We start from the raw sequence: 144,179 nt of genomic DNA, 5'->3' as shown, positions 1-144,179 counted from the left end.
ATCTTCCATCATCTCTGCAACAAGAAGGACTATGCAGAAGTAGAAATGGAGTAGGAAGGGAAGCCCACCTGCGCAAACTTGGAGGGGACATATATTCTGGGTGATTCTTGTCCCTGCCTTTTTTATTGAGGGGGAAACCTTTTTAGTCTGTATTGTGGTTGGTAGTGACTAACTAGTCAGTTTTAAATGGCTTGATTTTGTTTGCTACTGTAGATGTTTTCTTTAGAAACAATGAAAGCGATCCAGTTCAGCGTTTTGTTACTGGATGGGGAGCCTGCTTAGGGAGAAGGCCACTGTTCAGTACCAGTGGACCCCACCGATCAGCAAGTTCTTCCTTAAGAGCAAAGCAGAGCTGGCCAGGCCTGCCCCCTGAGGAGAGGACGCTGAAGATGAGGCCTCTTGGAAGGCAAAAGGCCTCTTTGGCAGTGTTCTGGGCAAGATCCTTTCTGCAAAGTGAGGAGGTTTGGAGCGACCTTATCTCAAGGTGGAGCCCAAGGAGGCCAAGGGGACTCATTTCCAATTTAATATATGCCTACGCAGGCCTCAGATGTGTTGTCTGCTTGTCTGGTGTTAATACCTGCTTCACTGAGCCCACAGTATAGGTGCTGGTAATTAGTAATAGACTGATCCCTTAATCTTCCTTTATCCGCAGGAATGGTCCTTTGACAAAATAAGAGATTACAGATGTGTGGGAAAGAAATTAGCCCAACTATATACCATCTTCCAACATTTATTTATTCTTTTCAACTCTGCTAAAAATTCTGAAATAAAAGAAAGACAAAAGTAGATTTTTTAAAAATATTTACTTATTGGTACTAAGGATTGAACCTAGAGGCATTCTATCTCTGAACTACACCTCCAGCCCTTTTTAATATTTGTTTTGGAAACAGCTTCTTACTAGGTTGCTAAGACTCTCACTACATTGCTGAGGCTGTTCTTGAACGTGTGATCTGCCTGTCTCAGCCTCCTAAAGTACTGGGATTTCAGGACTGCGCCACTACACCTGACCCGGCTCTTTTAAAAAAAATTTAATTTTGATGCAGGGTCTTGCTAAATTACTGAGGGACTAAGTTGCTGCAGCTGGCTTTGAACCTGCCATCCTGTTGTCTTAGCCTCTCAAATACTGGGGCTTAAACCTAGAGCCTTAAGCTTGCTAGGCAAGCACTCTACCACTGAACTATGTTCCCAGCCTTAAAAAATGGATTTTATCCCCTGAAGCTGGGCAGCCTGTTTAAGGGGAAGTAGTAGAATCTGTTTGAAAGATTCTCTCCAGATAGGCACATGGCTTTATGTTGCATACTGCAGAGAGGCAGACAACCAGAAATCTGTGAACACGAGTGTTGAGAAGGCTCAGCATGGCTCCAGAAAATGCACCCTTGGTGGGGTTTTCCTGCCATTTCCAGGGCAGACATTTGGGGAAAGAACAAGGTCATGAGAAACAGCAAGGAAATTGGATCTAGACCGTTTGTGGGTTGTAGGTTGGTCTAGCTATAGTGTGACGGTGCACTCCAGGGTGCTTGCCTGTAAAGTGAGTTGCTGTGAGTTGTTTAGAAGACCCAATGAATGAACAATGATCTGTTGCTGCACAGTGAATCACCCCCAAATGTAGTCACCTACAAACAGCAGTGTGGACTGTCTCTTTCTGTGGCTCAGGAATCCTGGTACAGTGCAGCTGGGTCCTCTAGCTTAGAGTCTTCTAAGATGGTCATCACAGTGCCACTGGGGTCTCGGTCATCTCAGGCTCAATGGGAAGGATCTGTTTCCACATTTACTCCTGTGGTTGCTGGCTGGCCTCAGTTTCTCCAGGGCTGTTAGACTAAAGCCAGGTTCTTGTGACTGGCTGCTGGACGGTCTCTCTCAGTTCTTTGCCAGAGAGCATCCCACAGCATGGAAACCTGTTTCATCAGAGCCAGCCCAGAGGTGTGTGTGTGTGTGTGTGTGTGTGTGTGTGTGTGTGTGAGAGAGAGAGAGAGAGAGAGAGAGAGAGAGAGAGAGAGACAGAGAGAGAGACAGAGAGAGACAGAGAGGAAGTCAGTGTTTTTTAAACCTTAATCTCAGAAGTGACCTTTCATTCCTTCTGCTTTATTGTACTTGTGAAGCCACACCCAGACCAGCCACAAACGGAATTATACAAGGCTGTGAATGCAGGAGGGAGCGATCCCTGGCAGCTATTTTACCAGAAGCCTACCACAGGGCACATCCATAAACTCCTCCCATTGGTTCACATAGTTAGCACTAGTCTTAGTCCATTCGGTGCTGCTATAACAGAATCCTTAAGATTAAGTAATATATAAAGAACAGAGATTTGTTTCTTAGAGTTCTTGCAACATAATTTCCTGGAAGAGAGAGGCAAGAGAACATATGTGGGAGGGGACTGAACTCAGCCTTTTGTCAGGAACCCACTTTCTCTACCACTAGCCCATGGTGATGATGACCTCATCACCCGTGAGTGTCCGCCTCTCGGCATTGTTGCTTTGGGGGTGAAGTTTCTCACACGTCAACCTCGGGGGACACACTCAAGCCACAGCAACGCTCCAACAGCACCAGCAGCTTCCCTTCCCGCTCGCATGGACTTCTAGAGTTCTCGTGCTGTGACAATTCTGCTTGGGTTAGGTGTAATCTGTGATCCTTGGGAATCTTCTCCAAGTTGCTCAAAGTTGCAGAGATGTTTCAGTCTCCCCCCCTGGAGGTGGGGACCTCCATCTGAGCTGTGAGCCAATGTCGTGCCCAGGGGCAGTGAGCTTTTCTTAGCCAGCTCCCGCTGGAGCCCAAGGAAGCTGGAGATAGTTTTTCTCCTTCAGTACCTATCTACCAGCTTCTACCATGTCCCGTGAGCACCAGCCAGCACATGGAGCTCATATTTTAAGGAGGGCAGATTAAATATGTATAATGAAAATGAATAGGGACAATGTAACAGGCAATTTCCCTCCCCTCTTACTCTCTGCTGGAGATTGAACTCAGGGATACTCTACCACTGAGCTACACCCCCAATCCTGTTTTAAAAATTTCCTTTTGAACTAGGCTTTTGCTAAGTTCCTCAGGGTAGCCTTTAACTTGTGGTCTGCTTGCCTCAGCCTCCCGAGTAGCTGGGATTACAGTCCTTCTTTAAGTCAGGAATCTGCTCCTGAAAACCAGACATTCTGTTATAAAAAAATAACAAACCAACATGAAAGTTAATCTCTCATTGTATTAGGAGGGGAAAATGGTAATATGTTACAAGTCCCCCGAACCTGTCAGTTTCCTAACACATAATTTGACCTGGAGAATACCTGTGGAAAAGTGACAAGAAAGCTTCTCCCATCACTTGCCCTGATCTCTAATCAACGAAACAATAAAGTCTACTTGCAGGCACACTCCCAGTTTGCATTCCATGTCCTTTAAGGAGAGTCCTGGCAAATGCATAAATAAATGGCAAACAGTTACAAAATTTTAGGTAAAAAACTGCAGGTGGGATTTACAGTAGAGAACATAGAGCAGGTTCCTGGAAGGGACTCTTACTCACTAAGCAAAGAATGTTGAGAAGTGGAGGGGTGGAGACCTGGAGATGCCAGCCCCTCCCTGATGCTGGGCACACTTCAAAACTGGTGCCAGTTGCTTCTGACATCCTACCAGTTGTATTTGGAGAATCACTTCAGATTCTTCTGTACATCATTTTTGTTAAAAAAAAAATCACATGAAGTTCAAGGAACATAAGTATACATCTTTTCCTATATTAATGTGAACCGAAGAAAATGTAGCTTTGAGAGATGCATGTATTTCTTGAAACCTGGGTCCTTAAAACTGAGGGATCCTACTCGTAGAATATTAATTCAGACTATGTCTTTAGGCGATGAGATATGGTAAAAAAGAAAAATAAGGAAAAAAAAGGTATCCAGTTGTAATTTGGAATAATATGGTCAGCAAGAAGGTGGCATTTGCAGTCTTAAAAGAGAAGAAGCAAGCTATGTGGACTTTGGGGAGTTGGGGGTAGGGAAATGCCCTAGTCAGAGGGAAGAACAAGTGTGAAGCCCCTGAAGTGGGAGTGTTCTAGAATGTTCTAGAGAAACTGAGGAGGGGGAATGGGGGATAATGGTAGGGGTTGAAATGCAGGTAGAGATATAAAGATCAGAAGTTCTGCAGGGTTATCGATCTAAGGGTAATGGGGAGAACCTCAAGGGGAGGGGTGTCCTATCTCCATATCTCCAGCCAATTAAGTTTTGGCTGCCGTGTCTTCCCCGCTGAGCCCTTGCCTGCAGCAGGAAGGAGCAGCCAGGAGAACAGGAGCAGAGGACTGAAGATGTCAGAGTCCGAGCAGCCTCGGCCTGCCTCTGAGCGTCCTCTGAATGCTGTGGGAGGCATGCCTTGAGGAAGATGGGCCATCATTTGCCCTCTGAAGCCTTCTTGTAGAGCAGGTCAGGGTCTGTTGACTATTCAGGAGCAGACAGAGGCTGTGGTGCTTACAAGGCCACTTCCTTCTTTATTTCCCCAAATCTCTCCCATTCAGACCATCCCAAATCTGCAACCAATACCCTCCCCCGGTCCCTCCTCAGCCAGCACCAACCAGAATGCATCTGTGGGGTAGGCGAGGTGTATGCTGCCTCTCAGGCCTTACTCCCCTGCCCTAAGCGTTCATTCAGACAGGTCTAGCTCTGTAAGCTGCCAAGGTCATTGTTTCTAATCTTTATTTTGTAGGTGGGGGACTGATGCTTGAGTAATGCCCGGGGCCAGGCACAGAGCCAGTAAGCTTCCTGGGATGGGGGGATTCTATCCTTAGGGCCTCTGAAGCCAAAGGGCCAGCATGTACCTTGGACGTCATGCTATTGCCTGGGTCAGGCAAGGCCATGATCAGGGTTCCAGGTGGTCAGGTGTTTTCTCTGGACCACAGGTCTGTGTAGAATGCCCCAGGCCAGGGGATGAGCTTGCCAGGCAGGAAAGGGCTTGGGGCATGTGGTGGGTGGGTTCTGGGAATAGGGTAGGAATGGAATATTCCCTGCCTTCTCAGGAGGGCGGGGCCAGGCCCCCCTCTGCCTCCTATTGGGTGGTCCACCAGCCCCGCCTGCATTGTGTGTTCATCATACTGAGCTTGGAAATCATTTAAATTAATGATGTAGAGATTCTCTAAATGAATCCTGCCAGCAACACTCAGACATTTCAGTGCAAAGACCCACTGCCTAGGAGTTAGTGCTGAAGAAAAGCCATTTTATAAGAAATTTTGGTTACAGTAGCCATGTAAAAGACAGTGGGGAAGAAAGGAGTTAGACATTCGCCCTATGCCTGTTCACCATGTCAGGGTGATTCCAAATAAACACACACAGAGATAGATAAAGTATAAAATCACAGCTGGGCTTTCCTTTACTGCTGAAGTATGGGGAAATCTTTAATTTTTACCAGTCCTGGGGGCTGAAGGTATGAAACTTTACTAAATAGGATGCACCCACCAAACACATTTTATTAGCTCTACTCTCCAACAGTGCTTTCAATTTTTAAAACAGTCGCTTTGAAAAGCCTCTGGGAGTATGCACAGCAATCTCAGTTAATCCTATAATAATAAAAACCAGACGCTAAAGTGCTGCTGTAACAATAATGACCAGCACACAGGCTTGAGACGGATCAGAAGGAGGATTTCCTGCCGAGGAGCATTAGGGATTCGCTGGGGCTCCCTCTCCTTCCTTAGCAAGCAGAACTGGACTCATCTTTCTTGTCAGGCTTTGCTGAGCTTGCCTGGAGCAGAGAGAGATGAAGTAGCCTCTCAACATCCTTTCCTATCCTAGGGGTCTAAAAATATCCCTGGTGACCTATCCCAATGGGATTGGCCTTTTCCACTCCCGGCTGACTGAGTGCAAATTCAACTCATCCAACAAACATTCATTGCAGAGCCAGAGGAAATGTCGAGGAGGGAAAGAACGGGATGCCAACCTCACACCCAAAGGGAAGTGAAGAGAGGTTTATTACTATTAGCAAGGAGAGTCCTGAAGAAAAATCCCAAAGCAACATGCCTCTCCATCTTTTCCAAGAGGGATGGGTTTGTCTCATTGATTTTCATACAGGTCCAGTCCTATCTGGAAGGCATTGGCATCCACTGCATTTCTTTTGACATTTTTGGTATTAGTTTCTGCCCTGCCCTGTGCTCGGCTTCCTTGGTCAACATGCACGAAGGGCATTCTGTAATCATCAGTGGACACGTGGCACCTGCACTCACTGTGGGCACTAGTATCGGGACGGTTGGCATTGAAGAGAGAAAATCTTTTTGCCTCATCTGAAGAGACTGTATTGGTACAGGAGTGGGTGTGTGAAGGTTTGGGCAGGTGGGGAAACAAAGTCAAAGTTACCATTGTAATGTTGAAACTGAGTTGGTTCCCAAAGGAGGTAAAATTCCGCAAAGGAGTGTGATATCAGCCCCCCTTTTTTTAGTGGTACTGGGGTTCCTGGAAACCCTTTTACCTCCAGGCTACACTCCCAGACCTATTTTTATGTTTTTATTTGGAAACAGGGTTTCTTACGCCAGCGCGGCTGGCTTCGAACCTGCGCGATCCTCCTGTCTCCGCCTCCCAAGCGCGGGGATAACAAGCGTGCGCCACCGCCCGGCTCAGGCCCCTTTTTATGAAAGGTTTGTCGCTCTTGGTGGAGGGCTGCAGGCCGATGTTGGGGGAAAGCTATCAGTCTACAGCGTCGCGCTGCAGAGAGGAAGTGAGGATATTTATGTAGCCGGGGTCTTGGGGTGGGGCTAGCAACACGGGAGAATGCCTGTCTTCTCGCAAGATTTGGAGTCTGCCCTGAGATATCTGGTCCTCTCAGGACATCTGGATTCTGCCCCATCTCCACTTCCGGCTTCCGGGGTCCCGCCTCCTGTCCCAGCTCCTGTCCTGACCTATCAATCATGATCCTCTCAACCCCCTCCCACTGATTCACCTCCTCATTAACTCATTCAACAAATACTTATCAAGTCTCTGTGAGTCACTATATCAGGTCCTCAGATGAGAAGTAGGTGTGCTCCTTGCCCTCAAATATCCCCCTCCCTGTCCCCACCCTCCTCCTCCTCCTCCTCCTCCTCCTCCTCCTTCCCTTTTAAGGTACTAGGGATTGAATACAGGGGTCTTCTACCTCTGAGCTATGCCCCCTGGTCTTTTAAATTTTATTTTAGAATCTTGAAACAGAGTCTTGCTAAGTTGCTGAGGATAGCCTTGAACCTGCGGCCCTCCAATCTCAGCCTCCAAAGTATTGGGATTACAGGCATGCACCTGCATGCCTAGCTTCTTTTTCAGCGAGTCATTGGATGGAAGGCAGAAGCTGTGATGGGGCCGTCACAGCCATCTGGCCTGAGGCTTGGAGGAGAGCAGCTCTGGAAAGACAGAACAGCAGAAGTCCAAGTCTGCAGGTGAGAGAGAGAGCTGGTGGAGTTTGTCTGAGGGCCCCCAAAAAATTCAAGTTGGCCAGAACAAGGGGGCTGCCCTTGAGTAAGGAGGAGGGGGACCTAGGGAGGAGGGTGAGTTGCCTTTCCCCAGACTTTGTTGTAGAAATGAGTGATCTACAACTCAACTCAGGGCATGTTCCTTTTCTTGGGTTCTTGGGGAGGAGTACTGGGGATTGAACCCAGGGGCACTTTACCTCTGAGCTTTATTTATTTATTTATTTATTTATTTATTTATTTATTTATTTATTTATTTGAGCAGGATCTTCCTAAGTTGCAGAGGGCCTCGATAAATTGCTGAGGCTGGTTTTGAATCTACAGTTAGCATCTCAACCTCCCAGGTACTGGAATTACATGCATGTGCCACCATGCTGTGCCAGGGCATGTTCCTTAAACTTTCAGCTTCTCCTCCCTTCCTATAGAATGAGGCCAGGACAATAGACCTGTCCTTGATAGGACAAGGACATTCCAGGAGAATGCCCTGTAAACAACACATTCTTAATAATACTGGACAGCATTATTTCTTTGTATGACACATCTTTCACTGTATGGCATGAAAGACACCCAACACATGTTCCACAACCACCAAGTATGGAGCCTGACTAGTAATGTGGGTTGAACTGAGACGAAGGCGCATCGTGAGGGGGAGGGTCCCAAAGGAACTGGGGCTCAGTGTGCCTGGAACCACAAGGCAGCCTGGTTGTAGAGGTAGTGATGGATCAAACCAACCATGTTTTGACTTCATAATGAGTCTGTAATTCAAACGAAATAAGGTTCCTAAATGGATTCATTCTAACCCAATTTATTTCACTTCGGTACATTTTAAATTCAATTTGATAAATACAACTCACTACGAGGCAAGAAAATTGTTTACAAATCATATTGCCTATGGAAGATTTCCATCCCCGTAGATACTACAAGGGGAAAAAAGCCTGGAGCACAGGATACTCATAAATATCGGAGACAGTTTATTATTTGATCGACCAAAAGAGAGGCCCGGTGAGCTTTATCTAAGTAAACTCATTAACAACTTGTTCGTATTTTTCTTCATTTGTTTAAACTGCATGGAACTTATATAAGCCCTAAAGAAAAGTATTGAAAAGTGGTTGACAGCTATTTAAAAATATTTAAAACGAAGTGTAATTTAAATGCTCAGGAGGTATAAACTTCATTTGGAGGAAAATCAAGCATTAAAGAGCAACACCTTTCTATTTCAACCCTTGTTGAAAATCCCTCTAAATTGCATATTTATTCCATGCTGTTGCCTCTGTGAATAAAGAACTTAGAATCTATTTTAATCTTTCTTTGATACCAAGGATTTTGTTCTCTCCTGGGTAACAAGGACACAATGAATGTGATCACGTGTCCACAGAATCACGGGAGGTTGAGAAGCAGCCAGAGCGATCTTCCCATAATCCCTCTTTGTCAGGGAGAAAACAGTTCTAGACCTAGGGACTTGTGTCTCTGGGGCCAGAACCCAGTTTTCTTGTTCCCACACCAGCTCCTCCCGTCTTTCCTTTTCAACATCTGTGTATCACATACAATGTTGCTGGATATACCTAACCCCAGAGTAACTTTAGAAGAAAATTTTTGCATAAACACCGGGTGTGTGTGTGTGTGTGTGTGTGTGTGAGAGAGAGAGAGAGAGAGAGACAGACAGACAGACAGACAGACAGGAGAGAGAGACACACAGAGACAGAGAGAGACACAGAGAGAGTGTTTTGTCCTGAGTCCTAGAATGTAGCTTTTTAAAATAAAGTATTTTAAGCCAGGTGTGGCGGTGTATATCTATAATCTCAGTAATTAGGAGGCTGGGACAGGAGGATCACAGATTCATGACCAGTGCATGATAACTTAATGAGACCCTGTTTCAATATAAAAAGTAAAATAAGGCTGGGGGTGTAGCTTAGAGGCAGAACACCCCTGGATTGAATCCCTAGTCACACACATACACACAATGATATTTAAAGATTCTGCTTAGTTATGGTCATGCCATTTGTAGTTTCACAATAAATACATTTTACTGTATATTCATAATGTGAAATATAGATAATACTGGTTCTCATATTCATGAGGCTGAGCTGAGCTAAGGGATGATAGCACATGCCTGTAATCAGTACTTAAGGGGCCGAGACAGGAGCATTACAGGTTCGGCAACTTAATGAGACCCTGTTTCAAAATAAAAAAATAAACCAGCCATGGTGGTGCACGCTTGCAATCCCAGTACGCGGAAGGCTGAGACAGGAGGATCACAGGTTCACGACCAACCTCAGCAACTTAGCAAAGCCCTTGAAACCTTAGTGAGATCCTGTTTCAAAATAAAAAAAATAAAACAGGGCTGGGGGTGTATCCAGAGGTAGAATGTCTCTGAGTTCAATCCCTAGTAACCCCTTGACTAACAATAATAAAAAAAATTAATAAAATCAACAAAATAGGGTGGGGATGTATCTTAGAATAGCCCCAACACCAAAAATAAAAAATAAAAAGTTGAGATGATGGAAGCTAAACAGCATCCAAATTCCATAGTCAGCCGTGTGTTTATACGACAGGGATGTACAGGGCCCATGTGTGGATTTTTAAATAAAGATGACTAAGGCAGGGAGCATTTAGAACAGTGCAGGGCAAATCGATCCATTCACTGATAAATAGGTTTAAGAGCTACCTAGATACTGCAACAAAGAAAGATCTTTAATATGATGTGCGTTATTTAGAGAGATAATGAAATCATTTCTCTTGAATATATCTAAAACAGGATTGGTTCCCAGCACTGTTCAATATAGATGAGATTCTTCTTGAGGAGATAATAACCTGAGACCCGCAGAGGCCGCAAAAAGAGTGTCCCTGAAGGGCGAGTGAGAAGGTAATAAAGATGGTCACGTGGTACTGGGATGATGAACTTCAGTGCCCTGAGACCCAGGGAAAGTCTGTGACCAGGAAAGAGATTTTAAAGCATCAGGACAAAAGAGAACATTTGACAGAATCTGGTCATCTGTGATCAGCATTGACTTTTATTATGGGGTGTCATAACTGGTAACATTCCACCCTCCAGGAACACTAATGCAGGGATCTGGTGGCGTGGGCAGAGGGGCGCACTGTCAGGGCAGAGGCGGCAGGTGCCCGTCAGGGCTGAGCGTGAGTGCTAGAGGAATTAATGGCCACACAGAACCAATTTATCCTGAAGCCCATCTCCCTGGGTACAGAGAACACTCTTGAACCCTCTTCCTGGCCTGGTTGCAAAGCTGTGGCCCTTGCTTCTACCCGCCCCGGCACACTCTAATAACAGCCCATTTCTAGGCACACGTGCAAATAACAGGAGCTTATCTGGCATGGAGGTCTCTTCTCCAAGGAAAGAGGCAGGGAGGGCACGCGTGGGAAGTGTCCTGGATATTATCCCAGCCCTTTTTTGAATTTTGAAACAGGGCCTTGCTGGTGAGTTCGATCACACCTGTGATTCTCCTGTCTCAGCCTCCTAAGTAATCCCAGTGACTACAATTGTTGGTGACACCACACCCGGCTCCTGTGCCCGCTCATCCTTGAAGTCAGCCCTTTCCTTCCTCGACCCCAGAGTGAAGGGACTGTTGGTCCTCTTCTTTCTCCTTCCAGCTATGAGAGGGGAGGGCAGAAGCCACACCCTCCCCAGTTGCTCTTCATCTCATGTCTGAGTCCAGGGCAGACCTAGCTTGGCTTCTCTACAGAGAGGAATTTTCCAGGAAGCTTGAGGATGCTTCTGTAATGGGGACTTAGAGAGGCTGCCCTTGCCAAAGGCTGTGTGACTCTAACCTAGGCCTGCAGAAGCCCAGTGGGTAACTACAAGCAGGATAAAGCTCAGCATCCCTGCCCTCAGTAACTTTATCTGTCTCCTATTTACCTTATACCTTGGGTCAGGTCCCTGCTCAGCTCTGCACAGAGGCATGTTTATCACCCAAGGAGTGTTCAACAGAAAACTAGTAATATAAGGTTTATTAGTCTTAAACTTACCTAGGTTATGTAGTCTCTTGTGACAACTAAAGTGAGATTACAGCCACATCTGACTGTCAGACTTTGCAGCTTCCTGCTTCAGACCCTGGAGTGGCTCCTGGAAGTCTTCAGAAATTGTTTTATACCTTCCAGGAAATCGCCTCATGATGCCCCCACACCAAGCAGAAGCCATCATCCCATGGAAACCAAATTTCTCCCTCCCAGGACCACAGGTCTGATGATGAAGGCCCTGAGCAGCTAGTGGAGATGGCCCTCCCAAGTGACAAGGACTTCTTCGGAGCCACCAAGACTGCTTAATTAGTACACCTCTCACTCCTGCCCCAATGTCCCTGTCAGCACCCGGAAGACAGGGCTGAGATGCTGGATCTCAAGTGGCCTTCCCAACTGGCCGTGCTGAAGAGAGTCCTTTCCTGATTTTCACCTTGACCTTTTCTGTTTGGATTTTGGGGTGAGTAGCCAGACCTGGTTAGTTGGGGCCCAGGGAGTCAGACTCTGGTAACATTTCTAACAGCTCTGCTGCTCCCTGAGGTGTGGTAAGGAGCTTCCTGTGGAAGACCCTTCTCAACACTTCTGGAAATGGAGCGAAGGAAAAGGAGGCTGGGATTCTGTTTATTGGGGTATAAGAGATCACAAAAGCAGGGAGTGGTGGTGTGCCCTTATAATCCCATTACTTGGGAGGCTGAGACAGGAAGATGACAGGTTCAAGACTTACCTCAGTAATTTGGTGACACCCTGTTTTGCAATTAAAAAAATACACAAAAAGGCTGGAGGTGTAGCTCAGAGACAGAATGCCCCTGAGTTCAATCCTCAATCAAAAAAAAAAAAAAAGATATTGCAGACTTACTGCTAAAGTTAGCAAATTGTTCATTCAATCCATTCATTCACCCAAAGTTTTTATTCTTCATTAAATTCTTTTAATAGATGCCTCCTGACTACCTACTTGGACTGAGCGCTGGGGTCACACAGAGTCCTGCCCCAAGGTATCACACAGAGTCCTGCCCCAAGGAGCTCACATCCTCTGTCTTAGAGGAGATGGTACACACACTCAAAGCATTCATCCAAGGAATGTTGAAGGAGTGGGCTTACTGAGAGGTAAGCAGGGATAAGGGAACCTGTGAGGGACATAGGTATCTGGCTCAACCCTAGTACAAAAAAAAAAAAAAAAGAAAAAGAAAAGAAAAAAACCAGGAAGGAAGGAAGGAAAATAAGGAAGGAAGGAAGGAAGGAAAGGGAATGAAGGAAGGGAGGGAAGGAAGGGAAGGAAGGGAGGAAGGAAAAAAAGAAAGGAAGGAAGGAAAGGAAGGAAGGGAGGAAGGAAAAAAGAAAGGAAGGAGTCAAGCAGATTTGCCTGACAGCACTGTAGCCAGATAGGAAATCACCGCTGCCAGCCTCTCACCTGGCATGTCCTGTGATCTCTCTCCTTTCGCCTTCAATGCCTATTGCCCAACCCAGATGGAGGGCAGGAGAGAATGCTCAATGCAGACCTTAGAGTTGGCTTCTGGGGCACAAGCCGGCAGTGACAGGTGGAGGGTAGGTCTGGGAGCCAGGAGAGTCAGCAGGAGAGTGGTCCCTGTGTCCGTGGTTCTGGGTGGGTGAGAATTTAATGCATCACCCGTATCCCAGCCCCGGCCAATGATCTCTCAAGTGTGCCGCAGAGCATAGGAGGAGGCGCCCTCCCCAGGCGGCGCTGATGCTGCTCTCATCCTGATGGCTGGCCAGCCTTCCTGACAGCCTGCAGATAAGAAAAGACTTGCTCCAGGAGCTGGAGTGGAGCTGAGGCGCGTTCACCCAGGGGTCAGGGAGATGGACTGGAGGAGCTGCCCTGGAGGGGTCTCATAATCACACAAAACAGGACTCAGTCTTTGTCCTTGAGCAATTTCTAATCTCACTCGGGAGAGCAAACCTACACACAAATGAGAAACAATAACATCGAAGACAACAGAAATAAAAAGCAGTGCGACGGGAGGCCCCGCAGCAAGTGAGTTTTCAGAGGTAAATGCCCCTCTTTCAGAGTGGCAGGCTGGGGAGCCACCAGCAGTCAGTGACATCACAGATAGATTCTAGGCTACATGCACATAGACACACGCACATGTGCCCATGGAGAGCACATATGTATATGCAAGACACACACATGTGCATATGGAGAACACATATGCATCACAAGACACAGACACATGTTCCTGTGCACACATGCACCTGTGCATATGCATGACATGTACACATGCACAGAGATGCACACATGAAATGAATGCACACATGCTCAACACTAGCTGTATTTCCATTGCTTTACACCACAGAGGCAGCTTTCTTTATCAGTCTCTGCTGAAATGAACACATGAAAATATGAGGGAGAGAGGATAGAAGATTGATAGACAGATTGGCATTGCTACTGGTGCTTTTTCCAGCAACCTTCAAAGGTTTGGGTTATCCTAAAAAACCCCAAAAAACCAAAACCAAAAACAAAAAACAAAGAAAAACGACCCATCTGCCTATGCTAGGCCCTTTGTGATTTTCAGCTGAATGTCATGGGAATTAGGGAGTCAGGGGTCTTTACCTGTTTAGTGCTGCTATAACAACTCATGAGATTGAGATTGTAATTTATAAAGAACAGACATTTTATTCTTACTGGGAGGCTGGAAAGTCCAAGGTCAAGGAGCTGTCAGGTTTGGTATTGGTGAGGCTCTGCTCTCTGCCTCCAAGAGGGCGTCATGAAGGCTGCATCCTCCAGAGGAGAGGAGCGCTGCGTCCTCCAGGCTGAAGAGAGGCAGAGTGTGAGCGCACTCCCAGAAGCCCTTCTGATAGCAACATTAGCCCATTCGTGAAGGGGAAGCCCTCCCACCTCCCAGCACTGTGGCATTAGGGGTTCCGTTTCGACGTGAACTCTGAGGAGCAACTCATAGCACAGGACATGGAAGATTCCATTCTAGCTCCAAGGCGGGCATTCATCAAACACAAGGCAGACGCCAGAGGAAAACACATGAGCCCAACGATTTTCTCTCACTTCTACCTCCCCGCTTCCCTGGAGCCCATCTTCCTGTGATGGAGGGCGCTGAAGACCCGTTCACAGGGAGGAGGGGAGACTGACTGGCTGGCTGCCACTGTCACCTTTACCTCCTCTGGGCCATCTTTGCCTCTGGATGTCCCTTCCATCTCCTCAACCTGACACCCAGTTTGGCCCCTCAGTACCCGGGCCCCTCACTGTCCCAAAGCCAGTGGATCAGACAGGGGGTACGACGACACAGTTACTGCATGTCTGGTGGCAGTGATGGCTTGATGTCCTAAGATAAAAGGGGATTGCAGGTTATCACTGTGGGGTCTTCCTGGCTGTTAGAGGAACACGGGAGCCTTGGACAGTAATGGGGAAGAAACATTGCCTAGAGCTACTGCAGTCCAACCCCGAGCACACCTCCACTTCTCACTGTAACCATCTTCCAAAGGCAGCTGGCAAGTTCTACCATCTGCAGAAAGTCATCGGTAATGTGACTGCTTTGCAGAGGTCAGGCCGTTGGCACATATTTTTAAAAACAGTTTTATTTTTGTGAACATGCCTGAGGCCTACCGCATTCTCCAAACTAGCACAGTTCATTGAGCCTGTGTAAAGCGTGGAAGTTCAGGCTTCATGAGAAATGTAGGAGAATTCCCCAAGCACCAGAAAAGGACTGCTGACTCTTGGTCGTAGGCCTCCTTCAACTGCTCCATAAAAGAAAATTGATTCCATCTGAAAAATTGATTCTTGATACCGGTGAATTTTATGCTCGGGTCTGTTATTAGCTGACATCGCATTTGGAAACTTGAAAGAAGCTGGTTTCATCCTAGACACAAGCCCATTTTCTGTAATGTCTCTGCTTCCAACACCCTGTTCCCTGGGCTCACTTCCTAATCTCATTTAGAAACAAATTGCTATCCCCACTCCCTGGTCAGCCTCACAAAGGATACATACTGGAGGTTAAAACCCAGCTCAGCACATAACACACACACAGTTGACTGAGGTGTCACCAATGGCAACAGCCACCAGGGAACTGGCTGATCTGCCACCTCCCCATGAGTGCCACCTTAGGTCCCGTCCTGAGGGCCATCAAGTCCCTGGAGTTGATGCTTTCGCATTTACACTGACACTGGATGTCACTGGAGGCTTCCCGTGCAGGCTGCTCCCTCTAGGTGACCTGCTGTAGGTACTATGTTGATAATAAATGGCTCCTATTCCACGCGTATGGGATGAGCCAGGTCCCACCTGGCTACGCTGGCACCAAACCCTGCAATCATTATGTGTGACCGTAAGAGAGGCCGGCCCCCTGAGCCACCCTCAACACCTCACAGGCTCTTGTCCTCTTGGGGCTCTATGGACAGTCTGGCCATCAGTAGGAGACCATGGCCATCTCCCCTGCAAGGCTCAACTTTTTTTTTTTTTTTTTTTAAGAAAATCCTCTCTCCTCCTGCTGGTCCAGAGAAAGTAACACTGACAGGGAAGCAGAGGGACGTGATGCCAGCATATACAATCAAAAGAATTCTAAGCCATGTATTCTTTTTTTTGGACAAGATGTCAAGAAAGCCTTCTTCGGTTATAGAAATTCCTTTAAAATAAACAAAACCCAGTGGGTTGCATTCTTTTGTGGATTCTTGCTGCTCATTCTTTCCTTTCCCCCGTTCACTGTCAGAATCCACAACCAGGCTACAGAACAAGTCTTCCTACATAATGCAAAAGCAATAGAACTACCGGTGATAATAATAATACTGTACACTTATAGAGTATTTTTCATCTTTAGAGTCCTTTATAAATATTAACTAATTAATCCCCTTAGCAACAAAGTACTTGCTTTGTTTGCTTCTAGGCATAAAGTCAGTAGTGGACTGAATGACAAGTCTCCCTGTGGAGTGATTGGGCATATTTTTCAAATAGACAACTGCAGATGAAATGCTTTTTTTCACAGTTCGGAAGTCAAATTTTAAAAATCACTATTCAAGAATAGGAAGAAAAAGAAAAAGAATTCCACAGCCAGTCTATCCTTGTTGTCGGCCTTCCTATGCTAAAGGCAGAAAATGTCCTCAGCACCGAATCTCAACCACAGCCTTCTGGGTATCAACCCTGTCCTAGATGCAATCACCTCGGATGGCTCAAATAGGAATTTCTAGATACAAAAAAATTTGATTTTATTTTATAATCAAACTGGCATCAATACTAATATTGTGACAGGCTATCACTGTCTCAGGTGTATTCTCTTCCCTTTTTGAAGCTTGGACCAATGGACCGGAGAAGACACTGAGTAAAATATTAGTTCCCTCCTTTTGCCCATCCTCCCTCTCCCACCTCTTCTCTCACCCCCAAAAAGGAGCGACCTGAGGGCTCAGCACATCCTCTGGCACACAGTAATGCTCAATAGATACAAATGCTCAGTGAACGAGTAAACCACGGCGTGGCATTCAGCATCGCAGAAAACACTGGTGTGCCAGCTAAAGTGACTTGGTTCCGGAGCTTCTCCCCACGGTCTTAATGATGTGATTAACCAGGATTTACCCGTTCTAGGGGCCAGTCCTACTTTAACCAACTGCTTGGATTGGCAGCCTGTGGACAGGAAGTAGCTCTATAAATGGTACAAATTAAAAAAAAAAAGCCAGTCCTGGTAACACATACATGTAATTACAGTACTTGGAAGATGGAGACAGTAGGATTGAAAGCTCAAGGCCAGCTTCAGCTACTTAGTAAGATTCTCAGCAACTTACAAAGACTCTGTTTTAAAATTAAAAAAAAAATAGGGCTGGGGGTATAGAAGTAGAATGCTGCTAGGTTCAATCTCCAGTACCACACAGAAAAGAAAGAAAAAGAACAGAAGGGGAGAAGAGAGGAGGGGAGAGGAGAGGAGAAGTCATAAATACCTCTATCCGACACGAGCCACGGCCCACCCTTTCTGCCTCCAGAACATCCTTCACGGCGGGTGTCTCCTTCTCCGAGGACCCTCCCTCTCTCCAGCTGAATGCTTGGATTGTTTTAATCAAACTTTCTTTTAGAGCAGTGGCAACACCCTGTGTTCCTGCTTACATTGCATCTTCAACAGCAACAGTGACTTTTGGGAGAAGTAACAAGACAAAGTAAAAGACTTTGAGTCTCTCGGGAAGACAAATCACTGTCAGGGGAAGGCTATCTAGTAGAGCTCACTGACATAGATTGTTCTGGAATCATCTATGAGCCAATACGGGTCCAAAAGGGCTTTCAGTGGTTCACCTGATCCTAATGAACTGCTTCACTCTGGCTGCTGCCTGGGTCAGGACTGGGGAACCCCCCCCCCCCAGGAAGAAGGGAAGGTGGGAGAGGGAACCTCTAGGCATTCCTTCCTGCTTTACCTTGCGGTCTGCCATGGGCAGTGGATGTGCCTTTTGACCTCCAGCCAGCTCCTGGGGCAGCTCTGCTTTTCTCTCCACATTTCTCATAGGTTCCAACAAAACATTCTTCTCAATAGAAATGCCCCACCTGCCGGGCATGGTGACACAGGTTTATAATCCCAGTACTTGGGAGGCTGAGGCAGGACGATCTCAGGTTTATAGTCAGCCTCAGCTACTTAGTGAGGCCCTCTGCAACTTAGTGAGACCCTGTTTCAAAATAAAGAATTTTTTTTTAAAAAAAGTAGGGCTGGAGGTGTATCTCAGAGATAGAATGCCCCTGGGTTCAATCCCTAGTACTATCAAAAAAAAAAAAATCACCTCTACTCACACTTGGTAAAGAGACTTATTAAACCTTCACTTCCACTCTGGGATTGTGCCATGATTTTCTTGCTAACACCCTAATATGATCATTGCTACCTTTTTTTTTTACAGTTGGAGAAACTCAAGTCTCTTGACTATTTTTCTTTTTCTTTTTTTTTTTTTTTTGAGATGGGAATCTCACTATGTCACCCAGGCTGGCCTTGAACTCCTGGGCTCACAAGGCGCTCCTGCCTCAGCCTTTCACACAGAGCTGGGACATACAGGCATGCACTCTATGCCCAGCTCAAATCGGTTGGCTTTTAAAATTTATGCACACTTTACTAGTTTATGCTGCCCTGAAATTCCAACCCCCTAGGACTAGCTCACAACCAAAACTATAGTATGGAGTGAACTGTATGTAAGAAAATGTAATGCAGACTCCTCTCCCACCCTCTCATGCTTGACTCATCCCAGCACCATCACACCCTTGTCAAGGACATTCTGCCCACAGACTGTCAAGGCCTTGATGACCACCCGTCTACAAACTGTAGAATGTCTCTTGTTCCCTGACCTCCAATAGTAACAATATCTGCTTCCCTTCCTAATTGCTAGTGGACCTTGTCCTGGTATTTTTCTATAAAGCCTATACTCACAAAACAGTGGGTAGGCTGAAGTTTTCTTCAAACACCATCCCTGTGAAACTTACCCCATACTTAGCTCCCTCCCTAAATCCCTTAGTAAAAACTCTCCCTAGGTCTGTCTCTGTGCCAAAACCTCCCCCAAATCTGACACCACAGATGTTCCCAAGCAGGCAATGGAGCACTTTAATGGGTAATGGGTCCCTCCTGACAGCAGCCCCTGCGAGTCTGCAGTGAGCTCCGTCTCTCGCTGGTCCTGGAGTGGTCTGGGAAACTTGAATGCTGGTTCTGTGTTTCCTCCTTGCGGCAGTCTTCTGGGTTAGCTAGCTGTCCTGGCTCTGCGGCTGCTTGTGCCCTCAACTTCTCTGTTCATCTGGACTCACCTGCTCAGGCCCTACCTGGGGTAGACGGCAAATCATCATGGCTGTGCCTGAATATGGGCAACGTTAAATCTTTAACATAGCACATATTTCCACCGTTCTTGCCACTTCTAACTGCTTTTGTATAGAACCAAGATGCCCAGGCACTGCTGGGGAACATTCTCCTCTGGACTCCTGTAATTGTCCACACTTTCTGCAGGCACCCTCAGGAAAGCCGGCTGCTGCTTGCTGGGGGTGGAGACCTGAATCAGCACTTCAGCTCTGCCCCTGCAACACTCCTGGGTTCTCACACCCTCTCTGCCTGTGTGCACTTCTTATCTTTAAATCTCCCTGAGCCACACCCAGGGTTAGAAGTTTCTGTTTATAATAAAATTCTATTTTTACCAAGGCTTTGCTTTAGACAATTTTCCTCCTCAAACCCCACTACATGGAGGTTATAGAGTCTGCAAGCCCAACCATCTTCCCATTATGAGAAGAAACTGGGCCCGAAGTCAGGTTTCTTCAGAGACCCTGATATTGCTTAGAACTTTGGGAGAGGTAAGGGGGAAAAAAATCATGCGTCCCAAAATATCCTGACTCACTATATTGTAGGATGTCCGGCCATCGTAGCTGTGTGGATGTGGTCCCAATCTTAGCTGTACTACCTACTGGGGTGGGGGGTCATGCAGTTGGAAATGCAGGGTCAGGACTCCAACCTTTGGACCAGTTGCTTGACTTCTCCTTGAGCCTAGATTTTCTCATCTGAAAAATGGGAACCTCAGCCAAGCCCACAGTGTATGTGGCTGTGGTAGGTGTCAAATGATTTCTGCAGAAGCACACAGGTGTGAAACTTATCTTGATTCTTAATAAATACAGATGTTCCTCTGCTTAACAGTGGAGTCATGTGTTGATATGCCCATTGCAAGTTGAAAATGCCATAAATCAAACATGCATGAAACCCACCTAACCTACCAAACGCCCCAGCTCCGTATGTAGCAAAGCACACTATGGAGTCTCAGTTGTTCCCTTCATGTACAGGCTGAGAGCTGCAGTCGCTGCTACAGCCCAGCATCACAAGTGGTCTGCATCACACTTCGCTAGCCCAGGAGAAGGTACAAATTCAGAATCTGAGGTACAGTTCGTATTGAATACAATTCACTTTCACACCATTGTAAAGTCTGTCTGCACTGAATAGCTACTAGTTCTCCTCTTTCTCCTCATCAGGACTGTAAATGTGCCTGGCGCGCCTGCTCCAGGCTCTTTCTTCAGGAATGCAGGCCACGCTCTCATCCAGACACCAGAACAGAGGGAGAGGGAACCTGCTGAAGGCGGCGCCGCCCCCAGGCCCAGGTGCAGGGAGCTCTCAACCCACACCACGGGGTTCAGACTCACTGTTTACCCAAGACGCATTCCTGCGCAGCTTCGTTGCCATGGACAACGGTGTCTGCCTGTTATTATTAAGAACACTGCTGTCTTACCTCTCTCCTAATAAAGAGAAAGGAGACCTGTTCCACTGAAGAGAGGATATGAAAGGGCTCAGTGCATCGAGACATCCCGAACAGCAGATCTGAATGCCAGTCCCACAAGAAGGAAGCACATTTGGACCAGTGTGGCAAATGGCCTATGCTAGACAGTTGGCTACGTCTTCAGTACCCTGCTTCCTGGTCCAGAAACATCCCAGTATATTGCTACTGCAGAAATTTGGAAAGAGTTTCAGTGCCAGGAGCCAACCTTTCAAACTGCCAGATGTTTGGGCCCTTACCACTGGGTCTTACACCACTATGATGTATTCTTAGTGCAATTTCTATACCGAAGGTTAGGCATTGCCTTTGCTCCAGCTGAACAATTCAAGACATCCTCAGGGAGCTCTGATGAATAGAATTCCAAGATGAAGAAAAAGAGCCCCTCAAAGGGCCCTAAGAGCAACAGGGTCCTAAACTGAGATCAATGCCTGGCTACCAGGCACAGGAGCCATCCTGGTGTCATGGGAGAAGGGTCAATTCTGTGACATGCCCCTAAAGGGGAAGAGAAGCGAGTACAACTCAGAACCAGTAGGGTCCTTGGTTTATGTTGATGGGAAAGGATTTTAGCTTAAGACAGTCAGAGGCATAGAGATTTATTTAGAAAGAGATATACATTCAAGTGAGTATGTGGGCTTTTTCCGGAGTGGGAGATGTGTTTGGGGTGGGGCGTTCAGGGCTCTTCTTTTGAAGGGAACTTGGTAAAGGGTGGGTTTAGGAAGATATGTGAGGGTGTCACGTGTCTGGTGACCACAAGTCAGTTTATAGTGGCCTGGCCATCTTCCAGACCCTTCAGCTGATGGTGGTCTCCACCATCAATGGATAAGTTGAAAGGTTCTTTAAATAATAATTTCTCAGGATACTATATCTGTTTTGTTAATGGAGCACAGGGAACTTATAGTTGTTTTTTATTTTGTTGTTGTTGTTAACTAAGATTTATAGATTTCCTTGAGAATTGAAGAGAAAGAGACCTGGGAGAGAGAACAGGTTTAGGGAGTAAGGTATGAGGAACTTTGGCACCAGGCTTATATATCGAAGTTAGATTTTACTTCTTCCTTTCTGTCTCCTTTCTTCTTATTTCTTTTATTTTTTCCATCCCGCTTCCCTGGGATGGTGTACCAAGGAGCTCATAGCAGACTGCACTTAAAATCAGGAGGGCTGGAGCCCAGAGCAGTGTGTTGTGGCTGCAGAGGCTCTAGGTACCAGCCAAGGCAAAGGAGCCAAGCTTAGCAGGGAGCAAGAGGCCAAGATAAGAAGCAGGAAAGGACAGCCACGCTTCTGATGCCCCCGGCTGTCTTTCACTCTGAATTGTTCAGAAGCAGGAGAAAAGGGAACTCTTTCCCCTGGCCTGGCTCAGACAGACCTAACACGTGCCCCCTGGAGAAGAAAGAAAGCAGGAACCAGAGATGCAGGATAGATGGAACCTATTTGCACTCACGCCTGCTGCCGGCTGTAAAGAAGGATGCTGGAGGGCAAAGGGGCCCAGCGGGAGGCTGGCTGCTTGGGCGCAGGGCTGGGGAAAGCTGAGGTGAGTGAAGACTGGGCCTGTGCCCTCCCAGAGATGCGCAGAGCCTGCAGAGTTGGCATGGAGACCGCTGTAGCTGCGCACTGTGACAAGCAGTAAGGAGCATCCCAGGAATGGCAAAGCAGGATGTGAGAGGAGGAGGATGGGGCTTCCAGCCGAGGGGTGCACCACCTGCTCTGGGGAGGCCCACTGCGCAGCTTCTCAGGCCTGAGAAAGGAAACCTGGGTGGAAATCAGAAGTTGAGGTCGTAAGTTAAAAACAAAACAAAGCAAAAACCCTCCCCTTTTAACAACATCAGGAACTGATTTCTAAACCTAAACCACAGTTAATGAACGTGCCAATGAACTTGAGGTCGAACTCAGGCTAAATATTTTGTCTTTGGCTATGAACAAATATTAAATAAGAAAGTGTTTCAGGCTAAGACAGGAGAATTGAAACAGAGTGGTGGAACTCTGTCTCTAAATAAAAGTTAAAAAGGGCTGGGGCATGGCTCAGAGGTAGAATGGGTTTAATCCCTAGTATCATGTATGCTTGTGTGCATGCACACACACGGGACAGGAGATTGCTTTAAGTCACATTACCTAATAGTTCTACGCAATCTTCTGGATATCTATTGTTTAGAATGCTATCCTGAAGCCAGGTGTGGTGGCTCACACTTACAGTACCAGTAATTGGGAGGCTGAGACAGAAGGATCGCAGGTTCATGGCCAGCCTCAGCTACTTAGTGAGACCCTGTTTCAAAATAAAGAATAAAAAGTAGGTCTAGGACAGCCTGAGCCACTTAGTGAGGCCCTCTGCAACTCAGTGAGACCTTATTTCAAAATAAAAAAATAGGCCGGGCGTGGTGGCGCATGCTTGTAATCCCCACGCTTGGGAGGAGGAGACAGGAGGATTGCGCAGGTTCGAAGCCAGCCGCGCTGGCTTAAGAGATCCTGTTTCCAAATAAAAATATAAAAATAGGTCTGGGAGTGTAGCCCGGAGGTAGAAGGGCTTCCCGGAACTCCAGTACCACCAAATAAATAAATAAATAAATAAATAAATAAATAAATATAAAAAATAGGGCTGGGAGTGTAGCTCGGAGGTAGAATGCCTCTGGGTTCCATCCCTAGTACCACACACACACGCACACACACAAACATAGGTCTATAGGAGTAACTCAGGTAGTCTGCCCTAGGTTCCATTCCCAGTATTGAAAAAAAAAATTAAATTAAATGAAGAGCAAATGAGCAGAGTGTGGTGGCGCATGCTTATAATCCCAGAGCTTGGGAGTCTGGGACAGGAAGATTGCGCAAGTTTGAAGCCAGCCTCAGCTACTTAGTGAGGCTCTCAGCAACTTAGTGAGGCTCTCAGCAACTTAGGGAGGCTCTCAGCAACTTAGTGAGACCCTGTTTCCAAATAAAATATAAGATAGGTCTGAGAGTGTAGCCCAGAGGAAGAAAAGCCCCTGGATTCCACCCCCAGTACCACCAAAAATAAATAAATAAATAAATAAATAAATAAATAAATGAAAAGCACATTAACCCTTAAAAAACTAGACATGTGGCTGGGTGTGGTGGCACACACTTGTAATCCTAGCATTTGGGAGTCTGAGACAAGAGGATCATGGTTCGAGGACAGCCTCAGCAACTTATTGAGGCCCTTTGCAACTCAGTGATACCCTATTTCAAAATTAAAGAATAGCCGGGTGTGGTGGCGCACGCTTGTAATTCCCGCGCTTGGGAGACGGAGACAGGAAGATTGTGCAGGTTCAAAGCCAGCCGCATGCGCTGGCTTAAGAGACCCTGTTTTTAAATAAAAAATAAAAAAATAGGTCTGGGAGTGCAGCCCGGAAGTAGAAGGGTTTCTAGGAACCCAAGTACCACCAAATAAATAAATAAATAAATAAATAAAATAAAAAACAAAAACAAAATTAAAAAATTAAAAAAATAGATCTGGGGGTATAGCTCAGAGGTAGTTCCATCCCCAGTACCACAAAAGACAAACAAGCAAAAAAAAAAAAAAACAAAAAACAAAAAACAAAAACAACAACAAAGAGAAGTTGTAATTTTCTGTAAAGGAATTCATCAACTTTGAGCTCAGGACTAGAGGCAGGGAGGAGGCCTATTTCTTACCTGGCACTTGGTCCTTTAACTTCATTGTCTCTTCTTTAAACACTCCCCTCTAATACCTCCCCGCACCCCCACATAAGCCTTGCTGACGCTTCTCAGAATGGTATTTACCTTCAAGGCTATCTATTAATTGTCAGTTTATTTAGCCAGCCTACTCTGCTTGGGGTTGATAGGTCTGTTTAATATCCTTCTAGAAGGTAAGGCTGGCTTATCTTTACAGAAAATGTTATCAGGTGCCTGCTCAAAGGATCATTACTTTGATTTATTATTTCCTCTATGGCAAATATCTAATAATGGGTTTTCTTTAAGCCATACTTGGCCTTGCCTGCCCCCAAGTATTTTCCGTGCTTTTCTTGTTTTGAGCTAGGAATCCTCAGGAGCTCAGCTAGGCCCGTCCACATCTGCAAATGCCCTTGATGGGCAAAATCATGCTCTAACCATTGGGGCTGGCATCAGGAGGAGACCAGAATTCTGCAACAGTGACTAGAACCTTCAGAGGGAGTAGGGACAATGAGGTTTCATTATGGCTCCAGGGTTCCTGTCGCCTTTGGGAGAAGCTCCCAGTGCGGCCTGTGGCAGGTACCAGGGAGCACATATATGTAAGGTCCCAGCTGGGCCCCATTGAAGATCCCAGGTGGACAGAGGCTGGTGTGTGTAGTAGAATAGGTCCTGGGATTCAGAGAAAGTGGGAAGGTCAGAGTGGGCTTGGGTGACACATCATATGCAGACCAAGATTCTCTCCCAGGAGACACCAGCCCCATATACCTCACCCCAAATTCAAAGGCCTGATTTAAGAAGTCACTCTAGCCCTGCTTTGCTCTTTGTCCCTGGAGTTGGGAATGAATCATCTCTCTCCCATTGGCTTCCATTTTAAAAATAAACCCATGAGTAATGCTCTTAATATTTTCCATTTTAAGAGAAACTTGGAGAGTTTAGACAGGCTAACAGAACTGTTGTGTGGTTTCTCCCATTTTTTAAAAAAAAATGTAGATATAATGAAATAACACACATCACTATGAGTCCCCCCCCCTCTCTCTTATGATACGTATTTCTGCTCTAAGTTTTAGATACAGAAAACATCATAGTGGTATTTCTGAGCAAGATCCCTAGGTACCTATTATTTAGGGGAAAAGAAAGAAAAGAAAAGAAAAAAAAAACAGTGAAAGTTTTAGCCTTTCCTAAATTGTTGAATGACCCAATTATACTTAGTTAGCTCCCATGGACGTCTTAAGGGACATTGAAAATCTGAACTATGAAAGAGCAAAACAGAGTTTCTTCATGGAGGAATAAACCAGGCTACTGGTGTGTGTGTGTGTGTGTGTGTGTGTGTGTGTGTGTGTGTGTGTGTGTAGAAGACACGGAATGATCTCAAAGAATGAAGAAATGTCCCTTCCTTCGTTGTCAGTGGCCCAAACTCCTACTGAGAGTCGCATTGGCTGTGAGGCCCCATCATTCATCATCATTTCACTCTATTTTCGCTCGTTTATTTCGGGAGGGGTGACAACACCAGGCTCGCCTGTGGCAGGCATTCCGGGTGGTTTTGTTGGTGGGGAGGAGGAGGGGGCGGGAATGTGGGGTGACGCTCCATCCATATGTAACTCTCAGCCCTGCCTGTTCTCAGGGCTGCCAGTTTGAGGAGCATGTGGGTTGTGATCCTTTTGTTCCTTTGGAAGAAAAAAAATAATATGCTTAGGGTAAAAATAGTGGTTTAAAGGCTTTAAAAAATAATCATGCCACGTCGGAGCTGATGACAAAGAGGTCGCTGCTGCGGCCGTGCCTGTGGGTAGGAGTTCCCTCTGCAGCCCCCGCCCCTCCTGGCATCGCCCCCCTGCCCTGGATTCCCCTTCGAGAGGGTGCCTGGGGACTGAGCCCAAGATTCCCACTTACTTCTCCTGTCACTTGCACTCACAGTTTAAAGAATATTCATTTGCACAGGAAGTCTGCCTGGAGGCCGGAGGCAGCGCCTGGGCTTGGTGCCGGAGGCTCAGCCTGCCTCGCTCTGTCCCCCTTTCTCAAGACGTTCCTCAGGGGTTCTTTTTTGGTCACTTTCTGGAGACTTGTCTCTCCTGTTTCCCTCCCTGTGAGTCCCTTGTATTCGCCTCTTACTTAGGAATTCCAGGCCTTCTTGTTCAAGTTCCTTTTTTCTCATTCACGGGTTTTTATGTATTTTATTTCTTAGCAGCTTCTTCATTTGAGTACAGCAGTGGTTTAATGAGTTTTAGCCCTCTCCAGGAAAACACATTTTGGGGGGTCCATTCTGATACCACATCTCTTCCCTGTGATGTGAGGGGGATGCCTGAAGAGTGCCAGGCTGTCCTGTACTTCTCCCCCATTTGACCCAGTGGCACTCGTTCCTTCTTTTACAGGACTTCCTTTACTCTGAGAGTAGGAGCTACAGTTCACAGGAGCTAGAAAAACACAACCAATAAAATAAAATTAAGTCGGGTGTAGTGGCACGCTTGTAATCCCAGTGCTTGGGAGGCTGAGACAGGAGGATTGCACAGTTTCGAAGCCAGCCTCAGCTATTTAGTGAGGCTCTCAGAAACTTAGTGAGACCCTGTTTCCACATAGGTCTGGGAGTATACCCCAGAGGTAGAAAAAGCCCCTGGGTTCTATCCCCAGTACCACCCCAAAGAATTAAAAAAATAATAAACAAAATTAAGATGCCTGGGTCTGGATAGGGATACCTGCTTCTGTCACTACTCTTGGGTCCTTGGTTTGTCCTCTTCCCTGTGACAGGCTCTTGCAGCCCAGGTGCTCCATCAAGGGTCGAGCCTCACTCCTGACCTTGGAGGAAGGGGACTCGGAGCAGGAAGGAAGGAGCTCCAGAAGCCAGGCACATAGTCTAGAGGGTCTTTCCTGTGGATAAAGCCAAGAGTAACTCTCCACTCAGCTCTCATCTTAAAACTTTTTAAATTTTATAGAGAAGGAAAGAAACTCTGCAGTGATGTGTTACCTGCCCAGTAAATCAGAGTTAGTTGATCTAAGAGATGGTGAGGCCTGGTATCTGGGTTTTACCCATGGCTGTTTCCAACAGGGCACAGCGCCTCCACATCAGTGTGCTTGGAGGAAACCAATGAGTAACCTAATTTTCCCCCTTTGATACATTTGCAAGAGTTGGTTAAAGAGGACTAATTAGCTTACTTTTTAAAAAATATAACGTATGCACATATGTACATAAACCATATATACACACATACACATATGTACATAAACTATATATATACACATACACCTAAGTATATATACATATGTATGTGTGTCTGCGTTTTAATAATTTTGCACCTCTATGTTAGGCCATGCAGGGCTCCAAGTTAGCCTACCGATTATGTGCTCCCGCTTCTTTAAGTTACCCAGGAGACCAGATGAGTGGTCAAGGCCCCATTGTGACTATGAACTAGGGAGCCAATTGTTAACTCCCAATCTAAGGCCAGAGGCCTGAGGACCTGGGACTGGGAGTGCTTAGTGTACATCCTACAGTCTGAAGGCCCAAGAACTAGGAGCTCAGATACTTCAAGGCAGGAGAGGAAGAATGCCCAACCCAAGGAAAGGAAGGAGGGAATTTCTTCTTCTTCCACATCGATACTCTCTGGGTGATGCCCACCCATGATGGGGTGGGCTGGATCTTCTTTACTTGCTCTGCCAATTCCCTTGCTAATCTTTTCAGGAAACAACCTTACAGACACAGCTAAAGGTAATGATTTGGGCATCACTTAGCCTACTCTAGCTGACACAAAAGTAACCACGATGCAGCCCTTTTAAACCACCTCTGTGCAGCTCCATGCTTCTGCAAGGTGGAGGCCAGTGCCCCTTAGCTCTCCATCTACCCTGTCTCTCTATTACTTGCAGGGATAATAACTAAACATTGCTTGTGAAGTTTGAATTCCCAGTATATAAAAAAAATTCTCAAAGGGCTGTGGAATTTCAAGCCTTGGCAGGAAGGACTGGAATCACTCAGGGAACCATAGAGAGAACCCCTGTGCCAGCAAGGTATGCATTGGGGAAAACACTAGAGATGGGGTATAGAAAGGTTGAGCAGGAATGAAAGCACTGCAAGCAAGACTGTGAGGGCAAGAGGCAGGCTGAACCAGAAGCTTTAAACCTATGCAATTTTGCTGGGCGTGGTGGCACACGCTTGTGATCTGAGCATTTGGGAGTCTGTGACGGGAGGATCCGGGTTTGCGGATAGCCTAAGCTACTTAGTGAGGCCTTTTGATGAAACTCAGTGAGACCCTGTTTCAAAGTAAAGAATAAAAAATAGTTCTGGGGGTGTAGCCCTTAGGTAGAAGGCCCCTGGGTTCCATCCCCGGTACCACACACACACACACACACACACACACACACACACACACACACAAATAAAAAATAAATAAATAAATAAATAAATAAAAATAAAAAATAAAAAAGCTATGCAATTTTCACCCAACCCTTTTATTGTTCCCAAGGAGGTACCCGATGTGTCTGAGATGTGTCCTTGTGCACATGCTCTGAGCCATAACCAGGATGCTTTCTTCCAGCCACATTATCTAATTCAGACATGGTCCTGTTCTTCGCCCTTCTAGTCTCATCGTATGTGGCTGCCTCAGTGTGGGGGACCTTTCACAGGCCACATGGCTCACCAGCTTGTCCTCCATCAGAAATCTCATTGGTAAGATTGTAATCTTGCTCAAAGGCAAATCTTTTTTTTTTTTAAGTATGGAATTGAAGCCAGGACCATTCTACCTCTGAGTTGCACCCTTAGCCCTTCATTTTTTAATTTCTTAAAAATATTTTTGCAACAGGGTCTCGTTAAATTCCTGAGGCTGATCTTGAACCTGCAATCCTCCTGTTTCAGCTTCCCAAGTACTGGGATTAGAGGTATTGGCCACTGTTCCCGGCTTCAATGATGAGTCTTAAAAGTTGTTCCATGAATTTGTTTGGTGCCCTGGGGACACACAGTGCTCATATTCCTCATCACTCCCTGGAGAGCCCAGGGATACTCTAGGTCTAGACTTTGGCCCTGCTGGTTCCTCTGTTTAACTTTGGGTAGGTAATTAGTGAGTCCAAGTTTTCTCTGGAAAATGAAGCCAACGACACCTTTCTCACTAGGATGAAGAAGGCTTGGGGGCACATAGGAAGCTTTCAGGTTAATTAGAACAAGAAGTCTTTTCGTCCAGACATTTTATTTCCATTTATCAAAATGGTGTTGCAACCAATGTTCAATACTACAGTGAGCACAGTGTGGCTGCTGTCCTGTTCCCCTGCGCATCGGGCGGCAGGCAGCTTGCAGAGTGGCCGTTACAGGCAGGCTCTCTGTGATCAGCCGCTGGAGCAGCCTGTTCCTTCTGTCTCCTGAGGGAACCTGGGATGACAGGTGAAGCAGGAATGAACCACAAGTCGGCTGACTTCTCCAACTCTCCTTCTTTCATGCTTCAATTTGTCTTCAAGAAAGACCTCTTTCGACTGGATGTGGTGGTGCACACCTGTAATTCCAGTACTTGGGAGGCAGAGACAGGAGGATTACAGGTTTGGGGACAGCTTCAGCAACTTAGCAAGACCCTGTTGCAAGATTAAAAAAAAGAAAAAGAAAGGCCTGGGGATATAGCTCAGAGGTAGAATGTTCAATACTACAATGAGTCCTGAGTTCAATCCCCAATGCCACATAAAGGAAGGAGGGAAGGAAGAAAAAAAGGGAAGAAAGGAAAGGAAGAGGAAGCTCTTTCAATATAACACCCAGCTATGCATTTCGCCAGAAACAAAAATTCTCTATCTTCAATTTCCCACAGGAATTGTTTGGCTTTTTCTCAACCAAATGCTTCCTTAAGAAAGCAAATATTGTGATTTCCCAAAACACAGAAACATTTCAGGAAGAGAGTGAACCAGCTCAAAAAGGGGGTCCCAAACCACCAGATTCCATCCTATTTGTAGTCCTGACAGAATGGCCCAGCCTTTGGTAATTCAGCTTTCTTATATGTAAATCAGGAGAATAATACTCATCTTTCTTTCTGAGATACTATCAGGTAGACTGAGTTTTTCAAGGAACATTTTGAGATAGCCAGAGGTACACGGTACCAGAGAAGCCCGGCATGTTAGCCTTGTTATTTTACCGGAGCATCACCATTGTTTGCATAAAAGCATTTTGAAGGTCGCTTTCGAATAATCTCATCTAGTAGGAATAGATTTGCCCAAGAAGAAAATGTAAAGAACATGCAGTGCTTCATTCATTCGGCTCTTCAAGAATTTTAATTGAGGTTCTACTATGTGCAGAATTGCAGTGGCGAACAAGAACAAGTATCTTTTCTCTAGGAGCCTACAGAGTGGAGGACATGGAAATTGGGACCCACATAAAGCACATGGGAACCCACCATTTTTGGAAGGTAACAGCGAAGAATAAGCCATTTACTTGAGTATCATTTCTACCTTTTGAAAGTTCGGTGCAGGAAAGACCCAAGGCCAGCCATCAGAGATATGCAAGCAAGCACAAGCTTTATTAAGACAGCCCAGCTCCCTTTTATATCAGGCAGCTGGGGATTTTTTTTGAAAATAGGAGGGGGCTTCCGCTTACAGTGGAAGATCGCACAAAGTACAGGGCATTTACTGATTGGGTGGTTCATACCCCAGTGAGAGTGTTATCAGGGAACTGGTTGTTGGGCATCCCGTGGCCCCCTTTGGCATGAGGTAGCCAGCACAATCCAGAAGAGAAGCCGGAGAGGCGCCATCTTTAGCATGACTGGGCTGCTTATCCTAACACCTTTATCCCGGTCTTGCTGCCCAAGACCAAGATAAAGGAGTAAGTTGCAATAGGCACCTGTTTTGTTTGTACAACACCCAGTCACTCTCTACCAGAGTCACACACCATATGCAGGCGTTTCAGCTAATAACTAACCACATTTTCTTTGGCGGTCCCATAAGATTCTAACAGAGCTGAAAGATTCCCATGACCTACTGATATCATTGCCAAAACCTAAAGCAGTATGCTATCTTCTGCTGACAGCAGCGTCGCAGGTCTCAAGTTTATTGAGACCTATGATTGCACTTAGTGGTCACGTGCAGTGACTGGTCCATACCATCAAGGACTGTGTCTGTGCACTCTACCATGCATGCCGAGTGATCAAACTTCCCGGCAGTGCATTTCCCCTATCGTGGAGAGATGCATGGCTATATCCTATTGGTGACCTGCCCACACCTTACTCCTGGTCCCTAGTGTTGCGGGTGGGACTAATTTTCCTTCTATAACCAGTTAAGCTACTCATCTGCCTGGCCATATGGGTTGGTGTAGGGGATAGGATTGCCAATTAAAATACAGGATGCTTATTTAAGCCAAATTTAAATTTGGAATTCAGATGTAAATTATTTGTTGTTTATGTGAATCTTAATTTAATAGGACATCATATTTTGGTTTCCTAAATCTGGCAACCCTATTCAGGAGTCCAATGAGATCTCTCCCTGGAATGTTGCTGGCACTGGTGGCAAAAGGCACTCTTCTTCTTGGTAGAATTGTGAAGCCTGCTGTTATCCATCTCTGGGAAGACTTAAAGAGAAAGAAGTCAGTAGGCTCAAGTGAGCGAGAAATGGAAAGAAATGTCCCTGTATGGTCATCCTCTGGATGCAGCTGTCTGGGTGAACTCTAGTTCATTCACTTAGGTGGGTCAAAATCATTCCTTTATAACTTGTAATTGAAAAGCCTATGTGTGTTCCCAACTTTGTACTCTTGGCTTCAGTTTACTCAATTTTCAGAGATTTTCTGTCAAAAGCTTTTCCTCAGAGAAATTCACTTAATTTAAATCTTCTCCAGAAATCCTTGCAGACATTCCAGAAAGCCAGCCCAGTGTTTCCAGGATCACATGCATGTTATTTCTATGTTCTGGAATATGATATGTCTGTCTGGAGACTTGGCTCTAGATTCTCTTTGGTTTGCCATTCTCTTCAAATTATGTGTAGTCCCAATAACATTCCAGAGGAAATATATTTAACAGAACAAAAGCAAGGGCAGCTCAATCTCTCTTGAAGTGGCAAGACACTTTATGAAGCCCTGTGTACGTGGATTGGGAGTCAAGACATGGTCCCTGACCATCCCCTGTCTGGAGGTGTGGCTCTTCCTGTGAGTATTTGAGGAAGAACTCATTTTGAGTATAATCACTTCTCCTTATCTGCAAGCTCTGAATCTGTGGATTCAATCAACCTCAGGTTAAAATAAAAAAACATTTTAATTGTGTCTGTACTAAACATGTACAGACTTTTTCCTTTTTATTATTCCCTAGACAATACAGTATAACAACTATTGCAAAGCATTTTCATTGTAATAGATATTATAAGTAAAGATTATTTAAATATGATGGGAGGATGTGGGTAGATTCTATACAAAATACTACACCATTTTATATAAGAGACTTGAGCATCTTTGAATCTTGATTTCCTCCGAGGGTTCTGGAACCAATCTCCCACAGATACTGAGGGACAACTCTACTCTCACAGGGATTCTCTCCTTCTGTTTCCTCCTCTGTGAAATACCGAGGTGGACAACAACATCTAACTCATGCCTCCAACTCCATGGCTCAGTGACCCAGGATCACACTGACATCTGTGGATTGACGTCGACAAGACATATGTGGATTTCTGGGAGTGTGGTTTACAAGTTCTTTGTGTATCCTTCAGAAGAAATGTGAAAAACAGACAAAGAGAAAGAGCAATTCAATCTAAGTAACAGGAGATTGGTGCAACTTGTCTACGAGAATTCACGGGAGCATTCACGGGGGTGAGGTGTGGCCTTTTGCAGGGCTTGTTCCTTTGCTTGGGCTTTATCCATAACTTGAGGTCATTGAAAGTATTTTTACCTACCTTCAGGTGCCATAGAAACTGGAAGAAATGGGCAATACGTTAGGAGACGGAAATGAGATTCAAAGCAATTAATACACTCTGAATCAATGTTTTAAAGCTAACCATACAAATATATATATTTCCACCTCCAGGACCAAAGATTCCACCTCTCAAATACCCCACACCGTCCCCCAGTAATCCCACAGGCTAGAGACCAAGCCTTTAACACAGAGGCCTTTGAGTGACATTCAAGATCCAAACACTAGTACACTTCATTCCAGCAGGCTAAGAAAGTCATACAAATGCAAGAAAGATATGTTTTCTGTGAAAAAGATATGGACAGTCTGGTTTATGACAGGCTAAATAGGACTCGACAGCAGCTTTCCAAAGAGCAAATTTGTGAAATTTGCAGTGCTAGTTTCCAAAGAGCGAATTTGTGATATTTGCAGTACTAATTTGTGTTATCACTCCTACACTTCCTAGTTCAAGGGACATCAGAGCCCCGTGTGCTCTGCATGGGACACACCCTTTTACTGCTGCTACTGTTATTAATAGGATTCATCCCAAGGAGCTCAGGATGTGATGGAAAGCCCATGGAAACCACCTGTTCACTTGCTTATTCAGCTATGCCTACCTTTATTCCTTCAGTAAATAAATTCCTTCAGTGAAGCCTCCATCGGTAGTGACCTTGAATTCTTTCTGAAATGAGTTATGACATAAATAAATAAATATGAGAAGATAATTTAAATAGGCTAGAAACCGTGCTCAAAGTGCTGTGTCCAGGGAGTGTGTTAGTCATATTTGTGCAACTATAGCAAACTAACCGAGATAATCAACTTCTTGTTTCTGCTCTCATATTGCACAGTGTCCTCTGTGCAGTCTTCTTTTTTTTTTTTTTTGGTGGTACTGGGGTTCCTGGAAGCCCTTCTACCTCCGGGCTACACTCCCAGACCTATTTTCACATTTTTATTTGGAAACAGGGTCTCCTAAACCAGCACGCGCGGCTGGCTTCGAACCTGCGCGATCCTCCTGTCTCTGCCTCCCAAGCGCGGGGATTACAAGCGTGCGCCACCACGCCCGGCATGTGCAGTCTTCTTAGTGACATGTTTTCACTTTTTTTTTTTTTTTTGCTTTTTCTTGGTGATTTCACTGTTTTAAATGGTCCCCAAGCTTGATGTTGAAATGCCGACTAGAGCTTGTAAGTACTCTGGGATGTGCCTCAGAGAAAAAAATGTGGTTGAACTATATGCTATTGGCTGTAAGCTTAATCCAGTGAGTCAGCATTATTGATTAAATAAGGTGTCTTCAAACAGAAACACCCATGAAACCAGGTTGACAGAAGTATTGTGACCAGAGACTCACAGGAACCTCGTCCTGTATTCCCTCGAGGAACAGTAATTTCGTATTTGCTAATTCAGTCTTTGTGAGGCTTCATAGACCAGAACTATTATAAATAATAAAAATTGACTTTACTTCTGTTTCATGGCCTTCTGGTGCTGCGTGGTAACCTATACCTCATTTTCTTTTATTCATCTATCCCCCCTAGTGTTGGACGCATAGATTTCTTCCAACTCTCAGTTACCATAAACTAGACTGCCACGGCTTCCTCAGATATGCTCCCTCGACTTGGGAGTTCCTCCAGTGGCATTCCCGGGTGTGAGATTTCCCAGTCCTAGGACAAGTACCTTTGGCTAAGGACCACCATATTGCTCTAAAGAAAGGTTGTCTGCCTAATTTCTACCAGCACCACACAAGAGCCCTGTATTCCCTACATCTCTGCTATGATCTGCAACCTCCCAATTTTTATTTTTTATTTATTTATTTATTTATTTTTTGGTGGTACTGGGGTTCCTGGAAGCCCTTCTACCTCCGGGCTACACTCCCAGACCTATTTTTACATTTTTTTATTTGGAAACAGGGTCTCCTAAGCCAGCGCGCGGGGCTGGCTTCGAACCTGTGTGATCCTCCTGTTTCTGCCTCCCAAGCGCGGGGATTACAAGCGTGCGCCACCACGCCCGGCAACAACCTCCCAATTTTTAAATTTTTATCAAATCGATGGGTAGAAGAAATGGGGTTTGTATTAATTAGTTTTCTATTGTTGTGATGAAATGCCTGAGATAATCGATTTATAAGGAGGAAAGTTTTTTTTTGTTTTTTGGGGTTTTTTTAGCTTAGAGATTCAGAGATTTCAGTTCAGGGTCACTTGGCCTGCTGCTTTGGGCCTGTGATGGCACAGTACATCATGGCAGGGACTTGTGGTAGAGGTGTCTGTTCAGCTTGCAGCAGCTGGAAAGCAAAGAGAGAGGAAGGGGCTGGGGTCCCAATATCCCTTTCAATGAAACGCCTCCTGTGACCTAACTTTCTCCCATCAGGTCCCACTTACCAAAGATCCCACCACCTCCCAGTAGTACTGCAGGCTGGGGACCAAGCCCTTAACATACGGGCCCTTGGGGAGCATTCAAGATTCAAACTATAGTATAGTTCCCTATAGTTTTTATTTTATATAGCTAGTTAAATGAGTCTGAGCATTTTTTCATTTGCTTTTTATTTTGGATTTCTTCCTTCATGAACTACCTATTTATATACTTAGTGTCCCTGCATTTTTTTAAAAAAAATTGATTTGCAAAAATTTCTTGTATAATTCCAATGTTTGAACTATTCAAGTTTTGGTATTTTAAATATATTCTTTCAAGTTCCCATTTTCCTTTTAATTATGCTCAGTAGTTCTTCACTAATTGGATAACCTTGTTTTTGCTCCAATCAAGGAATGTGATCTCAAACCTGAGTCATAAAGGATGGAGGATTTCTTTTTTTTTTTTTTTTGAACTGGGGATTGAACCCTGGGGCATTCTACCTCCAAGCTACATCCCCAGCCCTATTTTTTATTCTTTATTCTGAAACAGGGTCTCACTAATTTGTGGAGGGCCTCACTAAGTAGCTAAGGCTGGCCATGAACCTGCTATCCTTCTGTCTCAGCCTCTCAAGCACTGGGATTACAAGTGTGTGCCCAGCTAGGGATGGGGGATTTCTAGCAGAAGAAGGGATGGAAATTTAAGAGTAAGCTTCTGTGTAAGGGGCTATATTATTGAAGAAAAGGGTAAAGGCAGCCAGGCATACTTGTATTCCCAGTACTTGGGAGGCCGAGACGGGAGGATCACAGGTACAAGGTCAGCCTCAGCAATTTAGTGAGACTCTCAGAAACTCTGTTTAAATAAATAAATAAATAAATAAATAAATAAATAAATAAATAAATCAGGCCTGGAGCGTGGTGGTGCATTCTTGTAATCTTAGTACTTGGGAGGCTGAGACAGAAGGATCCCAGGTTGTAGCCAGCCTCAGTTACTTGATGAGACCCTCTGCAACTTAGTGAGACTCTGTTTCAAAGTAAAAAATAAAAAAAATGGGCTGAGCATGTAGCTTAGAGGTAGAATGCCCGTGGGTTCAATCCCCAGCACCATACACACACACACACACACACACACACACACACACCTGAAGGTATAGCTCAGGGGTAGAATGCTCCCAAGTTCAATCTCTGGTACCAAAAAAACAAAAAGAGAGGAAAAAAGGAGTGGTAAAGGCAACTGAAATTTTTTGAGTATATTGGGGTTCACTAGAGTAGCAGAACGCACAGAACATGTATACGACAAAGGGGTATTTATCAAATCAGCTTACAAACCAAAGCAGTGTAGTTTCAAGTAGCTGCCTGCATGTGGAGAGCCAGAAGACCCAGTACCTGATCAAGCCGTCAAAGAGCTGGCATATCAGAATCGGAGAGACCAAAAATGCAGTCTCAGTCCAAGATGGAAAGGCTAGGAAATTCTTTGGAGAAATGATGGTGAAAGTCCAGTTTGAAGAGCTGAAGGCCGATATCTCAGGTGAGAGCAGACACATTTTCTCAGGAAGAACCACATATGCCTTCACATGGCTTTCTCCTTTTATCCAGGTCCTGTGTCCATCAAAACCATGCTGCCAACATTCAGGGCAGGACTTCCTCTTCAGACTGCCACCATGTAAGCCAATCATCGCACAACCCCCACCCCCACCCAAAGCACATAAGCTCATGTGCTGACAGTCCAGACTAACCCTCACAAGTCCACCCCTTGTCAACTTGACTCCCAATCCTGTCTCTTTATTGTATTTTTTATTTTATTTTATTTTTTTGTGGCACTGGAGATTGAACCCAGAGGCATTCTATCTCTGAGTTAAATCTCCAACCCAAATTTTTTTTTTTCTTTTTTTTTTGGTGGTACCAGGGATGGAAGCCTTCTATCTCCGGGCTACACTCCCAGACCTATTTTATATTTAATTTGGAAACAGGATCTCTTAAGCCAGCAAGGCTGGCTTCGAACCTGTGTGATCCTCCTGTCTCCACCTCCCAAGTGCAGGTATTTCAAGCAGGTGCCACCATGCCCGGCTCCAGCCCAATTTTTTATTTCTTATTTTGGAAACAGGGTCTCACTAAGTTGTGGAGGGCCTCGCTAAATTGTCAAGGCTGGCTTCGAACCTGCGACCTTCCTGTCTCAGTCTCCCATACTGGGATTATAAGCATGTGCCACCATGCCTGGCTCCAACCCTCTCTGTCTCTTTAAATCATACTAATCCTCAAATAAACACAATAACAATATCAACATCTGACCTAAAATGAAAAGATAAAATATAGATAGCAGAAAGGCACTTTAGAAGAACCATGTGTCAAAGGGGCCTTTGATGTCATCTGTCTCCAAGTAGCATGAACTGCCATAGGCAACAGGAAGCTCCCTGTTCCTCCAGATGGCCACGCACAGGCGGGAAGAGTATGTGTGCTGGGGGTGGGGGGCGTGGAGCCAGAGCCCGGGTGAGCTCTGAGTTGTTGTCAACTCTGGTGCCTGGAGTCTGTGAGTGGGATGGAATGAGGAGGGTGAGAATCCACGCAGCCAGCAGCTATTGTTCCCTCCCCAAGTAAAGCAATTCATCATTCTTGCTCAAGGCTCCTGCCTGGGCCAGCCTCCCGGCTCTGTCAGCGGGGAGGAATGCTGTCTTGCTCACATGGCACAACTCATTAACCTCGTGGACGTGGCATTACCAGCCACTTCTGTGACCTTTTTTGAAACTTACAATTTAATTTAGGCTCCCAAATGGCTCTTCTACTTCTAGGTTCTGTCTGAAGAGAGGTGAAGGAAAAGAAGGTAAGGGGTTGAATAAACTCCAGGAGACTTATAAACTGGACAGAAAGGGGGTTTCTGGCATTCATTCATTTATATTCTTTGTTCTTTCTTTTTCTTTTCTTTTCTTTTCTTTTCTTTTCTTTTCTTTTCTTTTCTTTTCTTTTCTTTCTTTTTTTGGTACTGAGGATTGAATCCAGTCCAGGGCCCTTCTTTATTTTGAAACAGGGTCTCACTAACTTGCTGGCATTAGTCTTGAACCTATGATTCTCCTGTCTATTTTTTATTCTTTATTTTTTATTCTATTTTTTATTCTTTATTTTGAAACAGGGTCTCACTAAGTTGTGGAAGGCCTCACTAAGTAGCTGAGGCTGTCCACGAACTGCGATCTTCCGGTCTCAGCCTCCCAAATGCTGGTATTACAAGTGTGAGCCACCATGCCTGGCTACATATGCATTTCTTGGATTTAGCAATCCCACTCCTAGAAAAATACCCTTAAGACAGTCTGGTGAAAGGTACAATAAGATACTGTTCAAGGCTATTTATGATTTACCTTTTGTAATAGCAGAATACTATACGGACAACTCAAATGTCCATTACTAGGGGACCGATTGCAGAAACCATGATTACTCACCTTGACACAATGGGGACCACGTTATAAAAAGGAACAAGAGATACTGCACATCTCACTGCAGAGAGATCTCTAGGGCGTGTTGTTAAACAGAAAGCGAAATAGAGAATGGTGTACAATATGCTACCAGAAATCCTGGAACAGGAAGGACTGGTATAGACACCAGTGACTTTAGAATATGAATGAAAAGGCATACAAAAACTAATAAAATAGTTACTTATGTGGGAGGAAAGGAATAAGGTGGTAGAAAAAAATTGAAGTTAGATTGCCTGAATGGGCCTTAATTTTGTAGATTTGACTTCAGAAACAACTGAATGTTTTATGAAACTAAACTTAAAGAGAAAGCAGTGCTCCCTCAAAATATTGAAAGCAAAATAAACTAAACCAGCCTAAATGTGTTTAAATTTAGTGACTTAACCATGTAGAGATGAGTTCTTTCAGGTGACTTTAAAATACAGTAATTAGACTGTGCATCTTTAGTGGGATATATATCAAAGAGCTAGAAGACTCAAAAAGGTGCCTTAAACTGCTTTCAAAGTATTGTTGTTGCTACTAATAATATTGCTAGTAAAAATAATAATGATGTTAACAATAGCATCATTATTGTTATTATTACAATTGGCATTTTCATTTTGAAGCTAAGTAAATAAATAAACAGACACATATAGTTACAAAACATAAAAAACATTGCATATATATTACATATGACTACTCTGTACTTTAACTATATGTATAATTACAATACATAGTAAGATAAATAAATGTGTTATAATAAAGTTATTGACTTAGAAGCCAAAATTTTCAGCATGAGAAAAAGGAAATATATACTATAAACTTGCATTTCTTGCTTTTTTTTTTTTACCTCTATTCACTGATAAGGTCTAGAAACAGTGATTACCTTGACAGCCATGAGTGTCCCTAGCACTCAGATTATGCTCACTAAAAATCATTTCTACTAAGAAAAGCCAGAGGCCTTCCAGAAATGACAGTGTCTGGGGCAAAATTAACTAGGAACATATTACTGTGCCAAAACAAAATAAGGAGAGAGAGAATGTCATCAAACTACTGACGATTCTTCCAGAGGACTTGGACTTGTGGAAGACATGAGCTTTGGCCAAGGGCAAGGACATTTGATCATCAAAAAGGATTAAAAACTGTAATGCAGCCGGGCATGGTGGCGCACACTTGTAATCCCAGCATTCGGGAGGCTGAGACCAGAGGATCGAGGTTCGCGGACAGCCTCAGCTACTTAGTGAGGCCCTCTGCAACTCAGTGAGACTCTGTTTCAAAATAAAGAATAAAAAAATATAGGGCAGGGGGTGTAACTCGGAGGTCAAATGCCCCTGGGTTCCATCCCCAGACCCGGAAAAAAAAAATAAAACTGTTATGAATTGAGACATAACAGACTTTTAAAAATCTATACATTCATAATAATACTGAATTTACAACCTCTCTGGTTGTATTTAAAATTTGAAACACTAATAAATAGAGGGTGAAAACCAAGCAAATATTCTGTTTCCTGTGTGAATTGCATCTTAGAACAACAAGAAATTGGTGAAGAACAGTCCTTAAGATTCTCATCACAAACTGCAGAAGTGTGTATTAGTCTCCTAGGGTTGCAGTAACAAACTATCAACTGAGTGGCTTAAAGAGTAGCGGTCCCCCAGTTCTGGAGGCTGGAAGTGTGAGGCAGAGGTGTCCACAGGGCCAAGCTTCCTCAGAAGACACCACTGAAGGACCTGCTCCAGGCCTCCCGGCTGGCTTCTGGACTGCCTTGGCATATGGTGGAAAAACTCTTCCCCTGGCATTCTCCCATGTTCAACTCTCCCCGTTTTACAAAAGATACTGGTCATGTTGGATGAGAGTCCCCCTGCTCCAGAGGTCCTCCTGATGTCCCAGTGAAACAACCGATCTGGAAAATGGTTACTGCCAACTGCTCAAACCATTAGGTAAAAAGCCAATGAGGAACTTCAGAATGAACAGAGTGGGCTGACAGTATCAAATCCTCATCAATCTTTTAAAATCTATTTATTGACTTATTCATTATTTAATTAAATTAATTTAAATGATATATTAAAACACAAAAACTACATACTAATGGGGTACCAGGTGATTCTTTAGAGGTAGAATGCCCCTGGGTTCAATCCCAGTACCTCCCAAACGATACCATCATTTTTTTGTTTTAAATTTTGAAACTGGGGACTTCTGGGAAGATGGCAACTGAGAAAAGCGGGGCTTAAGAGCCCCGCTAACAACCAATCTCCATTACCACAAAATCAGCGCCTTTCATAGCCAGAAAACACCATCACCAGAAAAACAAAAAAATCACCAGGCCCCAGAGAGAAAGCTGACTGAGAACAGAGCTCAGAGCCACAGAGGAAACACACTGGCCTCACGCCTGAGGATGCGGCAGGAGCGCCATAGTGCCGGCGGTGGTAGCGGCGAATTCACCGGACGGCTACAGCAAGCCGAGGTGAGCCGCTGCGGAACAGCCAGGCAGGATCTTTCGGCGCAGGAAGCATCTAAAGCTCCCAGTGGCTGAGCTCAGCACACGCTGCAGGAACTCAGAGTGGAACTCAAAACCAGAGAAGAAAAAATACGCCAGTCTCACGGCCGAGGGCGTGGCAGCAGCGCCATATTGCCACCGGCGGCAGCAGCAGTGAATTCACCAAGTCCAGTACAGCTACATTTGCGTACTCAAGAACAGTGAGTCAAATTGCAGGCCACAGAGGAGAAATCCCAGTACTGTACTCCCTGGGACTTGACCCAGTGGGGGAGGGGCGGTGGCAGAGATATCACACCATAGGAGAACGTGCAACCTGGCACCCCCCATAGTCTAAAGCAGCCTCTATCGACTCCCTGGGTCGGAGAGTCTGTGATACAACCCAGTAAAGGAGTAGTGGGGTCAGAGATACTACAGACTCGAGATCCAGAGCACCTTAAGCGAAGTCATAGTGACCCAAGGGAAGAACCCAGAGAAGGCACAAACTTCCGAAATCATGGGAAAGAGGAATAATACTGGAACAATGAATGCCCACAACCCCACAACATCAGAACCCGATAAAACAGAAAATCAGAGATTTCTAGAAGATCAAATCAGGAAAATAACTGTAGAAATAATTGAGGTGCTTCGAAAAGAACTCAGAGAGAGCCAAAAAGAGATAAAGGATGCAATTAATGAAGTAAAGTCCTCAATTCAAAGCATGAACAACCGATTAGACCACATGGAGAACAGAATCTCACTCTTAGAAGATGATCATTCCAAAAATGAACGCATAGTTTCAAATCTAGAAAAAAATATCCAACAGCAGGAATCTGACATTGAAGAAATATGGGTCCATTTTAAGAGAGCTAACCTAAGAATAATTGGAATAGAGGAGGGAAAAGAAAGTGAAACCAAAGGGATCAACAATCTGTTCAAGGAAGTAATAGCAGAAAATTTTCCAAACATAGAGCAAGAGGTTGATACACAGGTCCAGGAAACTTATAGAACTCCCTTTAGACAGGATCGGAGAAGAGGATCCCCACGCCACATAATTGTCAAAATGACCAATGTGGAAGCCAAGCAGAGAATCTTAAAGGCAACAAAAACAAAGGACCAAGTGACATTCAGAGGCAAACCAATTAGAATCACTCCAGACTTCCCAAAACAAGTCATGAGAGCCAGAAGGGCTTGGAGTAACATATTCCAAACTCTGAAAGAAAACAACTTCCAGCCAAAAATTTCCTACCCAGCAAAACTTTCTATCAAATTAGATGGAGAAATAAGAAGCTTCCCTGACAAACAGAAACTGAAGGAATTTATGTCTTCAAAACCAGCACTAGAGAAAATACTCAAAGAGATTAACTACAAAGAAGAAATAGCTAACACACACCAGAACCAGAGAAACAAGATTTTCCATCCAACAGACAACTAAGATTGGTTATCTGTGGAGATTCATTATTTATGTTAGTCTTTTACCTATCTCTAAATGGTATTGTTTGCCTTTATTGTTGTTAATTTTTAGGATGTGTAGTTGGAATATTAATATACCTTCAGATATAGCATTTGGAAATATTTTATCCCATTCTATTAGTAACTTTAAACTCTGTTTACATTGTCTTTGGATATACAATATTTTTTTTTATTTTTTATGGAGTTTGTATACTCTTCTGTTGCCTGTGCCATTGAAATCATATCCAAGAAATCACTGCCAATTTCAATGTTGTGAGGTTTTATGACCGAGATTTTCTTCCAAAAGTTTATAGTCTTAAGATTTATATTTAGGTCTTTTACCTATTTTGAGTTAATATTTGTATATGGGATTAGGTAGGGGTCCAATTTTATTCTTTTCCATGTAAGTATTATTTTTCAACAATATTTAGTTAAAAGATTATTATTTCCTCCATCAAATGTTCGTGGAAACCTTGTCAAAAATAACTTGACAATATAGGGAAGAATTTAGCTCTAGGCTTTTATTTAACTCCAATGGTTTATATATCTGCCTTTAGAATAGTACTACACTGTTTCAATTATTGTAGCTTTATATGGTTTGAAATCAGAAAATATATATCTTCTAGCTTTGTTCTTTTTCAAGATCGTTTTGGGTATCTAGAGTCCATATTCCATATTAGGATAGATTTTTTTCCTGAAAAATAAATATATAAATATATGATAGTTTCACATAAAAAATAGAAAATATATTCTCTGGTAAGAAAGAAAGCAAAAGGAAATATTGAAATGTTTTCATGTAATTTTAATTTTTCAACATTATTTAGTTAAAAGATTATTATTTCCTCCACCAAATGTTCGTGGAAACCTTGTCAAATATAACTTGACAATATATGGAAGAATTTAGCTCTAGGCTCTTATTCAGCTCCAATAGTTTATATATCTGCCTTTAGAACAGTACTACACTGTTTCAATTATTGTAGCTTTATATGGTTTGAAATCAGAAAATATACATCTCCTAACTTTGTTCTTTTTTGAGATCGTTTTGGGTATCTAGAATCCATATTCCATGTTAGGATAGGTTTTTTTTTCTGAAAAATAAATATATAAATATATGATAGTTTCACCTAAAAAAAAAGAAAAAAATATTCTCTGGTAAGAAAGAAAGCAAAAAGAAATATTGAAATATTATCTTTATGTTATCAAAAGCTTGGTATCAGAAAAATGAAACTGTTATGTGTGATTATCATTTTTAATTTTGGATAAATTGCTATAATACTAGATGTCAACCACTAAGCCAAGCAGGGGAAGGAGGGATGGGGAGGGAATGGGGTGGGGATCTGGTGGGGGCTGACTGGGCGATATGTGCATGTATGTCTACAAAAGTTTTCTTTGTATCCCACTATGATGTATGAATATAGTGCACCAATAAAAAATTAAAAAAAATAAATTTTGAAACTGGGTCTTGTTAAGTTGCTAAGGGCCTCACTAAGTTGCTAAGGCTGGCCTTGAACCTGTGATCCTTCTGTTTCAGCCTCCCAAGTACTGGGCTTACAGGCTTGTGCCACCATGCCTGGCTCCATGTGATGTTCTGATACATGTATACCTTGTATAATCATATTAAACATATCTCTCTCCTCCAGTATTTATCACTTCTTTATGGTGATGACATTCCAAATTCTTTCTTCTGGTCTTGTGAGATACACAGTACACAATCACTACTTCTGGTCACTCTCCTGTACAATAGCACACTAACGTACCTTGCTCATACTGAACTGCATTAGTACCCACTGACCCACCTCTCCCATCCCTCCCTCCCTCCCTCCCTCCTTTCCCCAACTTCACTGTTCTACTCAAAATTTGTTTAATTGACAAAATTGTGTTCATTCATCATGAACCACACATCATTATAAAATATGTGTACACTGTGAATGGCTAAATTGAGCTGTGCATTAACATATGCATTATTTTACACACTTGTGGTGAGAACATATCTACCCTCTTAGCAATTTTCAAGCACACAATACATTGTTATTAACCATAGCACCATGTTGTACAATAGATCTCTTGTATTAGACCTTTCTATCATTTAAATCTTGTATCCTATGATCAGTCTTAACATCTGAAGACATGGGACGAGCAGACGCCATGGTCCCCCAGATACGATGTGGTAGGAAGACACAGCACCACCTGAGCTATGCTCTCACCTCTTCCTGCTCCAAAGAAAAGCAGAACTAAATTTGAGTAAGCCTTTGGCTATAAGATGTAAACTAACAGTTTAGGAATGTATCAGTGAGTGAAGAGTGTGTGAAGCGACACCTTCTTATAAAGTCAGCAAAATCCAGAATGTGAGAAATTCTGTAGGGCAAAGACTTAGTTTGCTCCACAAATGATAATGAAAAGAACTTTCCTTTAAAAAACAAAAGTGCATCAGCCAAGTACAATGTAAAGATCAGGTTTGGGTTGTGCTCTAAACAAGTGGGTTGTTAAAACTAAAACATTTAGGCCGGACGTGGTGGCGCACGCTTGTAATCCCAGCATTCAGAAGGTGGAGACCAGAGGATCGCAGTTCGCAGACAGCCTCAGCTACTTAGTGAGGCCCTTCGCAACTCAGTGAGACCCTGTTTCAAAAATAAAGATTAAAAAAAGGGTTGGTGGTGTAGCTCGGAGGTACAATGCCTCTGGGTTCCATTCCCAGTGCCATAAAAAGGAAAGAAAAAAACCCTGAAACATTTAAGAGACAATCAGGGAAATTTGTGTACCAATTTGATACTTGATGATGCTAACAAATTGCTAATTTTTAAATCTGGTAATAGTTTTGGTAAAAAATTTTAAGTCCCTATTTTAAGAGCTATGTACTGGAGATTTTGTGAAGGTAATGTCAGAGTGCCTTGGCTGGGTGTGCTAACACACACCTGTAATCCCAGTACTTCAGAGGCTGAGACATTAGGATTGCAGGTTCAAGGGCATCCTTGGCAATTTAGCAAGACCCTGTCTCAAACTAAAAAATAAAAAGGACTGAAGGTGTAGCTACAAGGTAGAATGCCCCTGCATTCAATTACCAGTACGCGCGCACACACACACACACACACACACACACACACACACACAGAGAGAGAGAGAGAGAGAGAGAGAGAGAGAGAGAGAGAGAGAGAGAGAGAATGAATGAATGAATTATAGTGTTATAGTGTCTTGGATTGTTTTGAAATAATAATTTAATAATTCAGGGCTGGGCTGGGTCTGGAGGGTGTAGCTCACTGGTAGAGCATGTGCGTAGCATGCATAAGGCCCAAGGTTTGTTACCTCACATTACTAAATAATAATAATCTTTGTCATCATTCAGGTTGGATTATAAAGAAAATGTCGCTGACCATGTGTTGAAGCTGGAGTGATGGGTACTTATAACTTCATTACACTATTCTTTCTACTTTTGTATGTTTGCAATTTTACAGGATAAGGAATTTAAAAATTGACGAGGTAGTTATCATTCCATAAAGCTCTTATCTTCTCATCTCCCTCCTGTATCCCTTCTCATCTTACCTTCTCCAGGATTTAACTTCCTGTTTATTGTCTCTCTGAGCATTGTAAGTCTCTCTCTCTCTCTCTCTCTCTCTCTCTCTCTCTCTCTCCTGCTCTCCTGGGTCATTTCTGTACCTTATAAACATGCTCTGCCATCTCCCATTCAACATTAAGGGAGAAAAGGAAGGAAGGAAGGAAAGGCAATTTCAGTTTCTCCTTTAGTTTTTCTTATCCACCCAGATTTTCTATTCTCCTACACAGCTCGAATCTCTCTTCTCAAATGTAAGCTTTCTAATTCCCCAGCATCCATCTACCATCCCACCCATTGCAATCTTGCTGCTGCTGGGACATGACACCTTTGCCTGCCAGCTGGTCAACTCTGGTGGTCACTCTCCTGCCTCTCCACGGCACTGCCTTGCTCTACGTCACTGTTCTCACTTGGCTGCCACAGGCTCTGGCTCTATCCATTTGTCTTGCTCATTTAGCATCTGTCTCACCCCAGCACTCCCTCCACGCAGCTGCCTTTGCATTGCTCAGACTGTCCCTGGTGTCAGATGTCAATCTCTTTCTCCTGGGCTCTTCCCATGGGCGGCCTCTCTCTCTCCCCACCTTCTGGCCTCCAGGGGGGTCCTCACCATCACTGTTTGCTGAGGTCCTCCACCAGCCTTTGCCCTTGCACCTGCTTTACGTCCTGTACGGCACTTGTCGCAAATTGCAAGTGTACTTGTGTGTATTTCCTGCTGGCCTCTAAGCTCAGCGAGGACAGCGGCCAAATCTGTTCTGCACATCACTGCATCCCACACTGCATCCTGCACACATTGGCACCTAGAAAACTTTGATGAATGAAAACATTAAATGACACATTAATCAAATGATTACAAAAATTAGTGTAATTACAAACTGTCAGGCGTTGAGCTGGCTGATAGGGTCGCAAAACTTTCCATGTGGAAATCACATTTGAACTGGAATCTGAAGAGTGGGAGAGAGGTCCCTGGGAAGAAGCGAGGTAAAGGTAATGACAGAGGTCAAGCAGACCCTAATGAAAAACCTCGAGGACTTTAAAACGCCAGTCACCTCTGACAGGGAGAAGCTCCTGGTGTCCTTTAGGGCACTGAGTCTGAGTGTTTCATAGAAGCAAGCGACGCAGGAAGGCAGCCCAAAAGGTAGTTTTCAAAAGCAGGAACCTGAAAGTCCCTCAGTCACCAACAGCCCAAAGAGGTGGTAAGATTTCAGATGCATCAGACTGTCCCCAAAAGAACTAAGACAAGGTCACACACACACACACACACACACACACACACAGCTTCATGCATGTAACCTCTCCTTTGACCCAGCAACTCTGCTTCCAGGAGTCAGCCTGAGGAAGCGAGCCAAAACCAGTGTAGCAGAGAAACTGCTTCAATGCTATTTTGGAAGCAGAAATTAAAAAAAAAAAACAAAAAACCAAGTGTTCAAAAGTAGAAAGAGAGTTAAAGAAATTATAGCATGCCTCAGCTAGTATACAGCCCTCACAAATGCTTGAAAAATACTCATGATAATACTCATGTTAATTTAAAAATGAATATTTTACAGAGTATAGACTCAAATATTTTAGTATTTAAATATATATTAGATACGTAGATTAGTGGAAAGGGAAAGGATTAGATAAAAATTATCATTGTAGTTATTTCTGCTTAGTGAAAACTGTTACTTTAATTTGATGTTGATACTTTATATATCCTACTACGGCACGTATGATATAATCATAAATAGTAAGAAGTTTTTTCTGTGTGTGTGTGGTACTGGGGATGGAACTCGGAGGCCTTCTACCTCTAGCCTACACCCCCACCCCCGAGCTATTTCATTTTTATTTGAAAACAGGGTCTCACTAAGTTGCTGAGAGTCTCATTGAGTTGCTGAGGCTGGCTTCGAACCTGTGATCCTCCCGTCTCAGCCTCCCAAGTACTGGAGTTACAAGCATGTGCCATCACACTTATCAGTAAGAAGCTTTGTGAATTTGCTATTTTTTTTTCTTTTACTTATTATGGTACAAAATATGTAATGTAAACTTTGCCGTCTGAACGATTTTTAAATGCATAGTTTAATGATGTTAAGTTCAGTCACGTTGATGTGTGGCCATCCCTAACTCTTCATTTTCATCTTCCCAAACAGAAGCCTTTTCCCATTAAACACTAACTCCCCAGTTTTCCTTCTCCCCAGCCTTTACAAGCCCTTATCCTACTTTCTGTCTCTATAAATCTGGTTATTCTTAGTGCTTCATATGAATGAGACCACTCAGAATTTGTCCTTTTGGGTCAGCTTATTTCATTTAGCATAATTTCCTCGAGGGTCATTCAGTTTTTAAACACCCTAGTGTCATTCCTACATTGTTAGGTTGTAGTGTGAATCCGCAGGGATCTCCACTAAGGTCTTGTGCCTGAACTAAATGAACTCAAATAGTTTGTTTATAATATGAGGCTTCCTCTTACAGGGTCTCGGGAAGTGATGATAAAAGATCATCCTGAGCCAGACATGGTGGAGCAAGCCTGTAATCCCAGTACTTGGGAAGCTGACAGGAGGATTGAAGGTTCAGTGCCAACCTCAACAACTTAGTGATACTTTGTTTCAAAATTTAAAGTTTCCAAAAAGGAGGCTGGGGTGGGTAAAGCTTGGAAGTAGAAGAGCTCTGGGTCTAATCCTTGGTACCACATTAAAAATAAATTTAAAAAGTCATATGGGGTCTTGCTATAGTTTGACTCTAAAACACCTTCCAGAGGCTCATGTGTTAAAGTTTAATCCTCAATGTGGCACTATTAGGAATTGATTGAAACTGTAAAGAGCGAGGTGTGGTGGCATGCACCTATAATCCCAGTACTTGGGAGGCTGAGACAGGAGGATCACAGGCTCAGTGACAGCTTCAGTAAGTAGTGAGACTCTCATTAACCTAGTGATAACCTGTTTCTAAATAAGAAACAAAATTGGACTTGGGGTATGGCATAAAGGTAGAATGCCTCTGGGTTCAATCCCCAGTACACACACACACACACACACACACACACACACACACACACACACACACACGGAGGAGAGAGAGAGAGAGAGGAACTGTAAGATGGTGCTCAGGGGGCAGTTTAGGTCATTGGAGTAGTGTCTTTGAAGGAGTTGTGGGACCTGGTCTTTTCCTCTTTCTTTCTTTCATATTCAGTCCCGAGGTTCATGGCTTTACTTCACCATGTGATCCCACTATGATGTGCTCCCTCGCCACAGGCCCAAAGGCCATGGTGCTAGTGGTGCCTGCACGGAAACCTCTAAAACTGGAATCTGCCCATTCCAGACATTTGTTATAGGAATGGAACGCTAACACAGGTAAGAAATGCCACTAGCAACGTCAGGTAGGTGGAGATAACACATTTTGTGTTAAGTCTGGAAGAAGGGTGAGTAGATGATGACAGGATTCATGTTAATTAAAGAAAGATCAGGAAGAGGTCTACTAAATCCCTCTTCTTTTACTGAGTCTTTGGAAATTTAAGAAGTTGCTTCCATTTGCACTAGGGAGGCAGCGTCATGCGTGAGGACAAGCTCAGGTGAGGTTAGAATTCCAGCTGAGAGCTGAGTGCCTTAAGACATCTGGACCCCACCATTCCCATTAGCAACATAGGAATCACGACTGCACCCATCTCACACTGCCGCACAGGCCAGCCTTCTTTCTTTCACGACAATGTCTCTCTGGGCCCCAGCTTTACACATGCCTTTCTGGCCAAACTGCAAATTTATAAAGTCTCTCTGCTATGCCTTCCACGTATGATTCACTGAATGAAGACAGCAATATCCATAAAGCAGTTTGGATGCTTTTCTCTTTTGTGATTTCCTCCATCAGCTTAATCAGCCCAACATCTTTAAATTTAAACTTATGCAAAGTTTTAGGAGATGGGCAAAGTGCTGATAAGCTCTTTGCCAGTAAGACATGTGGCCTCTGCTCTGTTCCCTATGGAGTCCTCTTTGCTCTCTGAAATCTCCTGAGCACAGTCCCTACTGTCACCTTTCTAGCCACGCTCTGGCCCTTCCACCTTCCTTTCACAAAACAGTCCCAAAGACTCACAACTCACAGTCAGACTTAGAAAGAGTAGTGACCTCATTTCTCGGATACCAATTTCTGTCTCAGTCAACATAATTCACTGCTGTAATCCCAAAGAACTGACCACATAACTTAGAGGAAGAACGATTTATTTGCTCAGAGTTTTGTCTTTTTTTATATATTTCAGGGTTCAGTTCATGTAAGGCTAAGATCTGCAGCGTTCAGGGTGTGGACGTGGGAAGCAGAGAGGGAGAGAGCAGAGCTCTGCTTTCACACACGAAGGCTAAAAGCAAAAGGAAGCTGGCAGCTATAGGAATTCCAAAACAAAAGTGCAGTCCTTAAGGCCACAGCCCAGGGAGCCACCTTCTCCTACCACACTCCGCCAGCCTAGGTTACCACCTAGTAAATCCATGGATTTACCTACCGAGATCACCACAACCCTCTTGTCTGAGTTACATCAGCTCTGAACATTAATACCTGAGCTCTTCAGGTGACATCTACATTAACCATAATAGAAGTGCCGTTAGTGTTTTAAATTATTACTGTTTAGTTTGGGAACTCAAACTAAAGCTCAACTTTCTTTCTTTTCCTTTTCCTTTCTTTTCTTTCTTATACTGGGAGTTTAGCCCATGTGCATTCTACCTCTGAGCTACACCCCCAGCCTTTTTTTTTTTTCTTTCAAAGCAGGGCCTCACCACATTGTTGAGATGAGCCTGCAACCTACAATCCTCCAATTGCAGCCTCCCAAGTACTGTTTCTTGGCTTCTGGACCAATGCTGTTTTCATTAGACTCCTTGTGCTTCCATGTCCTTCCTTTGAAACTTGACCCTTGACCATTCACTTATCTTCATCTTTCCTTGCAGAACTCTGGATCCTGCAGAAGAGGAAGCAAATGGGAGAGAAGCATGAATGATAAAAGGGGAAGGAAAGAGAGAGAAGTGATGAGGCCAGGAGATTCCCTTTACAGGAGTTTGTATTTGACCAGAAGAATCATGAAACAGGCAGAATGAAGAAACAGACAGCAAATCTATGTTTTGCATTTTGCAGATAAAACTCCAAGTCCATTTCTATATACTGGTAGTGAGATATGACAAGCGACATCTCTATTTTCTGTATCTCATCTTGTAACATAAGCCAATTCTCTTCCAAACAGATCACACGTAGAAATGTCTTCGTCGTGGCAAAAGTTTTCATGAAGCTTGACTTTTTCCAAGCTTTATTTAACATGGAGAAGGAAAACTAGCCTACATTTCTAGAACTCTCTATACATTTTGATTTTCAAGATTAGTCCCAATTTCCTCAAAATCTCAGCATGTAACCTTCAGTGCCATACCCACTGCTTCCTCTGCAGGTGTCCGTGTGTTCATGGGTTTTACCCTTCTTGTTTCTTTTAAACTTCAGAAATCTCTCTCCTACTCTCCATTCCTGATTGTCTGCTTTGCCTGACTGAGGAGGAGACACACAGACATCTGCTCACAGGTCTTGTAGCCAAAGACTCAGAGAGCTGGGAGTGGTCCAATAAAAAACAGGCACAGGAGAAAAGGCAAACATTAAAGAAGAACTCTGTTCTGTTGGAGGAGGAGAAGGAGGAGGAGGAAGAGGAAGAGGAGGGGGGGGAAATGGCAGCCTATAAATATTTGAAGATTTTTGTGGAATATGGGACAGTTGTTTTGAATGGGCTTAGCAACCACTTTTTTGAGTGGAACCTTTGGGCAGTACTGGTATGAATGAAAAAGGGAGAGAAGGTCTTCAAGAGAAGACATCATACAGGCAGCTGTTCCTCCCATCCAGCTGTTGCCTTCCAAGACAGGGCACGCTTGGGAGGCAAGCTGTGTTGCTTTGCAGGGGCCTCTGCGTAGGAGCAGACACCGGTGGGCTCAGGCACCGAGTGTGAGCTTCTGGAGTGTCCCTCTGAAGTGCTCCAGTGTCCTGTTCATTTCTGAAAATCTGCATGCCAGCCTGGCTCCTTGCCAATGAATCAGAAGGTGCAGGCACATGACTAGAGCCTGGATTTTCTTATGTCTATCTTCCCTCCCTTGTCCCCTCTTCCCTCCTCTCTTCCCTCATCTTTACCTAGCACCATCAGCACAACAGCTGGGACGCACTTTCTCCTTTGCACCCTCTCGGCTGTCCCTCTGGGTCAGTGTTCCTGGCAACTTATGAATTCTGCATGCATGGGCCGGGCATCGAGCTGCTCTGGGGCTTGGCTGAGTTGCTTTGCCCAGAACTTTGAAAGATGTAATCCGGAAGAGGAAACAGTCTCTCTGTTGAGAGTAACTGCCTTGGCCTGAATTTGTCAAATAGGCTTTATTGGGACAGGGCGAGGAAGGGAAGGAGGAGGGAGAGAAATACATCATAAGGCCTAGTACGGCTCTGCACCAAAGGGGGGTGAAAGTAAACTTCGGACACCCTCCTCCCCAACCCCCGAGCATGTTTTAAACACTCAACCTAGTGGAAATGTCTATTTCAAGACAAATCGCAGTGGTTTATACCCAATAAATGTGCCACACAGCATTCTGGGGGTCTCATTTGATTCTCCCATAAGGATGTGGCAGGGCCATCCTATTACTTCTGAAGCCCCCCAAAGAAGACACAGACTTGGAGAGGTTGATGTAACCACCAAAGTTGAAGGTTCCCAAGTCTGAGGCCTTCTGGCCACGTGCCCAGTGGTTACTAACTCACCCTCTGCAGGAAAAGAAAAAAAATCATTGCTGTTTAAAAAGTCAACTGACATTCTAATTAGCCAGGGTAACATAGATGATCACACTGAGAGAAACTGGCTAAGAATTCTGTGTAATCTTTGCTGCTCTCAGTAAACTGAAAACTGTTCCAAAATAAAAAGTTTATTTTAAAGAAATAGGCCACAATCTGACAGTATAAATACTCCCAAAAGGAGCGCAATGCAGATAAATCCTAGTAGTTTGTCTAGCCCTGCATTGGTGTGAGTAGCTCAGTGCCTGCCCGTCCATAGTAAGCATTTGCAAACGCTGTGAGGAGCCCAGACATGTGGAAGGAAGGAAAGACAGAGGGAGGAAAGTAATGAGGTGTCAGGCCCAGGTTAGATCAGGGCTCAGGACGGCTTCTCAGAAAATGGGATACAGGCTCATTTTAACTTGTTGATTTATGAGTGAGCAGATCAAGTATGAACATCTTACATATTTAAACTACTCTCAGTTGATATGTCTTTTAGGTCTTTGCCATTAAAAATATTTGGTAAAATATTACAATTAGCTAATAATTATAATTAGCAGCCTCTCTTGATGTCTAAAATGAGAGGTTGCCGTTTGAGGGCTGTAGTGATTGGGGAAAAAGAGAAGGCACTGTGGAGGCAGAGAGAGTTCAAAACCCAGTGACTGGCATTCTGTGTGATCTTATTAACCAGGTAGGTCATGGTCTCTCAGATTCTAGTCCGTGTGTGTGTGTGTGTGTGTGTGTGTGTGTGTGTGCACGCGCTGTTGGTGATTGAACCCAGGGGCTTCTGCCTCTGAATTACACTCTCAACCCTTTTTATTTTTTATTTTCAGATAGGATCTCATGAAGTTGCTGAGGCTGGCCTGAAATTTTCAATCCCCCCCTGTCTCAGCCTTCCAAGTACTGGGATTATAGGGATGTACTCCCATTCCTCGCTACTTCAGATTTTTCATGTGCAAAATGAGAACATATCTATCATGGACATTTAAATATATAACTATATGGTATTCACTGCTATATTGTACCAGCTCAGGAAATAAACACATGAATAAATGATTAAATATTATTAAGATTGAAAATCTATGCCTAATCTAACAACAACAAAAAAATCAAGCATTGATAATAAGAAAAGGCTACTGGTTAATCTACGGGTTAAAGCATCATATTAATAAGTAGGGAGAACATTCTAGGCAGTGTTTTCAAGAGTGGACAGGGTGTGGATATCTAAGCAGGAGGTGTGGGCACTGGGTGCCACATAGACTCAGTGGGGCTTGTTTCTTTCTCTCGGATGTTCATTGTGAGCCAAGCTGGATGAAATTCAGGTGCTTGGAGCTATGGACATCCTGCCAGGACCCAGGATGATGAGAGAGTCCTTGAGGGGCATGCGGAAGCATTTCTGCTCACAGGTTAAGACTTTGTGCCTGTATTCATCACATAGCTTTAAAAATCTTTGTCTTGGGTCCTTGGGAGGAGGCATCAAGATGTCAGAGAGTTGAATGAAAAGGGTAATCCACGAGCAGGGGCAGCTCCCAGGTATACTGGAGGGGTAGGCAGCCAGCCTGCTTGCAGGGACCCTGCTCAGAGCCCCATGTCCCTCCTCCACACAGGACCATGACATGGTATCTTCTCCTCTTACTGAGCCAAAACACCTTTTTGTTTTTTATTAGCTATCAGCACACCTTGCTGTGGACTTCACTGTCTTATAAAACGAGCTTGATAATCAAGGGGAGCAAAGGCAGACATGTGGCCTGAATGTATTAGCCAGAGTCCGGCTCTCTGAATGGCCGAGACCTAAAAGAGGTTCTGCCTATTGCTCACCGAGGTTTCTTTTGCTCTCATTCACTTGGTCCTCCGGAGAAAATACAGTATCGTTGAAGAAAAGCAGCTCAGGCCTGTGGCTTCTCCTTCCATAACATGCTCATGCATGAGGAGCAAGGTGTGGCCCAGTTCAGTCCTTCCCCAGACCTGTCTGAACATAAACCAGCTATTTCAAAACTGATTTCACATTTGGGAGGTTGAGACAGGAGGATCGCGGTTCACGGTTTGCAGACAGTCTCGGCTGCTTAGTGAGGTCCTTTGCAACTCAGTGACACCCTGTTTCAAAATAAAGAATAAAAAATGGGCCTGGGGGTGTAGCTCAGGGGTAGAATGTCCCTGAGTTCCATCTCTGCTACCACACACAAAAAACCCCCCCACTGATCTCTGGGCCTCATCTCAACTGTGCCAAGTGACGGGCTACTTAGGGGAATCCCGGAATCTGAATTTTTGGAAACTCCCTGGTGTGCATCTGATCATCAGGACTGGACATCACTCTTCTATTAGGTTACTTTGGTCTGGAACATTCTAGATTCTGGAAGTTTATCCCCTCCCCCAAACCACATATGCCTTAATGTGTATAAAACTTAGAAACCATTTGCTAGCCATCTGAGGAAGTTCTACAACCCAAGGAGCTTTTTGGCTTCCCCATGCATAACTTTTGCCTAAGGATAATGGCTGTGAACTTCCGTCATGTTTGTCCAAGATCTGCTCTGAGACCCGCAGTAACAGCAACACCTGCGGGTGTTGGAAATGCCCATCTAGAGCCCACCCAACCTCCCAGATCAAAATCTCCCACTCACCAGAATTTAAAGACTACTCAGAAGTACATTCAAGTTTTAGAAAGAATCGGTTCCAATCAGATTCTCAGGTGCTGGGCGGGTAGCTCAGTGGTAGGGGCATGCCTAGCATGCCTGAGGCCCTGGGTTCAATACCCAGAACTCTCAAGATAAAACATAGATCACTGGTTCTCATCTGAGTTCCATATTGGAATCATGTGTTTAAAAAATGACTGATGTCTGACCCTTGGGGTTTGAGGACTGTGTGTGTGTGTGTGTGTGTGTGTGTGTGTGTGTGTGTGTGTAGGTGTGTGTATGTGTAGGTGTATGTGTATGTGTGTGTATATGTTTAGGTGTGTGTGTGTGTGTGTATGTGTGTGTATTAATTGGGAATTGAACTTAGAGGGCATTCTACCTCTCACCTACACCCCCAGATCTAATTTAATTTTTATTTTGGAATAGTCTCTCAGTAAGTTCCAGAGGCTGGAGTGTGAACCTGCAGTCCTCTTGTCTTGGCTTCCCAAGTGTGGGGATTATAATGAGCATGTGCCACGACGTCCAGTTGGAGGATTATTTTAAACTCCCTAGATGAATCTAATGAGCAGCAAAGGAACAGCGGGATACATGGATTAAAATAGAAAGCCAGAGGAGCTCTTGGGGGTGGCATGGAGGAGGGGGTTCTGTACATGACCACTCTGCTTTTTCCTTTCACTGATCTGACACCAAACCATGAGACAGAAAGAACCAAAAACTTATTTCATGTAAATGGCCCTGAAGCCCTCTGATTAGAGGGTTTAGGAGGAATGAGGGGAGGGCCCTTGGGATCTGGCTGTTTTCAGGTAGCTACACAATTTAGATTTCTCTGGGTGCTGTGTGGAGGGGCTGGAGTTTTCTGTCATAGGCTGGTTTCTTGTCTTCCTGAAGCAGTGCACACCCAAGTCACAGACACACAGGCCTACACACCCCATGCCACACATACTTCTCTTTCCCCTAGCAGAAAATTGCCCTTTCCCCCCTTTGGTCTAGTCTAAGCACATCCTCCTTCTATCAGAAGCTAAGAACACTCTGTACCTATTGGGATGGAACAACCGTCCATTTTGGAAAAATACCACAAGGTTCAAGGTTAAACTCCAGCTCTGCAGACTTCAGTGAAACTTGATTCCCATTGCATCAAAACTTTCACTGAAGTCCTCACCCTCTCCTGTAATCAGCATTGACCGCAGCCAGCGGGTGGGATGAGATGAGTCTGGATCCCTCCCGGGACTCATAGGCGGCCAGAAGGGTGGGCTGGACTTTGGTTTGGACATATGTCTCCTGAGTCACAGGTTTCTCCCAGGTTCCATCTAACCCTGGGGAATTGACGGAGCAATTGCCCATGGGTGAAGATCAGTGGGAGTGTGGGAGCCCGCACCTGGGACTCTCCTGGGTCTGCAGTGCATTCTCTGGGAGTTCCGGGTCCAGCCGGGCGTCCTGGGTGCGGTGAGCACTGCCGCTCTCCCACTGACTTGGCACGGCCACGTCACTGAGATCACACAGGGCCCAAGTGCTGCGCCCTCTGCTGCCAGCCAGCTGACCCTGAGTGAATGTCAGGGCCCTGGAAAGCTTCATCAGTACAGGCAGCTGGAGGAAGGTGGCACCTTCAGCACTGCCCTCTGTGGTGGGTGACCGCCTTTCTGCGAACTCTTAGAATTCACCCTGGAAGGCAGGAATGGCACAACACCTGGAATCCCAGTACTTGGGAGACTGGGAGGATCACAGGCATAGGGTCAGCCTCAGAAACTTAGTGAAGTCCCGTTTCAGAATAAAAAAATAGAATAGGGTTGGGAATGTAGCTCAGGGGAGATGTTTCCCTGGGTTCAATCCCTAGTGCCACACACAAAAGAAAGAAAGAGGAAGGAAAGAAGGAAGGCAGGAAGGCAGGCAGGAAGGACAGAAGAAAGAGGAAATCACCCCAGAAACTCCAAATCAGAGTGGCTTTAGCCCTCTAGGAGCTGGGGGTGAACCCTTGCAGCAGGTCAGTTGGAAAGCTGTTTCAGCTCCTCCTGTTTGCCTGGCCCTCTCTTCCCTTGGAGGAGCCAGGCTGGAGTCTGAGCAGGGACACATCCTGAGAATGTAGATGGGATGGAGATGATGCTTCTGGAGGCACAGAGGGGCAACAGGACATGCAGCGGAGCCCAGAGACCCCGTGTCTGGGCTGCTCTGCCGTGAGGTTGGCAGTAAGTGCTATGGAAATGGGCCAACTGTGTGCCCAGGCCTCTGCCCACCTTCTGTCCCCACGGCATGGCCTCTAGCTCCCAGAAATGAGGCCAGGCTTCCACGGCCTCTAAGGACGCTTCAGTGCTGTGACTTCTTTACAATCGTCAGCCCAGGAGTAGAAAATAGAAGGAAATGCTAGTGAGAGTGTAACATGCTATTTCAGGAGGAGAAGTAGTATTTTGGGTGACTCTAAGGAAGTCATTTTGTGAAGTTTCAGACAGAATTACTGGGGGAAAAAAAAGAAAAGAAAAGACTGTATCCAAAAAGCCCAGAAGGGTTGGCACTACAGGGGAAAGAGGGGAGTTGCTCAGAATCTTCCACAGGAAGCCCAAGGAGCAGCTCCAGACCAGCTGGAGCAAGGTCATCAGAGCCGCCCCGCCCAGAAGAACAAAGGAAAGCAAGTCAGCGGGAGAGAGACTCTGAAAGTAATTCTGCACTCTCTTCATTTTTACTTTGTGCCAATCACATGCAAGACACTCTGCTGGATTCTGGGACAATGGGACACTCTGCTCTTGACAGTGAGGAGTCAATGATTTTAGTAATAATAGCCACTCTCTTAGGAACATCTACACATGGGTCAGCTACTGTGCTTAACTGGGCAGCTATTTACATCATTTCATCTCTCTGACAAAGCCATGAACTAATCTGCCCTGCCAGTGGACCAGGCACTGGAGCCAAATCAGGATTCAAATCCTGCCTTGGAAACTTATGAGCTGTGTGACCTGGGGTAAGTACTTAACATGTCTGCGTATTCATCTGTAAAGCAGAAATAGCACTTATGCCTACCTTGTAAGACTGTTGTGAAGATCATTTACATATGTACACAAAATATATTTATATAATATGTAAACTAACATATATTTATATACACATAACATATAAATGAATATATTTACATATAATATGTTAGTGTATTAATTTATTTCTTTTATATTTTTACATAGACGTCTAGAAAAGTGACTGATATAATAAACACCACATATAAAGACAAAAATATAAGCTGGGCACAGTGGTGCATGTCTGTAATTTCAGTACTTGGGAGGCTGAGACAGGAGGATTACAGATTCAAGGCTAGTCTTAGTAACTTAGTAAGACTCTATCTCAAAAGAAAAAAAGAAGAAACAGGGCTGGGGGTAGCTTGGAGGTAGAATGTTCTTGAGTTCAATCCCCAGTATATAAAAAAAAAAGTAAATGTCTGTTGTCATCGTCCCCTTCCACCTACGAGACAACAGGCATGCGGCCATGAACCACGTGGCCGGGGACATGGCTCTGAGCTCAGCCTTCTCAGCCTTAACCTCACGCTGCAGTGTCTCTGGGCAAGCTCAAGAGCTTGGGTGCCCGTTGGGTACCAGTACCAGCTCTTCCAGGTGTGTGCGCAGAGTTTGCCCCAGGCCTCCAGCAGGTAACTTATCCAAGTGGAGTGAAGCACCGTGGTCTGTGCACAGCACCACCGCTCACGTGACCCAGGCTGACCTGGCTGACGAAAAGTGGGAATCAACATTTTTGCATCTGCAGACCACTCAAGGTGGCTTGGTCCTCCAGGACTCAGGAGACAGTTCCACCTTTCCAGAAACTTCCTGAGAAAGATGTTTCTCTTTTACCTCCAGGTCTTGAAAATGCTATTTGTAGACATGATTTTAAAGTAACTGTTGCTGAGCACTGTGGCATACAACTGGAATCCCAGTACTTGGGAGGCTGAGACAGGAGCATCACAGGTTTAAGGCCAGCCCTAGCAACTTAGTGAGACCTTCAGCAACTTAGATTCTTGAGACTGTGTTTCAAAATAAATAAGTAGTCTTAGAATTTTGAGATCTCGCCTCAAAATAAGAAATAAAAGGGACTGGGGGTGTAGCTTGGAGGTAGAATGCTGGGTTCAATTCCTAGTACCAAAAAAGAAAAAAAAAGAGAGAGTGAGAGAGAAAGAAAAGAAAAAGAAAAAGAAAGAACTGACACCCCGTTAACACTCTGAAATTCTGATCTGGCTGGCCTGGGGTACAGCCTGGGTGTCAAATATTTTCAGTGTTCTCCAGATGATTTTGATATGCAGCAAAATCTGAGCACTGCAGATGGAAGCAATTATCTGCTGGCAGCTGTGGTGAGTCCAGGCTCTCTCCTTCCTACCCCTGCCCCAGGGCAGCTGGCTCAGGGACTTCAGAGATGAGGCCTCCTTGCACACGGGTGGCCATTTATTTCTGTGAGTCGGGGAGATGTGCCTCTCCCAGGACTTGCCTCCCTTTCCCTTCCCATGGGCTGGAGTGTGTATGCTGAAGGGGGGACCCAACTTCTACCATGGGGGCCAGAGCCTCCCTCTAGACGACGGAGCCTGGATCCCAGGACTACCCTGAGGGGCAGCACTGCCTGCCTGCCCTGGGGGTTCAATGAGAGGAAACTCAGATCCCACTAGTCTGAGCCTCTGATTTTAATGTTCTTCATTGAAACAGCTAAGTCTGTGGATTGCTTTCAAGTAGGGGTAAATGTCACAGTCACAGAGGAACTTTTAGAAATAGAGATGGCCCAGAACCTAACAGAGACCTAGCAAGTCCAAATTTTCTGAGAAGGGGACCAGGCATGTTAAAGGTGATTTTAAGCCCCACCTTGGTAAGGATCCGCTAAGCGAAGGGGCCAAGAGAGCTGGCTCCACTGGTCAGACACCCAGGGCTCAGGCCCCTGGAAGCATCTACAGTTAGGGGGGGAGATGCAGGCACCCAGGAAGCCTGGCCAGGCGTGTCTTTGCCTTTGCAGAGCCCTGGAACACAGCTGTCCCATTCTATTTTTCAGCACCCAGTCAGGCCCTCCTCCTGTCAGCATTGATGGCTGCTTTTTGTCTTTGACTGAGCTCTCCCAGCCAAGCCATGAGTCATCTGAGTGCAAAGACTGTGTCATGTTCTGTGTTCCCGCAGCACCAAGGGCCCCCGGGGGAGTCCAACACGCATTCGTTGCTGGATTCTGATGGGCCAACAAGGGCCATGAGCAAGAAGTCCTCAGACTTTCACTTAGAGCAACAGTATGTAGCTGACAGAATGTGCTGCTCTCAAAAGGCTGATGTTTTGAATTTTAAAGGGGGGGGGGACTCACAAAATGCGTATTTACAAATGTCCTTCTTTTGGTGTAAAAGGTTGCCGTGGAGACCTGGGAGGGTGACATCAGTGTCTGGCTTATGAGCATGTCAGGATTCTTGTGTTAAGCCAGGTAGACCATTGGGCCTGTGCCCTGCAGCTGCCGGTGCTGGGTGGCACCAGGGGTACCTGGGGGCGAAGCGGGAGAAGTTCACTTCCTAGGAAACTCCTGCAGCAGTGAGGATGCCTCGTTCTCTTCCAACATGGGTAATTAGGCGAGGCAAGCAGCATCTGGCTCCCCAAGATCAAATCCTTTTCATTTCAAAGCCTTCGCATATGTGCGCCACCTCAATCCCGATCTGGCTTTGGCTGGCAGGATTCGTCCTTTGCAGTCCACAAACTCAGTTCCTCGTCCAAATTCCAGACAAGCCGGAGGAGCTCCTGGGGTCTTTGTGTAGCGCCTGTGTCTGCTCAAAACAATCCAATTAGCAAGACCAGTGGCATTGCAGCTGCTGTGCAGGAGGTACCTATGAAGCCCTTTCCCAAACTGAGGACCTGCACCAAGTGCCCCCAGTCTAGAACTCAGCTGCTGCAGACAAAACTGTAGTAAAATCAAATACCGCAAGAGATGGCACTGAGGACCAAGGAGACCCTTGCATTGCGTAAGTGTTTCCTCAGCTCTGAAGCCCAGACTCTCTGTTTGGGGGTCATTATAATTTGGATCTGGAATGTTCCCCAAAGGCTTGGGCATTGAGGATTTCATCTCCAAGTATTCACAGGTGGGACTTTTGGGACGTGATTAGATTATGAAGGTTCTAACCTCATTAATGATTAATCTATTGATAGGTTAATAATTGAATGGACTATTAGGAGGTGGTGGAGGAAGTAGGTCATTGGGGGCTGTCCCCTGGAAGGGTATATCTTGCCTGGGCTCCTTCTTCTCCTCTTTCTCCCCCCTTCTCTCTCCTCTGAGCTTTGTTCCGCCATGCCTTTCCACCATGATACTTTGCTTCACCACAGGCCAAAAAACAATGGAGCCAGCTGATGATGGGCTACAACCTCTGAAACTGAGCCAAAAGAAATCTCTCCTCCTTTTAGTTGATTTTCACAGGTATTTTGTCACAGCAATAAAGAGCTGATTACAAAGTCTTGACAGTGTTGCACTTGAATGAGCCTGACTGTGGACGTGGGAATGACTCTCTCCTCTCACTGAGTCATTTCATTAGGGGCATTACAAGTTTCTCCAGGGTAAGAAATGGAGTGTGTGTGTGTGTGTGTGTGTGTGTGTGTGTGTGTGTGTGTGTGATCAAACCCAGTTCCTCATGCATGCTAAGCACATGTTCTACCACTGAGCTACACTCCAGCCCAAAGACTGGCTTTCTGATTTCTTTCCTAAAAGAGTCTTTCGTATGAGAAATTGGTGGTTATACTGAGTGACGTATCATTTAGACCCTCCATCAACTTCTTTCCCTCCGAGATTGTGACATGATGTCCCAGTGCCTCTGAGGACTTGGCATATCTCTGTCCCTAAGCATCACTCCTCTCTCAAAGAGTGCTCCCTTCTTTTGGGCCACAGTGGGATACAGCAAAGTGACGGCCCCAGGGGCTGTGCCCCCAGGGCCTATTAATGCCTGTGTCTTGAAGTGTTGTACAAAAGCTTTTCAGCTCTCCTTCCAAAACAGAAATTAAAGTAGATTAAGAGGGGTGTGGGTTGAAAACTAGCATAAAACACTGAATTGATCCAAAAAGGTGCACTGGAAATGCCTGGAAAGATGACTTAACTGTAACCACTCCAATTACCCCCAGCTACCACTTACCCTAATTGCTGTGCTAGTCTGGTCTGAGTGTTTTGTAATGCAAAGCCCCAGACTGTGACTGAGGAGGACTCTGAAGCTCAGACTTCAAATGTGCCTGTGACCTGTGGATAAGAATTACAGACCAGTTGGGCACCTCCTTGGTTAAAGAATAAAGAGGATGCCCATGGTGAGCTTTAATGTAAAGGACGGTTCAATGGCCACTATTAAGCTTGTCACTAAATAAGGCAAGGCTAAGGGCAGAAAGCAACTCAGGATTCCCAGGACCATGGCCCTCGGACTGGGCCACTTGGACGCACCTTCAAGGTCAGCCCCGGACATGCTCACTGGGTGTAAAGATTTTGACATCATGGCACCTAATTTCCTGGTGTCTGAAAGATAATAATTAGCCAATGATTCATTTTCCAAAATGGCAGTCATTCTTGTCGACATGAGGCAAAGTCCTATCAGGAAGCTCCTGAGCACCCTCTGCCAACCCAGATCACTCTATGGGTTTCCTGCTCGTGGCCGAATGGGCTCAGTCCCAGCTTTTGCTACTGCCTTGTGGGGTGGAGGGTGCCCCAGGGCCTCCTTGGTGGAGGGTGGCTGGAGAGGGTGGTCAACAAAGAGTGGAAAACCACAAGAGCTCTGGATTCTCTCAGGCAAAGAATCAGAGGTTAGCGCCACCCTCGTCGCCTGTGTGACCTCTCTCAATCTCAGTTTCTGATGTCATTCATGATGCATTATCATCATGTGCCTTCCCTGATTTCTTCCCCTTGGTTTCCTACTCCAAAGCTGCCATTTTTAATCTACTATATTTATCTGGTTTTTGTTGTTGTTGTTGTTTCCCATGGTTGTTTCCTTCAGTTGCGATGGTGCTGTTTTGTTATAGATACCTTCATCTAATATAATATATTCCCTCGGGGCCTAGCATGTGACATAACATGTACTTAGCATGTGTGAGGCCCTGGGTTCTATCCCTAGAACCACACACAAATATATATAAGTGTGTGTTGCTTAGTCTTTCTTTGTTTTTGAATTTTATGAAAAGAGTATCATTTTGTATGCAGTGCTTGGTATTTGCTTTTTATAGTCAATGATACCAGCCAGTGTTACCGATACCCATCCATGTGATTAATATAACTATGATTCATTCCTTTTTTATTGCCTAATTTCCTGTCATGTAAATATAGGTGTGTGTGTGTGTGTGTGTGTGTGTGTGTGTGTGTGTGTGTGTGTGTTCATTCTTCTACTCTCAGGCCTTTGAGGTTTTTGGGCTTTTAAAAAATATCTTTATTGAGATATAACTCACATACTGCCCAAATCACCTATTTAAAAATCATTCAGTGGTTTTTAGTATATTAGCAGACTTGAGTGACCATCACAGCAGTTGATTTTAGAACATTTACATCCTCTCAAGAAAAAAATGTTATATATCCATTAGCAATTATTCTTTGCTTCTCCCCAACCCCTCTGACCCCTGACAACCACTAATCTCCTTCGACTCTATAGATTCACACGCTCTGGACATTTCATATAAATGGAATCATGTCACATGTGGCCTTTGCTTCTCTCAACATAATGTTTCTAAGGTTTCTCTATGTTGTAAGATGTATCACTACTTCACTAATTGCCAAGCAATCTCCCACATTTTATTTATCTATTCATTAGTTTACAGATACTTGGGTTGTTTGTTTATAGTGTTTTGCTCTTACTAACAGTGTTATTATGAACATCAGACCACATTATTTCCTGGGCACATGTGCAAGAATTTCTCTAGGGTATATTCTTGGAGCTGTTGAAATAGAAGGAAGGCAAATGTTCAATTCTACAAGATAATGCCAAACAGCTTCCCAAACCGTTTGAACAATTTACACTCGCACTAGCAAAATAAAAGACACTCTGACCCGCATCCTTGCTAATGCTGGGCTGGGTCAGAATTCCTTGTGTTTGTGACGGTTGTTTACAGTTTCTTTTTTTAGCAGTCAAAACACTGCTCTGCTTTTGACCTACTGCCTGATAATGAGATTCTAATGGAGACCCGGACAGAAACTACCCAATGGCTCCTTCCATAATTAGCAGCTCTTCTCTCTAATGGTTCTAGCGTTTGCTTCTTGACCCAGAATTCAGATGATGCTGTTTATACTAACACTCTTCCTTCCCAGATGGGATCTATGTTCCATCTAAGGCCTGATCCTGAAGTCCCACTTCACTCCCTCCTCAGGCAGAGAGAAGATAGGGCTAGCAGGTGTCCTTGGTCCTGGCAATGCCTCCCCACCCCCACGGCCCCCACTCACACAAACACACACACATGCACACAAATACTTTCACACCCTGGGCATCCAGCCACATCCAGACAGGACGATGACAGCGCAGGAAGCAGATTTGATGGCTTCCTACCCACGGAGAAACCCCCACTCTTCATTTGAGTGGCTCAGCCTGTAGCTGCCTGGAAAGCAGGTCACTCTCAGGATTTGCTTTTCCACTGTCCATCAATTTTCAGGCATCAAATTCAAGTCACAGGGAGCTTGGTTTCAATTCCCATGCACTGATTTCTCTCCAGAATCTCATTTTATTTACTTACTGTCTTTCACATTAATTAAATTTCAAAAGCATTTTCCCTCCAGAGGGCTCTACAAATAACTTTACAATAAACACTTCATAAGAAGACTGACTCTGGAAGTCAACAGAGAGAATAGAAGCAGAAGAGAAAGCTCTAGGAACAAGAGGACTGGGGGCAGGCTTTTAGAGCCATGTTGGACGAGGACATACTTGCTGTCCAGAGTGATGCCCCTGGGGAGAGGAACACTGCCCACCTGGCTGTGGCCAGCAGACCATCCCACTCTTGGCTCTTTAGGGTGTGCTCGGCTATGGGGGCCAGTGCCTCTGATATCACACAGCAACTGGGTGGCCCTTCCATTCTGAGCCCCCTGGGTCAGCCAAGGCCTGCCTGGCTGATCTCTCCACCGATCCTGGTTCCTCCTGCTCCTTCTGGAATCCAAAGATTCCCACATTGTCTTTGAAGAAGCTATGTTTGTACGTTTATATTTTTAACTGAACAATCTCAAGTGTTTGACATAGGACAGTCCCCCTTTATCTATGGGGAATATTTTCTAAGGCCTCCAGTTGGTACCCCAAACCCACAGATAGTACTGAGCCCTTTATACATAACTTTTCTATATATACATACCTATGATAAAATTTCACCTATCAATTGGGCAGAGTAAGAAACTAACAACAATCATTTACTATAGCTCTTAGTAATCTGCATATGATGTTTTTTCTTAATAAGTTAAGAATTTTTATATTCACTTAAAAGAAGCACTGTATGTTTTGGGGCCATTATTAAGAAAAGTCAGTATTATTTGAACACAAGGACTAGGATACCAAGACAATCAATTTGGTAGCTACACAAGCTACTCAGCGATGAATGGGCAGACATTGTAACATCGATGAATGTGCTAGACCAACAGGATTATTCATGCCCCGAGTGGGATGGAAGGGAATGGCATGGGCTTCTACCATGTTATTCAGAATGATATGTGATTTCAAACTTATGACTTATTTATTCTATAATTTTCCACTTAATATTTTGAGACCACTGTTGACCTCAAGTAACTGAACTATAGGATACAAGAAATAGATAGGTAAAAAGAAAACAGGAACAGATCCTGAGTTTCTGAGTTGAGGAATGAACTGGTCACCCCCAACAAAACTATAGACAGCAAAACTATGAATAAGGGAGCACTATGTAGAGGCTATCTTTAAATATAAATATTACTGAAGTCATCCTTGAAATTGTCTTTATCAGGTACTAAGACAGGAAATAGCCTCTGACATAATCCCTAAAATGGACTAGATCAAAATGCAAGGCACATTTTAAGGTTTTCAATATTTATAGGAAAATTGCCCTTGGAAATGTGGAACCAATTATTGTTCCCAACAAAAAAATGTATGAAAGTATAGGAGAGAGTCTATTCCTCTGAGTCTACACTGGCATCTCATGTTTGTAAAGTTTTTCATGCGCATGAATGTGGCTATGTTATTTTTGTTTTAATTTTCATTTCTCTCATTACTTGTGGAAGTGAACTCTTTCTAGGATTGAAAGCAACAACAGGCCATGCTGTATAAGATCGGTGATAGATAGGAAGATAGATGGACGCTAGAAAATGACAGGTGATGTTTTAAGAAGACTAGATCTTTTTAACAGCTTTTTTGAGGCCTGCTTGGCCTTCAATAAACTGCATATATTTAAGGTGTATAATTGGGTAAGTTTTGAAATACAGGTCTACTTGTATAATGTGAAGACAAAGGAGAAAGTTTCCCCTTTGTCTTCCAAAGATTTTCAGGAAGGAACTGACAATAGACAGATTAGCAGGCAAGAAAGGCACGCAAGTCTATTTAATGTGCATTGGGGAAACCATAGTAGAACTGCTCCAAACACCATGACATTCAGCTGCTCACTGCTCTTCTTCTGGGGGGGGGGGATAAAGGAATGAAGGGTCCTGGAGACCAGAAGGTGGTTTTGTAAGTGATTCTCTTTGGAGGAGGAGTGAGCCAAGAGACAACAGCTTTCGGACAAGCTGGGAGAGGCAAGGGGCAGAAATGCACTGCAGATAAAGGTGATCTTATTTATGCAGGAAAAGTCTCCGGGTCATTGCTCAGAGCCACTCTCAGAAGAGGAGAGTGAAAGGTCCATCTGAGCACCCGTGGATCTCCCCTCCAGTGGTTAGTCTTTCATGCTCATTTAATGAGATTCTAGGGAAGGATGTTTAAGATAATTGCATTTTTTTGAAAGAAGTTTCTTCATCACATAAGAAAACCCTTGCCTGTACCCACTGGAGAGAAAGGAGATCCACAGGTGGGGAGGCAGTGCAGGGGAGGGTCAGAGAGTCCTTGGTCTCCAGCTCAGCAGGTCAAAACATCACACACACGGGATGGAGTTAAAAGCCTCAACAGGAATCATTACCAAAAAAATCAAGCTAATGAGCCCGGGTCTGGCCTTTGGTCACCACATTCTCTCATTTTCTTATTCCCAGGAAGTCACCGTTCCCTGTCACTAAATTTTATTTTGAAATATTTTATATAAAAGGAATCATACAGTATTGGCTTTGGGCTTTTGGGGGGGACCTGGCTTCTTTTACTCTACATAAATATTCTAAATTTCATCCATGATACTGCAAGCATCAGCAGCTCATTACTTTTTATTTCTGAGTAGTATTCCATTGTACAGATGTATTATACTTTTTAAACTTTCTTCACGTCCTGATGCACGTTTGAGTCATTCCCGCTTTGTACTATTACTAAAGAGCTAATATAAACACTCCCGGTCCAGATCATGTGTGGACAATGTTTTGATCCCTTCAGCAAATGGAATGGCCTTTCATATGGTGCTGACCTTCTCAGACAGGAGGGTAAATCCGGCCCCTGTTATCCCTTCTCAGACGAAAGCCCACTTGAGAATTTTTTAGAGCTCATGTTTACAAGGCAGGTAAACTGAAGGTAGGGCGCCTTGGCTCCTATGCTGAACGTTTTTAAATTGTTTACATTTGTTTAGTTATTTATTGCCTCCACAGTGAATTGAATACCCTTCCCTTCCACTTAAGGATATTCAGTCCTTCTTACAAAGAAATAGGGTTATTTTCCCTGGAGCCTCAGTCGATTTTCAGCCTCAAGGATTTTATAGTTAGAGAGTAGGGAGAGAATCTGGGTATGGTGATACATATTTATAATTCCAGTACTTGGGAGGCTGATACAGGAGGATCACCGGCTTGAGGCCAGCCTCAACAACTTAGTGAGGCCCTATTTCAAGATAAAAAATAAAATTGGGCTGGGAATGTAGCTCAGAGGTAGAATGCCCCTGAGTTCAGTCCCCAGGACCACCATAAAAAAAGTAGGAGTAGAGGTGGTCCCGGCTGGATACTTGAAGCAGGACCCCAGGGCCTCCAGGCTAGACTCCATTGGAACATTGCTGGCCATGGAGATGAAGTTCCCACCAAAGCCTGGCCTGAGCCCGGGGCAGGCTAGCCTGAATTCTGCTCTCATAAAACTTTTATGCCTTGAGCCTGCTCTGAATATACTAGCACATAATTAAAGCAGAAGAAAGTGCCTGGAGTTTACCATTGGGCCAGGAGACTGACTAGGGCAAGTCCAGGATGCCTGGATTCCAGGAAGTTTCATGGATTCTGCAGCTTGCTTTGGGCTTGAGTCCCTACCACTCTCTTTCCCTTCAGCCTAGGAGGGACATGAGGACGTCCACATACAAGACTGGGGCTTGGAGCTTGCTTTGTTTAAGGGCCTGATGTTCAAGGTCCATCACTGTACCTTCCCAGGACAGCTTCCCCTGCCCTCCACACCCCTCACCAGCCAGCAGTCCCCAGCATCACTCTGTGCCAGACAGTGTACAAAGCTGGCCTCATTGCAGCCTCCCTGTATTCCACAAAAAGAAGGTCTCATTGCCACTGCAGAGTTAAAGAAACAAGACTCGCAGAGTTCCAATAGCTTGCCTAATGCCATTTCTCTAGTATGTGGCAGAAGCAGGATTTAACACTCGGCCTCGAGTTTTCTGATTCAATTTATGGCTCAAAAGTTCTCCAAACCGTTCACATATCGCCTGCTTAAACTGTAAAGTCTGTTGGGCTAGGGGTGTGGCTTAGTAGTAAAGTTCCTGCCTAGCATGTACAAGACCCTGGATTCCTTCCCCAGCACCAAAGAAAGAAGACAAAGATGAAAAAGAATAAAACAAAGAAAAAGAGCGTAAATTCTAGACCCTAGACCTGGGGTGCAGGGATTCTGACTCAAGAATCTTTGTTTTATCCTCAGACTCGTGTTTTATCCTCAGACCCTTCCTACCTGACTTGCTAAATCAGCAAATTCTTGCCCTTTGGGAACTAAACTTTGTGCTTTCCCCTTCTGTTGACCTTGCTGTGGTCCCATCATGCTTTGCGTTCCAGCCTGTGCAAAGGACGATATTTACTTGCTGATAGACTGGTCACACCATGGAGTGCCAGGCAGGACCTGGACGCCAGACACCCACTCCTTTATCCATTTCACAAACACTCACCAGATGCCTACTAAGGATTTGGGACTATATGCTAGCCCTGAAACGAGATCAATGAACTGGACACCATTCTGACCCCATGGAATGTAATCTAGTGCAGATAGCAGACAGCTGAGCACTCGGAGTAAGACCGTCTGGCAGGGAGCATGCTGAGTGCTGTGGGCACACGTGCAAAAACAAGTTCTGGAAGACGTATTTTGGAGCGAATCTTGGCGGCAGGTGGGAGGCAGCACCCGTGCTGAGGGCAGGGCATCGGGTGAGGAGGGCTGGACAGAAGGCCAGCAGAGGAGGGCAGGCTGCCCCGGCAAGGATGGGGAACAGCAGTGGGGAGTCGGATGCTGGGTGTGGGAGCGCACCAGCCAGAAAACCACTGGCATCCAAGAGCCATGGCAGCCGGTGCCACTCCTTCATGGTCCAGGGATAGCCGGAGTGAGACTATGGTCCTCAGAAGAAGCAACAAACAAAGCCCGAGGAAACTAAGTGAGGCTCTGGGCGCCAGGATTTATGGCAGGGGGGTTCACAAACACCAGGGCCAAGCCCAGCTTCAGAGAAGAGCTGCAGAGAGAGAGAGTGAGTCCTGACACCGCCCCTGATAGACATGGCCTTGGCTGGAGATCCCACACCTCTCTGTGTCTGCCAACAAAGAGCAAATGTTCTAGCTGTGCCGGTGGTGGGCTGAGGTGCCAAGGCGGTGGTCGCAGCGCCCGAGCCCCAGGGAAGTTTGAATGTCAGGCAGGAAAAGCTTTAGCCTTGTAGAGTACAGTTCTAAGGAAACTTTGGCAGAGCCAGTGGGCCTGGTAGGCCCTGGCTGAGCCGGGCTGAGACAAAACCTAGGTGCTGGTGTTTTTCAAATTTATTTTTTGTTATTTATTATGAAAGAATTAGAAAGGATGCAGGATCGGTATAAAGAACTGCTGTGTTCCTTCCACTGAGATTTCCCACCTATTAACACTCACCCTGCTTGCTCTTAGGTGTGCAAGCGTGTATGTGCATCCGTACCCATTATTATCTTTATTCCTTATCGGGCACCCTCATTAGCCAGGAGGCTCGAAGGTTCCAGGCTAGTCTCAAATTCAGCAAGACCCTCTGCTTCTTACCTGAGTGGACTTTTTGCCTCGCAGGATGTTGCAAAAATTCAACAAGATGTTATATGCAGAGGAACATTGTAAGCCCTAAATCACTAATAGTGAGTCTTTATTTCAAATAAAAAAAACATAAAATAGGGGCTGGGGTATAGTGTCAGATTGACACTTCTCCAACTACCACCCTTAGCCCCAGGCATGCCATTACCCCAAAGGAAAGGAAGTAAGGGGAAGGGGAAGATGTGTTCCTGGTGTTTTGCAAAAGCTCTCCAGAGAGCCAGGCATGGTGGTACATCTTGTAATCCCAGTACTTAGGAGGTTGAGGCAGGAGGATTGCAGGTTTGAGGCTAGCTCAGCAACTTAGTGAGACTCTCTACAACTTAGTGAGACCCTGTTTCAAAATAAAAAATAAAATAGGCCTGGGGATGTAGCTCAGAGGTACAGTGCCCCCTGAGAGCAACAATTCCCAGTACCATAAATAAAAAGCTCTCTGAGCAGAGGAGCAGGAGAGATATTAAAGTTGGAGAGGGGGACCTCACATTTGTAGAGGGATTTAGGACTTACAGTGTTCCTTTGCATATAATATCTTACTGGATTTTTGCAATCATCCTCAGAGGCAAAAAGTCCACTCAGGCAAAGAACAGAGGCCTGGGGTTTCCCTAAATAGAGTATCTCTCACCGTCACTAAAGGCGAGAGCCAGGTCTGGGACCAGAAGATCTAGATTTTATACATAATGTTTTCTATTTTGCTTTAACCACATTTTCTTTCAGTTGGGTATGTGAAGGTTTTATAAACTGACCAAAGAGCTAGAATCCTTATCAGAATTTTAAAAATTACATCATATAGGACACTATCTTTTCTATATAGTATCAAGACCAAATTCATTCTAGTCACTGTTTAATTACTAAACATGAACGAGAGTCTAGCAGGGCACAGTGCTGCATGCCTTTAAGCCCAGTACTTGGGAGGCTGAGACAGGAGGATCGCAGGTAAGAGACCAGCCTCACCAATTCAGCAAGACCCTGTTTCAAAATAAAAATAAAATAAAAAGAGCTGGGGTGTGACTTGGAAGTAGAATGTCTCTGGGTTCAATCCCTAGTACCGAAAGAAAGGAAAGGGAAGGAAAGGATAGGTGAGGGGACTGAATTTATTTCCGTATTTACTACCCTAACCAAATGCTTGTCTGGAATCGCCATCCTGCACTGGACCTGTTGCAAGCACTTACAATCGCATCTGTGCTGTATCCAGGCTGAGTTTTGAAGCACCTGCCTCTTGAAGGAATCCTCTCCTTGGTCTTCCTTCTCCTTGGCAGAATCAGGTGCCATCTGTGGTGGCGTTTACAGAGCACTATGGCTCAAATATGATTTTTCCCTCCTAAAAATAATTACTTTGGGGCTTGAGTCATGAGTGCCACGTAGCTGTCAGAGTGCTGGAACCATTAAGAAACAATTAGGTCACGGGCCCCCTGCTCACCTGTCCCCTTGAAGTGGGTTAGCCACCGCGAGAGTGGGCTGTTAAAGGGTAACCCGGCCCCTCTCCCACTCTTTAGTTTTTCTACCACAAATGGAGGCGTGTGAGCCGAGTAGAAGCTGGCACCATGTCCTTGGACTTCCAGACTGCAAGCTGCTACTTTTCTTGATAAAGTATTCAGTCTGAGGTATTCTGCTATAGCCACAAAAATGTACTAACACACAGAGACAGCATCATTTCTTGTCCTAACAACTTTGTCGGTTTGCTATAAAATATTAGAGACTTGTAAGTGTGCCGAGAATTAATGGGGCTGTAGAGCAAACAACTAATCAATATTTGAAAATACTGGTGATTAATCATCTCTTTCTATGGAGAATTTGCCTCTAGATCTAAGAAGGAAAGTCCCTGGAAAAAGTGGAAAACAAGTACAATTGTGCATCTTGCCTTGTTCTTTTTGGATTTTAGTAGTTGCATATGAATTAGGAGTGTATTGTTCACAATCGTTCTTTACTGTTTAATTCAACAAACCTAACAGCAAAATCTCAATGATGAACAAAAAAACCCTCCAAAATTAATCATTAATTTATTAGCCATTTCATTTGGGAAAGTAAAACCATCTCAAATGAAGCCATTGAAGAATTCAAGAAAAAAGTGACTAAGTAAAAAATGTACGTCTTAGAAGTGGAAGAAGATACAGAATGCTGGAGACCAGAGAGAGGACGCAGATGGCTGTGGAAGTAAGACGGCCACCCTGCGGCCACAGGCCCTTCTCAGGGACTCAAAGGAGGAAAGAAGGCCTCCCGGGAGGGCTCACAGTAAAGGCAGAGGCATGGGGGGAAAGGCATTGGGTGGGCAAGAAAGAGACTGTGGAGTAGCAGGTACTGGACAAAGAAAAGACTATGGGGCCGCAGAGGCAGGCCCAGGCCCTAAGGAGGGGAGGCTGCCCTTGTGGTGTGGTGGGGCCTGACCTCAGGTCTGATCTGAAATCAATTCCTCCAGCAGCCTCCCAACCAGTGTCATCAACAACCATGCGTTTCTTAACGGGTGAAGATGCTCTTGTCTTCCTAGGATGTTTAGTAAGACTGAAAATAGCCCACAGAATCATCGCCTAACACCTCACCAGGCATGTTTTCTAAGAAGCCTCAAGGTGTTCTTAGGGTGGAGGTGGAGGCAGGAGGAAACTGGAAACTTTAAATAGACCTGGATCCTGCATTGCTTTGATGAGGGGTTTTTGTTGGGGTTCTGTGATGAAGAGAGAGATTGAGGGAACTGTGACTAAAAAGCATAGACTGATACCCATGGAGTGACACCCAGTTGGGGCAGCCAAGACTAGAGGCCCTGCAGAATATTCTACTTGGAGCTACAGGGTGTGAGGTATGGGCGGACTTGTTGAATGGATGAATGAATGAGCAAATGAAGGCAGGGGGTGTGCTCCAAAGGACCATTCCACTTGGCATAGTGAAATGTATCGCCAAAGCCAGGCTGCCTTCCAAGAAATGCATATTATGCAAATACAAATAATTTTGGAGTCAATTTCCAATTCCAAGGATTCATCCTAACAGACCATGCAACTCCTGATTGTCTTCAGACATAGAGGGTTTCCTATAATTCCCTGTAGGGGAACATCAGGCCCTCTATGTGTGGAATAGGTGTCCCTTGTTCTGTAACACTTAGAGAAAGCAGGGTTTCCACCCGCTACTACTGCAACTGAAAATTCAGCCTCTGTTATGGTCTAGCCACCTTTTCTTCCCAAGGGCATAAAAGATTCCAGAATTTAAGGGTGTTACGTCCTGCTGCATGTGTCCTGAGGTCACCCTGTCTTCCCAGAACTGGTCCTGCTCATCTACTAGGGGCCGAGGCTCTAGCTGAAGACCTTCACCTGCATGGCTTCTAGCCAAGTGGTCCCGCAGAGATGCCTGCCTGTCTGGTAGCCTCATTCACCCTGAGACTTCATGGGGCAAGTTCAATGAATGCTAGGGGACCCTTACCTAGACCCGCTGGTTCTGACCCCTCGCGGTCTCCAACCACCTCCTTCTAGGTCAGCCAACTTTCCTTCCATTTGCCTTCCCTTCTGGAAAATCCAGTTAACCTCTTCAAAGGCCTGGATTTTCAAATGCAAACACCTGCTTACACTTTATCCCAGGGGTTCACCATTTCCCTGCTCCACCATCAGCCCCACCCCTAAAGCCACACCTTCCCACATGAAGCAAGGAGCCTCTAGACCAACCCAATACCATCCCAGCTACACATGCATTAAGTGTTAATTTTCTGGGAGCCACTTTTAAAATTAGAATCAGTGAAATTAATTTAATAATATGTTTTAGCTGGGTGTGGTGGCGCATGCTTGTAATCCCCACACTTGGGAGGCAGAGACAGGAGGATTGAGCTGGTTCGAAGCCAGCCTCTCCAGGCTACACTACCAGACCTACTTTATATATACATATATCCATGCATACATATATAAAGTAGGTCTGGGAGGATAGCCCAGAGGTAGAAGGGTTTCCAGGAACCCCAGTACCATCAAAAAAATTTAATAATATGTTTTATATAACCCAATATATAAAAAAGTTATTGTTTCAACATATTATAAAAAATTACTAACGAGAGTTTGTGTTCTTTATGTACTAAATTTTCTAAATCTCATGCCCTCACAACATTAGCAGCTCTCGGTTCTAAGCATAATCAGTTCAAGAGCCCGAAAGTTGCACATGATTGTCCCACTGGACAAGGGGGTGACCCCAGAGCATGGCTGTGGGGGCGAGTTTTTGGAAAGAAAAAATGTTCATTTTAGTTAGAAAAGCCCAAAGCAGTTTGCACAAAGCTCAGAGTAATTTCTCAATAAGTCATTGTGCTATATTACATTATTAATAAGTCACTTGCTACTTAAGGAATGAGCCTGGGCCTGGGCCTCAGCCACTCTGGGGAAATGGAGAAATGAGATGTAAGAAACATGGGGGAGGGGAGCATGTGTCAAAAGCCTGGCTTTAAAGAATGACATCTGGGCCCCTGGGCCCCTTGGCGTCTGAGCTGTGCACGGGCCAATCTGCTCCCAGCAATTCATTCAGACTGGAGAGCCTGGGAGACCTAAACTAAAGCCTAGGCTTAAGCCTAAACCCCTTCTTTGCTCTGCTCACCAGGAATCACAGTCCCCAGGGAACTGGTGGCCTCAGTGTCCCTCACATGTGTCTGTGCCTAGGGCTCCTCTGTAATATTAAAAAACATACTGATTTCACTGGGCTTGGAGGCTCACACTTGTGGTCCCCACATTTGGGAGGCTGAGACAGGAGGATCGCACAGGTTCGAGGTCAGCCTCAGCTACTTAGGTTCTCGGCAACTTGGTGAGACCTTGTTTCCAAATAAAGTATAAAATAGGTCTGGGAGTGTAGCCCGGAGGTAGAAAGCTTCTGGGTTCCACCCCCAGTACCACCAAAAAAAAAAAAAAAAAAAAAAAAAACTGATTTAGAAAATGCTGCATCATTGGTAACTTTGTTGAAGTTTACAGAAAGTCCCTGTACTTGGAAATAACACCCTGCAGTATTTAAGGGTAAAAGATCAGGCTGTAACTAACTTTTGAATGGTTCAGAAAAAAATTAAAAATATTGTGTCTGAGAGTGGGTAGAAAGAGAAACAATAAAACAAATGGTTAAACATGTTCGCAGGAGGTATAAAGCACGACTTTTCATTAAGTTTGGAATTTTTTCCAAATAAAAGTTTTTAAAAAATATGTTTTAACATGATTCTCAAGTTCCACCCTGAGAGCTTGTGATTTAAAGGGTCTGGGGGTTTTCAACCCCCCCCCCCCCAGTGACTCCAAAGTGCCTGAGGCCGGAGGACTCCTGCTGCAAGACCCAGAGGGCCCCCTCCCCGCTCCAGGCTCCTGGGCTCAGCCATCCTTAGCCAAGAGGTTGGGCATCTTAGCCTAAGGAAGTCGGGCCTCCGGGGCCAGGAACCTTTTGGAAGTGAGCCTCCCCTGAGGGGCGGCCAGGCTTCCGCTCAGTATTCCTCAGCCTCCCTTTCCTTTGCTGCAGGGCTGCACGCACTGTGGCCGCAGCCACTTTTAACTGCCCAGCTGTCTGGGCTGCTGCCATCAGAGGTGGCCTGTTGGCTGGAAAGCAGTGCCAGAGGTCGCTGTGCCGAGTGATTACTTAACACCTGCGCACCCTTTAGCGCCAGCTGGGGAAGGGGGCCGGGAGGGGCTGTGGGGCCTGCCTTTCTCTTCCTGAGGAGCACTTAGAGAAAGGAGAGGCTGAGTGCAGGTGATGACTTGGGAAGGAGCCCCTTGGGGACCCTGCTTTAGCTGGGAACTGACTTGTGCCTGTTCCACTTTCAATTAGCAGAAATGCAGCCTCATCTGGTCTACCCATCACGTCCCTTCTCTTGTCTCCGGAGACCAGTGACAGGCCTATGTGAGGTGACAAGGACTGTCTGGGCTGCAATATCCAGCCCTCTCTGGTGCCCTTGGAAGCCCTTACTGGGCTTCACCTAGAGCCCATTAGCACCTTTTAGAGCCCCAGCAGCGTGTGGCCTGCTGAGATTTTTTTTTTTTTTTTTTTTTTTTTTTTGGTGGTACTGGGGTTCCTGGAAGCCCTTCTACCTCCGGGCTACACTCCCAGACCTATTTTTACATTTTTATTTGGAAACAGGGTCTCCTGTCTCTGCCTCCCAAGCGCGGGGATTACAAGCGTGCGCCACCACGCCCGGCTGCTGAGAGATCTTTATCAGCCACGTGTCTGCCTTCATCTTCTCCGTGCCTGTGTGATGTGATTTCTGTCCATAAGCAAACACTGAAAAACTGTTTTCCAATGTTGGAATCTCCTGGCTGTGTAACCTGGAGCAGGTTTCTGGGCCTGGCTGCAACTGGGTCAGGCCCTGTTTCTCCTAGGTCTTTGCACCACTGCCTCTCTCCACAGAGCAGACACCCAATAACTAATTTAGATTAGGACCAGAAGAACGAGAGCAGAGCAGTGACCTGCAGTGACCTGGCAATTTCCATGAGGGAGGAGAGGCCAGCAGAGGAGCAGGCCCTGGCCCACAGGTCAGTGTAGGGCTGCAGAACAAAAGGAGGAGTGGACATGGCAGGGGCAAGCCGCCCCCAGATCGCAGGCATGGGGCTGGGCGCTGTGAGGAACGCCTGGAAATCCAGAGCCTTTAGCTAGGCAGGGCTGGGCTGAAGATGCATTCTTGGGCAGAGGGAGCTGAGTCTTAGATGGCTCTCTGAGGAGGTGGCCTTTGGGTTGGGGTGCAGCCTGAGAGCAGGATTTATATTGTTTGTTGTAGGAGAATAACTGGGTAGACTTGCTCAAGGAGACCTGGATTGTTCCTATCGCTGCTTGAGACCCTGAGCTACACTCCCAGCCCTATTTTATTTATTTATTTACTGTTTGTTTTAAATAGGGTCTCATTAAGTTGCAGAAAGTCTCACTAAGCTGCTGAGACTGGCTACCAACCTGCAATTCTCCTGTCTCAGCCTCACAAGTATGAGGATTACAAGCATGTGTCATTATGCCCAGCTACAAGTGTCCTTTTAAAAATCAGCTTGATGCCGGGTGTGGTGGCGCACGCTTGTAATCCCCGCGCTTGGGAGGCTGAGACAGGAGGATCGCGCAGGTTTGAAGCCAGTCTCAGCTACTTAATGAGACTCTCAGCAACTTAGTGAGACCCTGTTTCCAAATAAAATATAAAATGAGTCTGGGAGTATAGCCCGGAGGTAGAAAGCCTCTGGGTTCCACCCCCAGTACCACCAAAAAAAAAAAAAAAATCAGCTTGAAACCCCCAACCAAGTCACCACTTGCCCTCGAGATAGCCCATTTTCTCCCTTGATATGTGCTAAAATTCTTTTATTTCACATACACCTCCACTTGTCCTGAGTTGAGTGCCCCTTTATCCAGGAATTCCTTGGGGCCCTCTTCCAGGAGCAGACTAATCCCTGCAAGTGTGTGGCACTGGGCCCAGTGAGCTTCCTGGGCCAGTGACGGGGCCAGGTAGGACCAAGGGACACTTGTCAGCCAGTCTCCGGCTGTCTTTCAAGACTAGAGGGGCCGCATTTGTGCTGTGCTTGTGCATTTTGGGGCTCTCAGTTTCTATTTCCTGGTGATTCAGGCTCTAGTAATTTTATGCAGGTTGGTAAGTCTGAAAGCTCCATAGTGGCAGGAACAAATAATATTTTTCTTTCCTGAGGCCCACGGTGCTTTGGGAAGCACTGAGCCTGGAGCAGGCAGGCACTCAATAAAATAAGTACCTGCTGAATTGTGTCACCTTAAATATGACGCACCTCTGACAATTCTCAGAACTTCGTGGAAAAGCATCAAAGCATGAAAGCAAGGCGAGTGAGCTCCCGGTTGTCCAGGGCTTTTGAGGGCAGGGGAAAACAGTTTCTTCTTCTTTCTCTAGGATTACTACTGAATAGTTGAAGTGTCATTTTTTTTAAGGACAATATAAAAAGTAATCCCTACCTTGTACCATTGTGTGTGTGTGTGTGTGTGTGTGTGTGTGTGTGTGTGTGTATACGCGCTATTGGGGACCGAACTCAGGAGTGTTTTTACCTCTGAGCTACACCGCCAGCCCTTTCTTATTTTTATGTTGAAACAGGGTCTTGCTAAGTTGCTGAGGGCCTCATTAAATTGCTGATGCTGACCTTGAACCTTCAATCCTCCTGTCTCAGCCTCCCAAGTCCTTCCTGCATCATGGTACCTGACTGTTATATCACTTCTCCAAATCACTTGTCACCATTCTTCCTTTCTTCTGAGAGTATCTTTTCAGTGTATCTTTTTCCCTCTGGGCAATATTCTAGTTTCCAGGTAGTCTTGGAAATTGCAGTCTTGGTGGAAGTTGGACAGGCTTCCCTCTTGCACACGTCCCCAGGGAAAATCCTTCTCCGGTATCCACATCTTACAGCTAACTAAATGTCTGTTTAGTGCCAGATCAATCTTCCCTATGACTGCTTTCACTCTCCAAAATGGACCACAATATTTAAAGCAGAGACACCTTGTAGGACTGAAAGGTGGACGTGGAGCAGTCTTAATAAAGTTTCCTTCTGCCTATTATTTCCCCAAGGTGCTGAAACCTGGGTTGGGTTTGATTTTGTTTCTCCTGCTATTGATTTTTTCACTCTGCCATGTCCTGCTTCAGAGAGAACCCAACTGGAAGGCATGGAGACTCCTTATCTAATTTCCTCCTTCCTGGTTGAACTGTCCCGTCGGGGCAAATCTCACTGGAGCAATAACGTTGCCCTTATTGAACTTTCTCTGCTTCATCTTTCTCCTCTGATGTATCAGAGTCATTGGTGATGAAGAAACTTGTTTTTCAAATATAGAAACCTTAGCTGCTGGTCCCAGCACAGAAGGAGCGGGAGAGTGAAATTACAACCCTCGGGCGGTTTGCATCTTTCTCCCACAGTAAGCACACAGTGTTATGAATAATAAAACCATATCCTTGTAACTCTCTTTCTCTGAGGAGTGCAGAGCAGTTTGCCAACATGATCATATCAATCCTTACAATATTTATATAAGGCAGGCGCAAGGTTCCAGCACCTCTCCGTGGGCTCGTCCAGCCCCATAGGAAGAGTGGGGTGTGGGTAGAATTCTCTGCACCTCTCCTGCTCAGGTGCACTTAGCTCAGTAAGGCCCTGGCCAGGCCAAGCTTCCTGTTGTCATTATAAAACCTACACTATGTGGATGGGAATAATTAAGAATATTAAAAATGTCTTGCTTTATTTACCAGCTGAAGACGAGGAAGCAAACCGTGACCTAGAGATGCATCTCAGAGGGATGAAATGTGTTACACACTAACCACAGCGCAGACATCTGCTCCTGCAGTTGTGTCTCCTTGACAGTCAGCCTTTCGCAGCATCCACGTGCCTGGCAGGATCCAGCTGGTGACATTCAATTCATCACTCTCCCCCACATCAGGGACACATCCCTGGGAACGCTGGCAGCAGGCCCCCAGCAGAGCCACACTGAGGAAATGCTGGTTTCCATCACAGTTGAGCTCAGCAACTCTCAGAATCTGAGTTCCTCTGTGTCTTCATGTCTCACTTCCCCTCTCCCTCCTTGTTCTCAGGAATCTTCCTTCCAGGCTCTTCATATTTTACTTGGCTCTCAAGCTCTACTGAGTTTCCCCTTCTTTCCTCTTTCTCTTCCCCACATTTTTCACTTCTTCATCTTTCTTTGCCTTTCTCGTCTAAGGATATATACATATATAAATAGAAAAGCCTTCGTAAAAGGTGGTCCAATTTACGTTCAGATTTTTTTTCATGTATGTATATGTGGTGCTGGGATTTGAACCCAAGGGTGTTCTATGTCTGAGTTATACCTAGCCCATTTTTTTTCTTCTTTTCTTTTGAGACACATCTCAGTGACTTGTTCAGGCTGGCCTGAACCTAGGATTCAGCCTTCCTGGTACTGGGATTACAGGCATGCACCACCGTGCCTAGCTTCCATTCAGATTTTCGGCTGAACCATTGTAGAAACTCTTACAAACGTCTCTTGTTTGTTGACTTGCTTGAAATCACCAACCAGCAGACAGGCAGCTGATATGAGAAGTGATCCTCTGAACATCGGATAGTGAAAACCATTTCTATTTATCATGATAGCTTTGGTCGAGTCAGTGATAATGGTGTTTGACTGTAATAATTTTATTTTATGGCACAAAAATGTGGTTAAAGCTTGGATCAAATTCTCTTTAGATTGCTCGCTCTCATTGGGCATGATGTCTTGTTTGGGTTTATACTTATCTGAATATATCTTTGAATCAAAGAAATAAATTACAGAGGTTCTCAGATAGGTGTTCTGCCTGTTTATTTTCATTTTTCTGGGTATTTAATCCAGGGGCACCATATCTCTGAGCTACACCTGGCCTTTTTTATTTTGAAATTGGGTCTCTCTAAGTTGCTCAGACTGGACTTGAACTCAAGATCCTTCTTCCTCAGCCTCCCAAGGAGCCAGATGCCAAATAGGTTTTTTTTTAAGTTAGTTTTATTCAATATATCAATAACTCTCTACTGAGAACTTAAAAGAAAACCCTCTTCTTTCTGTTTAGCTGTTAATACAAGGGACTCAGCTCCCCTTTAGTCACTCCCCCAGTCACAGCCACTGGAGGGAAGGCTCAGGAAGCGGGGATCTTGCTCATCCTTGTGCGCTGTGAACCACTCGTGGCCTGTGCCTAGAACAAAGTAGGGGCTCAGTGAACGTTTGTTGAGTGAATGAATGAATGAATGGGTGAGTAAGTCAACTGAGGTTTCCGTGGAAGGTGCTAGAAGAGCTTTGCTGAAATTCAGGGCTTCAGGGCCTGATGCTCCCCCTTGGAGTAGAAAACTGGAGAAAAGAGAAATCATCGTGATCTTGTCCAGATCTCTCAGCCCGCCCACCATAAAAAAATCCCCAAATCTTACATTTCTGTTTAATACCCTATGCCAAACTCCAGAGATACCTGGAGTAAATAAGTTATTGCCCTCAAAAAGCTTGATGTATATTAAGGAGAACAGGTTTTTGTTGTTGTTTCTTTGTAGGTTTTTTTTTTTGTTGTTGTTGTTGTTGTTTTGTTTTGTTTTTATGGTACTGGGGACTGAATTCAGAGACATTCTATCTCCAAGCTACATTCCCAGCCCTAGTTTTTTAAATCAGGCTTTCCCTAGGTTGCCGAGAGTCTCACTTCTTGCTGAGGCTGTCCTTAAACCTATGATCCTCCTGTCTCAGCTGCCCAGGTACTGGGATTACAACTGTGTACCACCACACTTGGCTCCGTTTTTTTTTTTTTTTTTTTTTTTTTTTAACTAAAAAAAATAATTTTGGAGGTACTGGGATGGAATCCAGGGGAATTCTACCTCCAAGATACACCCCCCAGCCCTGCTTTTTATTATTTATTTTTAAACAAGGTCTCACTGAGTCTCACTAAGTAGCTGAGGCTCACCGCTTACTGCCATCCTCCTGTCCCAGCCTCTTAAATGCTTGGGATTACAACTGTGTGCCACCACGCCCGGCTTTACCCCCATCTATTAAATTTTAGACCAAACTAACTCAATATTTTTTTTAATTTGATGAACCAGTGGGTTTGTATTGCCATTCTGTGCGTGTCTGTATCTCCCAAATCTTCTGCCCTGGAACAGTACAAAAATAGCGGACCATCCTTACAGATGGCGCCTAGAGGAAAAGCCATGTGTGCCGAGACCATTTGTCTTTCTTCTTCTCTGTGATTGATTTTGCCCTTTGCCTTTTACTTGCTAGATGTTGCTTTCCCAGAGCTGCACCTGGAATCTGATGGGCACCATCACCAGGACTGACCCTCTCTCTCCTTCACACTGGTTGCAGGAGCTTGCTTTTCATGAAGACTGGACGGCTTTTCCCCTAACCCCATTGTTACTTCAGGGAAAGAGTCCTCTCTAGAGCATCCTGAGAAGCACGTGGCTTTGGCTAATGCATCCTGGAGAGGGACCCTTCAGCTTAAAAGCACTAGATCAATGTGCCCATGCACTTGTGCCCTGTGTCCTGCCCTGCTAGCAGGGGGATTTCGGCAGGACAAGGCCTGCCCTGGGCAGAAAACTGACCATGAAAGAAACCTGAGATACTAACATCCGACCTGAAGCTGGATCTCTCCCCACGTAGCCCTGGGCGAGTGTGGCGGAGTGTATGTTCTGATAAACAACAAGCACTCTGTCTCTAGAGCACCATTTCCAATTCTGAGCACTTTGGTTTGTTAGAGGCTTTTATAGAAAGTTGTTATTGTCTGTTGAGCTAAAATTCAACCACCCTCCTTTCCACTTCCTTATTTACTTCCTCTGCCCTTCTACTCTCTCTCTTCTCCTCTTCTTTTACTAAAGCAAAACCCCCTTCTAGCATGACAACTCCTCACATACTAGAAGATAGTTTGGTGTCTGTCTCTTCATTTTCTCCCTTCCAAGCCAACCACTATCAAATCTGCTGTGGTTTCTGGATCCTTCTGTTGTCCATCGTGAGGCATCTTGGTTGCAGTGCCTTGGAGTGTATGTTATTTTTCATTTGTCAATTGACTAGCAAGTAGTGTCATTACTTTGGTTTAAAAATGGCTGGTGCCTACTGAAGCTCAGGTAGGCTGCCTGCCAGAGTGGTGGGTGGTGTGGGAGGAGGAACCAGCCTTTCAGAGGGTGTTAAGAGGGATTCATACCTTTCTCTGCTGATCTCTCTCTCTCTCTCTCTCTCTCTCTCTCTCTCTCTCTCTCTCTCTCCCTCTCCCTCTCCCTCTCCCTCTCGTTCTCTCGCTCTCTCCCTCTCCCTCTCCCTCTCCCTTTCTCTCCCTCTCTTAACTGGATTGACAAGAGGCTGAATTACCATAAAACAGTCCACCCCTGGTAGTAGTAGAAATTGAATTCAGGCATTCTATCACTAAACTATACTTCCAGCCCTATTTCATTTTCTCTTTCAAAACAGGGTCTTACTAAGTTGCTAGAAGGTCTCACTAAGTCACTGAGGTTGGCCTCAAACCTGCAATCCTCCTGTCTCAGCTACCCAGGTACTGGGATTACAGGTAAGAACCAGCGCGCTGGGCTTGGTATATCCATTTTCAGGTGCATCAGCCTCCCCTTCTGCTTTTGGCCAAGGGTTGAAGCACCATGAGGCCCTCACTAGAACCCAAGCAGAGGCCAGCTCCATACTCTGTACTTCCCAGCCCCTAGAGCTATGAACCAAAATATACTTCCTTTATGCATTACCCAGTTTCATATATGTTGTTATAGCAGCAGAAAGTAGACTAAGACAGTTACTACTACTGATTATCTGAAATATATATGTGTGCATATATCATATATAATATGTGCACACACACACACACACACACACACACACACACACACACACACAGAAAGAGAATTGAACAACCCTGGGGCATTCTATGTCTGAATACTTCTCCAGCCCTTTTTATTTTTATTTTGAAATAGGCTCTCTCCCTACATTCCTGAGGGTCTCCCTAAGTTGCTGAGGTTGGTCTTGAATCTGCCATCCTGCTGTCTCAGCCTCACATGGGTGCCACTGTGCCCAGCTTATTTTCATTTAATGGTGCCTATAATTACATGAGCTTTTTGAAGCAACCATGTTCCTCCTATTGGATCACATAAGCTTTTGGCCCAAGAAAGACTCCAAATATTTGGAAAATAGGAATTGCAATTAAACCAGGTCTCCTTGCTATAGTACTGTACAATTAATTTATGAACCTAAATATGTTGACACAACATTAGTGACATGAGGATATTGTTTTCTTCAAATTACTTCCAAGCTAATTTCTTACTTGTCTTTCAAACCCAAACCCCACCTTCTACCCCCTGCCTACTGCCTACCAACTGGAATGGGAGGTCTCCTGCTCGAATGGCCCCACCTGGACTGAGATCACATTTCTGCTTCTTTTTATTCTATCTAGTACTAAGCCAAGACAAAGGGGGAAGTTTGTTCCCAACTAACGTTTGTTGAATGAAGGAGAAGAACAGCATACGAGGCCTTATTAGCAATGGTTGTAGACCAGAAGATTCAAGGTTCCCATTTAGCAAATATAGTCTTTGCTTTTTTTTTTTTTTTTTTTTTTTTGGTGGTGGTACTGGGGTTCCTGGAAACCCTTCTACCTCTGGGCTACACTCCCAGACCTATTTTATATTTTTATTTGGAAACAGGGTCTCTTAAGCCAGTGCGGATCCTCCTGTTTCTGCCTACCAAGCACTGGGATTACAAGCGTGCGCCACCACGCCCGGCTCTTTGCATATTTTTTATTTCATGCCTTCAGATTTTTGCCTTACAAAGATCATGAATTAATTTCAATTGTAAAAACTTCTACTTTTCAAAGAACTATGAGCAATCTTCTCTCCTTAAAAAAAAAAAAAATCTGGGCGTGGTGGCGCTCACTTGTAATTCCAGCATTCAGGAGGCAGAGACTGGAGGGGATGGCGGTTCATGGGACAGCCTCAGCTACTCAGAGAAGCCACCTGCAGCTCAGTGAGACCCTTTTTCAAAATAAAGAATAAAAAATAGGGCAAGGGGAATACTCAGAGGTCGAATGCCCCTGGGTTCAATCCCCAGACCCACAAAAAATAAAATAAAAAAGGGGTCTGGGTGGCCGTATTCATCATTACCATTTAGTTGCTAGAACTATTTTCTAAGCACACCAGGATGGGAATATCATCTTTCCAATATGTTGGCATTAATAAAAAAAATTAAAAGATGTTGAGAAAAGCAGACTAAATATAATCATAGCCTGTGGCACTAGTGATTTATAATCAGTATGGTCAGCGCTATGGCTGTGAGTCCTTCATCCTTCCAGAGCTTTGAGACCAGGCAGGCCTTGAGAAAATACTTGTGTGTTATCAAAACCAACAAATTCTTGTGAGAGAGAAGATGAGAGAAGGTTTTATTATCTATTCCTAGATCTGTAATTGTCTAAGCACTTCTTTTCCTTTTAAGGTCATGTGGCTCCTAATGCCACCACTAGATCTGATCACAGGAATCTTGGTTGCATCAAGGTCACTGATCTTTTACCAAGACCGTAGTCTCTTCCAGCCTCCGGAGACTTTGATTCAAAAAACTTCAAGGAAAGGCTAGTAATTACAGGGTGGGGCATGTTTGTGCTACTGCCATCCCTCCCCAGGTTAGAACTGGGCTGCCCGCCTCGTTTCCGCACACGCCTAACACCAAAAGGCCGCTCTGCACAGAAGTGTGCTTGTCCTCAGCAGCTGCAAGGCTGTGCTCTCTCCAGGGCTGAAAGGGAATCAGGGTGTTCTCTGAAATAAACAGAGAGGAGGAACCATTCAGAGAGCAGGAAAATGGGCAAACTTAGCTCTGAGAAGAAATCACATTAGCAAAACCATTTTACTTTCATTTAGTTGCTCAGACTCTTCCTGAAATGAGAATGTTCAACCTTGTGGTCGCTTTCTCTTCTGTGAAAATTTCCTAAACCGTAGAGTCAAGAAGGCATTTGTAACAAGAAGAACTAAATTGCTAAATTGGAGTAAGGCTTGTGCTGGGGTGTGGTTCAATGTTCTGTATTAAAAAGAAAGCAGTGAGTGAGTTTTATAAAAATGTAACTCAGCCTCCTACCTTTCCCCGCCCTTTTGAATGCCATGGACATGATTGAGGTGTGTCCAGCTTTGTTGCTGGGAAAGGAAACTGAGGAACCCTCGGCCTGGACCCCTGTGTAGCTTCAAACAGTTAGCTGAACCCGGATTCTGTGCTCTGGAGAGACAATGTGCAGACGGGATGAAAGTATACATTTTGCAGTCATGTAGATGTGGATTAAAACCCCAGCCACATGATTTACTAGGTATGGCATCTTAAGCCACACAGTCAACACTTGATTTTTCTTGTTGTAAAATGACAATAATGTTATCTCCTGTGAGGCATAAACCATTAACACATGAGAGCTCATCACAGAAGAAGAGCCGTTCCCCTTATCCAGGGGGGATGGGTTCCAGAACCCCCAGTGGAGGCCTAAACTACAGATATTACCATATTTGTGTATTTATTTATTTATTTTTGGTCATGAGGATTGAACCCAATGGCATTCTGTGTGCTATGCCCCCAACCCCCTTTATTTTTGAAATGAAGTCTCCCTAAGCTGCTGAGGCTGGCCTCAAATCTGCAATCTGCCTGTCTCAGCCTACCAACTACTGGGATTACAGGCATGTGCACTACACTTGGTCCATATCCTAGATATAATATGTTTTTTTCCTATACATACATACCTTTGTTAATGTTTAATTAATAACTTAGGCACCATATGGATTAATGATATCTACAAATAATATGATAGAACAATAATAATAATAATAATAAATTGAAATAAAATTGCTAGCATCACTATTCTTACATTGAGAGGGCATTATAAAGAAAAATAAGAACTACTTGAATACAAGCACTGTAATACCTCAACAACTGATCTTATAATCATGAGGGCTGTTAAAGACTAGCTGGCAGGTAGCATATACAGCATGGATATGCTGGACAAAGGAATGGTTGATATTCTGAGCAAGATGGAGCAGAATGCCATGAGATTTCACTATGTTGCTAGGAGTGGAGAACAATTTAAGACATAGGAATTGCATATTTCTGGAATTTTTCATTTAATATGTTCAGATCATGGGTAATTGAAACCTCAGAAAGAGAAACTGTGGATAAAAGGGTATGCATATAGACATATTTTTTAGATCTATTATTAGAGTGGGAGCTCAGACCAAATGTATTTTTGACTGTGAAGCTAGGCCCAAGAGACCTGAGTTTATTTAATGAGCTCCTACCAGGTGCCTAACCCAGCTCTGTGCCTCATGGACTCCATAAAGAAACATTTCAGCATCGGCCACTCTCCTCTGGGTTTCCTTCGTTTTCGGCATTCCAATCACCAGGAATTGAAGCTCTAAGCAGACTCTTATTTTCTGGACTATGAGAATACATTCTCTGAACTGGTCTTTGAAATCTACAAGTGTGTACCCACAGCATCATATTTATACTATTTTTAAAATTTTTATTGGTGCATGGGGCACAAGATGGTAGATACATACGTGATGCACCAAGAATTGTGTATTTATTCTATTACTCTCAAGTTCCTCTGCCACCAAAAAAAAAAAATAATTATAAGAGCTGTGTCAGGTAGGACCTGATCTATGTGTCCTCTTCATCCTGATCTTGGCTACCTTCTGGAGAGACACTACTCTGTCTGTTAAATGATGAGCCATGGGGTAACCGTGAGTGGAAAGAAAGACCTGTATATTCCTCAGGTTGAATGGTGTCCTGCCAGGACAGGGAGCTGAGGCTATAAAAACCAGCAGGATTGCAGCAGGCAGTCCTGAGGGCTATGCTGTCTGTTCCGGAGCTGAGCAAGTCTGAGAACTTGCAGCAAATCACAGGGGTTATTGTTAGTTGCTGAGTAAATTATTAAGAGGAACTGAAAAGAGAAATGTGCCTGAGAGTGGATAGCAGGGGAGAGAAGGAGTGCATCCAAGCAGGCTGTGTAAAGACAGAGACGGAAATCAAAAGACAGAGAAGTCAGATGCAGTGGCACATAACAGCTGCAAAAAAATCCCAGTGCTTGGGAAGGAGAGACAGAAGGATCACAGGTTCCAGGCTGGCCCTGGCAACTTAGTGAGACTCTCAACAACTTGGTGAAACTCTGTTTCAAAATAAAAAGTGAAAAGGTTGAAAAGTTGTGCGCGTGCCCTCGCGTGCGTGTGCGTGTGCATGTGTGTGCAAAATGAAAGAGAAAGAGAGATGAAGGAAGGAAGGAAGGAAGGAAGGAAGGAAGGAAGGAAGGAAGGAAGGAAAAATAGAGACAGAAAAAGAGAAAAGCCAGGTGTGGTGTTGCATGCCTGTGGTCCAGTACTTAGAAGGCTGAGACAGGTGGATCTCAGGTCAGAGGGCATCCTCAACAAGTATGGGTTTCTCAGGAACTTAGTGAAACTCTGTTTCAAAACAAAAATAAAAAGGGCTGGAGATGTAGCTCAGAGGTAGAATGCTCCTGGGTTCAATCCCCGGCATCACTTACACAAGAAACAAGAAGATAGAGACAGGGAAAGATAGAGATAAACAATGAGTTAAAGAAAGAACAGATAAAGAGAAAAAGGCAGAGACCAAGAGAAATAAAGAGAGCCAGAGATAGAGACAGAGACTCGCTGCAAGAGCTCAGGGCCTGGTCCCTCAGGATACAGGCAAAGGGCTAAAGTTGGGAAGAGGGGAACTTGCATCTTGGTTTTTTTTTTTTTAATAATTGAAGCTGTTTCCTCTAGATCCAGCATACGCTGAAATCAATTTGAGTTGAAAACACCTGTTTTCTGCCATCACAAAACACGAATCATGATGCTCCCAGGCTTGGTGGGGTAGCAGGTACGGTGTGCTGTGTCAGCACAGACCTGGCTGCTCACCTCTGCAAAGGGATGTGTGGAGTGTCCTAAGTCCCCGACCCTGAGCACCAGGCTCCTCCACCTGAGCCTGGTCAGTCAGGCGAGGACACAGACCCTGGCAAGACGAAGGCTAGAACTTCTGTGCTCAGGATAAGCACCAAACAGAGGATACTGGTCATTTGCCTGCCACTGAAAATAACACCCATCATTTACTCCTCACGTCCAGACTTCCCTTCTCAAAGCAGCTCTGAGGGCCCTGGGGCATCTCTGGACCACAGCCTCGTGCCCCCCTAGGCCTGAGAGCTTTCCCACTGAGCTTCCTGACAGGGAAGGGAAGGTGAGCCCAGGAAGGGTGGCTGTCCTGAAACATCTGCCCCAAGGAGTCAGCCTCTCTGCAGCTGCTGCTGAATCTGGGGACTGAGTGGAGAATTTCCCAAATGCAACAGAGAGTAATGCCGTTTTCATTTAGAACTACAAACAAGTGAGTCTCATTCTCTGCACTGGAGCTAGATTGGGAATGTCAGGTGCCCCCTCCCCTGGTGGTGGAGGTGGGTAGTACAGGAGGAGCAGGTGCCCAGAGGAAGAGCCTGGCTGTCTTGTCCCCCAGGTAGTCCAGCTGCTAGCTGGGGCTGGGCAGGGGAGATGCACCCTCCGTCTGTTCATTTCACTTCCTGCATTGACCTTCAATGAAACATTTGCAGTTATTTACAAGCTAGATGAAGAGGTCTCCCCAACACAGTGCTCCCCAGGAAGGAATTCCTTCCCCAATGCTCCCCATGTGGGAGCCAAATGCTTTGAGGACAAAGACATAGGTGGGAGGTCAAAGGTGGCTCAGCCAAGCTTACTCAGGGCTCCTGGGCTATAGCATGTAGGAAACCAGAACCCAGCCGGACCACAGGGAGCAAAGGTACCCAGAAGGGTTGTGAAGGCCCTCCTCCTCCATAGCCTTGCTCTGAGCTCCAGCGCAGGCTCCCAAAGCACTGAGATATTCCTATTTACTCATTTACTATTATTATTATTATTATTATTATTATTATTATTATTACTAGCGTAGTACTAGGGATCAAAGCCCCAGGCACTTCTACCTCCAAGATATACCCCTGTCCCTTTTTACTTTTTGTTTTTGAAGCAGGGTCTCTCTAGGTTACTGAGAGGCTATCCTTGAACTTGTAATCCTATTGTCTCAGCCTCCTACATACTGGGATTACAGATGTGCCCCACTCACGAAGCTGCTCTCACAAATGTCCTTGGCCTTATCACTGCAAACCCACCATGCACATCTTGAGTTTCTGCTCTTTGGGAATAAGATGTGTCATTTTTTTTTTTGGAGGGGGCAGTAGTGGGGATTAAACCCAGAGGTACTCTACCACTGAGCTACACCCACAGCCCTTTTATTTTTTATTTCGAGACAGAATCTCACCAAATTGCCCAGACTGGCCTTGAACCTGCAATGTTCCTGTCTTAGTCTTCAAGTCACTGAGATTACAGGTACACACCACTGCACCAGCTAATTTGATATTTTTATATACTGGGAATTGAACTTAAGGACATTCTACCTCTGTGACACACCCCCAGGACTTTTTTTATTTTTTTATTTTTTATTTTTTTTATTTTTTGGTGGTACTGGGGTTCCTAGAAGCCTTTCTACCCCCGGGCTACACTCCCAGACCTATTTTTACATTTTATATTTGGAAACAGGGTCTCCTAAGCCAGCGCGCGGCTGGCTTCGAACCTGCGCGATCCTCCTGTCTCTGCCTCCCAAGTGCGGGGATTACAAGCGTGCGCCACCACGCCCGGTGACTTTTTTTTATTTTGAAACAGAGTCTCACTAAGTTGCCGAGGGTCACCCTAAGTTGCTCAGAGTGGCCTCTAACCTACTATCTTTCTGTCTCAGCCTCCCAGTCCTGAGGTTACAGGCATGTGCCACTGTGCCCAACAAGATGGGTAACTTCATGTAGAAGCAAACTCACCCCTGGCCTCTGAGACTTGCTGATCTGCACTGGCTCCTCTGGGGTTGGGAGGTAGAAGACCGTGCCCAAGTACAGCCTTCCTCTGTCAACCACAGTGGTGGGATCTTAAAGCCAGCTGACACCTGCTCTCCAGCCCTGAGTCCTCCACGTGTTTGAAGATGGCTTGTTACAAGGATCCCTTTAACGTGACAATTCTTTCTATGCAGGAACATGGCTGATGCACATGGTGAATACATGAGACAGGCTTTCAGCAAGTGCTTCTAGAAAAAGCCTGTGCTCTTCTGGACACTCTGGAGCAAGAAGGCATGGCCTCCCCTGTCTCAGAGACTGGGCAGGAGGCAGCTGTGGACAAACATGTACCTGGACACAGCTGGAGGGGTGCATGGGGCTCTCACTTCCAAGGATTTAATTGAACTTCACAGTGAGAGCCAGGAGAGAGGGAGGGAGGGAAGGAGCCGCTGAGGGCAGGGAGGAGAGAGGCCATGACAGGTCAGCTCCCCATGACCCTCTGAGCCTTGTGGTGCCTGACATCACTTAAAGACTTTGCAAAGATGGTTCTGCCCATGCACCACCCAGTACCGTACCCTCTGGCGGCTGCTAAAAGCTGGTGGAGAGAAGACAGCACTATCTTTTCCTCTCTCGTGGCTAGCTTCATGACTGAGGCCCCTCCAACAAGAGGCATATTATCAACACAAAGTGCACATTTCTTTAATAGAGGTTTTATGTGACATAGAAGCTTCCAAAAATGAAGATCCCCAAGAAGCAAGGAAACCTGTGTGTTTTTATGCTCAGGGTTGGTGAAGAACAGACAGTTGTGCAGAAGTATAATCAGACAAAAGAGGATCTGATCTGATGGCAATAAACTGAGGGACTTAGCAAGACCTGTGTTGATTCTTCTCTGTGCCCCCTGTCTTCAGAGATAGGAACATTCCTGACTTTCAGGTATGGAGGGATGCTATCTCATGGAAAAGTCTCTTATGGCCTTCCTCAAGGAAGAGCATGAGAAGGTCAAGAGAGACCTTCCTGCCTCTGCTGCTTTCTAAATGCCAAGGTACCACATTTTAGAACCGTGTACCTTAGTCATCACAAAGGAGAAATGACTCCACTGGAGTGGAGGTTTGTACAAAGTGCTCTATGAGCTCTTTTAGAATGAGACTGACCCTGAGATATATTTGCATCTGTCCATATACACATGGGTGGCAAAGAATGGGGGCTGGAAAGGCCTCGGAGAGAAGATATTATTTGAATTGGACTTTGGGGCAAACATGGGAATTTTCCAGTCAGAAAAGACAGGAGACAGAGGGCTTTCTGTACTCCCAGACCTATTTTTTTTTTTTTTTGTGTGTGTGTGTGTGTGTGTGTGGTACCTGGGTTCCTGGAAGCCCTTCTACTGCCGGGCTACACTCCCAGACCTATTTTATACTTTTTTTATTTTTGGAAACAGGGTCTCTTAAGCCAGCAGGGCTGGCTTCGAACCAGCGTGATCCTCCTGTCTCTGCCTCCCAAGCGCAGGGATTACAAGTGTGCGCCACCACGCCCGGCCCAGACCTATTTTTTATATTTTATTTGGAAATAGGGTCTCACTAGGTTGCTGAGAGCCTCACTGAGTAGCTGAGGCTGGCTTTGAACCTGTGCGATCCTCCTGTCTCAGCCTCCCAAGCACAGGGATTACAAGTGTGTGCCACCACGCCCGGCCAGAAACAATAAATTTTGATGCAGAGACCACAAAGGAAGGTTGCCAGGAAGGAATAGGGTGGTCTTTTGGTTTCTTCACAGTGGCCCTGCTTATGTAGGAGTGCGAAGCAGGAAGGGATTGGGGAAGACACTCAGTTCAAGCATCTTTTTATGGACAAGCAAGCTGAGGCCAACGAAAGTCAGATGCATTTTCTGCACATAGAGAGCTTGTTGGTGGAGAGATGCATGGCATTCCATGAAGCCCTATCGTGAGTCAGATGGACACAACCTAACACATGCCGTGCTTGACACCCATGGGGTTTTACCTGCCGATGGACCTTGCTTGGCGTTATGCTTCTATGTAAATGCGAGAATGGGTGGAATGACACATGGAGGATGGTGTCAGTCAGCTTCCCATTACTATAACCAATGTCTAGGATAATAAACTTAGAAAGAAAAACGGGTAAGTTTGGCTACAGTTTCGGAAGTTCTAGTCCTCTTGGCTCCAATGCTCTGGGACTGTGTTGAGGTGGGTGTCATGGTGGCAGCATATGGCAGAGGGAAGCTGCTCACCTTGCAGCCAGGAACAAAAAGAGAGAAAGAGGAAGAACAAGAGGACGGGGCCAGAATCCCATTATCCTCCTCACAGGCAAGGCACACCCCCAATGGCCTAAAGATCTCCCGCTCAGCTCCACCTCCCAAGGATTCCATCAGCTCCCTGTAGCGACACGCTGGGGTCCACGCCTGCAACACGTGGGCATTCAGGGGACGCTCAACATCCAAACTATAGCAAAGACTTTTAGGGCTTTGGCTATCATATCTCTCAGGGTGATTTACATTGAACTGATAACACAGAAGTATCGAAAAGACACTTCTGGCAGCTAAGGAAATCTGTCTCCTGCTATTTTATGCTGAGCACCTTTGATTAGAGAAGGAAGTTTACCTCAGAGAAAAATGAAAAAAAACATCTGTGTCTATAACTAATTAAAAAGATGTGTGATCAACAAACGCCTTCTTCCCCTACACTCAGTGAACAGCTCATTACTGTCGGTAAGAGGCAAGAATCCTGGAAACCCTTTCCCAGGGAAGGGCGCTGAGCCATGACTGTCTGCAGCCACAGTACCAGCATGGCACATAATTTGTATTTGTTGGGACATTCTTGCTCTACTGGGTTTATTTATTATTGTTGTTTTTGTTATCATTATTACTGCTTTTTTGCGGAGCTGGGGATAGAACCTTGAACATGCCACGCAAGTGCTCTACCACTGAGCTACACCCCCAGCCCACTCTACTGGCTTTAGCCCCAGATTCCAGAGAAGGAAGCAGAGTCCTAGTGTCCACCATCCTATGCGACTTTAGAGGTCTCCTGAGATTTCTGCCACCTCTTCTGTACAGATAAATGGGATTGATTAAAAGACTCTGCCTCAGAGCAAACGGGACAAAGAGCTTAGAAACAAGATGTCAACACATCAGAAAAGTACATCTTGACCACAGTCTCCCCAGGTTTGTGTCACGACAGTATTCCCTAATGGGTGTACTCATAATTCCACTGAGGATACTCATAAGCTCACAGAAGAAATCTTTGGCCTCTACAGTAGATGCAGGGTTCATCTTCTGACAGTAATGATGTTTATCTTCCAGGTGAAAGAAGGAGAAGAACATTAGCTAAAGAAATCCTTCACATCTTCCAGAAGGGTTTCAAGAGTGTCAGAAAAATAAGGGGTGATAAGGAAAAGAAAAACACAAACCACTTTGAACAGAAGCTCAGAGCTCCCACTGAGGGTATCACCCAGGGAGAAGATTTGACTAAGGTGTAGGATGGGGCATTTCCCAGCACTCCCAACAGAGGGCCACAGCTAGAGGACCTGTTCCATCATCTCCAACCTTGCCTCTTTCCTTCAGAGTTTCACAGTGAAGCCAGCCATTTCTCCAGGCCCTCCACACAGCATCCACCATCAGCCCCAACACTGTCCTCTCTTAGCCTCCTCACTGAGTATTCACAGGCAGCAAAGGTGTTGTGAGGACCTCAGGGTGCCAAGCCCTCTCTACAGCTTCCTTACCACACACTCTCATCTGTGCAGGTCCACTGGGCAAGCCTTCTGTGCCTTAGACAGGGAAAGGGAGGCTAGTAGACAGTGCATTGTGCAGAGAGAATAGTTGATATAGTTGCAGAATATGTTTTGCTGAAGAAATGAATGAAGAAACATAGACCGGGAATGGTGTGGGCAGTTTCTGAGTTATGGTCCACATTGATCTCTTCTGCTATGTTCTGAAAGCATTACTTCAATTTTTTCTCAGTCCCAGTGGCCAAGACCCAAGTTAAAGCCACAGTTCTCTCAACCACCCAAGGGCTGATGAGCAACTTCCCTGGATCCTCACAAAGGAACGTCTCTGTATCTGGGTTTTCAGTCTTGGACAACCTGGCCGGCTTCCCTGAGCTCCTCCTGCAAGATGCTCCAGCAAGGTCCATCTCGACCTTTCCTTCATCTGCTTCTTTCTTAAAAGTTTCTCGTTCTGTTTTTTTTCCATACATTTTGTTAATTTTTGTTCAGAATATAATACATAATCATCTTTTAAAAGATTGAAAAAAAAAGAAAGCATAAGGAAACAAACAAAACCCCTCATAGCCTCAAACAGGCCTCTTTCCAGCTCCATTTGGTCCCCTCCTTCCTTCCTTCCTTCCACAGTCTCCCAGTTTATAATCCTCTCCCTGGAAGGACCATCATATTGGCATGTTCGGGTCTCTTTACCTTCAGGCACAAATACTAGCATAAGGATTAGCATATTACAAACCAATTTCTTTTCAATCACAAACAAACAACCCCAACCAGATTGGGGTTATTCTTAATTTACATAATTTTGGCAAGAGAGTAAGAGACACAATGGGAAACTGGTGTTGTAATGTGTCTTGAACACAACAAAAAGATAAGATATAATGGGAAGCATATGATGGTGTAATAGAAGAGGAATCCCAGCTTTCTGAAAAGGGTGAATTCTGTTCAATCCAGACTGAGTAGCATGGACTAAATGATTTCTCATGATTCCTCCAGGCCTCGTAAAATGTAATACAGTTTCAGGACAATAACAGTGTTTACCAAGAGCTCTTCTTCCACGGCAGAAGGAGCCATTGCCAGTACTATCTTCCCTGTAGTTCTTTGCGAAGGTCATACATCCTACCTAGGTCAAGAGATACTGATGACCTTCACTCTCAGCCTCCTAAAAGGCCAGGTGGCTCCCAGGACCCTCCCAATGTGTTCTACGTAGAAATTCATCCTGGTGGGCATTGGTGGGCTGGTCCATGCAATGAAATAATTGAATTGCTACAGCCCCCCAGATTAGAAAGGCATGCTATCTAATATCCATAAGACCTCAAGAATTTATTGTGGACTGTATTTACTAAATGAAAAGAACTGTGCCAGTTAATGAACACTTCTTAGAATCAGTGTAAAAATGAGACCAACAGAATTCCTACTGAGGGATTAGGATCTAGATACAATCAGCTGAATTACTAGATTTTCTCAGAGAAGGCAGGATGGATTTTCTAGCATTACTCAAGTGTTGGATACCTACAAGTTTTCACATACATACTCACCTTGAAGTAGGATTATGCACTGAGCTATATTCTCCCTCTGGTTTGGATGTGTCCCCAAAGTTCACATATTAAAAACTCAATCCCCAAATTCACATGTTGATGGTATTTGGAGGTGGGGCCTTTGAAAGGTAATTAGAATGAGATGAGGTCATGAGGGTGGGGCCCATGATGGGATTAATGACTTTATAAGAAGAGCAAGACAGAGCTGAGCTGGCATGCCTGTTCCATCTGGCCGTGTGATGCCCTCTGTCGTGGAATGACACAGCAAGAAAACCCTCACAAGATACAGATCTTCACTCTTTGCCTTCTCCACCTCCAGAACTGTGAGGATAAATTTCTGTTCATATATTACCCAGTTTGTGGTGTTTTGTTACAGCAATGCCAAGCAGCCAAGACAGTTCCCAAAGAGAGAACCTACTTCATGAAGTAGGAGTGAGCTCTGTAGATTTTATTAAAGATTGTGTTAAAGTGATGGAGAGGAATTATAGAGCATAATACACAGCATTTCACCCCCAAATTCCTTACTAGACACCTACTCCCTAGTCTTTTTTCTCAACATTAAATATATCCTCTTTAAATTGCTGATTTTACAACCTTCATTAGGGTTCAGCCTCCGCCCCAGCACTGCACTCTGAGCTTCTGAAGAGTGGGAGCTGGGCATAGAGTGGATGCACCCCAGATGAGGTTGAAAGGAGTTGGCCAGGCCAGTGGAGGTAAGGAGATGTGGTCCAGGTAGAAGGCCCAGCGTGAGCAGAGACAAGGAGGCAGCTGCAGGCTGTGGATGCCAAGGCGTGAAAGAGGGGAGTCTATGCCTCACATACTGAGGGGTGGGAGATGAGATAAAAGAGGAAGAATAAAAGAAACAGGTATAAAGGAGACAGCTGCACATGATGTCACATGCTTGTAGTCCCAGTAGTTGGGAGGCTGAGACAGGAGAATCACAGGTTCACAACCAGCCTCAGCTACTTAGTGAGATCCTCTGCAATTTAGTGAGACCCTGTTTCAAAATAAAGAAAAAAGATAGGGCTGGGTGTGTAGCTCAGAGGTAGAATGCCTCTGGGATCAATTTCTAGTACTGCCAAGAAGAAAAAAAAGGAAGAAAAAAAAGAAAGGATTCAAACAGGGAAGAAAGGAGGAGGGGGGACTATAGCTCTAGTCTACAACCTCTTCCATCATCCTCACCTTCCCTCTGAGGCCTTTTTTCCTCCAAACCTGAATTCTTAAAAGGTCCAGTAAACTTTAGAGGATGATAGGTCCAGTTAGTTGGTGCCTATATTTTCTGTTAGATAACAAGATGTATTTTTAGACTGGTCAAAAAAAAAAAAAAAAAAGGCTGTAGAAAGACATTGTTTAAAGCTCAGTGATACAGGTATAATTCAAGTGTTATCATCAACTAGATAATGCCAGCCTGAAGATTCTGAGGATTAGACTATCATCACCAGCTGTGCTTCATGATCAAAGGACTCAAGATCACTGGGCTGACGCCACCCCCCATACCTCTCCTGTCCACCAGGTATGAGGCTCCCTACAATGAAGAGCCATGCATCCCCTAAAGACGCCTCTCACTCTGGGGATGACGCACACTCTCCCTTGAATGTGTGTTACTTGCTCCCTAAATAAATAAAACTGTCTGTAGCTCAATTCTTTGTCTTGGAAATTCTTTTCCAACCCACATTTGTGCCACAACTGGGTTTAAGTGACATAAAATGATAACTTGCCTGCACTGTGAAGGAGCTTTGCCTTGATCTGGAGGGAATAGAAAGCCATTGGAGTATTTATTTATTGGCCTGTTTTCCATCTTTATGGTTTATTTTATTTTATTTTATTTTTTGTCCTGGCCTCCATGTGCTCAGGGAACAGCATCCTCCTGCCAAGAACCTGTCATGCATTGGAAAACAAGACTATCACGCCACCTGAGTTTTCCTCTTTAGGTTCAATCATTCTGATTCTTAAACCTTTCCTCATAGGACCTTTTTTCCATCACACAATCTGTCTTTTCGTTCCTGTCACTCCTCTCTGAATTGTCTCAAGTGTTTCCATAGCTTTTGAAAACTGCGGTAGTCAAAATGGTATCTGATGTCCTCTGGAAGAGAAGCACAACAGTGACTATTTCTCCTCTCCTCGCATTCTTTTAAATGTACTGTAGAATCTAGAATATTCTGGGTAGAACTCCTCCAATAATGACGCAGTTGCATATTTTCCAGCCTGGAGTAGGTGATGAATTCTCCCCTTTCCCCCCATATTTTTATCTTGCTAGTCTCGACGAGCCTGCACACATTGGTCTCAGCATGCCTGTTCACATTTACCCCTAATTAGTGGCCGAGATTTGTTTTGTTTTAATCATCTTAGTTTATATTTTACTATAAATCTCCTCTAAGTCCTGCATCCCTTCCCTACTGTCCCCCAAAATATCTTGGTCTAGACAACAAGTTGCCAAGTATCTTCTAATCACAAATATAATAATATTATGAACTAAAAATCTCCCAAATTGTTGAAAGACAAGCTCTGAGGATTACTTAAATATGAATTACCCCTTTCAAACCTCATTTCTGATTATGACATAATTCCCTTTCTTCAGACTCCCATCGTCTTTCATTTCTTAAGTAGTATCGCGGCTTTGGGGCCTCAGCTAAATTGTTGCTGTCAGGATTTGGGGAATTACTTTGAGACCTATCAAGGGCATGTGACCTCGTAGCCTCTTGACTCAGGATTTTCCATAATCCTTATTAAATTGCTACATTTGTAAGGCCTTTGCCTTTATTCAGTTGTGTAAAATTAATTTCCTTCCTGCCGGTGTAAATTTAGTTTATCTCATTTACCCTTGTGGAGAAACAATAATGGTGTTAATGAAATTAAGGGTTTCACACTTGTTTGGAATAGCTTACTGTGGGGAGGAGTTGCCCAGAGATTTTTCTCAGGGGCTGATGAGCAAACTCTGGTGAAACACAGAGCTAACAGTGACAGAAGCCACAAATAGAAGCCTTTAATTGAACGTATAAACAGCCTTTAGGTTAAAAAAATTTATTTACATGTGAATTTTCACATAGAATTGAGAATTTTCTGCAGAATAAAGTTCAGCTGCTGAGGAATTCAGAGAATGATGCTGTCTTCTTTTTTTTTTTTTTAGTCTTAACTAGAGAAAAGTAAAGGAGAAAACACACATTTTTTCTTTCATTGAAAAAAAAGGGGGGCATAAAAGGGGGTAAAAAGTTGTAGAAAAGGCTAGAAACTGTCCTAGGAAGATTTTATCCACTAAAGAGCACATTAAATAGAGTACTAAGCTTACCAAAAAGTTTCCTGCTATAGTTTGTATCTGAAATGTCCCCCAAGGCCCTTCGTTAGAGGCTTGGTCCCCAGCCTGTGTGCTATCAGACGGTGGTGGAACCTTTAATAGCCAGAGCCTAGTGGGAGGAAGTGGGGGTGTGCCCTTGAAGGGGATTTGGGGACCCCATCCCTTCCTCTCTCTTGATTCCTGGTAGCCATGAGATTAGCAAGCTTTCTCTACCATGGTGGCCACCATGGGTCCAAATCAATAAGGCCAGGTAGCGAGGAACTGAAACCTGGAGCCCAAATAAACCTTTTCTCTTTAAAAGTCGATTCTCTCTGGTATTCTATGACAGCGGCAGAAAGTTGATACATTTTCTATGTGTTTCTCTTATGAGGCTCTCATTGAGTGGCCAAACATATCCAGCAGGACTTTGGCATCTTGTCTAATGTCCCAGAGTGAAGGGAGTAGTAGAAGAACTAGACAGAAGCCTGTGCCCATCTTTTTGGCCTTACCACTTCCACCCAAGGCCATTCCCAGCATGGTAGCCCAAGCACAGGAGTTCCTGCCATGCATTTACACAGCAGCCATTGCCTCCAGGAAAGTTGCAGAGCATCGCCCTGAGGACCTGGGCGTTAGAGATGGAAGTACAGAGGGGAGCTGTGGGAGTTATCTGAAGCTTGGCCTCATCGCGTGCCTCCCAAGCAGCTGTGGGGATGGGGAAAGCCAGGGTCAGCTCGGCCCACCTGTCACCTTTGCCTGAAAACTATTACTATTCACATTTGGAGGGTTAGGGGAAAAGAGGGAGGCCGGGACACAGTCAGGAGGAGACCAGAACCTACTGGCTGAGTTGGCTGAATAATTAAATTCCTGGTGTCTGGTGCCAGGAAGAAAAGAGAAAACAAGGGTTGAATTTAACTGATGGGTGTGCTGAGGCACTCAAAGGGCATCGGTGCTTCAGGGTGCAGAGCTCGTGGTTGGATGAAATGGAGCTTACTTAGAAAGGTGCGTGCTTGCAATCCCAGTACTTGGGAGGCTGGCATAGGAGAATCATTAAGTTTGAGGCCATCACATAGTCATTTAGTGAGACCCTATCAAAAATAAAAAATAAAAACACAAAAATGGGCGGGAATGTATCTTAGAGGTAAGAATGCCCTGGGCTCAATTCCCAGTAGCCCCACCCCCATAAAAGAGAAGGTGCAGAAGCAGACTCCCGGGAGTCCACTGATCTGCCTCTGTATCCACTTAGATGTAGGTGAATTCCAACACAATATTACACATCAGCATACCCAGGAGAAAGGAAAAAATAAAAACTAAACAAACAAATAAATGAGAATACTTAAAACAAAGGAACCCAGGACTTTCCTTTTAAATAATTTTGGAAATAAGAAAGAAATATGCATGTTTAAAATTTTAAATTTCTGACAGAAAATAATTGTCGATTTTATATATAGAGTAGTCTCCCCACATCCACTGTTTTGCTTTCCAAAGCTTCAGTGGCCTGTGGTCAACCAAAGTGAGTACAGGAAAAAAAGGTGTTTTGTGAGAAAAACAGGGAAACCACATTTACATTGTTTGTCTTACAGTGTATCATTATAATTGTTCTATTTTATTAAATATTATTGTTGATCTATTACTGTACCTAATTTATAAATTAAACTGTACCATATGTAGTTGTTATATAAACACATATGTATGAAACAAACCATAACATATATATGGGGTTGGGTACTCTCTATGTTTCCGGGCATCCACTAGGGTATCTTTGTGTGTGTGTGTGAAATATTGAGGGTGGAGTCGAGGTGTATTCGATTTCTGACCTACAACCTCAGCCCTTTACAGTTTTTATTTTGAATCAGGGTCTTTCTAAGTTACCATGAGCTGGCCTTGAACCTGTGATTCTCCTGTCTAAGCCTCCCAAGTACTGGGATTATGGGTATATTTTACTGGAGCATGTTTGGGCCTTGTTAGTGGGGTTATCTTGAGCATTTGGGGAAAGTGATAAAGGGGGAACAAAAGTTAATTTGGAATGCAAAAGGACAGTGAGATTGTAGAGAAGAGGAGAGAATTGTGGTGAAGAGGGCAGATCCTGGGGAGACGAGTGAGAGCCCCCAGGCAGGACGGAGAGAACCCTGAGGACGATGTCAGAGGCATCATCCCTTCAGCAAGTGCTGCCACATGGCTCTCGATCCTGGGCACAGAGAATGAAGCAGAGGCATCTCTGCCCTCATGGCACAGTGTCCTCAGAAGGGGGTGGGCAGGGGACTGAGCAGGACTTGAAGGTGCTTTTCAAAAGCCACTCTGCCCTGTAGAGTTTCCAGTTTCCCAAGTTACTCCCTGTCACTATTCTGTTCACTACTGGAATCTTCTGTTCAGGGGGTCATGAGTGCACCAGGGGGTCAGGACAACATCAGAGGTGGGGAGCTGAGTGACAGCCACCAAGCTCGTCCTTCCTCCACCGCAAATCTGCATTCTTCCTTTCCTTTTATTTTTGGAGAGGTCTACTAACACCAACTCTGTTAGTCAGCTTTGCATCTCTGACAAATATTTAAGAAAAGGAATCTGAAAAAGAAAAGCTAGACTTTGGCTCAGGGTTTCAGAGGTCAGTCCATGGTCGTCCAGCTCTACTGCCCTTAAGGTGAGGCAGAGCATCATGGCAGAAGGGTTGGGGGAGGAAAGCTGCTCAACTCATAGAACCAGAAAGCAGAGAGAGAGGGAGGGGCCAGGAACAGACACAGTCACCCCAGTGATCTCCTTCCTCCAACTAGGTCCAACCTCCCTGTAGTCCATGCAGCCATCAATGGCTTAATCCACTGATGAGGTCAGAGTCCTGATGAGCCAATCAGTTCTCTGAACACATGAGACTTGGGAGAACATTCTGGAACACTCCAAATCCAAACTATAACAGCAACCCCCTTAATCTTTTCAGGCCAAACCCTGAAAAGTTTGCTAGTGGTGGCTCCACTCAGCATTCTTACAGGTATAAACTAAAGATTGACTAGGTAATTTAGAAAAAATAAGATTTATTTTCTTACAGTTTTGAGTTCCGTCCATGTGAGGCTGGGGACTGCAGGTTTCAGGGCTTGGTGGCAGGAGGTGGAGGGAGATCACATGGGTTGTGCTTCTCAGTCACAGAGGCCAGAAGCGAGAGATGGAGAGCAGGGGAGAAGGGGCCATGTTTGGTCTCCAAGGCCACACCCCAAGGAACACCTCCTCCAGCCACACCCGGCAGCCTAACCAGTATGCTTAGGTAAGTCTATCACAATGGATTTATCCATTTCTGGGATTACAACTCTCATGACTCAATTATATCAACCCTGAATATTAATAAATGACCTCTTTAAGGGACATTTTATACCTAACTCTAACGATGGTCGAGTATGACAGCTGGTGACGTCCCAAGTCCAGCACGGGTAATGGCCGAGGCAGCACCTAGGCAGGTCAGTTTTAAACCTGAGCGTCCACTGGACTTTCCGCTGAGAACATGTCACCGGGGCCAGGAAGCTGCTTCAGGAGGTATCCAAGCATTCAATTGTCCACTTCTTGACCTTACTGTAGCGAGTGCCCTCAGCCCTTTAGGGAGGGTGCCCTGCACCTGCCAGGCACCTGCCTCCCTCCTCCCAGCCCACACCCACTCAGGTGGCTCGCTCCCTTTGCTCTATTTTACATCCCTAGCTGAGGCTTCCTGGTAAGGGGGAGGGGCTGTGAAGGAGTGGAAACTGTGATCAGCTCCAAAACAGGCAGCTATAAGAAGTTGTCTGCTCTGCATCCGCCCTCGCTGCACGAAGGTCCAGTGAAAACCTCCAATTAGAGCTTGTTAGCCAATTGTTGAAAAACTGCAGTGGCACTCATCAGTATACATGATATTGATGCTTCCTAAGATGAAAAGCTTGGGTTCATTTATTTATTTGATGGTACTAGAAATTAAACCCAGGGGCAGTCTACCTTTGAGCAATACTTTCAGCCCTATTAACTTTTTTATTTTGAAACAGGGTGTTGCTAAGTTATGGTGAGCTGGCCTCAGACCTGCAATCCTCCTGTCCCAGTCTCCGAGGTACTAGGATAATAGGTATGCACCATGGCACCCAGCCAGGGTTCGTTTTAAATTTAGAGCTGATATCTACAAACCCCTATACAGATGGCTGCCCATCAGAGAAAGAATGAGCAGAGCTCAGGGTGTGGGTTACACAGACACTCAGATCACGTGGAGGGACGTGACGTCTAGAGAGAGAATGGTGTGGGGAACAGCTGAGCAGGGGTGCAGAGAATGTCAGTTCTCATGCCTGCTGTTGGGAACCTGATCAACAGCTCCAACACAGCATCAGAACACCACAAGCCATGTTAGGCTGTGTGAAAAGGAGCCCAAGAGAGACTCCTGCCCTCTTACTCAAGTGGCCCTCAAGACACCGGGGCCCAGCATCCTGCTCTGCCACTGGGCTGGACCGGTGCCATGCACTGTGCCATCTGCCATCCCCTGGCATCATTCCTGGCAGGGTGGTAGCTAGTGTGGGCACACAGGCTGCACAGAAAACACCAGACCTCACTCTGGCCCCTGATGGCTGGGGCTTCCCCCCAGGAGAGCACTCCCTACCTTTCCCTTCCTCTCCCTCCCCATGCCTGCTCTCTGCAGACTGCTGCTGCACACCAGTGCTTTTCTCCAGCATACTCTGCGGCCACTTGGGCACTTGCTCCTCCCGGGCGAATGTTGAAGGGACATTCTGCTGCACTCCTATATTTAGCCACATTGTGTAAGAGAGTGATAATAATACTTTGTACTCGGAGTGCACCTTTGATCAGAGGAACGTGTGGCACTGTGCAAACAGCACCCTTGGAGCAGGAGAGATGTGCCAAATCTTATGATTGAGGGCCTGAACTTTGACAGGTGGGAGGTAGCCAGGGTCTCCTAATGAGTCCAGGGCTGGGATGGAACCCTGAGCTCCTCCTGGAAGGTTTGCACTGGACCTGCTTTTCTCTGAGCCTGCAGAGCTGTAGCTCCTCAGAGCTGGGCTGCCTTCCCTGCCTGGCACAGAAATGTCCTTGTGCCCAGGTATGCTTGAACTTGGCTTTAAAACCCACCTGCCAATCTCAGTAGAAACACGGAAATGCTCTGTGGGTGTGGCCGGCCTTTGCATCCACACAGTACCTGGGACAGCTGTTTCCACCCAAATGCACACCTTGGCTGGATGGAGCTCTGAAAGTGGGTTTTCAGAAGTGCTATGGAAGGTCACTTTTTTTTCTCTTTTGCAGGTCTGAGGATGAAACCCAGGGGCATTCAACCTCTGAGCTACACCCCCTGCCCTATTTTTTATTCTTTAATTTGAAACAGGGTCTCACTAGTTGCAGAGGGCCTCACCAAGTAGCTGAGGAGCTGAGGCTGTCTGCAAACCGCAGTCCTCCAGTTTCAGCCTCCCAAATGCTGGGATTACAAGCGTGAGCCACCATGCCTAGCTGGAAGGTCACATTTTAAAAACTTAGTCTGGCTGGGCGTGGTGGCACACGCTTGTAATTCCCGTGCTTGGGAGGCAGAAACAGGAGGATCGCGCAGGTTCGAAGCCAGCCGCGTGCGCTGGCTTAGGAGACCCTGTTTCCAAATAAAAATGTAAAAATAGGTCTGGGAGTGTAGTCCGGAGATAGAAGGGCTTCCAGGAACCCCAGTACTACCAAAAAAAAAAAAAAAAACAACAAAAAAAAAAACCTTAGTCTGGATTCCATCTCATGACACTGAATAGCCAATCAATCAATGCTCCAGTTCATAGGTCCAGTCCTAGGGTGATAGAGACAAGGCTGTGTGGAGAAAGGGTCCTAGTCAGGGGTCCTCAAGGATTACTTGGGAATAGGCAGGATCTGTCTTCTCAGAAAGAACAAACCACACTATGTGTTAGAAGCACAAAGCCCGTTGCTTCTTTTCATTCTGTATCAGGGTAAACAGCACTCCCTTGTAGAAGATGCCATGGACATCAGCAAAGGTGGAAGCAGCAGAAGGTGATGCTCACCAGAAAGGATTTGGGTGTGAAATGTTCCATGCAGGGATACGATGGTGCTATGGGTAAGAACACAGGATTTGCATTTCCCAAACCCTCAAATCTATCCCAATACCTACCCCATTCCAAAAGTGACATTAGACACAGCTTTGTGGGCAGGTGATTTCTATGTCCTCTCCCAGTAAACTGAAAATGGTGGAAGTGGCAGGGTCGACTTCCAGAACTAGAGAGGAAAGGCAATGCCACTTCCCTCTTGACCCCTCAGAAGGCTCCCTCTGGGGGAAGCAGCCTCCAGGCCTTTCCCTCAGTGCTCATCGACCTGCAGGGAAGCCCGTGCGGAGAATTGAGACCCCTCCCCACCTCCAGCTAGCATGAATCTCCCAGCATGTGAGGGGACCCCCTCAGGAGCAGGCTGCATGACTGCACCCCACTGACATGTGATTTCAACCCAGCCAGGCCTCCAAGAAAGGCGGCCAAGCATGCCCTTCCTGACTCCCCATCAGCAGACGCAGAAATCAACATTGTTTCTCTAACCACTCTTTGGGTGCTGGTGTTGCATAACCAGATCATCATGGGAGGATTCAAAGCAGAGGCTTCCATGAGAGGATGTCTATGGAAGAACCAGTCAGGCCACTGTGTAGAGAGTAGATATATCTGAGAGGCACATGATTGGGGGTAGGATGATCAGCCATGGAAGATGGGCAAAGTGGTAATAATCATGCTCAGTTCACAGAAGCACTGAGTCTTCCATGATTTAGCAGATGTAGACGCTCGATCGGTAGCAATGATTAACCTCATCATGGGGCAGGCTGGTCAAAGGTGGCATGGGAAGGCAGAGGTAGAAGGCACAGGCAAGAGAGAGCCGTTTAAACAGCGTTTCTTCTCCACTTATTTCCTCCTTGCTTCAGAAGCTGTGTCATTTAAAATTATGTTCAGTCAAAGGAACAGAAAGCCCCAAATAATGATGGCTTAAGTAAAGCAAATAACTTTTCCTACTATAGAAAATCTGCAAGTAAGAAGTTCAGAGATGCTTTGGTGATGCTATTGATGACAGGAACTTGAGTTCTTTGTGAAATTTGATTTGCCACATGCAGCTACCACTGTCAAAGCCATCTCATGATTCAAAATAGCTACCAGAGTACCAGCCATTACATCTGGACTCCAGCCACTTGGAAGAAGAGACAAAGAAGAGCATGTCCCTTCAATTAAAGGATGCTAGAAATTGCGTTCATCAATTCTACCTGCACCACATTGATTAAAGCTGAGTCACATGGTCATATCAGCTTGCAAGAGTGGCTAGGAAATGTAATCTTTATCCTGTGCAGCTGAGGGCATGGTTAAAAACTGGCAGTTCTGTTACTAAGAAGAGGAAAATTGTTATCAAGAAAACCACAAGCACTCTGCTGCAGCTGCGAATTCCCCCATATCAGCATACTTGGTGACCCAAAAGGCCACGTTTCCCACAGAAATCTAGGTAGAGGTTGGGATCACACCCCACTCTTCAGATTCTCTCTGCCTCTATCTTTAGGAGTGTTGGCTAGTTTTTCCATTCCAGCCACCACTGTCCGAGAAGCTCTGCACAGACTGTACCCAACTTCTCAGAAGATCGAGGAAGCCTCCCCCTCTTGAGCACACATGAGCAGCTGCTCGGCCACCTCAGTCAGGGTCTCCTTGTGGGCCTGGGCCAGGAGACATCAAAGGACCACAGAGTGTCTACTGTGTGCAACCAGAAAGAAAGAGGAGTCCCTGTCTGCAGTGGAAGCCTTCAAGCAACAGAGGATGAGAACGAACGGATGCCCTTTTCCCACCTCCTTCCCATGGATGGGCTCTCCTAAGGGGCCATAATTTTTTGGCATAACCAAAGATGGTCCTGCAAGATTAAGTAGCCACCTGAACGTAGCAACAAGCACTGGACAGTTCGGTTGGGCACTCTCTTAAAGATGCTCCCCCTCTTTCTATCTCTTTCCCCTCTTCCTTTACTCCTTCCTCTTTGGAATCTCACCTTCTAATATAATCGCACTACATATATTTTGACCCCTAGCTCTCCTTCCTAAGGAAGCCAGGCTGAGACACATCCAGTGTTCCTCTACCCACGTTCCCTGCCCCAGTCCTCAGTGCCTGGTGGACAGCTGGGCCCAAGTGCTTCTGGCCTAGCACCATGTAAGAAACTACAGCAGATCTGAAGCCAGTCTTTTGGCAGGCTCAGATGGAGCCTGCTTAGTCAAGGCTTCCCAATCTCTTATCCCAGTCAAAATCAGCCTCTGAAATCTGATAAGGGTGTTATTTCGGGTTTAAAAAATATAGCTTTGAAAAATCAAGAGTGGCTATTCCTGATCAGTGTTTTTAGGAAGAAATTTTATTTGCAGAGCTCTTTGTGATAAACTAAATTGAAGACACAGAAAAATATGAGAGTAAAATCCAGTTTTTCTAGAAACTGCATTTCAATTTCCTTGCCAGGCCTCTGCCCCAGTGTGCTTGGGATATCTGCCTTTTGCTGGGCCTCATGTGGGTCCTGTGGTTGTTTCTACAATACCTGGGAAGCAGGAGCCTAGAGTGTCGTTCAGCCCTGTCCACTGTGAGCCAATTCGATTAGCCTAACTTAGTGAGACTTAGGGCTAAGATATCTGTGACCTCTGTGATCCCCAGGAAAGAGATCCGAGTGTTTGGGTTGGTTGAAGAGTGTTACAGTTTAGATCTGAAATGGCCCCTAAAAGCCCATGTGTTAAGGCCCATGGTCCTCAGCATGGTGCTATCAGGAGGGGTGGAAACTCTAAGAGACAGAAAAGCCTTTTTCTCTTTTCCTTTCACCTTCCTGACCTTGAGATGAATGGCTTGCCCCACTCTGCCGGTGCTCTCACTGGAATTACTGTACTGCCCCTGGCCCGAAATAGTAGGACCAGTCAGTCATGGACAGACACCTCCAGAACTGTGAGCCAAATTAACCCTTCCTCTATACAGGTTGGCTACTTCAGATTTTTTGTCATAGTTACAAAAAACTGACTAACAGAAAAGAATAAAGAAAATCCAGTCCTGTTCAAAGTGGAACTAAATCTGGTTCGGTAGTAACTATGTGTCTGGGTTGCTATTTATTTGTTTGTTTTGGGGTGTTTTTGTTGTACTAGAGGTTGAGCCCAGAGGCATGCTAGGCATTCTACCTCTGAGGTAGATTCCCATCCCTCTTTTATTTTCTACTGGGAAACAATCCCACTAAATTGCTGAGTCTCTAAGTTCTGGAGCTGGCCTCAAACCCATGATCCTCCTGTGTCAGACTCCCAGTTATGGAGATTACAGGTATGCCACACTATGCCAGCCACTTCTGGGTCTTTCAAATGTCCTATGACTGATTAGATGTCATAATAGATCCTTCTTTATTTCCTACAAAGACATCATAACATTCTACAAAAAAAATTTAAAGGATTTAATACAGTCTCATTTTAGTGTGTGTGTGTGTGTGTGTGTGTGTGTGTGTGCGTGTGTGTGTATGTGTGTGTGTGTGTGTGTGTATTGTGTATGTGTTTGGTAAGTTCTTTAAACCCATTGACAAAATTGAAACAATGCTGTAAGTTTGTAAAATTTAAATTGGAGATGATAAAACTTTGTTTATAAAAAGCACCATCTTGAACCGGACATGGTGGTACATGCTTATAATCCCAGCATTTGGGAGAATGAGACAGGAGGATCGCGGTTTGCAAACAGTCTCAGCTACTTAATGATGCCCTTCGCAATCCAATGAGACCCTGTTTCAAAATAAAGAATAAAAAACAGGGATGGGGGTGTAGGTCAGAGGTAAAATGCCCCTGGGTTCCATCCCCAGTACCAAAAAAAAAAGTACCTTCTTCCTCTCCATCTTTCATTACCTATTTGATCTATATGACTCTAATTTTGCAATAAAACTGAATTTTTTTCTCTCAAATTTTGTTTTATTTAGTTGGAATGACTAAATTTATTTCCCATCTGTATTTTGGTAGCTTATGGTTTCATTCTATGTCATTCTATTTAAATTGGTCAACATAGCATCAATTTAACAAGCCAGCTGTCATGGCATATATATCCTTGATTACACCTTTTGGGTTTAAGCTACACTGAAATCTGAGGAAATAGCAAAAGCCTTGAAGAAAGATTTCCTTTACTTCTTCTCTCAGATTCAAGACTCCCTGGTTGCTCCTGAGTTGCTCCCATCTATACTGGTATAGCATTGAAAGGAAGCAAATTACTCTAACCAAAACAGTGATGACTCTTCCAAACATTCTGATGCTATCATGGCTTTCAGGGTGCAGATTTTTACTGTCTACCCAGCGGTGGCCAACGTGGTTTATTTGGAGCATACATTGTCAACAAAAGTTTCCCTCTCCCCCACCGGCTGACAGTCACCTCCCGGGCTAGCTCTGGGTTCATCTGAGGCTCTGTGGGCGGAAAAGCAGCGAGATTGAGCAGTATCATCAACGTTAGCAGGGGGAAATCTGCTCCAACTTTAGAAGTCATTCTTAGGAAAAAAATATCTTTCTCTCTCCCTCCCTCCCTTGGCCCCCTTCACTGGTGTTTTCCTGAACCTGAGAAAAGTATTTGCTCTTCACAACACCCACCTTCAAAACAGACTCTTGCTACTCAGCCAAATTTTCTGCTGAGCCAGCCGTTAGGAACAAACACTGGGGTCTATGGCAACCACAGACTTGCGTGTGCCTGTGTGTATGAGAGAGTGTGGAAGAGTGGATGTGTGTGGTGTATGTTCTGCATGTGCATGTGTGTTTATATGTTAAATCTATATATGAGTGTGTACAAGTATAGGTGGCATATTTTGTATGTATTCATGTGTGACATGTTTGCATATGTATGTTGGTATATGTGTGTGTGCATCCATGTGCAAGTGTGTGTATAGTATATGTGTATATGTGTATGCATTTTTATTTGTCTGTCATGTGTGCATACATGTTTATGTATGTGTTTGTGTGAGTGTAAATATATGTATATGTTTGTGTGTATTCGTGTTTGGGTGTGGCATGAGTGTATAGGTATGTCTGTATGTGTTTGTGTGTATGTGTGATTCTGTGTATGAGTATGTGCAAATGAGTATGGTCTATTGAGTAGTGTGTGTGTGTGTGTGTGTGTGTGTGTGTGTGTGTGTGTGCATTGCTTTCCCTGTAGCCTCAGTCTCCAGAGCCATTAGCCAACACAAACCACATTTCTTGAAATAGAATCTACATCCCCACCCCAGTATCAGGAACTGGGACACAAAACAGACAAGGTCCCTCCTTGCAGTCAGAGTCCCAGAGAAGCAATGGTCTAGACTGAAGCCCACTCTTCGAGATCTTCATTCTTCAAGGGTGAGAGAAGATCACCTTCATTAAATATCATGCTACAGTCTTCACCATGTGACTCATCTATATTATTCTCCTTTGTCGAGTCGGGGAGAAAATGCTTTTCCATGTTTAATTAATGCCAGCGATCTGGCAGCTCCAGAGAGGTGGGTCCTAATTAGTCAAGTAGGGTTTCCATTACACAGAAGGCTGGAAAGGAAGGTCTCAGCAATCTGTGGACCAGAAGCCAGGGCCTGAGCAAGATCAGAGCAGGGAGGTGCAGTGTGTTAGTCACTGAGAATCAGAGAAGGGCTTGCAAAACCAGGGCTAAACCCCCGAGCCCTGGCTTCCTTATCTGCACACCGCGGGTGTGGGACTTGAGCTCTGAATCTTCACCAGCTTGCAGCTTAGATGACGCTATAAAACTCATCAGCACTTGGTCAATATGAGGAAGTCCTGGCTGAAAAGCCGGGTTAATAGACTGCTTATAGGCTTAGTCCCAAGAAAGCCTCATGGCATAGCTAAAAACGATGACAGAGAATCCAGAGAAGAGAGGAGGAAGCTACCTACTTCAAGGGCACAAATAGGATTTTTAATTTTTTTTCATTTAGTGTTTTTAATGGAAGAAGAGTAAAGCCTAGGCAAAATTGTATAGTAGCCAGTTTTTCCAACTCTAGCATAGCCCTTTTCTCTATCAATAACAGAAATAATTAAAAACCACCAACTTCCACATTAGATAGGGTTGAAAGTCACTGGGGTTTTTATCAAAAGGGAATGAAAGCTTAAATGTTATTTTCAATCATAGAGTAAAAATTAAAATCCCCCCCCACACCCCGTGACAGGAGTTGTGGAGATGAATGTATCGAACAGAACCTTCTATATCTCAAACCTGATTTCCTTACTTCTGGTGTTGATATGGAAACATTTGTCTGCCTGCCTGTCTGTCTGTCTGTCTGTCTCTCTCTCCAGCTTGTGCGTTCTCTCAAGAAGCACATCCACAACCAGGCATGGTGGCACACACTTGTAATCCCAGTTAGATTACCTGGAAGGCTGAGACAGGAGGATCACGGGTTTGGGTTCAGCCTTAGCAATTTAACGAGACTCTCAGCAACCTAGCAAGATTCTGTTTTCAAATAAAAGATAAAATAAGACTGGGGGTGTGGCTTAACAGTAGAATGCCCCTGGATCTAATCCCCAGCACCAAAAATAAAAAATAAAGTAATCCATACTTTCTGGGGCTTCTCCTTGCTTAATAGAACTGGCAACCCAGATGCCATGCTGGCTGGAGCGGGTGCCAGAGAGCCCTGCCTGGGAGGAGGCCGCCTCCCTGCCCTGAGCTGCCCCAGCAGCCCCGAAGCTGGCTGAAGCTGGCTCGGGAAAAGCTGAGGGCCTCCTCTCTGTTTGTTTGCATTCCATCTGATGAGGCACCTGGCAAGCCCTCTTCACCCTCTAAGCTGCCTGGCCGGCCGCCTGTGGCTCTGGGCTCCCATGTGCTCACGACAGCATCACCTGCCTCCAGCCAGGAATTCCTCCTGTCCCCGTGGCACCCAGGATGTGACAGAAGGGTGTCCTAATCCACCCCCAAGCACTCCCAATTGGGTTTCCTGCTCCCTTTGAGAGGAAGGGGGACCAGAAAGACGTGGTGTCACCAGGCCCTGAGCTTTTAAGGCAGACAGCACCTCTTATAAAATAGAGGGAAAATCTTGGAGGCTCTGTTGGGTAGCCTTCCAGGCTGGTAAACCCAGCAGGGGTGGAACAAGCTAGAATCGCCAGCAGGAGGCACTGGACTGGGCAGGGCTCCAGAGATCAAGACGTCAGTGGAGGGTTGGGTTCCCAGCCCCAGGCAAGGCTCCAGACTGTTCTGACTCAGGTGCTGTTGTTGTTAAGAGGTGTTGATTAGAGGAGTGGCTAAGACAGGAGAAATCCTGAATCACACTGGGCGCTTAGCTGGCCGCGTGCCACCACAATCGTGCACTGACTGAGCTGCCGCCGGTGCCCGGAGTCACTTCCTGATACAAAACAAATATTTGAGTTTGAAGAGCAGCAGCTTGAGCTGCAGAACGTTCAGTAGATCCTTCACATATCCTCTGCAGCAACTAGACGCCGTTGGGTTACTTTCCATGTGACAGTCACTGTTTCTCAGGTAGTTTGCTCTGAAAGCTGGTGACTTCATGAATTAAGAATGTCCTCCCTGGCCAGCTGGCCTGGTCTCCTCTTGCTCTTCTGTTTTGTTTGTGTAATCGGTGCCTAGACACAATTTTCAAAAGCATTTCCCCAAAACTGAAGTGCCAGAAGGTGTCTAGCCAAGGAACAGTGCTAGCCTGGGACCCTTCAGTTCAGTGATGGAAGCAACCCACAACCAGGCTGTTGGAAGCCCAGGCGTGGGTCCTAGCTCTGCCGGGGCATGATATGTGATCAGGCGACCTCACTGGCCTCTCCAGTTTGTTTCCAAGCCTGTACCCAAGGTCATGTTCTGCTGTACTCTTAAGCTTGACCACGTCTGGAGTACGCCAAGGCCACTGGTGGGACAGCTCCAGATCTAACGTGGGCTTTGAGTCCTCTTGGGTATGTGGGGCAGGCAGAGGTTGAGGTCACAGCATCCTCTACCTAAGCCAGGGCTCCAACTCTGGGGTGAATGGAGCCCTGTCCTCAGAATCACCTTGACATTTTATGGGCCTTTTGTGTGGATTTTTATCTTTTCTTTTTCTTTTTCTTTTTTTTTTTTGGTGGTACTGGGGGTAGTACCCAGGGGCTTTCTACTTCCAGGCTATACTCCCAACCTATTTTTTATATTTTAATTGGAAACAGGGTCTCACTAAGTTGCTGAGAGCCTCACTAAGTAGCTGAGGCTGGCTTCGAACCCGTGCAATCCTCCTGTCTCCACTTCCCAAACACGGGGATTACAAGCATGCGCCACCACGCCTGGCTATTTTTTTTAATTGTGAAGATCTTGATAAGTTCTTGAAGCTGGCCTCAAACCTTCCATATTCCTGTCTCAGCTTCCCAAGTACTAGAATTACATACAGGCTATGCTACCACGCCCAGCTTTATGTGTTTTAATATACTTTTATTGGTGCAATGCAATTAAACATTGGAATTAGGTTCAAAGTGATACAAACATACATGCGTACCTCATTTGGTGTATTTCGAGTCATCGTTTCCTGGTCTGTTAGAAAAACAACAACTACCAGAGACCATCCAGAAACTGGAAGAATCTAAGGGCACAAGGGAAGAGGGACTCTAAAGCCAAGAGGGAGAAAGGTGAATTCCCACGACCCATGGTTTCACAGCAGGCTTCTCATCGTGAGACTTCCATTGGTCCAAATTCATCCTTTAGAAAACTCTCCCTCTCCTCCTCCTCCCCCTCTCCCCTCAGAGATCACATTTCCTCAGCCTTGGGACCTTCTCTGCCCTGTCTCATATTTAAATCAATTGTTTTCTCCCCCTCCATCTTGGCAGTAGAACCCCTGTATACAACTCTCCTGGAGATACATAAGTCCGCAGTCTGGGGAGAACCAAGTCAGCAGAGGTGCCCTGACTCAGCACCCGGCTGGCCACAGGGAGACCAGTTCTCCAGTCCTTGCCTTGGCCTGACTCCCATTGAAATCCAATGTCCAGTAAGAGCTCCAAGCTTTATATATACAATTATGAACAAAGGTATATAAAAGGCTAGAGGGCAGGGAATGGGAATCTGCATCTCTCTATCAGCAATCACCCTGTGCTTATTATCACAATCGCCCAGTTATCCAGGCACCTGCTCACAAGGGCATGGAACCGTGCGTGCCCTCTCCTGGACTCCGCTGTCTCTTGGGCCAGAGAGGAGAGAGGAGAAATGGGGAGTTGGGAGGATTTTATATGTTCATCAGTTCCTCCTGCTTACCACTGTCTTGTGTTTTTATTGCCTACCATTTTTATGCATCACGCTACCCTGCACAAATACTTTACTAATATGGGGATGAAAAGGGAAACCGAGAGGTATGTAAAATGCCGAGTCATGGTGGGAGCTTAGCGAGCCTCGTGAAATGTGTATCTCAAAATACGATCCATGGGGTATACTGGACATTGGTTCTCCTCAAATTGCAACTCTTTGCTCTAGAAGTAAAGAGCCAAAAGGACATATGGCAGAAATGGCAAACTCTCTAATGATTTCCGGAGGTTCTCCACCCTGGCTGGGCATGAGAAACACTTGGGGAATAAAAATTAGTCATGGCTGGGACCCACCCATGGAAGGAAGATTTCTGGAAGGTGGGGCTCAAGCATTGATATTTTTAAGGGCTCCCCGGATGATTTTGATATGTAAGGAGGGCTAAGAATACCAAATTATAATTGTTTTCTTTAACAAGGAAATTGGAAGAGGCTCCCAAAAGCTGAAAAGAGGCTGCTAGTGTTAAATAAATAGAATGTGAATTTTATATAATAGTGAAGCTAGTAGCAGCTGACACTCATTTTGTGCCAAGCTGTAAGCACTTTGCTCATATAATTAACCCTAACAATAATCTCTGTAAAGAAAGTGCTATTTCTAGCCCCATCTTACCAATAAGGCCACCAAGGCTTAGGAGATCCAGTAACTAGCCCAAAGTCAATGAATTGAACGTAACATGTAATGGGTACGTATAGCTAGGTAGTATGGGAAATGCAGAGGTAAGACACCGGCTAATCCTCAAGTGGCCCAAAGTCCAAAGCACAAGATATAACAGGTGTAGAACTCCAGTGCAGAAAAGAACTATGGAGGAAGGAATCTGCCAACAAAAACATGCATTTCTTTGCAGTATTGTGTGTTCTCCTGGAATTTCATGCAAATTCTGTATTCCCATGTTACATTCAGCCCTTCATGTTCCCATGTACTGGGTTTATCCTTTGGCTCTGGTGGTGATTTCCAGCTCCTGCCCATGGACTTCCCTTTGAGAATGAGCAGAGGCTTTGCAAGATGGAGAAAGAGCTGCTGTGGATCCTGCTAGGCAGAGATGGCCACAGGGTTTCAGCCAAAGGAGGAGGTTCCAGAGAGAAGCCTGGGCCACAGAAATCCAAGAAAAAGCTGAGAACTGGCAAATAGCCCAGCCGATTAAAGGTTAAAAACAAACAACAAAAAAGCAATATAAGGCCAAGAAGGGCCCTAATAGGATGTAGGAGGCAACAGGGCATCCCCACAGGTACCAGATTAGGGTGTGTGACAGCACAGTATTTCAGGAGAAGCCGCACTAGGCTGGGTACCTTTGAGAGGTCCTCAACAGGGAGCCGACGAAGCCCAAGCCACTGGGTTCTCAGTGGACCAAGCAAAGGAAAGAAAACTGGGCAGCTGGGGAAGATACTTTGCATGAGCCCTGATGTCCAACCTTGCACTGAGCTACTGCATCCTCCCACACCACCGCCCATGTCGTCAGGGAGCTCAGGGGAAGACACTTTGCATGAGCCCTGATGTCCAACCTTGCATTGAGCTACTGCATCCTCCCACACCACCGCCCATGTCGTCAGGGAGCTCAGGGGAAGACACTTTGCATGAGCCCTGATGTCCAACCTTGCATTGAGCTACTGCATCCTCCCACACCACCGCCCATGTCGTCAGGGAGCTCAGCCCTGGCCTGCTTGCACCACGGCACTGCTCTGATGGATCCATTTTGCTCTATTAGCTGTGGCTGCTGCTAAGTTTTTTAATGTGGAAGAGGGTGTGTTGCTATATTCTTTGCAGATTTTGGATTCTGATTGCCCCTGTATTTATGTAGACATCGTGCTTTTTCTTGGTGTCCCCAATGACACATAGTTTTTTATTTTCCCACTGGAAAAGAAGTGAAGAAAATGAGAATACAGAATGCTGGCAAGGAGTGACTTCTATTTCCACCAGGCAGAGCATTTCAAACTTTCCACCGGAGAACTCCAGTTGGAACCTGGGATTCTGAGATGTGGCTAGTTGTGGCCAACTAAAAGCATGCATTTCTTTGCAATTTTGTGTGTTATCTTAAAATTTCCTGTAAATTCTATATTTCCATGTTACATCCGTCCCTTCCTGTTCCCGCGTACCTGGTATATCCCTTGGTTCTGGTGTTGACTTCTGGCTGTTCACTGTGGATCTCTCTTTGACAAGAGACCTTCTTCATAGTTTCTGTCTAGGACTGGATTGTTGACTTGGACACTTGAAAGGCATCTTTAATCTGTGTGATTCACTGCAATCAATGAAAACAGCTTGTAAGCCTTACTTTTCTTTTTCTGCATAGGTTAACAATTGGTAGATGTTAAGATACATGTCATAGTGCCATTGGTGGAAAAATGCCCTTCAGCTAATGACCCCCTTTGTTTATAAGGTCATAGAGGTATCCAGTCCCCTTCCTCACAGTGCAATATTTGCACAGGAAGAAAGTGAAGAGAACTTTGGAGAGGAGAGAAGTAGCCTTGGTCACTTGACTGATATAGAATAACCAAAGGAAACTATTCTTGATCAATTATCTTTGGCAAAATACATTCCCTCTAGTATGTGTAGGGGGTCCTGGGGGCTGAACCCAGGAGCATTTGACCTCCAAGATACACCCCATTCCCCCCCTTTTTTTTTTTTTACTATAAACCAGAGTCTCACTAAGTTGCTGGGGCTGACCTGGAACCTTTGATCCTCCTGTCTCAGCCTCCCACGTACTGGGATTACAAGCCGGTGCTACCACACCCATTTCAAAATATGTACCCTCTTTAGAGCTCCATCCTCATGCACCACAGTAACTACTCCAAAGGCTAATGGCTTCCAGGAATATCTGTAGTTGCTTCTCTCCTTTCCAAGGCCCTGGCTTCCTCTCAAATCATCAGATTCTCACATCTAACAATATTTTCAGCTCAGCTCTTCTATGGTTTTTGTCTTCTTGGGCCTTTTGTAGCTTATTCACTTCTATTCCGAGTGTGTGTGTGTGTGTGTGTGTGTGTGTGTGTGTGTGTGTGTGATTAACCTCAGGGCCTTAAGCATGCTAGGAACAGCTCTGCCACTGAGCTACCCCCAAACCTTCTTGATCCCACCTTTGTGTGTGTGTGTGTGGGTACTGGGGTGCCATTGTGCTGCCCTCTCAATCCTTTTTAAAAACATTTTGAAACAAGGTCTTGCTAAGTTTCTGGATGATGGTCTTGAACCTGTGATCCATCCTCTTGCCACAGCCTCTTACGTACTAGGATTACAAGCATGCACCACCACACCTGGCTTTGACCCCATCTTGGTAAAGAAGTTAAGAGTCCAATTTTCTACTCCATCTGTTGCTTTTCAGATTTCTTCAGATATGTTGCCCCTTTAATATATTATTAATGTCAGGATTCCCCAAAACCCTGCCTTTTTTTTTCTTTTGGAGTGAATGAGGCCCTTTTATTTTTTCTGCCCAGTCGCTGGCAGCTGGTTTGAATCTCTATGGCAAGGTTGAGTTTGGCAGGACTTTGCTATTTCCTGAGAATCATGAGGCTTCTCACCACCAGTGCCCCCTGACCCTCAGTCCAACCCTCCCAGTGATCAGATATCACTGTTGGCCACATGGTAGGTGAGATTCATTCTAAATGTGGCCATTGCTAGCCCACCTGATTTTTTTCCTGGCCAAGCTAAGCTACAACAGATCAAATGTATTAGTCACTCGTTAAATATTTCTTGATTCTGATATGCCTCTATCAGAGGCCTATTTCACAGACACACTCATACCTGAGCCAGGAAGACAAAATTGTGTGGCAATGTTCATATGCTAATATGCCAAGCTTGTATGCTACCATCCACTTCCTGTTTACTGCTTGACTTGACCAACCTGTACCTGCTACCGCCCAGAGCACAGCAGAACGCCCAAGTTCTTGCTAGATGACTATTTTCAGTCACTCTTCTCAACCCTAGGGACAAATTTAGGACCGAGTGCCAGGGTTATGTCCTGCCCCAAGGAGTTGGGAAGGGACTGAAAGGAAGCAAAAGCGAAAGTATCCCTGGGTTGGAAAAATACAGTGCTAAAGTTTACAGTGAGAGAAGAACCCAGAAGAGAAGGGAAACATGTATCTTTAATGAGAGGGGCTCCAGCCATGGGAAGAAGAAGAGAAACAACCTCTCAAGATCAACTTAAAGGCCCAGTGTTGAGCAGGTGGAGGTCTGACTGTGACCCTGGTCAAGTCCCTCCTTTCCTGGCAGGAGAGATGAAAGACAGTCCAGGGCCAGGATCTCGGGACCAGCATAGGCTGCTAGGTCAAGACATGGCAGGAGGGGGTCTCCAAGCTCCCTTTCAGGTGGCTTCACAGTGGAGAGAGCAATAGGGCAGCTCCTGCCTAGCATGACCGGGACTCCAGGCCCACCAGCTCCCAGAGCGTCTGCTCACAACAGTTGAAAATAATTAACCAGAGATGGAATGAGGAAGAGGCTGTGTTATGTAGACTCAGCCTGCCCACTTTCATCCTTTCCAGAAAGCAACTTCAATACTTTCTACCTAACAATGAAAATTTTTGAATGGCCATTTCTTTACAGAAATTAGTGTGACTTCACAAGTAATATATCCAATGAAGCACTGTCTCCGTTCCTTGGCTTTTCTGGAAGGACCAGTTACATGCATGACGTAGGGAGAGACGTTGACGATAGACCCCATTGAATGCTCTTTGTGAACGGGGCCTGGAGCTGCATTGTACCAAGATCGACTCGGGAAGCTCCTCCGAATGACTCAGCACGACTGCGTGTGAATGGAGTTTCTGTTGTCATGGTTACAGCTAACAGTAATTCAGTTCAACATCCTGACATATATAGACATCAATGGTGACATCAGATTTGACCCCTTTGTGTCTGAACAGAAGCTCAGATGCCGATCTTCGGAGGCCTGCTGGGGCACTAGGAAACCCTGAGCAGCTTCCGGCTTCTATACATTCAGTTCATTCATAGCTATTAAAATCTACTATGTGGCAGGCGTTATGTGGGACCTCGAGATACTGCAATAAATAACCCAGTGTCTTTCTTAAAGGAGCTTAGAATCTGGAAGGAAAAAAACAAGCCCAACTAGTCTACCACACAGGGTAATGGCACCATGAAAACAGAGGCCCCGCAGAGGCCAAGTCCAAAAGGACACACTGTTCAAACAAGAAGGTCTGGGTCGTTTGAATTTCAGAAAAGGCAGTGCATTCCTTTCCGATTCGTGTCCTAATGAATTATTATATGAGAAATTTCAAACAACACAAAATTGTAGATTAGAATTTTGACCAGGGTCTCCAAGGACTGTAAAATCGAGGAGTTGGCAGGCAGCATTCCTTTTTTGGGTCCTCCAGAGGAAAATCCATTTCCTGGCCCTTCTCAACTTCTAGAGGCTGCCCACATTCCTTGGTTTGTGGTCCCTTTCTCCATCTTCACAGCCAGCATCCCTCTGACCATTTTCCCATGGTCACATTTTAGTCTGATTGTGGCTGGGAAGGGTTATTATTATTGTGTTTTAGAGTCCATATGATTAGACTGGGCCCACCCTGATTTCATAGCCTCACAGCACCATACTTAATTACATCTGCAGTGTAAAGGGACGTCCTAGTTCTAGGAATTAGGACATGGACATCTTTGGGGGTCATCATTCTGCCATGCTCAGAAAAGACCTGTCACCACAGACAGCCTACATGTTGCTTTTTGCTGTAGTTTCTGTTGCATTGGGTTGTTTTGTTGTTTTAGCTGTTGTTGTTTTCTACACATTACTCCCTTGGAGATGCTGTTTGATATCAAAAGATGATTTTCTATGGTGGTGGCCACAAGAATACACTAAGCAAAGCTGGGAGAGCAGTGTTTTAAAATCTTCTGGTAAATCGGGCATGGTGGAGTAGGCTTATAGTTCTGGTATTTGGGGGCTGAGACAGAGGACTGCAGGTTCTTGGCCAGCCTCCGCAACCTAGCGAGGCCCTCCACAACTTAGTGACACCCTGTTTCCAAATAAAAATAGAGAATAGGAGTGGAGGTGTAGCTCAGAGGTAGAATGCCCCTGGGTTCAAGCCCCAGTAGCACACATACACAAAAAAAACTTCTGGTGGAATATAGAGTTTAGGAAAGACTACCTGTTTTTATATTTGTATTTCAAAGAAATATAAAAAATTATGTTCCCATAATACCAAGATAAAGCTCAACCAGATGTCCCTGGCCAGTGGAGATAACAGGGAAACATGGATACTTTGTTGTATGTGACAGGGGCCAGGGCAGCGGTGGGGATGGGCTAAGGGGACACTTCCCTAAATGCTCCTAGCAGACTCTTTGAAAAGCTCGGAGTTAGACCAGAATAAAAGGCTTCTAATTAGTTTCTCCAGCTCCATATCCCCAATCTAACCTATTGTCCGTGTCTCCCCATGCACTGGTAGCTTCCTTTGAAAATCTCTGTCCTAAAGTGTCTTGTTCATAGCTGCAGACCCTGGACAGATATTGGTAGCACCTGGCATGGAACAAATCCTCAGTAAATGTTTGTTGAATGACTGAATCAAACGAGTGGAATGACTGCTGTTCATATCCCTCCTCAGAAACCTGCCATGGCTCCCCATTACCCACTGAACAAAATACAGTTGTTCCCAACGTGCCCCATCCTCTCCCATCGGCCCACACCTCCCATGTCCAAACCTTCTCTTTATGAAAGCCACTTAATTTGTGAGAGCTGTGGTAACAAAGTTCTACAGGGCCGGGGGACTTAGACAGCAGAAATGTAATTTCCAGAGTCCAAAAGTTGGGAATGAAGGTTCTGGAAGTGTTGGTTCCTTCTGGGCCCCTCCCTGGGTCTTGTGGATGGCTGGCTGCTCCCTGGGTCTTCCCATGGTCTACTCTCTTGTGAGTCCAAATTCCCTCTTGGAAATAGGACACCAGAGTCTGTTAATTGAAGACAATAAATACACCCTTCCTATCCATCCACGGCACTCGGCTTGGCACTGGGCACACAGTAAGGACACGGTGAACGTTAGTTATTATTATCACCAGTGGCTTCCCGTGTTACTAAAATGCCATCTTTTCTGCCACTCACTCCCACCCCTTAAATGGGGTCATTATATTTCACTGCAAAAAAATGAAAAGTTCTTCGAAAACATGACACATCCTCCCAGGGATCTGCAATTAGCGCTGGGTATAATTCTCCTTTATGTGTTTCAGGACATCACGCAGGGGGCAGGGGTGCAAGAAGAACTCGTTCACATAGTGGTTGGGTCTTTGTAAAATGTGACAGCTAGGTCCCTAATTATTCTTAGAAATGTCAGAACTCACCGGACGCAATTAGGCTTGACAGTTCAAGGGCTAATTAACTCTAAACCCCGCTTCTTGAGTTGCCTCATTTGAAATTCTTGGTCACTTATTTTCTTAAGTCTTTTTAAATTTTTCTTTTCCAATTTTGGAGCAGGTGGGTGCAGTAGGTCTGTGTAGGGAGGGAGGGCCTCAGCTGGACCTCAGGGCTCTATGGGGGCATGGGAGGGGTGTAGGTGGTGGGGCATCTGTGTCCAGAGCTCCTGAGATGCAGAGGGCAGCTGCTCAAACGCAGGGCACCCAGAGGAAGTCACGCTGGCTCATAATGAATTCTGATTCTTCCACTTCAAAGAAGCTGCCCGCCCCCTTCTCCCGGCATCGACAGTCTCCGATGAGAGAATTACCTCCGGGCTCACTAACCTCATTAAATGCAAACAAAAATATGCTAAGTGAAATAAGCCAGACGCAAAAAGACACATACTGTATTATTCTATTTATGTGAAATCTCAAGAATAGGCAAATTCAGAGAGACAGTGAGTAGATTAGCGGCTACCAGGGACTGGGGGAAGAGAAACGGGGAGTCATTGCTTCATGGGTACTCTTTCCACCCCAGTCATATGGTGAAAGGGTTTTGTTTATTAGTATTGGGGAGTGGACCAAGAGGCATTCTACCTCTGAGCTACATCACAGCTCTTTTTACTTTTTATTTTAAACAGGGTCTTGCTAAGTTGCTGAGGCTGGCCTCGAACCTTTGATTGTCCTATCTCAGCCTCCAAAGGACTGGGATTACAGGTATATGCCTCCACACAGGTGAAAGGGCTTTCAAGACAGTGGTGATAGGAACTTAACTGTAAGTAAAAGAAATACCACCAAATTGTACATCTAAAGTGGCTAAAATAAAACAGTTTATGTTACATACATTTTGACACAATTTTTATTATTTATTTATTTATTTATTTATTTGCAGCACTGCATATTGAATTCAGACCTCCCACCTGCTAGATAAATACTCCCATTAAACTACATTCCTTCCCTTTTTACACATTTGTTCTGAGACAGAGTATAGCTAAGTTGTCCAGGCTAGCTTTCAATTTACAATCCTCCCACCTCTGCCTCCATGTGCACCACCACGCCCAGCTAGCACAGTTTTTCTTTTTTGTACTGGGAATTGAATCTGGGAGACATTCTACCTCTGTGCTACATTCCTAGCCCCTTAAAAAATATTTTTTGAAATGGGGTCTTACTAAGTTGTCAGGCTGGCCTCGACCTGAAATCCTCCTGCCTCAATCTCACAAATTCTAAGATTATAAGCATGTGCCACTGTGTCGGGCTGTTCCTCAAGCATTCTATCACAGCACCACTAACCGACTAAAACAGAAGAAAACAAAATATCTTTCTCACTGTTATGCTTTAGATACAGAATCTCTCCTGGAAAAGCTCATGTATTAACAATGCAAAAATCCTCAGAGGTGAAATCATTGAATCATGAGGGTTCTAATCTCCCCAGTGGAGAAGTCTATGGATGCGTTAATAATCTGAACATTTACTGGGTGTTGAGGTAGGCAGGCAGGGTGTGGCCTTGGGGAGCACACACGTCCCTCCTTCCCTCCCCTTGCTCTCTCTCTGCTTCTGGCCTCCCTGAGGTAAGAGCACTGTCGCCTTGCACACTCTGCACCTACCGCCTTCATCTGTGCTTCAGGGCCAGTCCTGTGCACTGAAACCTCTGAAACTGTGAGCTCCAGTACAGCTCTCCTCCTCCAAGTTGTTCTTGGGTGCTTTGGTCACAGCGACAAGAAAGCTGACTAAAACACTAATCTCTTTGCATTACAAATAGGACTGTCCATCCTCAGACTCCTGCGATACGCCAACTGTTCCAAGTAAGAGGGAGCTGTCAGAGCACAGTGTGGCCAACAGAACACACAGTGGGTGCTCCTAGTCTCTGCACAGGCTGGTCCCTTGTCCTGAAGCGTCCCCTCCCTCTCATCTCTGATGCACTCCCGTGGGCTGTAGAGACACAGGTCAAGTGCTCCCTTCTCTGCATGGTCTTCCTGACCCCTCCCCCACCTCTCCAGGAAGAGCTGGCTGTTTCCTCTGTCCCTCTGTGTATCACGCCACTGCGACACTCAGCAACTCTATTGTGACTTGTTTCCTCTTTATAAATACCGAGCTGTACTATGTACAATAATAGTCACTCTTTTTAGTGCATTTTTTGTGAGTTTTGATAAATATCATTAGCATCATAACTAACACCACATTTTCACTATCCCCACACAAATCCTTTGAATCTCTCTTAATCAATCCCTGCCCCCAGCCCCTGCCAAGCACTGGCCTCTTTTAGATCTCTAGTTTGGCCTTTTCCAGAATGTCACATAAGTGAAATTATGCAGGTGTACTATCGTCTATTGTCACCAGCTTTTATCATCTGTCTCATGCACTAGACCTGAGCTCCTGATAGCAAGAACACTGTTGTACTCATCTCTTCCAGCACGGAGCATGATGTGAGGCCACAGTGGCTTTCTGTGCCTGTGGGAAAGATGAAAGAACAAATATATAGTGTTGGAATCTTCTTCTATACAAACAGTCACACCGTGGTGCCCTTGGCTTAGGGTTAAGTCGGGGGAGGGGTTCAGTAGGAGCCCAAGTCTGTCCCTGACCAGAGCTGGCAGAGAAAGGTGCAGTTCCCCTTGCTCTTCCTCCAGGTGACAGACAGGGACAGAAGGCAGTGAGCCAACTGGACAAGGCTGCCCAGAGCCAGAGCCCTCCTTCCTGCTCCAAGAGGCCATGCCATAGCCGGTGCCTCTGGACAGGGACCCGCACTCCTATTGCTGTGCCCCTCTGGGATTACAGGTCAACCAGGCAGGAGCAGCCCTGAGGGTCTAATCCCCACCCACCATGCTCATAATGGACCTTGCCTCAGGGGCAGAGAGAAGTGGAGTGTTATGGGGAGCAGGGTCCCAGAGATACCTACCCTCTGCTCCTCCGACAGGTCCCTCTTCCCATCTCCTCTGCATCCCACATACACCATCACATGCATCACAAGGACATGTCATGGGGACTGTGGGGTTGCTGTTTTGTGCTAAGGTTTTCAGTGTTAGCCTTCCCTGAGGGAAGTCCTCACTCCCACATTCCAGTTCTATAGTTTTAGTATTGATAGGAGCAAAACCCCTACATGTTTATTATTGTCTCTCCTTCCATGCTTCATTATATTTAATTAGCCCTTCCATGGGAGTTCCTTGAAAGCCAAGGCCATGCCCAGGCCCTCGAATTGTGTGTGAGAACCATCTATCATTAAAGAGAAATAACAATAGAGCAATGGCCACCCAGTAAACACTACACATGTAGCTCTTAAACAGATTCAGTAATTTGTCACCAACAAAGTATAACGCTGCTACCTGCATGTTTCTTGGGCCTTTGTTTTGAATCACTTCTGCTTCTCTTTCATGTCCTGCTTCAGGAACCAGAAGAAGGCATAGTGATTTGGGTTCAACAATAATGATTAAGGAGAGTAGAAACATTTGGAGAACACAACATGGAGGCTAACTAAATTACTTATTTAGCAACAATTGAGAACTGGCTTTAAAAATACTTTTTTGTTTTCTGTGGAAGTTAAATTAAACAATAACAACAATTTCTATCACAGAAGACCAAGAAGCTATTTCAGAGTTTTCACATTTGAAGTGATATTTCTATTTAAATTTTTATCCATCACCAACCCAACAGGTGTGTTTTTAGTTTCTCTTTTAATTCTCAGCATTGTTTAGTCTACAGAAATAAAAGAGGTGGGTTTCCTGGAGGGCCTGGGGGTGTCCATCTCTGCTCCTCAGAGACCTTAATTACAATGCAGCTTGAGGGCTGCTGTGGTTGAAAACTGGAGTGTCCCCCAAAAGCTCATGTGTTGAAAGTCCAGTCTCTAGTGCAGCATGGTTCAGAGAGGGAGCTTTTAGGTAACAACTGGATGATGAGGGTCTAAGCTCATCAGTAGATTCATCCATTTGATGGATTAAACCATTGATAGCTGAATTAACTACTGGGAGGTGGGACCTAGTTGGAGAAAGGAGGTTACTGGGGGTGTGCCCCAGAAGGGTTCATCTTCTCTCTGGTCATTTCCTTTCTTGATTTCCTTTTTTTCCCCTCTCCCTTCTCCTCCTCTATTCCTCCTCCTCCTCCTCCTCCTCCTCCTCCTCCTCCTCCTCCTCCTCTTCTTCCTCCTCCTCCTCCTCCTCTTCTTCCTTTTCCTCCTTCTCCTCCTCCTTTTCCTCCTTCTCCTCATCCTTCTTCTTTCTCTCTCCTCTCCCTTCTCTCTCTCCTTCCTAGCTTCAGGAGCTGAGCTGAGCAGCTTTCCTCCACCACAGCCTTCCACCATGATGTTTCTGCCTTACAACCAGCTGACCATGGACTAAACCTCTGAACCCATGATCCAAAATAACTCTTTCCTTCTCTAAGTTGTTCTTGCCATGTATTTTGGTCACAGTAACAAACACAGGGGCTGATGAAGTCCAGTCCTCTTCTGATAATGAGCCACTGACTCTGGCCCTCCTTCCCTGAACCACATCACCTCTAGGTACATATCATAGTGGTGCAGTCTACCTATTACATCTAATTTACTGATTCTACAAGCCTGTGCTGGGCACCAGGGACATAAATTCTACAATACTGAAGCCTGTCTAGAGGGAGGAAAGGTATCTATGGTAGTAACTTGAGCTGAAGAATGCAGGTGTAAGTTGCCATCACAGGCTTTATACCCAGTGATGGAGGGTTAATGACCTCTGTAGAGGCCAGGGACCATCACATCATGCAGCAAGTATTTTATGGTGTGACAGCTTGCTGTGAAGGACCCTTTAGGCCCAACCAAGACCTACCAGCAGTGCACATTAGGATAGGGAACACACCTGGGTTTCAGAGCAGACTGAGCTGGGATCCAGGATCCATTCTGGGCAGACTGTGAGGTTTTCAACAAATTCCTTAATGTCTCCCCCTTTTTCTTGTCTGAGATATGGAACTAATCATCAAAAGTATTCATTGAAATATTGCACATGAAGATCTCACAGAGCAATGGAAAGCACTATCTATTTCCTCCAAAGAACCAAGAGTCTTGCCAAAGAACACAGATTCTATTGGGCAGGGCAACACAAGTGCTACTCTGCCAGACAGCAGAGCAAGCACATTGTACTGAGGTCAGGAAACCAGGAGAGGCCTGGAATGTGGACTCCTATAGGAATTTATGCTACTGTTGGGAGATGATGGGGAGATCGCCCCAGGGTGATGGATATATTTATGGGGCTCACTGCAGCAGAGGAAGGGGGATAAAAGAAGAGGGCATTTAACCTGAACCTGATCTCCAGTACATCTAGATCTCTAGCTGACCCCATGTGCATGGCTCACCATTAGGTCCTGAAGTAAGAAGCTAGGTGAGGCCCTTGTTCAAGATAAGACAGAGTTCTTATCTACTCCTTGTTTCTTTTGTTCAGCATCAGACAGACATGGAGCCTTGACTTCTCCCTTTGCGCGCACACACACACACACACACACACACACACACACACACACACACACTGGGGATTGAACCCAGGGGCATTCTACCTCTAAGCTACACTCTAGCCCATTTTATTTTTTGTTTTGAAACAGAGTCTGGCAAGGTCCTGAGGTCTCACTAGGTTTCTAAGGCTGGTCTCAAACCTCTGATCCTCCTGTCTCTGGCTCCCATGTACTAGAATTACAAGCATCCACTACCATGCCCGGCTTCCTTTTGCTCTTTTTTTGAGATTTCTGCCCTAAAATAATCCCAGCCACACATCCTGGGGTTCACTGAGAGCATGTTTGTGGGAGGCAAAAGAAAGGGGCTATCACAACACACATGGATGGGAATCCACAGATACGGTCACTGATCAGTCCTTGGAGCTGAATTTGAAAAGCCATCTGCATCCATCCTCCATCCGCATGCCACGCTGCAGCAGGGGACCGCCTCAGCAGGCGGCTCTGCCACACTGGAGGAGGAGAGCCAGCCATCTGGTGACCAAGTGGGAGGTGGCATGTTGGGGGCACAAGGGACATGCTGGTGGGGGGAGAACTTAGAGTCCTTCCTCATGACACCTCTCTGCTCCCGGGGCCCCCTTCCTCAACACTGGGCCAAGTGAATGTGGCTTTGTGCTGTTGGTTGTTTAACTTTTGAATGCCAAGCTGTTTAGATGTATGGATATTCCCAGAAGTGCTTGACGGGAGCATTTGTGCCACTGAATACAAAGTAGGCACCCCTGCCTCACAACAGGGCTCAGAAAGCCTCAAGGTCAGGAGCAGCACCATTATCTCAGTGATAGAAATCTGGGAGGCATGGTATCACCTAGCCTCAAACCTGATCAGAAAACACAGAGTATTTTCTTTTTCTTTTCTTCTCTTTTTGGTACTGGAAATTGAACCCAGGGGCATTTTACCTCTGAGTTACATCCTCAGCCCTATTCCATTTTTCATTTTGAAACAGTTTCACTAATTATGGAGGGTCTTGATAAGTTGTTGAGGTTGGCCTTGAACCTGTGATTCTTCTGTCTTAGCCTCCCAAGTCCTGAGATTACAGGCCTGAGCCACCATGACCAGCTAAAGGGTTTTTTTTTTTTTTATCTGTGGCACTGAGGGTTGATTCAGGGCATCGTGCGCATGCTAAGCAATCAATCATTCTACCAACTCAACTACATCCCCAGCCCCAGAGCATCTTTCTGTTTATAAAAAATATAAAAATTTTAAAAAATATAAAAATAAAACTAATGTACTAAATATATAAATAAAATATTTTAAATCTTAAAAATTAAGACTTGATCATGATAAGCCAAATAAATACATGATTGATTGTCTGTCTACATAATTCAATCACATACATCCAATTGCAAGGAAATACTCAGACCAGGGTGCCAGTTTTTCCTCATTTCACAATTCTGATGGGCTCAGAGGTAGTCCCAATAAGATATTAATTTCCCTGGGGAAATTTCCTTCTGATCCACACATATTGAGCTTGAAGCCTTTAGGCATATGCAGATCCTGAGAATTTATGTTTTTTACCTGAAGCTATATTTTTTTGTTTGTTTTACTCTGACAGTTCATAGCATTTATTGCATTAGATTGAGGAAATTGCCCTCTGCTTTCTATGCTTTGTGTCCTCAGTCATTTTGGCATAACCCAGGATGTGACCCACCTCTGAAAGCAAGAGAAAGCTCTCGCTGCCCACAGCCCAGATGTGAGACTGTGACAGTCTGGGAAGATGCCCCCATGGGTTAGTAAAAAACACAAGCAAACAGGACTCACCCAGCAGTACCCACAGAAAGGCTTCCCCCTCCCCCAGGGGTATTTTTACAGGCTAATGACTGTTATTCTGAAAATAAATCATGGTCAGAAGCTAATTACTAAGCATCCCCCACTGCCTCCACAATTTGCTTCTGTTAGACAGATAGCACACAGCAAGTTACAAAGAGGGAGACAGAGAGTTCGTCCTACAAGTCACGCGTACATCAGTGTCGCATCTTGAAGTCATCAAACAATTAAGAGCCAGATGTAAAAATAGACTAGGTCAAGCAAAGCCTCTGGGGTCCGTCTTGCCGGTTGAGTGCAAGGTAAAACGTGGCTTTCATGGAAATCTATTTCACTTGGACGGCTGAGGGAATTCTCCTCACTCTTCTCACACAGTTTGATTTGGGTTGTGCCACTGCTCGGGAAAGCTGGGGTATGTGTGAGACTTGCTGGGAGCAGTAACCAGTCCAAAGGGGCAGGAAGGGCTAGGTTTGAGGGGCAACCAGTATGGGTTAAAGAGAGAGCCGAATGAGCACCCTGGGGATTTGGTGAGGTGACATTTACCTGGACCTGCCATGGGTTTGTTCTTGGTTTTCTTCTTCATGCTCATGGTGCTAACAACCTTGTTCCAGTGTTAGTCTAAAGACCTAGAAAGGCATCAGGAAATAGTGGAGAAAACTCTGGAAGAGCAGTCTGGGTGTGAGTGCTTGCCCCGACCTGCTGTCTCGGGCTGGCCAGCCATGTGGAAGTCACCCAGACCTTGGCCTCTCTGCAAGGGTCTGCTGGTCTACGAGTCTAAGTGATCATCACACGTCTAACAACAGCTTTTCAGATGACCTCTCTCCAGGTGTTTGTTGACAGATTTTATAGAGTATTTGTTTCGGGTTGGATTAGATCCCCTGGAAAGATGTGTTCAACTACTCCCTATGTACCTCTAAATGTGACCTTCTATGAAAATAGGGTCTCTGCAGATGGTCATCAAGTTAAGGTGAGGTCAGGTGGATTAGGGTGGGCCTAATCCAGTGACCGGTGTTCTTTTGACACAAAGAGATGTCATGTGACAAGGGGAGCAGAGAAGGTAGAGACTGGAATGATGTGTCTACAAGCCAAAGGACACCAAGGAATGGTGGGTAGCTGCCCAGAGCTAAGAGAGAAGTATGGGAGGGATTTCCCTCAAGCCTCCAGAAACACACAAAAGAGTGGCCAGCCTCAGCAACTTAGTGAGACCCTGTTTCAAAATAAAAATATAAAAAAGGGCTGGGGGTATAGCTTCAGAGGTAGAATGCCCTGGGTTCAATCCCCAGGACCCCCTCTAAAAAAAAAAATCTAACCTGTCATTCCTATCAAAACTAACCCTTCCAGGAGAGATTACACTTGGATCTTAGACGTCTAGATTCCAGAACTCTAAGATGATAAAATTTTATGGCTTAAAGATATTATGGAGCTGGGCGTGGTGGCACACACCTGTAATTCTAGTACTTGGGAGACTGAGACAGAAAGATTGCAGGTTCAAGGACAGCCACAAAATGTAGGGAGACTCTCATCAACCTAGTAAAACCCTATTTCAAAATAAAAATAGGGCTAAGGCACAGCTCAGAGGTGGAATACGCTGGGTTCAATCCCCAGTACCACAAAAAAGTAAATAAATAAAATAATATAAAGAGTGAAAATGTTATGGAGCTGCACACAGTGACATACACTCGCAAATCCTAGTACTTGAGAGGCTGAGACAGGAGGATCATAGTTTTGGGGTCAGTCTCAGAAACTTAGTGAGACTCTCAGCAAATTATTGAGATCCTGTTTCAAAATAAAAATAATAAAAAGGGCTAGGGGTGTAGCTCAGAGGTAGAATGCCCCTGGGTTCATTCCCCAGTATAAAATAAATACATAAATACATAATGGATCTGCAATGTCTCCCAAAGTCTCACATGTTCAGAAGTGGGTCTTTCAGGAAGTGATTAAATCATGAGGCTCTCACTTTATCAGTGGACTAACCCACTGATAGCTGAATGGACTCCTGGGAGTGGGGAGGAAGGAGGTCACTGGTCACTGGGGGTGTGAACTGGAATAGCTGATCTCTCTCTTTCTTTCTCTCTCTCCTCTCTTTCGCCATTACATGAGCTGAGCAGCTTTCCTCTGCCACCCCTTCTGCCATGATGTTCTGATCCATTCAAAGTATTGATACCAGGTGACCATGGACTGAAAACTCTGAAACTGTGAGCCAAAATAAACTTTTCCCCCTTTAAGTGGTTTGTGTCAGGTATATTTTGATCACAGCAATGGAAACCTGACTAAAACAAAGCCATCAGTTTGCAGTACTTGGTGAAGGCAGCCCTAGGAACTAACTACCGCAGCAATCATCGCACACAAGGTGAACAACTGGAACAAGACTTATGAGATCCTTCATGTGTCAGGGGAACATGTTTTGGTTTCAGTGATAGAAACTTTGTTGAGCTAGGACTATTGTCTCTGTGATTCTTTACTGGGAACTTTTGGGAAGAAAATTCATTTCATGCTCTTTGAAAAATTAAATATGCATGTGTACATATATATTCATTCACTATTATTTTCTTTTTTAAATAAAAGTATCTGTGAGTTTTTAGTGTCACGAAATAAATGCTTTCTATTTCTCCCACCCAAACGTGACCCATGTTTACATCTTCACCATCATGTTTAACAGCGATGGTACAGTGTTTCTGCATCCTGTAAGCATGCTGGCCATTCCCAGCCAGGGTAACTTGCCATCAGAGATGTCTGCGTGCCAGCAATCCTACAGAAGTCAATCACTCTCTGACAGTGCTGAGGAGGCGCCACTCTATTTAAAGACAATTTGAGGAAGAACCATCGTCTGTGTGGAGACCGAGTTAAGATATATTCAAATACACAGGGACTCGCACATCACTGAATGAACCAGAGGACACCCCCACCTTGGTGTATGATACCCAAGAAGGCAGATATCAGTGACTGATGATGGGCCTCAGAAGTGAATTTATTTTAGTCTGGATTATCTGGTTTAGGATTTTTTTTTAGCTGCTTGGTCTGATTTTCACAGTCATGTTGTTATCTTTTTCATTGGCTTTTTGGAACAGCCTTGGAGCTGTGTACTATATGCAATAGTGCAGCCTTCATAACTTCCTGCACTGCCAGCTTTTTGTTTTTGTTCTTGTGTTCCAGCCTACGATTGGTCTAAATAAGAAAAAGGAGATTTTCAAAAATTATACTAAAAGAGTTGTAATCATCACTAGAATATATATACTAGAATCTATATATGCATATATATTCCTTTAAATAAAAATCAGCATATGATTCTGAGTAATCACATGTTGTTTAAGTCACATGTTGTTTAAATTTTAAAACACAAATTTTAAATCTACTTTACAAAATCTTTTAGTGAATGGGAAAGAAAATTTCTGGCACCTTCACAGCTGAGAACATTCTGTGCCCTAGAATTAGCAAGAGACTAAACTACTCATTGTAGGCCAGTTGACCTGGCAGAGTAAAAAAGATAGTCTTGAAATTGAAGCCAGTTGGTCATCCTTTTCTATAGAAGCATTTTGCAGAAGCGATAGATGTATATATATCCATCATCTATGAAATATAAACAAATAATCCTGAGTTTAGAGTCCAAGCTGAGCGCAAATAGACAAAATGTCAATGTGGGCTGGGGACTGAACCTGGGACCTCGTGCATAGTACCCAAGTATTTCACCACTGAGCTACACCCCCTACCCTTAACAGGGTTATTTTTAAGATAACAAGAATATGAATGATTTCTCCCTTTTTCTACTCTCCGGTACTATCTATAGCAGTATAAAATTCTATTATAATGGTAAAATACAGTTAATTGTTAAAATGATCTAGGAGCAAAACCCATGTGATGAAACAAGTCTACTGCCAGCTGGGGACCAACCACCGTCGACAGGACCTGCTGTTACACTGTTATCAAGGATGAGGAGTGGCCCAATTTGGTTGAAAAATGCTCACACCAAGGCCAAAAGACAGGCGGGCAGCAGCAGGCTCTCCAGGTGAGGTCCCAGCTGGCCGATGGCCCAAGACCAGCCTTCTCCAGGCTGGAGCGTCCTGCAGTCCAAGTTGGCACGATTTGAATAGCGTCAAGCTCATTTTGTCTTTAAGCCCAGCCTGCTTTGATGTGCTCTCATGAAACGCAGAGAATTTTTAGAGCAGAGAAAGCAATGAAGAGTCTGGCTCCCCAATCTGTCCATCTGGAGAGACACACTTCAAATCCAGAGAACTTTTGGCACCTTCACAGTTGAGAACTTCATGTGCCCTGGAATCAGCAAGAGAGACTAAACTATTTATCATGGGATATTTGGCCTGGCAAGATGAAGAAAAGTATCAAGTTCAAATAGAAAAAAAATAGACTTATTTTTCTGTAGAAAGTGTATGTTGCAGTGGGAACATGTATAGGACAAAAAACATTAACCGGGAGGATATTAAGGAGGTTGCTAAGGAGGCCTGTCCTGCCTCCATTCATGGACCTATTTACCACTCACTCACTCATTCATTCTTTCATTCATTCATGCAGCTCATCAACACCAGCTGGGCACCAGTGTGTACAACAATTTGCACAGGAGTTCTCAAAGTCTGGGCCTGGGACAGGCAGAGGCATGTCCTGAGAACCCATGGAGATACAGATTCACAGACTCAAACCCACATCCACTGAATCTAAGCTTCCGGGAGCAGGGCCAGTGATCTGTTTCAAGGAGCCCTCTGAAAGGGTTTCACACTTCCTAAATTTGAGAACTACTGCTGTGGTCGAGGTTGCATTGCGAGATGTGGTGTAATCACTGACATGTTTGTCAACTAACAGATATAAGGGCCTGTGGAGGGAGCTTGCTGTACTGGGGGCAGAGTGAGAAGCAGCCCCTGACCCGGCAGGTAGGGCTTCCCAGGGCCATTTCTTTGCACTGAATGTCCAGTTTTGTGGCAATGTCTCTTTCTTGAGATCCAGTAATATTACTTTTAGGATGCCAAACAATGTACTGTCTTCTCCATCCAGTATCAAATCGATTTGAAGTATCCTTTTCAATGGCTTCTAGAATGAAATAAAAGGACCCAAATGAAAAATTTCTCTCTTGTTGATGCTCTCTGATCAGAACATCTTCATCTGAGCTCTTATAAAATGGCTACAGTCCAGTCCTTACTGCCCCACATAAGTTTTCCAAAAGGTATTCCTGGAACCCTTAATAGTTACCAGAGATGTCATCAGATAAAATAAATAGAGGGGTCATCCTCTGGGTAGCTATAGCCACAATGTGCTTAGAACAAGCACTTCCTACTCACAATGACATCCTCTTATTTTCTTCTTCTTCTCTTTTTTTCTTCCTCACTAGACCATCCTGAACAGAGAAAGCAGTAATTCTGCAAGCCAGCCCTCCTATCAAGTTTAACGTGCCTGGGCACAGCTGTGGGGGAAGTCAGGCGGCCTGTGATGTGAGCTTCCCAGGGTCTTCGGGGTCAGAAGGACTTGTTCTGCAGTCAAACGGGATATATCTCCAGTGTTTTTCTGTGTCTCCAAGAGGAATGTCCGAGGGGGCGTGGCTGAGAGGTTAACCACAGCTATGCAGACGACAGCTGGATACTGACTTCAGTACCTCCTCTGGGTTTAATTTTGGATCTTGTCCAAAGAACCATGTTTTGGAGAGAAGATGTGAACACAGTCCAATTGGGGTTGCTTTCGGTGCCAATACAGCAGACATCCTCATAAGCTTCACCTGGAGGATTGAGGTTATGTTTCCAATTACTAATGCACATCTTTATTTAAATTCCATTGCCAGAAAACCTAATTCTGACAGCTAATCATAGACATAGAAAATAATACAGCTACTATCATCTACTGAGGGCTGGCAATGTGTGAAGCATTATGCTAATAGGGATTTTATTGCCCTATCTTGCAGCTGTGGAAACTGAAGCTCAGAGAGGTGAAGTAATTTGTTCAAGGTTATACAGCAAGTAATTTTCAAAGACTGGGATTTGGATTCAGGTCGGTCTGACTCCTGCTGTGGTATCTCTGATATGCCTATAGTGATGGGAGGGAATGCTGGCTGTCCCATGGGGACAGAAGGGGTGATTCTGTCCTCTATAAATGTGCCTGAGCCAGGACTCAGACAAAGCAGTCTAGATCAATGACTATATCATGGATTTATTATCAGACTCAAGCTGGCAAAATTGGTTGAGGGGCAATTTATCAATAAATGATAGATTCCAGAGGGGCAATTTATCAATAAATGATAGATTCCAGAGCTGGCAAATAGTTTTCATCTCCCTAACTCATTCTGATTATTTATTAATGGGCGCCTGGAATTCTATATTGAGAAAGATTCCAAAGCCACGAATGAGCCCAGGAGCAAAGACTACACTCAGCCTTCCATATCTGTGGATTCTATGTCCACAAATTTGATGAACTACAGATCAAATATTCAGGAAAAAATTTGGATTTGTATTGAACATGTAGACTTTTTCCTTGCTATTCTCTGAACAACTCAATATATTATTTACAGAGCATTTACATTGAACTGGGTATTATAAGTAATCTAGAAATTATTTAAAGTACATGGGAGATTATATGCAGATTAGATACAAATGATATGCCAAGGAACTTGGGCATTCGTGAACCTTGATATTCAAAGTTGGGTCCTAGAACCTATCCCCAATGAAATGTATTCTATGGTCAAGGGACATCTGGCTTCTTCTCAGGTGATAACTACAACGCTTCTCCTCCCTCTTTCTTATCTATACAAGCATGCTGAAATTAACAAGAGTTTGGTGTAACTTTGCTCAAGATACTATGAAAAATTGCTCAATTTTTCTGTCTCTGATTATTAAACTTTTTTCAACTGTTAAAACCATATAAGAATCACTGTTTACTGATGAAAGCAATCACTTATATGGAGAACTTCCTGTATAGTCAACATAACTCGAGACACTGTTTATAACTAAGGGCTTTTCGAGTGTATCTGCAGTGTTCTTTGCTACCAAAAGATGCATGATCAGAGTTTCAATGTAGGCAAAATTAATTGGGCATTTCACTTATCACTGATCTTGACTTTCAGATGCATTTGTGTTTAGGATAATTGCAGGCTTTGTAACATCCTGGTTGTACCTGGTGGGTTGTTGAAATAGTTATTTTTATGAGTCCCATGCGTGGTCAGTAAATTCTCAGAGAGAGAGAGAGTGGATGGGCTGGGCTGGGAAATTGAGAGCAACACCTGTAACTATATGTATTATTCAACATTTTCACAGCTATAATCTAAAAGACTTGACCATACAACATAGAAGGAATATTTACTTGCTCACAGTTTAGAGATTAAGTTCAGCCCACGTGAGGCTGGGGATCTCAGGTAATGGCAGCGGGAAGTAGAGGGAGAGTACATGAGCTGTGCTCACATCATGGAGGCTGAAAGCAAAAGAGAGAGCAGGAGGAAGAGGAACCATAAATAATACCAAAACCACAGCCCCAGGGACCCACCTCCATCCACACCCTACCAGCCTGGGCCACCACCAGGTAAAGCCAGTACAATGGACTTATCCACTACAGACATTATAACCAAGCCCTGTTTTGCCACCCCATTTCTGTAAAGACTGGAGGACATCCTAAATCCCAATAATTACACTGGACAACACCACTGTCTCCTACTCATTTGGAAGAATAAACTTGTAAGAGGCTACACACATCTAGAAATTAAGCATTAGGCTCACAAAAAATCCCATTTGGTCTACAAAAGGTCTTATCATCCTCCTGAGCATCCCTCCTTTCCAGAGCCTCTCCCTGTAACAGTGACTTTCTTATGACACACAGTGAGAAGTGCACCTCACACTATAATAGAGGACAAACACACGTGCTTCTACAACAAAGCACTCCTTAGCGTGTACCACACATGCTCGTGTTCTCTATTTTGTTTTTTGAGGCAGTCTGGAGTCATTTTGAGCATCACTGCTTACAAGAACACTGTGATGATAGAAACATCCTACAGCTGCCTTGCCCTTTAAGGGGCAGCTGGCTGCTGTGGCTACCGAACACTTAAAGGCCCTGGTATTTCTAAAGAACTGAGTTTTACATTTTATTTTAAGTTAAATTGAACTTACAGATAAATAGTCACACTTAGTTATTTCTTGGTACTGGAGACTGAAGCCAGAGGCATTCTACCTCTGAGCTACACCCCAGCCCTTTTTATCTTTTATTTTGAAACAGGGTCTCACTAAGTTGCTGAGACTGGCCTCAAACCTGAAATCCTCCTGTCTCAGCATTTCAAGTACTTAGCACCATGTCTGGCTAAATAGCCACATTTAAGTTTAAGTTGCCATGAAGATAGGGAAGTGGCTAACATACTGGACATGTCAGCTTTGGAAAAGTACTTGGCAATATGAATAAACCTAGAGTTGAGGGTGTAGCTCAGTGGTACAGTGATTGCCTAACATGCACAAGGCCCTGGATTTTATCCCAGTGCTACAAAAAGAAAGAAAACCATTTAATAAAGCTAAATATATCCAGGCCATAGGATTCAGTCATTTGATTCCTAAAAATATACCCAAAGAAAGTGAGCTCATTTGATCAAAGGATATATAAGACAACGCAAAACTAGAAACAAGCCAGGAGTAGTGGTGACAGGCTGGAGCCTGAGGCAGGAGGATCATTGAGCCAGGAGCTCCCTACCAGCCTGACAACATTACAAGACCCTGTCAAAACAAACAAAAAAAACTCAGGATGAAAAAACAACAAAGTGAGAATCAAAACATGTATGTTTCTGCCGGGCGTGGTGGCGCACGCTGTAATCCCCGCGCTTGGGAGGCTGAGACAGGAGGATCGCGCTGGTTCGGAGCCAGCCTTGCTGGCTTAAGTGACCCTGTTTCCAAATTAAAAAAAAAAAAAATAGGTCTGGGAGTGTAGCCCAGAGGTAGAAGGGCTTCCAGGAACCCCAGTACCACAAAAAAAAGTAAAATTTATTTTATGTAATGTACTGATGCAATAAAAATGATACACAGATACCTTTTTTTAAAAAAGAATGAACTAGCCAGCTGTTGGTGGCACATACCTGTAATCCCAGTACTTGGGAGGCTGGAACAGGAGGGTCACAGGTTCAAGGCCATCCTCAGCAACTTAGTAAGACCCTGTTTTATTTATTTATTTTATTGGTGAATTGTAATCATATATCACATTGGAATACAAGACTTGAGAGGATATACAAGCACACATCATCCAATTAGCCCTCATCCAGCCCCCATCCCATTCCCTCCCCCTCCCTCGATCCCATGCTTGTTTGGTGAATAACTTTGATACATTTTTTATGTACCTCCTGCATTTTAAAGAGGCTCCATCCTCCCCTATTCCATACCCTCTGATTGGACACCTTAATTGCTTCACTATAGGGCGCTTTCTATAGCTCGACCTCTTCCTGTTGCCCCTTTCCTCCTAGTTATTGCTGATTAGCGGAAGCATCTGGTTTTTATTTTCTGCAATATTACTATGTGCATGCCACGTTGCAAGTACTGATCTAACTCTTGATGGCTACAGTAGTGGCCTGGCTACCCGGTGGACTGATCCAGACCTCTCTGGCTCAAGCAGCGGCCTTGCCTCATGGGAGGCCCCAATTCTGGTCTCACTAGCCCCGACACCGGCCTAACCCCTCAGCTGGCTCCAATCCTGGCCTCGGTGGCCCCAGCACCAGCCTAGCCTCAAGGCAGGCTCTGATCCCGACCTCTGAGACCTCATTAGCGGCCTTGCCTCACGGAAGGCTCCGATATCAGCTGCTGGCCCCCGGCACTGGCCTAACCCCCCAGCAGGCTCCGATCCCAGCCTCAGAGGCCCCAGCTCTGACCTTGCCTCATGGCAGGCTCCGATCCTGGCCTTGCTAACCGCGGCACCGGCCTAACCCCTCGGCAGGCTCTGATCCCGGCCTCGGAGGCCCCAGCACTGGCCCTGCCTCACGGCAGGCTCCAATCCCGGCCTCACTGGCCTCGGCACCGGCCTAACCCCCTGGCAGGCTCCGAGGCCAGCCTTGGAGGCCTCAGTAGCAGCCTTGCCTCAGGGAAGGCTCTGATACCGGCCAATGGCTCCAGCATCGGCCTAACCCCTCGGCAGGCCCCAATCCCGGCCTTGGAGGCCCCAGTAGCGGCCCTGCCTTACAGCAGGCTCCGATCCAGCCATTGGCCCTGGCACCGGCCTAACCACTTGGCAGGCTCCAATCCCGGCCTCGGAGGCCCCAGCATCAGCCTTGCCTCACGGCAGGCTCTGATGCCGGCCGCTGGCCCTGGCATCAGCCTAACCCCTTGGCAGGCTCCAATCCTGGCCTCGGAGGCCCCAGTAACAGCCTTGCCTCACAGCAGGCTCCGATACCAGCTGTTGGCCCTGGCATCGGCCTAACCCCTCGGCAGGCTCCGATCCTGGCCTCGGAGACCCCGGCACCGGCCTTGCCTCGTGGTAGGCTCCAATGCTGGCCACTGGCCCCAGCATTGGCCTAACTCCTCGGCAGGCTCCGATCCTGGCCTCGGAGGCCCCAGTAGCGGCCTTGCCTCCTGGCAGGCTCCGATCCCGGCCACACTGGCCCCAGCACCGGTCTAACCCCTCGGCAGGCTCCAATGCCGGCCTTGGAGGCCCTAGCACTGGCCTAGCCTTACGGCAAGCTCCGATTCCAGCCTCGCTGGCCCCAGCATCAGCCTAACCCCTTGGCTGGCTCTGATCCCGGCCTTGGAGGCCCCAGTAGCGGCCTTGCCTCCTGGCAGGCTCCAATACTGGCCAATGGCCCCGGCATCAGCCTAACCCCTCGGCAGGCTCCGATCCCAGCCTCGGAGGCCTCAGTAGCAGCCTTGCCTCACAGAAGGCTCCGATGCTGGCCGTTGGCCCTGACATCGGCCTAATCCCTCAGCAGGCTCCGATCCCAGCCTCAGAGGCCCCAGTAGCAGCCTTGCCTTAAGGCAGGCTCTGAAGCTGGCCTCGCTGGCCCCAGCACTGGTCTAACCCTTCGGCAGGCTCCCATCCCGGCCTCGGAGGCCCCAGCACCGGCCTAACCCCTCAGCAGGCTCTGATCCCGGCCTCGGAGACACCGGCACCGGCTTTGCCTCATGACAGGCTCCAATGCTGGCCGCTGGCCCCGGCATCAGCCTAACTCCTTGGCAGGCTCCGATATTGGCCTTGGAGGCCCCAGCACCGGCCTAGCCTCACAGCAGGCTCCGATGCTGGCCTCACTGGCCCCAGCACCAGCCTAACCCCTCAGCAGGCTCTGATCCTGGCCTCGGAGGACCAGCACCAGCCTTGCCTCATGGCAGGCTCCAATGCCGGCCGCTGGCCCCGGCATCAGTCTAACACCTTGGCAGGCTCCAATCCTAGCCTCAGAAGCCCCAGTAACAGCCTTGCCTCACGGCAGGCTCCAATACCGGCTGTTGGCCCCAGCATCGGACTATCCCCTCAGCAGGCTCTGATCCCAGTCTTGGAGGCACCGGCACCAGCTTTGCCTCGTGGCAGGCTCCAATGCTGGCCGTTGGCCCCGGCACCAGTCTAACCCCTCAGCAGGCTCCAATCCCGGCCTCGGAGGCCCCAGCACCGGTCTAGCCTCACGGCAGGCTCCGATGCCAGCCTTGCTGGCTCCAGCACCAGCCTAAACCCTTGGCAGGCTCCCATCCCGGCCTCAAAGGCCCCAGTAGTGGCCTTGCTTCCTGGCAGGCTCTGATGCTGGCCATTGGCCCCAGCATCAGCCTAACCCCTCGGCAGGCTCCCATCCCGGCCTTTGAAGCCCCAGTACCAGCCTTGCTTCCTGGCAGGCTCCGATCCCGGCCACACTGACCCCAGCACCGGTCTAACCCCTTGGTAGGCTCCAATCCCAGCCTCGGAGGCCCCAGCATCGGCCTAACCCCTCGGCAGGCTCCGATCCTGGCCTCGGAGGCCCCAGTAGTGGCCTTGACTCCTGGCAGGCTCCGATCCTGGCCACACTGGCCCCAGCACCGGTCTAACCCCTCGGCAGGCTCCAATCCCGGCCTCAGAGGCCCCAGCACCAGCCTAACCCCTCGGCAGGTTCCAATCCCGGCCTCAGAGGCCCCAGCACCAGCCTAACCCCTCGGCAGGCTCCGATCCTGGCCTCAGAGGCCCCAGTAGTGGCCTTGACTCCTGGCAGGCTCCAATGCCGGCCCTTGGCCCTGGCATTGGCCTAACCTCTTGGCAGGCTCCCATCCCGGCCTTTGAGGCCCCAGCACCGGCTTTGCCTCATGGCAGGCTCCAATCCCGGCCATGCTGGCCCCGGCACCGGCTTAACCCCTCAACATGCTCCGATCCCAGCCTGGGAGGCCCCAGTACCGGCCTTGCCTCACATCAGGCTCTGATGCCAGCCTCGCTGGCCCCAGCACTGGCCTAATCCCTTGGCAGGCTCCAATCCCAGCCTCGGAGGCTCTAACACCAGCTTTGCCTCATGGCAGGCTCCAATCCCAGCTTTGCTGTGTCCATCACCAGCCTCACCCCCTCGGCAGGCTCCAATCCAAGCACCCTCTTCGCCCAACCATTTGTCCCCCGTTCTCGAGGGTGCGTGGTGGTATTATTCTGCCTCTGGGGTTATTACTTCAAAGGTTTCAGGTGTAATGCATCAGATCTCTGCCTCCCCTGAGTACTGGCCACTGCCATTGCCACTGCCTCCACCATTTCAAATCTTTCCCAAGCTCTTTTTCCACTCTGAATGTTGTCCAGTGTTCCTAAGCATGCATGACAGTAGCATTCGACATTTGGTGTAATTTCTCCAAAAAAAAATAAGGTTGGTAGGATCTGATTTCTGCTTCTCCTTAATACAAGTCTCCACCACCACCATGGAGACCGCTTTCAACACCGCCTTTCTCCTTAGTCTCCGCTAAACTCTCTCCTTACAGGTGATGTCCAAGATTCTTAACAATGTAGAGAAGCAATCCTCCTTCATGGGAAATTTTTCCAAAATTTCCAGTTCATTTGGATAAGTTTTGTCTGCATCTTCAGTATCTTGGCATCGGCCACGGCCTTCTTGACCCCTCTCCGATATTTTTCTTTTTTCTTTTATCTTTTTCTTTTCCTTTTTCTTTTTTTTAATAAGAGAAGACAGTATGCGTGGTTTGAGGAGGTTGTGGGATCAGGCACTCAGTAGCACTGTGGCCCAGCCCAGTTTCCCCATGGGTCCAGCATGATCCGCACTACTCCGCCTGGGGCCCAGGGGTTCGGCCTGCCCCGCCTGACCTCCGCCCCGGTTTCTCCAGGGGTCTGGCGTGCTCCGTGCGATCCTGCCCAGGGCCCAGAGTCCTGCGACCCGGGCCCCGGCTCTTCTGGGGTCCGGCATGCCCCACCTGACCCCCGCCCAGGACCCAGAGTCTTACAACTGAGCCCGGTTTCTCCAGGGGTCTGGCATGCTCCGTGCAGTCCGGCCCGGGGCCCAGAGTCCTGTGACCTGAGCCCCAGCTCTTCTGGGGTCCTGTGTGCCCTGCCCAACCCCTGCCTGTGACCAAGGGTCTTACGACTGGGCCTGGTTTCTCCAGGGGGTAAGATCCTGTTTTAAAATTAAAAAATAAAATAGGGTTGGGGGTATGGCTTAGAAGCAAAATGTCTCTGGGTTCAATCTCCAGTATCACCAAAAAATGGAAGGAAAGACTAAACTAATACCATATAGACATAACTTCTGCATGAAAAAAGATGAACAGAAAAATTATATATTGTTGTTGTTCTGCTTATAAATGATTAAGGCTAGAAAAGATTGACCTAAGACTGATCTATGGTTATAGAAGTCAAAATGGTGCCTGTGTCCAGCAGGAGAAAGAAATTTCTAGATTCTGAGAATGTTCTATATCTTTATTTGGATGGTGACATCATAGGAGATGGATGAATACTGAGCCATACATTAAGAACTGTACACTCTTAAGATTTACACATTAAGATTTATGCACTTTATTATACACCATTGTATGATAGGGAAACCCACACTTTTTTCCTATTTTCCTCTAAATACTACACAGAACATTTTACTCCTTACACTAAATTAAGGTGGCAAGTTCCCCACACCCAGTCAGTTCTCTAGCAAACATCAACTGGGTGTCCAAGAATTCAGTTCATTTCTCATACTGTCTTCCAGGAGTTAGAATCAGGTTCCCCAGGCTGAGGGCTCAGTCCCAAAAGACTGCCAGTGGGACCCATGTTTCTGACCAAAGGGCTATGAATGAGAGCTCCCAAGATCCCCTGCTCAGGTTTGTTGATTCTGCAGGCTGGCTCTCAGCACTCAAGGGAACACTTTTTACCTATTTGTTAGAAGGATTATTACAAAAGCTACAGATAAGAGTCAGATGGCAGAGATGCACAGGGCAAAGCACTGGGAATGACTTCAGAGCTTCCAAATCCTATTTTCCGGAACACCACCCTCCAGGAACATTCATATGTTCAGCCACCTGGAATCTCCCCCAAACCCTATACTTTTGGGGTTTTATGGAGGCTTCATTATGCAGACATGACTTGTGTAGATAGGATTGACCACTGGTGAGCAGCTCAGCCTTCAGCCCTCTTCCTTTCTGGAGGTCAGGGGTAGGAGAAGAAGGCTAAAAATTCCCTACCTCTATTCATATGGTTGGTTCCCCTGGCAACCAGCCCCATCCTGAGGCTACCTAGCAGCCCCTTGAAGCCAGTCATATCTTTAGTGTATATAAGACACATCACCAAGTACATATTTCTTACTATAAATCATAACACCACAATGTTATTTCAAATAAAAGAAAAACTTTTAAAGAGGATCCTCAGCCCTAAGCTGATTGCAGCTCCTCTACTAGGTAGGAATCCCGTTAGAAGAACTTGCCAAAACAGGTCTACTTGGTCCCCTTCCTCTGCGCATAACTCCATGTGGACAGGAAGGGCAAAGGGCATGAAAGG

The sequence above is a fragment of the Muscardinus avellanarius genome (assembly GCF_963383645.1).
Source record: "Muscardinus avellanarius genome assembly, chromosome: 2".
Classification (NCBI taxonomy): domain Eukaryota; kingdom Metazoa; phylum Chordata; class Mammalia; order Rodentia; family Gliridae; genus Muscardinus; species Muscardinus avellanarius.
The sequence above is the reverse complement of the archived record's forward strand: the minus strand, read 5'-3'. Positions refer to the sequence as shown.